General features: G+C 42.3%; 5 protein-coding genes and 2 long non-coding RNA genes across 13 annotated transcripts; 3 read left to right on the forward strand and 4 right to left on the reverse strand.

The window, feature by feature from the left end:
* Positions 1-266: 266 nt before the first annotated feature.
* Positions 267-15,431, reverse strand: LOC140499322 (uncharacterized). Its single transcript, XR_011965398.1, has 4 exons — positions 14,339-15,431; positions 2,758-2,983; positions 1,543-1,676; positions 267-846 (listed from the first exon to the last, which is right to left on the reverse strand). It is a non-coding gene; the product is annotated as an uncharacterized lncRNA (long non-coding RNA).
* LRRC43 (leucine rich repeat containing 43) lies at positions 3,862-66,635 on the forward strand. Of its 5 annotated transcripts, XR_011965397.1 has the most exons (13): positions 15,450-16,479; positions 33,439-33,699; positions 36,659-36,769; positions 38,583-38,722; positions 41,534-41,772; positions 42,457-42,644; positions 43,681-43,778; positions 48,769-48,910; positions 49,367-49,597; positions 49,995-50,171; positions 51,061-51,112; positions 58,683-58,783; positions 59,065-59,268. XR_011965397.1 is itself a non-coding variant. In XM_072600560.1 (12 exons), the coding sequence occupies exons 2-12, from the start codon at positions 33,595-33,597 to the stop codon at positions 59,190-59,192; spliced, it is 1,611 nt and encodes a 536-aa protein (XP_072456661.1). In that variant the 5' UTR covers positions 3,862-4,041; positions 33,439-33,594; the 3' UTR covers positions 59,193-66,635. The 5 variants fall into 5 exon arrangements, 4 of the variants coding, with proteins under 4 accessions (XP_072456661.1, XP_072456662.1, XP_072456659.1 ...); XM_072600560.1 differs by lacking the exons at positions 15,450-16,479; positions 58,683-58,783 and adding an exon at positions 3,862-4,041 and having other exon boundaries at positions 59,065-66,635; XM_072600558.1 differs by lacking the exon at positions 58,683-58,783 and having other exon boundaries at positions 59,065-66,635.
* Positions 16,487-17,092, forward strand: LOC140499323 (uncharacterized). The gene is made up of 2 exons (XR_011965399.1): positions 16,487-16,591; positions 16,858-17,092. It is a non-coding gene; the product is annotated as an uncharacterized lncRNA (long non-coding RNA).
* Positions 66,636-82,215: 15,580 nt separating the features above from the next.
* On the forward strand, positions 82,216-87,132 carry B3GNT4 (UDP-GlcNAc:betaGal beta-1,3-N-acetylglucosaminyltransferase 4). The gene is made up of 2 exons (XM_072600583.1): positions 82,216-82,546; positions 85,864-87,132. The coding sequence occupies exons 1-2, from the start codon at positions 82,410-82,412 to the stop codon at positions 86,936-86,938; spliced, it is 1,212 nt and encodes a 403-aa protein (XP_072456684.1). The 5' UTR covers positions 82,216-82,409; the 3' UTR covers positions 86,939-87,132.
* A 295-nt stretch (positions 87,133-87,427) lies between these two features.
* Positions 87,428-95,106, reverse strand: DIABLO (diablo IAP-binding mitochondrial protein). 2 transcript variants are annotated; one of them, XM_072600584.1, is made up of 6 exons: positions 94,480-95,106; positions 93,022-93,142; positions 90,779-90,910; positions 90,020-90,130; positions 89,730-89,826; positions 87,428-88,260 (listed from the first exon to the last, which is right to left on the reverse strand). In XM_072600584.1, exons 1-6 carry the CDS (start codon positions 94,527-94,529, stop codon positions 88,025-88,027), a joined length of 747 nt encoding a protein of 248 aa, XP_072456685.1. In that variant the 5' UTR covers positions 94,530-95,106; the 3' UTR covers positions 87,428-88,024. The 2 variants fall into 2 exon arrangements, with proteins under 2 accessions (XP_072456685.1, XP_072456686.1); XM_072600585.1 differs by lacking the exon at positions 94,480-95,106 and adding an exon at positions 93,802-94,248.
* A 76-nt stretch (positions 95,107-95,182) lies between these two features.
* On the reverse strand, positions 95,183-95,870 carry LOC140499329 (uncharacterized). Its single transcript, XM_072600586.1, has one exon. The coding sequence runs from the start codon at positions 95,522-95,524 to the stop codon at positions 95,273-95,275; it is 252 nt and encodes an 83-aa protein (XP_072456687.1). The 5' UTR covers positions 95,525-95,870; the 3' UTR covers positions 95,183-95,272.
* A 2,784-nt stretch (positions 95,871-98,654) lies between these two features.
* On the reverse strand, positions 98,655-114,918 carry VPS33A (VPS33A core subunit of CORVET and HOPS complexes). Of its 2 annotated transcripts, none has more exons than XM_072600582.1 (13): positions 114,622-114,918; positions 114,125-114,190; positions 113,317-113,444; positions 111,479-111,665; positions 107,675-107,791; positions 106,876-107,050; positions 105,981-106,174; positions 104,660-104,786; positions 103,066-103,133; positions 102,136-102,273; positions 101,408-101,545; positions 100,364-100,532; positions 98,655-99,961 (listed from the first exon to the last, which is right to left on the reverse strand). In XM_072600582.1, exons 1-13 carry the CDS (start codon positions 114,721-114,723, stop codon positions 99,780-99,782), a joined length of 1,791 nt encoding a protein of 596 aa, XP_072456683.1. In that variant the 5' UTR covers positions 114,724-114,918; the 3' UTR covers positions 98,655-99,779. The 2 variants fall into 2 exon arrangements, 1 of the variants encoding a protein (XP_072456683.1); XR_011965400.1 differs by having other exon boundaries at positions 99,442-99,961; positions 100,364-100,503; positions 114,622-114,831.
* Between the last annotated feature and the right edge of the window lie 372 nt (positions 114,919-115,290).

Consider the following 115,290-nt stretch of genomic DNA (forward strand, 5'->3'; position numbering starts at 1 on the left):
AAGGAATATGAACCCAGACCTTTCTGAGTTCCAAGTTCATTGCCTCTCTACATTCAAATTCACCATCTTGGTGACTTTATATAAATAAAGATTAATGATAACATAATAAAAGCATGACATTAAAAATCCCTAATCTACAAATCTAGTTCTCCACCTCTTAGAAGGAGGCTGTCCGATAGTTCATTATAACTTAATGAGGTCACCCTGATTGTATTTCCATGGGGGAAAATGTGATTTCATTGATAGAATTCCTACCAACACCTGGAACATTGAAGGGGATGTGCGTGGGGTTGATGAATAGCCAATGGGAGTCAAAGGCAAGATTGGAAAGCAGACCTTTCTGGCTCCAAGGCCAGCTTCCAGGTACTACAGCGCAGCTGCCTTTGAAGTCCTCTAGAAATAGGAATGATTTTTATGGATCTTCATGCCTTGTCTGCCAAGCTGTCAAGCATTTGTTGGGGTACTGAGAGTACCTTACAAACATGTACACCTTAGTTCTTTACCTGTAAAATGATGGCGATTGTCATGGAGGTGAGTCATAAATTGAGAGAACCGTTTTAAGGTATTCAAAGCAAAACGTTTCTTGTCAAAGACGGTCTTGAGATCATCCACAGGAAGGGGAGTTGGGTTTGTTCCAGACAAGCACATTTGGAGATATTTTAGATTTTCAATGACATAAGTGATCTCGTCTATGAATGTTTTGTGAAAGATCATTGTGAAATTCTTCATCCTTTTCAGCTCCTCCAGAAACGTGCTGATATTAACCCGAATCTCTGAAAGATGAAGCTGAGGCCCAAAGGGAACAGGAAGATCAGCTTCATTAGGCAAGGAATGTTCCTCCGTGCGCTAAGAGATAAGAAAAAGAGTCTCAGAGTCAGTCAACAAGCATTTATTAAGTGCCTACTATGTGCTAAGTTCTGGGGATACAAAGAAGGCAAACACAGTCCCTGCCTCCTTACTTACTTACTTCTAACTTCATTCATCATCATTATCATCAAAGGCATTTATTAAACACCTATATAGCGATTTCACTGGTATAGAGAACTCCCAGATAAGGAAATTCCCTTGACCAAATGCTCAGCACATACTAAGTCATTTGGGACAGACTTTGATTCATATAACTCCTACAATGTGTTTGCTAAGTTCTTTTTACAATTTTCATCTCATTTGAATCTCACAATAACTCTCTTAAATAGGGATCTAGGTGGTATAGGGGATAGAGCACTGGGTCTGGAGACCTGAGTTCAAATCCAGCCTTAAATACTTACTAGCTGTGTGACAATAATCAGATCGTTTTACATCAGCCTCTTCAATTGTAAAATGGGGATAATAATAGCACCTTCTGTGCAGAGTTGTCATGAGGATCAAAAGAGATGATAGTATTTGTAAAAACAGCTTAGCAGAGGGCTTGGTGCATAGTAGGTGCTATATGAATCATAGGCTGCCCAAAATTACTTGTGTATATTTGCTATTAGCCTTCTCTGATGAGTGAAATATGTACCTGCAGCAAGGTTTGAGAAAGGGAGATCAAGAGACACTTACGTAGGATTCATAAAGCTTTTTAGCATTATGCCATATTTCCGAAATTGTGCCATTCAAAAAGCATATAGGGTTTTCCTGTGAGGGAGGCCAGCTTATCACAACACAGAGAATCAGCAGGGAAAAACGCCCAGCTCCTAAGGAGAGAATTGATACATCCTGATCAACATATTATTCCAAGATTTAATCTCCATTTCTGCCCCTGAGACCTTACCCTCACCCCTACCCCACCCCACAGTGGGTTCCTTAATCAATCAGTCAGTCAATGAGCTTCTGGTCTGTGCAGTGAGTGATACAAGAAGAGGAAATTTCCTGTTTCTATTGTAAGATGTGCCTTCCAAAGACTCTCCAGGTCTCTTCTGACTCTGAGTCCTACTTTCTATTTTAGCACACTTTCCTAGAGCAAATACAATTATCCCCATTTCACAAATGGAGAAATTGAGGCTCAGAGAGGTCAAGAATTCTCCTGGAGTCACATGATTGGTGACTGTTGGAAACTGAATGCAAACCTAAGTAACTCATGAGTCCAAGACTCAGACCACTGTCCACAATTTCCCCATCATCCCACTGCCTTTTCTGATAGCACCTCTACCTTTTAGGAGCTCATTAGAAAGACAAATGAAGCATTTGCCTGTGGGGTATCCCCAAAGCTGGGACACTGTCAAGAAAATATGACACAATGGAAAGAACATTGGATTTGGTAGCCGAAGGATCTGGGTTCAAATCCTGAATCCTAGCTCTGCCTTGGACAAATCACTTAACCATTCTTGACCTTGTTTGGAGAGAGAGAGAGAGAGAATAGAAGAAGAAGATGAAGAAGGAGAAGAAGAAGAAAAATGAGGAGGGAAAGAAAGAAAAAGAAAGAAAAGAAAGAAAGAAAGAAAGGAAGAAAGGAAGGAAGAAAGAAAGAAAAAGAAAGAAAGAAAGAAAGAAAGAAAAAATTGAATTGGATGAGCCTTTTCAGCCTCTAAACCTATGCAGACTCTCCTATGAAGACTCTCTGGATCCCAGTTCTGTCTCTAACTTGTTTTACCCAAGGAAAATCACTCTTCCTTTCTTGGCTTTTTTTTCTCACCTGTAAAACCTGGGATAGGAGGTGAGAGTAACCTCTCTAAGGTCCCATCCAACTCTTAACATTCTCTGTTTTGTGATCTGAAAAAGTATTCTAAACCCCTAGAGTTTCATACAAACAGGTTGACTCATAGAGAAAATCCATACCTGTATACCAGTCCATAGCAGCGAGAGATTATTGGGACTTCGGAATAGCTTCTTGAAGCAATTGTGTCAGGCATCGTTCTGTGATGGTATATAAAGGGTCCATTGGAGGCAGAGGATGGGAAAGAGGTGGGGTGGTAATTGATCAGCTGCGTCATCACTAATGCAAAGATATTGCTCAGTTTTTCTTCAGAATAATGGTCAAAACCCCGCTCTCTAGTGACAGCAGCTAGATAGAAGTTGGAAGGAAATGTTGAGGTTTACCCTTGAGATAGGCAGGTGACTCAGTGGAGTCTAGTACTAGATGTTTTTGGAAAGGGTTTGATTAGGCAAATCAAAAGAAATCAAAAACCAGAATGGATATGTAAAAATCTCATGGAAAAGGTGACTTATTGGAGCTAAGGAAGACAGGGGAAGAAGGGAGAAGGGAATTCCTTTAGGGGTAAATTGAGTAGATAGGAAGCTAAGGTTGAAAGACCACTGATTAGTAACTGAGTCTGGAGAATAGTGGAGAGTGATCATAGATGTCCAAAGCTCACAGTTTTTGTGAGGCCTGCCCTTCTATGGCATTTCCCTAGCTCTGCCAAAGAGAATGTTTTCCCTCCAGTGTGGAATGACCATCCCCAAAGCAGGCTGCCTGGACCTGTGTAATGTCAGCAAGGTTACTAGGCAGAGTTGCCAAGGAATCAGGTCACTCTTGTTTCCTGTTCCCAGGGGGAAAAAAAGGGGGGGACGCGCAAAAATAAATAAATAAAGATTGCCCCCCAACTTCCTATTACCCATTGGGGGAAATTTTGCTTTAAGCCTTGAGTGATAAGATTCTATATTTAGAACTAAAAGAAACCTTAGAGGTCAGTTAGTCCAACTTCCATTGACATATGAAGAAACTGAATCCCAGAGAGGCTAAGTAGCTTTTTCAGGGTCACACAGATAGTAAGTATCTGCCACTAATTTGGACTTAAGTAAATCACTTTTCCTCTCTGAGCATCCATTTTCTTATTTATATAAAATAAGGAGAGAGGATGAGAGAAGACTGTGAACTAGATTGTACCTTCGATGCCCTAGAACAAAGCTCTAATCATCCTACCTTAGTTATGTCTATACTTAACTCCCCCTCCCCCAATAGAATTTGGTGAGAAAGAACCACAAGAACCATAGAGACAGTTTTTAAAATATTGTTATCATACAATATGTACTCCAATTAAATGAAGCCTCCCCAGAAATTGTTTTTATCTTTTTCTTTTCTCTGTTTTCAGGAAGAAGAAAATGATAATGAGAAGCCACTAGGTAAGGCCCCAATCACAGAGGTAACTTCTAAGACATGCCACAAGGTTGATGACATCCAGTCCAATCTTTTCCATCTTTTGTATGTGATATAGAAAGTGTGTTTGAGGCCTGGGGAGTTCCTCAGTAGTCAAAGGGAAATTAAGTTCTACTCATGAGACCGAAGCTTCTGAAGACAGTAAAGTAAATTCATACGCACTAGAAAGATTCCCAACAAGCTTTAAAACCAAAAGCTTTTCTCTGGCCAGTTCTCACTTAACTAGAAAATTCAGTAAACAAGAACCATTCTCCCTCCATAGCTCCGTCCTCAAAAACTCTTAAGTAACTGAATCATTTCTATAGAATTTGCTTTAATTTGTCGATTCCTCTTTTAGCATGGTGTAATGGAAAGAAATGGACTTGGAAGCAGGTGATGAGTTCAAATCCAACCTCAGCAAGTCATTTTGCCTCTAACTTCCATGCCTGCAAAATATAAATGATAATAATTAAAAATAATAATATTCATCATCTTATCTCACAGGCTTGTTATGAGGGAAGTGCTTTCAAAATTTAAATGTTATATAAATTTCTTTTTCTCTCTTTGGGGATGAGGGGAAGAGGGAAAGGATGGACCTGTAATTTCATTTGGTGTAAGACCATCTCATTGAAGAAACTCTCCCAACCAATGCTAATCAATAACTACTCCATAACTCATAACCAAGAGCTTCCTCCTCCCTCCTCCTCCTCATCTAATACCACTCAGATATCTTCCTCTCTCTCTCTTCTTTCACCCATCTCACATGAAGAGATGGCCTTTCTCCTTGCCAAGACAAAGTCCTCTACATGTACATTCCATTCCATGTTCTCCAGCAACTTGAAGCTTCTACCATGTCTCCTTTTTCACAAATCTCCAATCTCTCAACTGTCTCTGAGCTGCTTCCTTGGTGCAAACAAACACACCTATGTCTCCTTCATGCTTAAAAAAAATCCCCTCATTTATTTGAACATCTCTATTAGCTTATTTTCCTATATCTCTCTTCTCTTTCATGGTTAAATTTCTTGAGAAAACCATCTACATTCAGTGCCTCTACTTCCTTTCCTCTTTTTTTTGTTGTTGTTCTTATTCTTCATGACCCTACTTAGTGTTTTCTTGCAAAGGTACTGGAACGGTTTGCTATTTCCTTCTCCAGCTCATTTTACAGATGAGTAAACTGAGGCAAACAGGGTTAAGTGACTTGCCCAGGGTCACACAGCTAGTAAGTATCTGAGGTCAGATTGTACTGAGTTCTTCCTGACTCTAGGTCCAGCACCCTAGTTGCCCCTTCTTTCCTCTTACTGTTTTCTTAAATCTCTGCGGTCTTCCTTCTGATCTCATTATTTAAGTGGAAATGATTTCTTCAAATTACCATTGATTTGTTGTTGTTTTTTAATTTAACTTTTAATGTTCATTTTCACAAAATTTTGGGTTCCAAATTTTATCCTTTTGTCCCCTCCCTCCACCCCAAAACACCAAGCATTCTAATTGCCCCTATCACCAATCTGCTCTCTCTTCTATCATCCCTCTCTGCCCTTGTCTCCATCTTCTCTTTTGTCCTGTAGGGCCAAATAACTTTCTATACCCCTTTACCTGTATTTCTTATTTCCTAGTGGCAAGAACAGTACTCGACAGTTGTTCCTAAAACTTTGAGTTCCAACTTCTCTTCATCCCTCCCTCCCCACCCATTCCCTTTGAAAGGCAAGCAATTCAATATAGGCCATATCTGTGTAGTTTTTCAAATGACTTCCATAATAGTAGTGTTGTGTAAGACTAACTATATTTCCCTCCATCCTATCCTGTCCCCCATTACTTCTATTCTCTCCTTTGATCCTGTCCCTCCCCAAGAGTGTTGACTTCAAATTGCTCCCTCCTCCCATTGCCCTCCCTTCCATCCTCCCCCCCCACCCTGCTTATCCTCTTTTCCCCCACTTTCCTGTATTGTAAGATAGGTTTTCATACCAAAATGAGTGTGCATTTTATTCCTTCCTTTAGTGGAATGTGATGAGAGTAAACTTCATGTTTTTTTCTCACCTCCCTTCTTTTTCCCTCCACTAAAAAGTCTTTTGCTTTCCTCTTTTATGAGAGATAATTTGCCCCATTCCATTTCTCCCTTTCTCCTCCTGATATATTTCTCTCTCACCGCTTAATTTCATTTTTTTAAGATATGATCCCATCCTATTCAATTCACTCTGTGCTGTGTGTGTGTGTGTGTGTGTGTGTGTGTAATCCCACCCACTACCCAGATACTGAAAAGTTTCAAGAGTTACAAATATTGTCTTTCCATGTAGGAATGTAAACAGTTCAACTTTAGTTAGTCCCTTATGACTTCTCTTTGCTGCTTACCTTTTCATGCTTCTCTTGATTCTTGTGTTTGAAAGTCAAATTTTCTTTTCAGCTCTGGTCTTTTCATCAAGAATGCTTGAAAGTCCTCTATTTCATTGAAAGACCAATTTTTCCCCTGAAGTATTATACTCAGTTTTGCTGGGTAGGTGATTCTTGGTTTTAGTCCCAGTTCCTTTGACTTCTGGAATATCATATTCCATGCCCTTCGATCCCTTAATGTAGAAGCTGCCAGGTCTTGTGTTAACATGATTGTATTTCCACAATACTTGAATTGTTTCTTTCTAGCTGCTTGCAATATTTTCTCCTTGACCAGGGAACTCTGGAATGTGGCCACAATGTTCCTAGGAGTTTCTCTTTTTGGATCTCTTTCAGGCAGTGATCAGTAGATTCCTTGAATACTTATTTTGCCCTCTGGTTCTAGAATCTCAGGGCAGTTTTCCTTGATAATTTCATGAAAGATGATGTCTAGGCTCTTTTTTTGATCATGGCTTTCAGGTAGTCCCATAATTTTTAAATTGTCTTCCTGGATCTATTTTCCAGGTCAGTTGTTTTTCCAATGAGATATTTCACATTATCTTCCATTTTTTCATTCTTTTGGTTTTGTTTTGTGATTTCTTGGTTTCTCATAAAGTCATTAGCCTCCATCTGTTCCATTCTAATTTTTAAAGAACTATTTTCTTCAATGAGCTTTTGAACCTCCTTTTCCATTTGGTTAATTCTGCTTTTGAAAGCATTCTTCTCCTCATCGGCTTTTTGAACCTCTTTTGCCAATTGAGTTAGCCTATTTTTCAAGGTGTTATTTTCTTCGGCATTTTTTTGGGTCTCCTTTAGCAAAGTGTTGACCTGCTTTTTTCATGCTTTTCTTTCACCTCTCTCATTTCTCTTCCCAGTTTTTCCTCCACCTCTCTAACTTGATTTTCAAAATCCTTTTTGAGCTCTTCCATGGCCTGAGCCCATTGAATATTTATTCTGGGTGTTTGGGATACAGAAGCTTTGACTTCTGTGTCTTTCCCTGATGGTAAACATTGTTCTTCCTCATCAGAAAGGAAGGGAGGAATTATCTGCTCACCAAGAAAGTAACCTTCTATAGTCTTATTTTTTTTCCCCTTTTCTGGGCATTTTCCCAGCCAGTGACTTGACTTCTGAGTTTTCTTTCCACACCCACCAAGCCTCCAGATCCCCCCCAGCCAGCGCTTGGGGTCTGAGATTCAAATGCTGCTTCCCAGCCTCAGGGCTTTGGGCGGGGGGTAGGGCTGCTATTCAGTGTGAGATTAAGTTCAAGTGCTCAGGTGGGGGCAGGGCCACCACGCAGGGCTCTGTTCCCTCAAGGGGTTTATGAGGAGACCTTCAACAATGGATCTGGGCTCCTGTCTGCTTGGGGAGCCCCTGTCTGCTCCCACCTCCGTTGCTGCCTCCCAAGGGGGTCTGAGTTATGGGGACACCTCACTCCCCTCTCGACCCACCAAAGAGACCCTCTCACCGACCCTTGTTACCTGTGGGTGGAGGGACCTGCGTGGCCACTGGAGATTCCATCCCTGAAGCCTGCTCAGATCTGCTCCTCTTGGTGCCAAGGCAGGGCTGGGCTCTGCTCCGGGTCAGTGTGAGACAGACCTTTCGCGTCAGGTTTTCAGGTCTCTCTGGAACAGAAATCTCCTCTGCTCCATTGTTCTGTGGCTTCTGCTGCTCCAGAATTTGTTGGGAGTTCTTCTTTACAGGTATTTTATGGGCTGTGGGTTTGGAGCTAGGGTATGTGTGTCTTTCTACTCCGCCATCTTGGCTCCTCCCCAGTCTTAATCTTTTTGCAACCTTTGAAATTACTGATCATCTTCTCCTCTTGGATACTCTTCTCTCTGGATTTTTGTGACATTGCTCTTTCCTGGTTCTCTTCCTACCTGTCTGACCTCTCCTGCCGGATCTTCTTCCAGGTTATACCTACCTAATTATGGGTATCCCTCAAGATTTTGTCTTGACACCTCTTCTCTTCTCCCTTTGTACTATTTCACTTGGTGATCTCATTAGCTCTCGTGTATTCAATGATCATCTTCCCCCCCAATTTTTAAACATTTTTATTTACAGTTTTGAGTTCCAAATTCTCTCTTTACTGCCCTCCCCACCCTCTTCCCTCAGATGGTAAACAATCAGATATAGGTTATATATGTGCAATTATGTAAAACATTTCCATATCAATCATTTTGTACAAGACGACTCAAATAAAAGAAAAAAGTGAAAGAAAAAGAGTGAAAAATAGCACATTTCAGTCTGTATTCAGTCAATATCAGTTCTTTTTTGGAGTTGGATGATATACTTCATCATTAGTCCTTTGGGATTGTCTTGGATTATTGTATTGCTGAGAACAGCTAAGTCATTCACAATTCTTTATCAAACATTGCTGTCACTGTGCCCAACATTCTCCTGGTTCTGTTCACTTCACTATGCATCAGTTATATAAATATTTCCACATTTTTCTGAAATAGTCCTGCTTGTCATTTCTTAGAGCACAATAATTCATTATAATCATATACCACAGCTTGCTTAGTCATTCCCCAATTGATGGGTATTCCTTTGATTTCCAGTTCTTAACCACCACAAAAAGAGCTGCTATGAATATTTTTGTGCAATTAGGTCCTTTTCCCTTTTTAATTTCTTTTTTATTTTTAAATACATAATTTATTTGTTTTTCAGTTCTCAACATCCACTTTCACAAGAATTTGAATTCAAAATTTTCTCCCCATCTCTCCCCACCTCCCACCCCAGGCTCATCTGCCCCTTCCTCCAGTCTGTCCTCCCTTCTATTACCCCCTCTTCTTCCATCCCCCTCCCCTCTACTTTCCTGTAGGGAAAAATAGATTTATGTACCCTATTGCCTGTATATCTTATTTTCCAGTTGCATGCTACAACAATTTTTAACATTCATTATTAAAGCTTTGAGTTCCATATTCTCTGCCTTCCTCCCTCCCTATACATCCTCATTGAGAAAACAAGCAATTCAATATAGGTCATATGTGTGTAACAATGCAAAACACTTCCATAATAGTTATGTTGCAAAAGACTAACCACATTTCCCTCTGTCCTATCCTGCCCTCCATTTATTCCATTCTCTCCTTTGACCTGTCCTCACACAATAATGTTTCCTTCCAATTATCCCTTTTCCCAATTTTCTGTCCCTTCTTTTATCTTCCCTCTCCTATCCCCTTCCCCCTTGTCTACCTTCAGGGTTAAATAGATGTCCATATCCAATTAAGTGTGTGTTAATCCCTCCTTAAGTCAAATTTCATGAAAGCCTGTCTCACTCATTTCCTTTCATCTCCGCCCCTTTCCCTCCATTGTAAAAGCTCTTTCTTGCCTCTTTTTTGTGAGATGATTGGCTACATTCTACCTCTCCCTTTTTGTTACATTCCACTCAATAGTAAATTTTATTTTTTTAGGTATTCTCCCTTCATGTTCAGCTCACCCTATGCCCTCTGTGTGTGTGTGTGTGAGTGTGTGTGTGTGTGTGTGTGTGTGTGTGTGTGTACGTATTCCCTCTACCATAATACTGAAAAAGGTCTCATGATTTACAAATAACATTTTTCAATGTAGGAATGTAAACAGTTCAACTTTAATGAGTTCTTTAAAGCTTCTCTTTCATCTTTGCCTTTTCACATTTCTCTTGATTCTTGGGTGAGAAAGTCAAATTTTCTCTTCAGCCCTGCTCTTTTCAACAAGAATGCTTAGAAGTCCTCTTTTTCATTGAAATTTCATTTTTTGGGGGTAGGTGATTCTTGGTTTTAATCCCATCTCCTTTGACTTCTGGAATATCATATTCCAAACCCTTTGATCCTTTAGTGTAGAAGCTGCTAAATCCTGTATTATCCTGATTGTATTTCCACAATATTTGAATTATTTTTTTCTACTTGTCTGTAATATTTTTTCCTTGACTTGCAAACTCTGGAATCTGGCTACAATATTACTAGGAGCTTTTCGTTGGGAATTTCATTCAGGAGATGATTAGTGAATTATTTCCATTTCTATTTTACCCTCTGGTTCTAGAATATCAGGGCAGTTTTCCTTGATAATTTCTTGGAAGATGATGTCTAGTCTCTTTTTTTTTATCATGATTTTCAGGTAGACCAATAATTTTTTAATTACCTCTCCTGGATCTATTTTCCAGCTCAGTTGTTTTTCCAGTGCAATATTTCACATCATCTTCTATTTTTCATTCTTTTGGTTTTGTTTTATAATTTCTTGGTTTCTTATAAAGTCATTAGCTTCCATTTACTCCATTCTAATTTTTAAAGAACTATTTTCTTCAGTGAGCTTTTGAATGTGTTTTTCCATTTGGCCAATTCTGCTTTTTAAGACATTTTTCTTCTCATTGGCTTTTTAGACCTCTTTTGCCATTTGGGTTAGTCTATTTTTAACGGTGTTATTTTCTTTAGCATTTTTGGGGGGTATCTTTTAGCAAGCTATTGACTTGCTTTTCATGATTTTCTTGCTTCACTCTCATTTCTCTTCCCAATTCTTCCTCCTCCTCTCTTACTTGATTTTCAGATTCCTTTTTGAGCTCTTCCATGACCTGAGACCATTGCATTTTTTTGGGGGGAGGCTTTGAATGTAGAAGCCTTGACCTTGCTGTCTTCCTCTGGTAGTATGCTTTGTTCTTCCTTATCTGAAAGGATGGAAGAAAATGCCTATTCACCAAGAAAGTAACCTTCTATAGTCTTATTTTTCCCCCTTTTGGGGCATTTTCCCAGCCAGTTACTTGACTTTTGAGTCCTTTGTCAAGTGGAGAGTATACTATCCTAGGCTTCAGAGGTTTTGTGCAACTGTTCTCTGAGATATCTCTAGGGACCTGTAAGTTCTCAGTTCCTCCAAAGTGACACAATCAAGGGAGTGGAGTTTACTCCTCTCCTGGCCTGTGCTCTAGTCTGTGAGCAACCAAAAGCACTCTTTTCTGCCCTAGAACTGCGAGTAGGATTCCCTCTCCACAGCCACTACCTGTTCTGCTCTTCCTCACCCCAGGACCACCATTCAGGACTGAGACCCAGATCAGCTGCTAGATTCTCCCAGGATCTTTAGTCCAGGACTCCAAAAGTGGAATCTGCTGCCATAACTGTCCTAGGCCTGGGGCCACACCATGCTTCCCTCTCACCCAGGTGAAAGAGTTTTCTTACTGACCTTTGAAACTGTCTTTGGCATGTGTGGGTTGAGAAATCTGGGAATCAGAAGAGCTGCCAGTGATTCCACACCCTGAAGCCTGCTCCAATCCTGTCCATGCTGTGCGTGCTCCTCTCCAAGCCTGGTGAGATAGACCTTTCCTGTTGGCCTTCCAGGCTGTCGTGAGCTGGAAATCTGTTTCACTCTGTCATTTTATGGCTTCTGTTGCTCTAGAATTTGTTTAACATCATTTTTTGCAGATATTTTATGGGCTGTGGGGGGAGAGCTAGAGGAGGTCTGTCCTTCTACTCTGTCATCTTGGTTCCACCCCCTTCCTTTTTTTTTTTTTTTTAATGTTTCTGGTATGTAGACCTAGCAGTGGTATTGCTTGATCAAAGGGCATTATAACCATTGTGGCACACTTCCAAATTGCCCTCCAGAATGGTTGCATGAGTTCACAATTCTACCAACAGTGCATCAATGTCCTAGTTCTCCCATATCCCCTCCAATATCCAAAATTTTCCTTTTTTGTTATATTAGCCATTCTGATAGATGTGAAGTGATACCTCAGAGTTGTTTTAATTTGCACTTCTCTGATCAATAGTAATTTAGAGCATTTTTTCATGTGACTATAGATAACTTTGATTTCTGTCTGAAAACTTCCTGTTCATATCCTTTGACCATTTATCAATTAGGGAATGACTTGTATTTTTATAAATTTGACTCAGCTCTTTATATATTTGAGAAATGAGGCCTTTATCAGAAATACTCGTTGCAAATTTCCCCCCAGTTTTCTACTTGCCTTATAATTTTGGTTTTGTTTGTGCAAAAACTTTTTAGTTTTATATAATCAAAATTATCTCTTTTACATTTTATTATGCTCTCTATATTTTCTTTGGTCTTAAATTCCTCTCTTATCTATAATTTGGACAGATAAACTATTCCATGCTTTCTTAATTTACTTACGGTATCACCCTTTATGTGTAAATCATTATGACCTTATCTTGGTGTACAGAGTGAAAGGTTTATCTATACCTAGTTTCTTCCATGCTGTTTTCCAGTTTTTCCAAAAGCTTTTGTCAAATAACGAGTTTTTGTTCCAAAAGCTTGGCTCTTTGGATTTACTATGGTCATATATTATAATGTAATTTGTATCTAATCTATTCCACTGATTCACCACTCTATTTCTTAGCCAGTACCAGATTGATCATTATTTCTTTATAATATAGTTTGAGATCTGGTATGACTAGACCACCTTCTTCTGCATTTTTTTCATTGATTCCTTTGATATCCTTGAGCTTTTGTTCTTCCAGGTGAATTTTATTATTTTTTTCTAGTTCTATAAAATAAAATTTTGATGGTTTGATTGGTATGGTACTGAATAAATAGATCAATTTAGGTAGAATTGTCATTTTTATTATATTGGCTTGGCCTACCCATGAGCAATTAATATTTTCCCAATTGTTTAGATCTCATTTTATTTTATCATCTCTATGGAGATGATTCTGAGATTAATTTATCTAACCCCAACCTTCAGAATGGAATCAGGAACTGCTTATTGAAAAATCTTGATCTGGATATCCTATGGATATCTCAAACTCAACATAGTCAAAACTAAACTCATTATCTTTCCCCACAAACCCTTGCCTTTTCCAAACTTCTCTATTTTCAAAGGTTCTAATTATCCTGGTTTGAAATCTTGTCATCATCCTTGACTCCCTCATTCCATTTAGCCCACATAACCAAACTCTTTGTCAAGTCTTATTTTTCCCTTCACAACATCTTTCATTCTTTCCATTCAGACTGCAGCAGCTCTGGTGAAGTCCCTTTCTGCCTTATACTTGGACTATTGCAATAACTTTCTGGTGGTTCTGCCTGCCTCAAATCTCTCCCTACTCCAATCCATCATACATTCAGATATCAAAGTGATCTTCCTGGCTATGTCATCCCTTACTCAATAAACTCCAGTAGCTCTCTATTATCTCCACGCTCAAATATAAAGCTTTTAAAGCCCTTTTACAACTGGTCCCTTCCTACCTTTCTCATCTTCTTAAATTTTGCTCTCTTCCATGTGGTCTAGGACATGGTGACATGAATGCTCCTCACACTGGATACTTCCTGCCATGTCTGGAATATTCTCCTTCCTCACTTTGCTCTTTCAGGACTCAGCTAAAATCCTACATTTGGTGTAAGCTTCCTTCCCCCTTCCTTTTTCCCCTTCTCCCAACCTTGTGCCTTCCCTCTGAGGTTATCTTTGATTTATACTGTAGAGAGCTTGCTTGTAGACAAGGTGTTTTTTGTGGGGCGAGGAGGGGGGTGTATATTGTCTCTTCCATTAGATTGTGAACTCTTTGAATCAGGGAATGTGTTTTTGCCCATCTTTGTACCCTCAGAGTTTAGCACAGTGCCTAACACACAATACCTAGTACAAGGTAAATGATTAATAGTAAGTTTTTGTTCAGGTGAATTAAAACTGAGACCCAGAGACCTTCCAGAGATCTTTCTACTACTCAGCAAGTTACCCCAGACTACTATTCAAAAATCTCCAAAGCCTTCACCCTTGCCTTACCTGAGGCAACTGGTGGCTCAAGTAGATGGAGTAGAGGCAATACTGGAGTCTGGAAGGCCTGAGTTCAAATTTGGCCTCAGATACTGATTAACTCTGTGACCTTGGGTAAGTCACTTAGCCTCTGTTTGAGTCAATTTCTCCAACTATAAAAAGGGGATAATGACTGTACCTACCCCCCAGAGTTGTTGTGAGAAGCAAATGAGATATTTATTAAAAAAAAAAAAAGCACACAATACCTGGCAGAAAGTAGGAGTTATATAAAGGCTTATTCCCTCCTCTGCCCCATCTGTACAGTCATGAAAATCATATAATTGCTTTGTTGGAGCTTTTTGATGATCTGGATGAATTCTTCCATCCTTCTATTTTGGGTAGTTTATGGAAAAAGAGGAAGAGACTTAAGGATGTGGTTACTGAGGATGGATGTAATGGGAAATTCCACTCCATTTAGGTGTATGAACTTACTGCTAATGACGGGATGAAGCCAGGAGGTCCTCAGAAAGGATCCTGACATCAGTTATATAATCTCTTGAGAGCCTATCCTCACTGTCTGGCCACTCTTCTCTTTTTCCTCTCCTTCCTCTTCCTCCTCCTCAGGCTTAATTGGGCTCTAACCCTTGACTTTACTTCATCATTCCCATGGTGGTCCCCCAACTTCACAACCTAGGAGTCATCCTCAATCTCTCCCCACATCTTACACCCCAAATCCCATATGTTGCAGAGGTCTGTCAGTTTCACCTTTGTGACATTGTCCCCTTTCCCTCCTCTGACATGGTCACCACCCTGGTGCAGACCCTCATCACTTCACACATGTATTATTACAATAGGCTGCACAGCCCTCCCTCACTCAAAACAAAGTCCAGTGCAAGTCATGTCATCATTTCTCTGATGTCATGGTCTTCGAAAATGAAGGACAAACACAGCAACCCTACTCTAGTCCATTCTTCATTCAAAAAAGTGATTTTCCTATAGCACAGGTCCAACCCTGCCACTCTACTTAATAAATAAAGTATCACCCTCAGGATCAAATATAAAATGTTCCCTTTGGCCTTCAAAGCCCTTCCTAACCCAGCCCCCTCCTCCCTTTCCATCTCCTTACACCTTACTCCCTGACACCTTCTTTTCTGTCCAGTGACTCTGACCTCCTGGCACTTCCACAAACAAGACCCTCCATCCCTCAGCTGTGGACATTGTCCCTCATGCCTGGAATGCTTTTCCTCCTGGCCTCTGCCTCCTGACAAGTCTCAATTTAAATCCCACCAAAAGGAAGCCTTTTGGAATCTCCCTTAATGTTAGTGCCTTCTCCTTGTCGGTTATTTGCCATTTATCCTGTATATAGCTTGCTTGTACCTGTATTTGCTCTTAGCACAACTGAAGACACAAAGGCGAAAGAAGGTTCTTGCCCACGGAACTTCTAATCTAACGGCAGAGACAAGAGATCTAATGCTACAAACAAGCTACGTACAAGATCAATTAGTAAATAACCAATAATACATATTGATTAACTGGCACATAGCAGCACCTAATAAATGATGGCTGAGGAGGAGGAGGCCACCACTGAAACGTCTCGGTAACATTTTACAGTCAAGGAAACTGAGGCTCAGACAGGCTCGGGGAGTTGGCCAGGTTCATGCAGCTAACGGGCACTCTGGGAGGGATTCTGAGCCTAGCCGCACACCAGACAGATCTGTGGGGCCTGTTCCTAACTCTAACGTCCCGGACCTGAGGCCAGAGGATGCTGCCTAAGGCTGTGCCCCTTGGGGATAGGACAGCCTGCCTGCCCAGCCAGTGCTGTCCTCCAGCGCTTCTGCGCAAGCGCGGCCGGGGGAAGAGGGGCTGGGCGACGCTTTTGCTGTTGCCTGGCAACGTCCTCCCTCCTGGACCCAAGGACGCCTGGGCTTTTCCCCCCCAGCTCTGAGTGCTCAGTCTGTTAGGTCCCAGGCTTTGCACTAGTTCCCCTCAGGCACCCCCTCCCTCTGAAGGCCTAGCCCCCCCCTCCCCATTGGGCTTTTCGCCCCACCCCCCGCCCACCTAGGACCTCATTCTTCCCTCCCCCTTAAGCCCCTGTCTGCTTTTTCCTCTCTGGACCTCGCTCCCCTTCCCCATCCAGGACTTCCCTCTCTCTTCCCTTCAAGCCCCTCCCTTTTAAGGACTCGCGTCCCCCTTTTATTGAGGACCCCCTCCCCAGCCCCGGGCCTCTCGCCCCCCCAATCCAGAGAATTGCACCCTTCAGGTGCCGTCCCCCTCGGGGCCTTGTGCCCCTTGTGCTCCTCTCCCCGCCATGGAGACAGAGTCGGGCACTGTGACGGTGAGCAAGGCTTTCCAGGAGCACCTTCGGCGGCTGTGTCTGCACGAGTTCCCGTGTGGTCTGGGCAGTTGGGTGAGTAGCTCTGGGAGGGTGACCTGGGAGAGAGGGACCTTTGTGCCCCCACCTGGCAGGAGGGGATCTTCTGAGACCCTCGCCTGGGGGACAGGCTTCTGAGGACCCCCTGGTAAAGCACGGCCAGTAATACCCTCCCCCTTCCAACTTATTCACTCCAAGTGCCTCCCAATCCAGGTTCAGGAGCTTGGTCCTCTAGGGCAGGCCTCTTGGATCTGGTCTTCCTGGACCAAAGGGAGGGTAAAGGGTCCCTGAAGCTGGTAAACACCCACCCAAGGAAAGGCTTTCAGCCCCGCCATGAGCTGGCACCCCTAGGTAGGATAGAACCTCTAGCTCCAATACAGAGTGTGGGTAAAGGACCTTCCCGCCTGACTCTAGGACAATGAAGAGCTCCCAGAGCCAGTTCAGAGCTTGTAACTTGAAGCAAGGGTCCAAGGCCTCCATTACAGACTTTGTAACCAGAGTAAAAGGCTCTCTCCCTGCCCTGTGACTTTGGACAGCTCCTGGGACCAGGCTGGAAAAGGCTTCAGCATGATGAAGAGCCCAGGGAAGAGTTCCCAGTCCCCAGAGACAACTCACTCCAAAGCTTGTGAATAAAGTATTCTTGACCTTACTATTGATAGAGCTCATTATGATGGTGAAAGATCTCCTTTCCTTTACAAAGTTTATCAACTCTGGGAAAGGGCTCCCAGCCCTGCCACAAAGATTGTTTTTTATAGGATTCCATGATCTGGTAGGAAGCTTTGCAACTCTGGTAGAGGGGCTACCTTTCCCACATCATCCTGCAACCTTAAATAGCCTCTCCATCCTGAACAGAGCTTGCACTGAAGGAAAGGGCTTCCCACAGAATAAAGCTGTAACCACGGTATAGGGTTCCCAACCTTGGCCAAAAGCTCCTAGGACCAATGAAAGGTTCTAATCCCCTGGGAAGAATTCTCATGCCCAAAACACTTCGTAACTCTAGGAGAGGACACCCAGTTCCCAGTGCAGTTTTGTCTGCCCTCTGGCACTGTCTCATTAAACAAAGAAAAAGAATGGAGGGTAAAATCAGAGTGAAAGTCTCCTGGCACCCGCATAGAGCTCCTGATTCTGGTGAAGGTGGTCCTGGGACCAGGGAAGGGCTCCCCAAACCAAGAAAGGGTTCTTAGCTTTCAGTAAGAGTCAGTGATCGCCATATAAAGCCTATAACTCCAAGAAGGGCTTTCTAGCTGAAGGATAAAGTTGATAAACCCCAAGAATGGGTTACTAGCCTCAGTTTAGAGCTTGAATTAATGATTGAATTATATAATTATGAATAGCATGTCAAGCACTGTGGTGCTAGGTATTAGAGATACAAAAACAAAAATGGAAGTCCCTATCCTCAGGAAGTCTGCACACTCTCTGTGCCCATATATGTAAATTAAATATGTACAAAGTACAAGGTAATTTCAGGGAGCAGGCAGCTGGGGTTCAGTGAAGGCATCATGAAGGGTGGACTTTGACAAAAAGCTGGGGATTCTAAGAGGTGGAAATTGAGTTTTAAAAAAAGCTATAATCTTATTGCAGAATTCTCCAGTATAACTCCTTTATAGAATTTATTTTGGTCCTTTGAACTGGATGGTAACATACACTTTATTTTACAAAGCTGTAAGAGGTCGAAAAGAGTACATGATTTAGACATAAAGGGTGATACCACAAGCAAATGGGTGGAGCATGGAATAGTTTATCTGTAAGAATGACGAATAAGCGAAGAATTTATGATCAAGCAAGAAATAGAAAGCATTATGGGATGTAAAATGGATAATTTTGATTACATCAAATTAAATAGGGTTTGCACAAACAAAACCAATGCAGCCAAGATTAGAAGGAAAGTAGGAAACTGGGGGAAATTTTATAGCAAGTTTCTCCAATGAAAATAGTAAAAAAGTTCTCAAAGATATAAAAAACTAAGTCAAAATTATAAGAGTACAAGTCATCCCTCAATTGACGGATAAAAGGTCAAGGGATGTGAACAGGCAGTTTTCAGATGAAAAAATCAAAGCTATCTATAGTCAGATAAAAATACTCTAAATCACTATTGATTAGAGAAATGCAACTTCAAACAACTCTGAGGTATCACCTCACATCCATCAGATTGGCTAATATGACAAAAAAGGACAAATGTTGGAGAGGATGTGGAAAAACTGGAACACTAATGCACTGTTGGTGGAGTTTAAACTGGTCCAAACATTCTGGAGAACAATTTGAAACTATGCCCAAAGGGCTATAAAGCTATGCATACCCTTTGACTCAGCAATAGCTCTACTAGATCCATATCCCAAAGAGATCAAAGAAAAAGGAAAGGGACCCACATGTATAAAAATATTTATAGCAGCCCTTTTTGTGGTGGCAAAGAATTGGAAATTGAGAGGATGTTTATCAATCAGAGAATGGCTGACCAAGTTGTGGTATGTAATTGTGATGGAATACTATTATGCTATAAGAAATAACAAGGGGAATGATTTCAGAAAAACCTGGGAAGACCTATATGATCTGATGTAGAGTGAGGTGAACAAAATCAGGAAAACATTGAACACAATAGCAGTACTGTACAATGAACAACTGTGAGTGACTTAGCTATTGTGACCAATAAAGTGATTCAATTCTGAAGGACGTATGATGAAAAAATGTTATCTACGACAGAGGGTTCGTGGAGTTTGAGTACAGATTGAAGCATAATTTTTTTATTTTATTTTTCTTGCTTTTTTTTTGAGTGGGGGAGGGCAAAATAGCTAATATGGAAATACATTTTGCATGCTTTCACATGTATAATTGATATCACATTTCTTTTCACAATTAGGTAAGGGAGGAGTGGGAGGGAGGGAGAGAATTCAGAACTCAAAATTTTTAAAAAATGAATGTTAAAAAATAATAATTACAAAAGGAAAAAAGATGTCACAAGGATTCAAAATTAAGTTTTAAGGAGTTAAGGTTGTATTAAATTCTGACCATTTCTGGCATAGGTTCTGACACAGAAAGGTCTAGGAACTAAAAAGGCTAGGTTAGGAAGGGCAAGAGGGCCAGCTTAGCTAATGAGCAATATACCTGGAAAGTCAGAAGCCCTATTGTGAAAAGAGGAATTTGTAGTTTATCCTAGAGGCAACAGGCAACCACCGGAGCCTTTCTGAGCAGAAGAACAACATTGTCTGTTCAGTGCTTAAGGAAAATTACTTTGGCAGCTGTAGGGGGGAGACAGGGGGGGTGGAAAGGGAGAAGAACTTGTTTATTATGTTAACTCAAGCAGGGGAGGGACACGGGAGGAAAACTGGGTCCTAGGAACATCAGTTTGGCAGCCATGTGCAGAATTGTTTGGAATGGGACAAGAGTGAGTGTGGGGAGCACTCTTCTGAGAGTTCAAAGGAGAAGGAGGCTCCCTTCGTTCCTCCTCGTTTTGTATAGATACTTTATACACACTAATTTTCCCTTCTCTTCCCCTCCTAATGTATTCCTCTTTCCTGCTCTTTCCTTAAGATTCTTAAGATCATCAAGACATAACAGAACCACTCCCAGGTCTTCTGTCTAATTAGACTCCCTTCATGACCCTAAATGATGATAGGGTTAAGAGGGGATACATATCTATCTATATCTATATCTATCTATCTATCTATCTATCTATCTATCTATCTATCTATCTATCTATCTATCTATCTATCTAGATATAGATATAATCTTCCCATATTTGTTTAGTCCCTTATGATTATTTATTCATGTTTACTTTTTTACGTTTCTCTTGTCTCCTGTGTTTTAACTTCAAGGATTTCATGCATCTCTAACCTTTTAATCAGGAATGTTTTGAAGTCCTCTATTTGATTAAAGATCCATTCTTCCCACTGTATAGGATTATAGTCAGTTTTGCTGGGTAAATTATTCTTATCTGTAAGCCTATTTCCTTCACCTTCTGGAATATGTTATTCCAGTCTCTCTCTTCCTTTATGGTGGTAGCTGCTAAATAATGTGTAATTCTAACTGTGACTTCTGTGATGCTTGAATTTTTTTTTCTTTTTTGTTTTTCTTTGACCTGGAAGTGCTGGATTTTGGTTCTAGTGTTCCTGGGAGTTTTATTTTGTAGTTTCTTTCAGGAGGTCATTTGTGGATTGTTTCTATTTCCATTTTGCCCTATAGTTATAAGAAATCTGGACAGTTTTCTTTAGGATTTCTTGAAATATGATGCCCAAATTATTTTTTGTTTTTGGTCATGGCATTCATATAGTCCAATGATTCTTACATTTTTCTCTCTTTGATCTGTTTTATGGGTCGGTCTTGTTTTTGTTTTTTGTTTTTGGTGCAATGAGACACCTTATACTTTCTTCTATTTCTAAAGTCATTTGACTTTGTTCTAACATTTCTTGTTGTCTCATGGAATCATTGGCTTCTCTTTGGTCCATTCAAATTTTCGGAGAGTTTGTTGCTTGGCAGAGTTTCATAACTTGGTACCTTTTTGTACCAAGATTTTGTGCCAAGCTATTACTTTTCTTCCTCGTTCTTTCTTCCATAGCTTTCATTTCTTTTCCATTTTTTCCTTTTAGTACTCTATTTTCATTTGTAAAAGCATTTTAATTCTATTTTTTTAAACTCTTGCTTCAACTATTCCAGTAATCCTAGGGGAATTTGTGCCAAAGCTGTGTTTTAATTTTAGCTTTTCTTGTAGATGTTTTGGAGTCATTCTCTTCTTTTGGTGTCTTGAATGTCTCTACTACCAGAAAAGCTTTTTATGGTGGGATTCTTTTGTTTTGTTTTCTCATTCTTCTTGACTTTGGAATTCTTGTTAGGGCCATGGCCTTCACTCTTAGAGAGAAAGTCTGGGTTGATTCTATTGCTTCTCCCTTAGGGTACTGAGTTTTGTGTTATTCTAGGATGTCAGGGACATCTCAGGTTGGGGACTTGGAAATTCTTTTTTTTTTTTTTTTTATTATTTTTTAGTGTTTAACAATCACTGCCATACAATTGAGATTTTATCCCCCCCATACCTACCCTCCACTACCCCCCTCCCTCCCCACGACTGCATACAATTCTGTATAGGTTCTACATATACTTTCCTATTGAGTATATTTTCACTATAGTCATGCTATGTAGTCAGACTAAAATAAATGAAAGAAATCATATAACAAATCAAAACATGATACACAAACACATACACATACACAAACATGATCTGCTACATTTTGTGAATGACTTCCATATTTCTTTCTCTGAGTGTGGAAGGCATTTTGCCTTGAGAACCACCTTTGGGATTTTTTTTTTTATAAGAAGTTTTTGCGTTATTACAAAATTCCAAGTCTACCAGAAAAAACTCTCACACACTGTGGTCATTGCTGTGCACAAAGTTCTCCTGGTTCTGCTCCTTTCACTCAGCAGACTTGGAAATTCTTAATGCTCCCAAAGTGGTCTGATTTAGGGTAAAGTCTGATTGCTTTCCCCTTGTCTGAACCCTGCAAGTTCCTATCTGGGTTTGGGTCTGAGAAACAGTAGAATATTGTTGAACATAGCCATTACTGTTCATCTGGGAAGCTCTCTAGGTTCCCTGTGGTCAGAGATTCCCACACTGGTTATTCCTCTGCAGATTTCAGATTAGGCTAGAAACTGGACTTGAGCTACCACTGTGCACCTAGAGTCTGAGCCTCACTGCTGCTTCTTGTCCCTCTCAGTACACTGCCTGGGGAGTACAATTGCTCCTTACATCTGAACACCACCATCCCCCTGTGGATAGAAACAATCCACAAATCACCTCTTGAAGACACTTCAAAATGAAAACTCCCAAGAACACTATAACCAAAATTCAGCTCTTTCAGGTCAAAGAAAAGCAAAAAAAAAACAAGAAGAAGAAGAAGAAGGAGCTGAACAACATCACAAGCTCCTTCTTCACTCCACCCTGGATCTGTGATCTAGAATTGGATAGTAAGTGACAAAGTTGCCCAATGGTTTCTAGTCCCTGGTATGGGTCTAGGACCTCTTTTTTCCCCTATTTCCCCAAGAATAAAGAACCGCTTGGTGGGTGCTGAAGTGCTCTGCTGCTTCTAGCCAGACCCTGTCCCCAGCATCTGCAGACCTCTCTGTCCCATTAGGCTGACCTGGGCTGGAAAAGTGACTCACTGTGACTTTTTCCCCCTGAATTTCCCCATCAAGATTCAATCAAGTGTATTTTCTAGATCTGTTTGGAAGAGTTTTGGGGAGGTGATATAAATGCTATTCCATCATCTTGATTCTACCCCCAGAGAGCTTCTTTGAAGGTCCATTGAAATAATTTTGAAATGCTCACAGTTTCTCTAGGTGATAATTGGAGGATTTCAGGTACCACAACACTGTATAGTTCTTTTGCAGGCTCAGAAAAACTTTGGCTCAACCCTGTCTGAATGGTCTGTTGACTACATTTAAACTGTGAGTTTAATAGTCCGTTCCATGGTTGGAACTGACAGTTATCTCTCTTTCTCTCTATAGAATCATTTTGGGCTCATTCCTATGTTCCTTCCTAAGAATTTTATAGTAACTTCAGTATGTCAGGAATCTCTGTGTGTGTGTGGGTGTGTGTGTGTGGGTGTGTGTGTATGTGTATGATTTCCCAATGCAGATAGCAACCCTCTTTTTAGTAGAAGGCATTCCAGAGCTGCTGTGGCCAAAAAAAAAAAAAAAAATCTGTCAGCTTCCAGCCGACCATCTGATGATGAACCTCTTCAGACTTAGCTAGATTGGTTCTCAAAAAACAGACACACAATCAGTCAACAGACTCATAGCCAAAGCTTTTTCAACTTGGTAGAATTGATTGTGTAGTTATTTCATGCTTATATTTCTTGGTCAAATTGCAAGCTCCCCAAAGAGTGGGAATTGTGACTTTTAATTCTTGAGCATTTTCCCAGATAATTGGCAAATGGGTTGGCTCCCATGTAGTAGTCAATATCAACTGACTACTGACTAACTTTCTTCCCCTTAATTTCTTTAAAGGCTATTTTATTATTTTCTCCTGTTGTAATGCCAATTTCCTTTTTCCACAAACCTTTCCTCTTTTCCCTACCCATGAAGCTCTCTCTTGTACCAAAGGAGAAAAAAGGAGAAAAAAGTTCCACAAAGCCAACCAATACATCAGCCACATATGGCAGCACAGGTGATGCTCCACATCCATGCAAGGGAGGAGGTGGTTTTTCTCAACTCATCTGCTAAACTAAGCTCAGTCATTATAATTACATATGGTGTTCAGTTTTGTTCTTATTGTATTCTTTCCATTTACATCAATGTGAACATTGTTTTCTTGGTTTTAATTACTTTTCTCTTTGTCAGTTCATATCCTTATGCTTCTCTGAATGCTTTATATGTGTCATTTCTGATGGCACAATGATATTATATTATGTTTTATACTACATTGTGTTGAGCCATTCCCCAGTTGATGGGCATCTATTGGGTTTCCAATGCTTTACTACCATAAATCATACTACTATGAAGATCCTTCTATCCTTTATGCTTTTTTTCAACTTTTTTGTTTTAATGATACCTTTTAAATATCAGAGTCACTTTTTTTGAGGTAATCAGGATTAGGTGACTTGCCCAGGGTCACATGACCAGTAGTGTCAAGTGTCTGAGGCTAGATTTGAACTCAGATTCTTCTGATCCCAGGGTTGGTACTCCACCCCCTAGTTGCCCCTACAGTCACTTTTTGATAGACCTCCTCCCTTGTAACAAACTAAAACAGTGAAGTGAAACCCCAAGATAATGACTCTCTGACAGCCTGTGATCTGATGGTGCAAGCAACATCCTATATACATGTATAATAAACATATCTTTAAATTTTCTTTTTAAATTTTGTTCATATCTTTTGCTTTTGCATCCGCTTCTCTTCCAGGCACATCCCTCCTCCTCCTACTCAGAGAGCTATCCCTTGCAGCAAAACTGTTGAGCACCATAGTCAGTTATGACAGCATATGCAGTGTTGCAAATCCATAGCCCACCACCTCTGCACTGAAGGCAGGGGATGCATTTTTTTTTACTTTCTTCAGGAACAAGTTCAGTCATGGTTAAACACCATTCAGTTTCTTTTGTTATTGCTGTTCTTTCACTGTTAGAGTCACTGTATTGCTTCCCTGCTTTTTTTTTTTCATTTTTTCATTAGTTCATATGTATTTATCATAAACTGTATTTTGTAGCTCAGTGACATTCCATTCTATTTCTGTATCACTTGTTTAACCATTTCCTATAGAAGAGCATCTACTTGTATTTAATTCTTTGCCACCACAAAGTACTGCTAAAAATGCTTTTCTCATTTTTTCTTAATTGTTCTATTTTACTTGTTTTGTTTTGTAAACCACCTACAAAATGCTCAGATAAAATTCTGCACCGATGATAGGGAGGTTTTCATCTTCAGATAATCTTTCGAGACAAGTACTGGTAGGCTGCTGCTATTGCAGAGTTGTTTTCAATAAGAAAACCAAATTTCGTAGCAATCTTCATGTTTGGAGATTTCTACCTCATCCATATTTCTTGGTTAAGATGAAGAATTCTTAACTTTTAATATGAAAATGTTCAGTTTGGTTTCTTAAATTCCAGTTGAGTGACATATGTATGTGTACATGTATATATACAGTACACATAGTTCTGATCACCTGCTTCAAAGAAGGGTTTCTATATATTCAGCTTAACAAAAATTTATTGAAAACCTCTGCTTAGGTACCAATAGAAATAATCAACAAGCATTTATCAAGCCCTTACTGTGTGCCATGCATTACAGAAATACAAACATAAGTAAGATGAGGATCATAGAACTACAATTCCCATTTTCAGTTGACTGTTTGAAATAATTAACAGCTACTGGGGCAGTGAGGTGGTGCAGTGGATAGAGATCTGGCCAGACACTTCCTAGCTGTGTGACCCTGGGCAAGTCACTTCACCCTGTTTGCCTCAGTTTTCCCATCTGTAAAATGAGCTGGAGAAGGAAATGGCAAACCACTATAGTGTCTACCAAGAAAGTCCAAAAATGGTCAAGAAGAGTTAGATATAACTTCCAGGAGTTGGGATGGCGGAGTGATCAGTAAGTGCTCTCTCCTCCCCCCTGATGACCATGAGGGAAGCATAAAATTCCTCCCCAGATTAATCCTGGATCAGCGGGAACAGTAGAAGGGGGCGGGTGGTCTCACAACACCAGAGGCTGGAAAAGTGGCAAGGGGGGATTCTTCCTACTGTGGCGGAGGTGATCTGGAGGGACAGATGACCCAGGGCAGAGAAAATTCGCACTGAGACCCAGGCAAGCCTCAGAGCCGGAGACAAGCCCCAGGAGGGGCGGGAACACGCATTAACTTCTAGGCGTACCCCAGCCCTCCAGGGGAAAAGGGAAGACAATAGGGAAGCTGGGATCACCATCCCCTGACCTTGCCTTTGCCTCAAGTCAGCTGAGGAGATATCCTGAGGACAGACCACCCCTCCCACATACCTAACAAGCTAACCCCAGGGTTGATCTGGTAAACAACAACAACAACAACAACAACAACAAAAGCCTGCTTTTAGCCTCGACACACATCAGCTCAACTTAAAGATCTGTACCTTCTGACTGAAAGAACCAGAAGCTACAACACTCAGCCAACATCATGAATCGGAAAAAGCAGACGAAAAGTGAAAAAACCATAGAATCTTTCTATGGGGATAAGGACCAAAACACAAACACCAAAGAGGTCAGAGCTGAGACTGTACTTCCATCTGAAACCTCAGATGGGACTATGAATTTCTCGCAAGCACAACTAGATTACCTGGAACGTCTGAAGAAGGATATAAAAGAAAAACTGGCCAATGATTTTAAAACTATAAAAAAAGAATTCACTGATGAGAACATCACTCTGAAAAAGAAAATTGAAGAAATAGAAAAGGAAGTTCAAAAATTAACTGGAGAGAATAACTCCCTAAAAGGAAGAGTTAATCAAACGGAAAAGGAAACCCAAAACCTAATTGGGAAAATTGAACAGATGGAAAAGGAAACCCAAAACCTAACTGGGAAAATTGGTTGAATGGAAAAAGAAATACAAAAATTAAATGGAGAAAATAGCTCCTTAAAGGGAAAAATTGGTCAGATGGAAAAGGAAATGCAAAAGCTAACAGAAGAAAACAATATGATGAAGATTAGAATTGGGCAAGTAGAAACTAATGACTCAATGAGGCAACAAGAATCAGTCAAACAAAATCTAAAGAATGAAAAGATAGAAGAAAATGTAAAATATTTAATTGGAAAAACAACTGACCTGGAAAATAGATCCAGGAGGAAAATTTAAGAATTATTGGCCTGCCAGAAACCCATGATGAAGAAAAGAGTCTGGACAACATCTTCCAGGAAATCATCAAGGAAAACTGCCCAGAAGTACTAGACTCAGAGGGCAAAATAGTCATCGAAAGAATCCACCGTTCCCCTCCTGAAAGGGATCCCAAACTCAAAACCCCAAGAAATATCGTTGCCAAATTCCAGAGCTATCAAATGAAGGAGAAAATACTACAAGCAGCCAGAAAGAAACAATTCAAATATCAAGGACACACAGTCAGGATCACACAGGACCTTGCAGCTTCTACATTAAAAGATCGAAAGAACTGGAACCCAATATTCCGTAAGGCAAAGGAGTTGGGACTTCAACCAAGGATCAACTACCCAGCAAAGTTCAGCATAACATTTCAGGCAAGGAGAAAGTCATTCAATGAAATAAGGGATTTCCAGAGCTTCCTGACCAAAACACCAGAACTCAATAGACAATTTGATCTTCAAATGCAGGTCTCAAGAGAATCATAAAAAGGTAAACAGAGGGGAAAAAACAAAAACAAAAACTTGCTACTCAATTAGGGCAAACTGTTTACCTCCCTATAAGGGAAGATGATACCTGTTAATCTTGAGAACTGTGCAGCTATTATGATAAAAGGGATATATGTAGAGGGAACGGGCATAAAGTAAATGATGTCATGTCAAAAATATGATTTAAGTATGAGAAGGGAATGTAATAGGAGGTGTGGAAAGGGGGAAGCAGAAAATGGCAAATTATATCACAGGAAGAAGTACAAAACTATAGTAGAGGGAAGGAGGGGAGGGAGATGAGCATTGTTTGAGAGGTACTCTCATCTGATTTGTTCAAAGGAGGGAACAATAATCTTAAGTAGATAATCCTAACTAGCTCTATAGGTAGTAGGAGGGGAAGGGGGAAGAAAGGGGAGGGTGGCTAAAAGGGAGGAAAGAAGCAATAAGAGTAAAGGGGAGTAAAAGGGAGGGGGGCTAAAAGAAGGAGGGGAAGGCTGCAGGAGGAGGGGGAGAAAAGTGAATACTATTGAGGAGGGGAAGGGAGACGGGAGAGCAAAAAGCACAAATGGTGGGAAAGAGGTTGGAGGGAAATACACAGATTGTAATCATAACTGTGAATGTGAATGGAATGAACTCTCCCATAAAACGGAGACAGATAGCAGAATGGATTAAAAGCCATAATCGAACAATATGCTGCTTACAAGAAACACATTTGAAACGGGGGGATACACATAGGATAAAGGTCAAAGGATGGAGCAGAATATATTGTGCTTCAGCTCATGTAAGAAAGGCAGGAGTAGCAATCCTAATCTCAGACAAAGCAAAAGCAGAAATAGATCTAATCAAAAGGGATAAGGATGGAAACTATATCCTGCTAAAAGGCACCATAGACAATGAAGCAATATCATTACTAAACATGTATGCTCCAAGCGGTATAGCATCCAGATTCTTAGAGGAGAGATTGGGGGAGTTGAAGGAAGAAATTGATAGCAAAACTATACTAGTGGGGGACCTCAACTTCCCCCTCTCTGAACTCGATAAATCCAACCTCAAAATAAACAAGAAAGAGGTTAAGGAGGTAAATAAAACTCTGGATAAGGTAGATATGATAGATCTTTGGAGAAAATTAAATGGGAATAGAAAGGAATATACCTTTTTCTCAGCGGTACATGGAACATTTACAAAAATTGACCATGTACTAGGACATAAAAATCTCACAATCCAGTGCAGAAAGGTAGAGATAATCAATGCATCCTTTTCAGATCATAATGCATTAAAAATTACATGTAATAAAAGGCCATGGAAAGAGAAACCAAAAATCAATTGGAAACTAAATAATCTAATTCTAAAGAAGGGTTGGGTTAAAGAAGAAATCATAGAAACAATCAACAATTTCATTCAAGAGAATGACAATAGTGAGACAACATACCAAAACTTATGGGATACTGCAAAAGCAGTTATTAGGGAAAGTTTTATATCTTTGAATGCTTACATAAATAAAATAGAGAAAGAGGAGATCAATGACTTGGGCTTGCAGTTGAAAAAGCTAGAAAAAGAACAAATTGAAAATCCCCAAGTAAATACCAAATTAGAAATAATGAAAACCAAAGAGGAGATTAATAAAATTGAAATTAAGAAAACTATTGAATTAATAAATAAAACCAATAGTTGGTTTTATGAAAAAACTAATAAAATTGATAAACCTTTGGTCAATCTGATTAAAAAAAAGAAAGAAGAAAACCAAATTACTAGTATTAAAAATGAAAGGGGTGAACTCACCTCCAATGAGGAGGAAATTAAAACAATAATTAGAAACTACTTTGCCCAACTTTATGCCCACAAATTCCATAATCTAAATGAGATGGATGAATATTTTAAAAAATACAAATTGCCCAGATTAACAGAAGAGGAAATTGAATACTTAAACAACCCCATCTCAGAAAAAGAAATTGAACAAGCCATCAATGAACTCCCTAGGAAAAAATCTCCAGGGCCAGATGGATTCACAAGTGAATTCTATCAAACATTTAAAGAACAGTGAATTCCAATACTACATATACTATTTTTGAAAATTGGGGAAGAAGGAGTCCTCCCAAATTCTTTCTATGATACAAATATGGTTTTGATACCCAAACCAGGAAGAGACAAAACAGAGAAAGAAAATTATAGACCAATTTCCCTAATGAATATAGATGCAAAAATTTTAAATAAGATTTTAGCAAAACGAATACAGCATCTTATCACGAGATTAATACATTATGATCAGGTAGGATTCATACCAGGACTACAGGGCTGGTTCAATATTAGGAAAACTATTAGCATTATTGATCACATCAACAACAAAGCTAACAAAAACCACATGATTATCTCAATAGATGCAGAAAAAGCTTTTGACAAAATACAACATCCATTCCTACTAAAAACATTGGAGAACATAGGAATAAAGGGAACTTTCCATAAAATAATAAGCAGTATCTATCTAAAACCTTCAGCAAGCATTATATGCAATGGGGATAAGCTAGATGCATTCCCAATAAGATCAGGGGTGAAACAAGGTTGTCCATTATCACCACTATTATTCAATATGGTACTAGAAATGTTAGCTGTAGCAATTAGACAAGATAAAGATATTCAAGGAATAAGAATAGCCAAAGAAGAAACTAAGTTATCACTCTTTGCAGACGGCATGATGATTTACCTAGAGAATCCCAGAGATTCAAGTGAAAAATTACTTGAATTAATAAACAACTTTGGCAAAGTTGCAGGTTACAAAATAAACCCACACAAATCTTCTGCGTTCCTATATATTTGCAACAAAGTCCAACAGCAAGAGATAGAAAGAGAAATCCCATTTAAAGCTAGGGTAGACAGTATAAAATACTTAGGAGTCTACCTGCCAAAACAAACCCAGGGATTATATGAACACAATTACAAGACACTTTTTGCACAAATAAAGTCAGATTTAAGTAAGTGGAAAAACATTAGTTGCTCATGGATAGGCCGTGCTAATATAATAAAAATGACAATCCTACCCAAATTAATATACTTATTTAGTGCCATACCAATTAAACTATCAGACAATTACTTTCTAGAGCTGGATAAAGTAATATCAAAATTCATTTGGAAAAACAAAAGGTCCAGAATATCAAAGGGACTAATGAAAAGAAATGCTTGGGAAGGTGGCCTAGCGCTACCAGACCTCAAACTGTACTATAAAGCAGCAATTATCAAAACCACTTGGTATTGGCTAAGAAACAGAGAGGTAGACAAGTGGAATAGACTTGGCACTCAAGATGCAGTAGGCAAGCAATATAGCAACCTTCTGTTTGATAAACCCAAGGACCCCAGCTTCTGGGATAAGAACTCATTGTTTGACAAAAATTGCTGGGAAAACTGGATAACAGTGTGGCGGAAATTAGGCATAGACCCATACCTGACACCGTACACAAGAATAAAGTCCAAATGAGTACATGATTTAGGTATAAAGATTGATACCATGAATAAACTGGAGAAGCAAGAAATAGTGTATTTATCAGATCTATGGAGAAGGGAAGAATTCTTCACTAAAGGAGAGATAGAAAGCATTATGAAATGCAAAATGGATAACTTTGATTACATTAAACTGAGAAGTTTTTGCACAACCAAACCCAATGCAACCCAAATCCGGAGGGATGTAGTAAATTGGGAATGAATTTTTACAGCTAAGCTCGGGGATAAAGGCCTCATTTCTAGAATATATAGAGAACTGACCCATATGTATAATCATACAAGTCATTCCCCAATTGATAAATGGTCAAAGGATATGAACAGGCAATTTTCAGAAGAAGAAATTAAAGCTATCTATAATCATATGAAAAAATGCTCTAAATCACTATTGGTTAGAGAGATGCAAATCAAAACAACTCTGAGGTACCACATCACACCTATAAGATTGGCAAACATGACAGAACAAGAAAATGATAAATGCTGGAGAGGATGTGGGAGAGTTGGAACACTATTTCATTGTTGGTGGAGCTGCGAGCGCATCCAACCATTCTGGAGAGCAATTTGGAACTATGCCCAAAGGGCTACAAAAATGTGTATACCCTTTGACCCAGCAATATCGCTACTAGGACTATATCCCCAAGAGATCATAAAAATGGGAAAGGGTCCCACATGTACAAAAATATTTATAGCAGCACTCTATGTAGTTGCCAAAAACTGGAAGTCAAGGGGATGTCCATCAACTGGGGAATGGCTGAATAAATTATGGTATATGAATGTAATGGAGTACTATTGTGCCATAAGAAATGATGAACAAGAAGACTTCAGAGAGGCCTGGAAGGACTTATATGACCTGATGCTGCGTGAAAGGAGCAGAACCAGGAGAACTTTATGCACAGCAATGACCACAGTGTGTAAGAGTTTTTTCTGGTAGACTTAGATTTTTGTAATAACACAAGAACTTCTTACAAAAAAAAAAAATCCCAATGGTGGTTCTCAAGGCAAAATGCCTTCCACACTCAGAGAGAGAAATATGGAAGTCACTCACATAATGTAACAGATCATGTTTGTGTATGTGTATGTGTTTGTGTATCATGTTCTGATTTGTTATACGATTTCTTTCATTTATCTTAGTCTGACTACATAGCATGACTATAGTGAAAATATACTCAGTAGGAAAGTATATGTAGAATCTATACAGAATTGTATGCAGTCGTGGGGAGGGAAGGGGGGAGTGAGGGGTAGGTGGGGGGGATAAAATCACAATTGTATGGCAGTGATTGTTAAACATTAAAAAATTAAAAAAAAATAAAAAAAATAAATGTTATAGAGAAAAAAAAAAAAGAAGAGTTAGATATGACTCAACAAGATCACAGCTATATGTGATGTAGGCAGTAGTGTCTTTTCCCAAGTTGTTTCTTTCTGCTCATGGTAACAGTCCTGAAACTATGTTCTTTTCCCTCTTTCAAGTGCTCCCCCTCCTCTCAGTAGCCAATTTTTTTATTCTTTTTTTTTGAAATAACTCCTACATTTATCTCTTCCTTTTTTATTTTAATTGCTACCATGCTGGCCCAATCTCCCTGGTTGGAAAAGTTGAGTAATCCTTGACTTCTCCCTCATCAGTGGTGGGATGGGGCCGGGAGTGGCCTTTGGGGTGTCAGCCTGAGTGAGATAAGGAAACCCAGTCTCAAAAAACAAACAAATTGTTCTCAACCTGGCATTTCAAGCCCATCATCAATCGGCTCCCACACGCTTCCCAGGCAAACTTGCTCTCTTTCTTCCCTTATACCATTCTTCAAGCACATTATGCTCCCTTTCCTGGATCTGGGATTCACTCTCTCTCTCTTCACTTCTGCTTCATAAAATCTCTAACTTCCTTCAAAGCTCTATACAGGTGTCACCTCCAATACGAAGCCTTTCTTGGCACCCTCAGTCATTAATGCTCTCTCCCTTCTGCTATCACTTAGTATTTACTTTTCTAGACCCTAGATGCTATGTCCTACCATGAGATAGAAATTCTTCGAACCCAGGAACTGATTCATTTTTTGTCTTGCAATGCTTTAGTAGATGCTTAATAAATGTTTGCTGTTGTCTAATTGAATTATCCAAGCTCTCTGATCTTTCCCTACTCCAGTACCTCCTGTGTACAAGTACATTGGCCTATCCATCTTCCCCAGGTACTCCCTTGATGACATCACTTCCTTGCCTTTGGACAGAATGGAATTCAGACCCTTCCGCCTGACCTTCAAGGTCTGGCCTCAGCCCCTCTTTCCAACTTCATCTCAAGCTATCACCTAATATGTTTTGTAATCCAACCAAAAGGCAGTACTGTTTCTTGAATGGGTCATCTGCTTTCCTATTCTTGCTCATGCTGTTTCTTTCACCTGTAAGCCCAACACCCCCTAATTTTCCCCCATTCTCTACTCATCAACTTATCTCTACTTTAAGTATCTACTCAAATGTCACTTCTCTGTTCTTTCTAGAGAGAAATCCTCTTTACCTAAGCTGAACTCCTCTGGCTTTTGATTTAGAGTCATTTAGGAATGTGGCTTTCTTACTTCCTAGATTTAAAGTTCCTTGAGGGTAGGAACCATTTGATTGTGCCTAACATATGGCCTTTCTCGCAATAGGCTCCCAGCAAATACTTGTTGGATGAATGAATACTTGTTGAATATAAGTTTAAAGTTATATGAACTCTCCTCCTGCTCCTACAGAACAGGACCCGCTTTTCCCCTGAAAACTTGAAATCCTGGAAAGGTGGGATCCCTAAAGTGCCAGAAAATGTGCCCCCTGAAGAGGAGAATGTGGAATGCCTGCTGAGGCTGGTACGAAGTACAAAGTCTCCCTGGGCTCAACACAAGGATTCAACCATGGAAGACCAGTATCTGAGGGAACTTGCTATTCAGAACCCCCTCATCATTGGAGATGCCTTCTTATTCTCCTATTTCACATCCCTGCGAGTGGTGAACAAGGGGGTAAGTACTGGAAGCGCGGAAAGGCATAGGTAGATAGAGGTTAATATTGGGGTGGGACAGTTCTTCTTCCATGAATTATTGGTGAGATAAAGGACAAAGAAGGGGGAAATATAGAAAAAAGAGTCCAGACTGCCTAGAACCACCAAGTTCTAATTCTGCCTTTATAGTGAACTTGGGAGAGCTGGGTTAGGGGGAAATAAAGCTGATAACATGTTGAATGAGTAGGATTTCACTGGAGCATAACAGGCTTGTGTGACAGGAAGCTCTAACTGTCTTCTAGGAGTGCTGGGTTGGATCCTGGCCTTTTCTCCCTTGTAACCTCGAGGAAGTCACTTCTCTCAGGCCTCAGTTTCCTCCTCTGTAAAATGAAGGGGTTGGACTCATTGACTTCTGGTCTCTTCTGGTTCAGAACATATGATCACCTGATCCCACTTACCCAGAAGAACCAGCTGCTTACTTTGTTTGCTCTTCATGACTCCATTCCCTAGACCCTTGGAAGGAATTCAGTGGTGCCTCCCCACGGGGAGTGGGGGACTCCTTCCCCAACTATCCTATCAAGAATCCAGGTTTATATAACTCAGTCTTGTGGGGAAGGGGACATTTTTCACACCAACTAATGAAAAATCCATGCTGGTTGTAGTGATCTAGAGTTAAATTAATGGCTTATCTTTATTTTGTTTCTGAGTCACTGAGATGTTTTTTAAAAAGATATCTAGGAAAACCTGAACGAAGACTAGTCTTGGGGAAAGACAGGCCCCCTCCCTCACTTAGAATGGACAGTATCAAAGCCTTTCAATCTCCAGGAATCTGCTCCTTCCCTTCTCCTCCACCCCCATCCACCCACCCCAGAAAACAGAAACCTACTAGCTTGGATAGAAGGGTACATAGGGTGCACCTAGGCCCGCTGTCAGTCAATTAGACTAAAGTGTACACTTTACATAGGGCTGAGGAGGGGAGAGCAATACAAAGTGCCTGGAAGGAGCTTAACAGCTTAATGAGAGGTGTAGGATATGTAAAGGCAAAAGAACATGGACAGAGAAAATACACAAAACAGGTACTAGCAGGTGGAGTTGTAAGAAACTAAAGCTCTGAGGAGACATGGCTGGGTCATTGGGGGAAAGTCATAGAATTATGGAAGGGAATCCTAACATTATCTAGTCCAGGGCTTCTCAATGGATTTCAGAAGCTCCATGAACTTGGTTGGCATCTATCTATAGCAACTAATACAGATATATATCAGTGTATTCTCTCTCTCTCTCTCTCTCTCTCTCTCTCTTTCTCTCTCTCTTTCCTCCTCCTTTTTCCTCTGTGTGTGTGTATAAATGTATATATGTATGTGTGTACACACACATATACACATAGATACACACATACGCATATGTGTATGTATATGTATATTTTTTTTTTCCTACTTTCTGAAATGTAGCATTTCCTACAATTATTTAAAAACTTGATTCTGTAGAACTCACCAGGCTGCCAAAGGGGTCTATCACACACACAAAAGGAAAGAACCCCGATCTAGTTCATCTTTCTCCTTTTATAACTGGGGAAACTGAGGCCCAAATAAAATGGAAAAACTTACCCAGAGCCACCTGGTGAATTACTGTGTGAGTCAGGGTTTGAACCCCATTGTTTCAGAGACCTTTGCATTGTGCAAAATTATTCCTTTATGACATTGTGTGGGTCAGAGATCACCAACTCAAATAAAAATCAGAGACTTCTCAAGGTAGAAACAAAGCAGCAAGATTTTATTACAATCTCACGAGAAAGGACATCTCCTCTCTGGTAAATAATCAGGAGATGAGGCAATCACAGAAAGTAAAAATAGAGATTATATAGCCTTACGCAGATCCCACCCCCCTGCTGACCTTTTACTCCCATTGGCTGGGAGGCAGGCTCACAATCTAAATACAACAGTTAACGTGACTGTGATTAGGGGACAAGGTAGAAGTGGAACAACCAGTAGACATTATGTTGATGTGGATGTTGATGTGGCAACCCAAGGGGGGTAGTTTAAGTTTCATATTCCTGAAAGTCACATGATTTCTGGGAAACCAAAACTTAGGCCTAACCATCTACTAAAAGCCTTTTGTTAAGCACTGAGAAGTCTTCGCTATCTTCATTCCATTCAACCTCTTCACTGGTCTCATTGACGTTAGGATTCCCTCCAGTGGTACAGGTCTTCTGTATCTTCTTGTTCTAGGAAGTGCTTGTATCTCTTTTCCCATCAATCCTAGAACAAGACTTTGTAACCCATATTGTGTCATAGTCCCCTTCAGCAGTGTCTAGTGAAGCTCTTCTCAGAATCATGTTTTTAAATGCATAAAATAAAACACATAAGATTACAAAGGAAATGAATTATATTGAACTACAGCTGTCAAAATGTTTTAAAAAAATGATGTTCATAGACCCCAAGTTAAGAGCTCCCGTCCTAAAGGATCTACCGTTGTGCTGAAGGCCATTCTATGTTGTTTGGCATTTTGTGGGCGCCATTCTAACATTAGGGTTCTCTATGATGGGGGTTGGGTGAGTGGAGGTGTCCCTTGCCCTCTCACCATCTTTTCAGATCATACATTTCCTGATTCATATATCTTGTACCTCTTCTTATACATTGGTTATCCTTGGAAATACACCACAGTCGACTTTCACCCTCCATGTGTCTCTTGTCAACCACGACATGATGAGTTTCTTTGTTTTGAGGGTTTTTTTGGTTTTTTTAGAGTTTGTAGCATTCCCAGATTCACAGTCATACATAGTCAAAACTGGAGAATTTATTTGAAAGCATGGGTTTTTATGCCAGGAAGCAGCTTGGGATCATTCATAGCTCTGTGAAATTTCTTTGACATGTTCCTAACTCCACTTGGATGAACAAGAATGTTGTTTTGCCTAAAACAGAGTCATTATTATGGTCCTGGCTTGCGTTTTGGGGACCTAATTTACCCCCTCCCATATCTTCCAGGTCACCCTCATTGATGAGGACCTGCTGAAATTCCTTAAGCTTGAAGAACTGATATTGAGTGCCAACCGAATCAGGGCAGTGGAGCCCATGAATCTGCCCCCAACTCTGAAGGTAACTAGTGGCAAACATTCGGAACCTTTCAGCCAGAGCAGTGGAAGACTGTGCCCCAGACATGCTGAGGGGGGTGACCAGCACTTATTGGGCTGAAAGCAAACTCTGCTGGTGGGCATCCCTGGGTCTTTTTAAATGGGAATGAGGATTAAATCAGACCCTAGAAGTGAGCTTTTTGAAAGATGTTCCTAGGTTCAAGTTTGGAGGCCAAATTCGGAGAATGTTTGGCTTTCGTGCTGAGAGGGAGAGGGAGGAATGCAGTTCTGCAACATGCTGGATGATAACTGAGCCAGACCCTGGTGGAGGGGCTTCAAGGAGGGGAGCAGAGCTTGCCCATCCTCTGCCTGCCACTTAGAAGGCCTTGCTAAATTCCCCCCACCCTTTTGCCCCTTTGATTCTTCTGAGATCAGCCTCATCTGGCATCCAGACCTATGTTCCTGTAGCCACAGTGCTCCCACCCCCACCCTGTTTTGTTTTCCTTCAGAAATGAAAGCAAACTTCCAAACCTGCTACAGGGAGATTTTCTCCCCAGATTCCTATCAGCCCTCTTCACCATGTCCCCTTCCTCGTCCGGCTGATAAAACTTGTTACAGAGGAGTTAGGACACATTCATTTATTCTATCAGTATTTTTTAAGCTCCTATTATTTACAGAGAACTAGGCTAGGTGCTAGGGATGAGAGTGAGGGGACCTCTAAAGTCTAGATAAGAAATGGTAGGGGGTGAGGATAGGGGAAAAGACCCCACTTCCTAAAATTCGTAGGAAGAAAAACCTTTACTGAAGGAGAGGGCCTCAAAAGAGTGGCTGCTTCCACAACTCTTGGACCACCAAGGGGAAAAATATTCCTTCTCCACAAGGATCTTCCTGAACCCCAGTCAGCTATATGTTAGTCATTGGGGACCAGCCCAAGGCTGAGTGTCCTCTTGGCAGCATGTCCAGATTAATCCCCAGTACCCCTGGCCAGCAAATTCCTATTGCAGTGCCATAATAGGATAATTGGATCAGGATGATGTCATCATTTTAGTAAAACTTTTCTTCCCTCCCCAAAAAATCATAAAGAAGGGGAAAGTACCTACATATGTAAAAATATTTATAGCAGTCCGTGGTGGCAAGACATTGGAAACTGAGGGAATGCCCCATCAATTGAGGAATGACTGAACAAGCTGTGGTATATGAATGTAATGGAATGCTATCATGCAATAAGAAATGGTGAGCAGGAGAATTTCAGAAAAATCTGGAAAGACTTGTATGAACTGATGCAAAGTGAAATGAGCAGAACCAGGGAAACATTGTACACAGTATCAGCAACATTGTGTGATGATCAACTATGAAAGACTCAGCTCTTCTCAGCAACACAATAATCTAAGACAAATACAAAGGACTCACAAAGGAAAATGCTCTCCACATCCAGATAAAGAACTGACAGACTCTGAATGCAGATTGAAACGTATTTTTTTCACTTTATTCTTTCTCGTGGTTTTTTTTTCTTATGATATGTTTCTTCTATCACAACTGTGACTAATATGGAAATATTTTTACATGATAGCACCTATATAAACCATGTCAAAATGCCTACCATTTTCAGAAAAGGGGAGGGAAGGGAGGGAGAAAAACTTGGAACTCAAAATCTTATAAAAATGAGTGCTAAAAATTTTCTTGACATGTGACTGGGGAAAAAATAAAATATTATTAGAAAGAAAAAAAAAAACCCTTTCCTTCCTGAGTTCTCCCATGGTCTCCAAAGAAGGAAGGAAGGTGTTTTGGGATTTGTTTTTTCTTCTAGTCATGTCCTCTGTGATGTTCTCCTCACTCAGGTTCTGGAGCTCTATGGAAATGAAATGACCAGTATCCAGTGTCTGTGCTCTCACCCCCCTCCGGCCCTCCAGCATTTGGGCGTGGGACACAACAAACTTATTGGCTTCCTGGAAAGTCAGTATATCACAGCCAATTATTGGTAATTGAAGACCTCTTAATGGGGGGGAGGGGGGGAGGGTGATGGAAGAAAGGAAGAGATTAAACACTAGATGTTGATGTTTCTTGATGGATAAAACAGTTTGATTTGGGCCTTTTGGTTTCCATTTTTTGGCTGATGACAACAGACTTCAAATTTTTATTTCTCATCCAACCCACCAAAATGAAGGAAACCCGGAAAGTAACACCAGATTTAACTATGAAAATTTTTCCCCTATTGATCACATCAGATACCTTGCTACTTTTTCCCTGGAAAGATGCTGTGATATATTACATATCCTTGTTTGTTTGATATATTCTTTATTTATTGAGCACACTGTGTGTTCATGGTTGTATTGCATGGGGTCAATTCTTATTTATGATCTATTTGGTGGGTCAGCCATGGAGAATTGGAAATCCTAGGGGATGGTGGTGGATGACTCTCAAAGGGAACCCTACCAAGCACTCTCCAATGCAATTATGATGCCTCACATTAGGTAGAATTTAACAGTGTCTAAGACCACTGTTTTTTTCTCTCCCACATTCTAAGAAATTGCAATTCTAGATTATTGCAAAGGTGACCAGGCAAGTATTTTTTTTTAGGGTAGATTGACGTTGCTTCCAAGTCTCCATGTTCAATAAAGACTTGTTGAACTGAATTTCCACACTCTTAGAAGAAAAACTTTGATTAATGAAAACTGCAAGTGAACCCAAATCCTACTCTTTGACCATAACTTCTGACCTTCTCCCCTTTTCCTGTTGACTATTTGCCCAGGATCCCATCAAACAGCCCAATTTATAACCATTGGAGATTCCCCAACCCTCCTTTCTTGGGCCTTGGCAAGACTGCTAAGAAAAGAAACCTCCATTAGGCAGTCTGGTTAACTGAGAGAGTTAGCCAGAGATAATTCATGTACCAGATATACCTATACACACCATTTCAAAGTTTAATAAATGGAATATATATCTCACATGTAGATTCCCCCATTTTTTTCCTGTTCTTTTTAAGAAAGTGACCTGTATGACTGATTTTTCCTGTGCCCTCATAGACCAGGTTCTGACTGTCATACAAGAAGACAAGTCATAAAAAGGAAGGAAAGATTAGGGTGAAGAAGTTTATTCTGTGGGAAATTGTTAGTGTTTAGTATGATTTTAAAAGATAAGGTGCTGATAAGCTGCTTGGTGCTGAGGTTGTTTTTTTTTTTTTGGTGGGGGGTGGGTTGGGTTTTTTTGCTTTGGTACTTAGAACTAAAATGTACTGTTTCATTTTTAATTTGTGTCAGCGGGAAAATCCACTCTGTGCCCATCCTTATCTCTTTGTCCTCTCCTTTGCCATGTCCCCAGTCTCAACCCTTGAGAAATGAAGACTCTTGACTTTCCGATAAATTTTCCTTGACCAACCTCCTGTCATCTCTTGCCAGAGAGGGCTTTGTTCTTTATTAGCTTAGAGAAGATGGTTTCAGCTGCTCTCATGGACAGTAGGCTGGCCTGCCTATTCCTCCATACTTTGTGGTGTGGGTAGGAGAAGCATGAGCCTTAGAGCCAGATTGGGGCCAATTTACAGATGAACAAAGGCTCCCAGAGGTTTGACTTGCTGTTAGAGTAGCTAATGTTGACAGCTCTTGAAAGTCTGCGAAGTGTTTTACACGCTCTCACAACAACCCTGGGAGATAGGTAATATTATTAGACCCATTTTAAGATAAAGAAACTGAGACTGACAGAGGTTGAGTGACTTACCCAAGGTCACATGGCTAGTAAGTGTCTGAGACCAGATTCAGACCCAAGTCTTGACTCCAGGTCCAACATTCAGTTTTTTTGCTGGATCCTTAATCAACACTTAGCCCTCTAGTCCTCACCAATATGCTTCTCTGGTCTTTTTCTATCAGTCAACAAATACTTATTGAATGAGAGCTTGCTGTGTGCCAGGATGGAGATGGTGTGTGGCCCATCCAGAAGGGCATGGAATTTGTGCACCTGGTCTCCAGACCAGAAGGTCAGGGTTAGCTCTGAGGGTGGAACAGCAGCACCGAGCTTGGAGTGTCTCTGCTACTCTTTATGTCCCCTTGGGCAGGTACCTTTCCCTCTCTGGGCTTTTCTTGTCTACAAAAACAAGGGGATTGGATCAGATGATCACTATGGCTTATAGCATTTCTGAGGACATGGGGCATATGCTTATGAAGATGATTTGTGAATCGAAGGATGACATGCTAAGTGCCAACCTAGTGGTACAAAATCACTTGTGCTTGCAAATTAGGCAGGATTTCGTTTAGGCCTTATATGTCCAGTCCTTGCTATAGGATCTGAGCCAAGTAAGTACTAATAGTTACTTGTGCATTGATTGATTGGGGGAGAGGGAGGAACCATAGACCACAGCAGAGAGGACATTAGCTGGAGATGCAGCTGAACCAGGGATGATCCAAGCTGGAGGCATGACCGGGGCTTGGGGCTCACAGTTTTAAGTCCAATCCGATAGGCCTTTATTAAGGGTCTCTTGTGTTTGTGGTACCAAGGGGCACAAAAATGATGAAAAGCAGGGTTTGTCACTGAAGAGTTTGCATTTGATTGGATTAAAGATTCAAAATCGGTGGTTTTAAAAGGTGGCACAGCTTTAATATTGGCTATATGTACGTGCTGAGATCATGGGCACTCCTGTAACTAGAAATTAGAGCTTAGCATGTAGTTAGCAGAATATTGGTTCACAATGAGTTGAGGAAGCACTGCTTGACCGGGTACCAGAATTCCTAGAGAGAGCTTGGTTATAACAGGTCTGCCAGCCTTACTGATTGGATTGACCCTGGACTGTTTCACCTTCTAGGCCTAACCTGGTCTCCCTGGACCTGGGCTACAATGACCTGACTGAGCTGCGCTACATGGTTGCTGGCCTGTGTACCCTGCCCCAGCTGAGGCTGCTGGTGCTGCAAGGAAACCCTCTGGCCCTGGTGCCCCATTACCGTGGCTATACCATTGACTGCCTGCCCCAGCTCTACGTGCTGGATGACATCAGCGTCTCCCCAGAAGAGAGACACCTGTTCCAAGGCATCAGCTGCAAGCTAGGTAAGGTGGATAGAGGAGAGAATGCCAACTGATACTCCTCTTTTTCTCTAAACACTTCACCTGTAATTTAGAAGTGGAGGCAGCTGGTTGGTACAGTAGAGAAGAGGAAGACCTGAGTGCAAATTCAACCTCAGACCGAGGCTATGACTATAGTTAAGTCACTTAACCTCTGTTTGCCTCAGTTTCCCTATCTGTAAATATGAGGATGATAATGGCACCTCCCTTCCAGGGTGCTTGTGAAAAGCAAATGAGATAATACTTAGAAATGCTTTGTAAGCCTGAAGGAGCTTATATTAAAAAATGCTTATCATCACTTTCCACTCTACTGAAAGTCCCCAACGGGATTAGATCTCGTTAAATTGCATCAGTTCTGAGTAATGTCTCCCACTTCCACATCCAGAGGGGGCTCCCAGATTTTATCCCTGTGATCAGATCTGCCATTGAAGGAAGCTTTCTGCGTCACCCCCACTCCAGAAAAATATCCCTTCAAAGGAAAACTTTCCTTGGCGCTTAGTTGATTTTTCACTGACTAAAGATTACCCCCTTGTGGCCAGTGCCACAAACTCCATGTGCTTTCCCAAGGTCGGGGCTCATTGGTAATGGAAGAATTACCCCTTCCCTACCCCTCCCAACCACGTCCATCCCCAGATCTTTGTTGTACTAACTCCCACCTCCCCATTACAGGCTCTGCAAAAGAAGAAGCCCATTTGATAGTGACTGTGAAGAATGTCACAGGTGTTTTGGATTCCTCTCTCTTGGACCCAGAACCAACAACTGAAGGTCCTTATACTGTTTATAGCTACTATGTGACATATAATTTTGTCAAGGAGGAAAAAGACACTGAAAAGGAGTATGCTAATAATATAGAAGAGGTGGGTGAGGGTCCTTCTCTAGAGAGTGGGGAGGTGTAAAAGGGAAGGGAGGAAAATGCTACTTAGGCCCGTCCATCCTGCCTTCCTGAGCTAGTGGATAGAGCACTAGGTGTGGAGTCGGGAAGATGAGTTCAAATCCAGCCTCAGACACTCACTAGCTCTGTGACACTGGGAAAATCCTTTAACCTCTGTTTGCCTTAATCCACTAGAGAAGGAAATGGCAAACCACTCCAGTATCTTTGCCAAGAAAATCCCATGGACAGTTCTCCGGGATCAAGAAGAGTCAGACGTGATGGAACAACAGTTCAGCCCCTTCCCCACCTTCTTCAGATGGGCAACCTGGTGGTCCTTTCTCTAAGAGACCCAAGCACTGCCTTTGCATTAGGTAGAAACCAGAAAAGGGGTTAACATGCATGGGCTCCTCTGATTCACGGCCCCATTTGACACTTCTGTGACAACCAGCCCGGTGGGTGCTAGACTGGCTGGTCCTCAGCTTATCTACTGACTTCCCTAGGAATCAGTCATCCTCTAGGCTATGAATTTCCCATGGAAACCCCTGATGATGTGGGTCAGGTTTTGTACAAACCTTTAGAATTAACCAGACTGTGCCTGTGCCTAAGCCATCCCCAATAAAAGAACTGATTGATGTAAGAGTGCTGGGATCCTGTTCACCTTTAAGTCATTTATTCAACATTGAACTTTGCAATTGTTTATTTAATCCAGGATTTTTGTTGTTATTCAGTGGCTTCAGGTGTGTCCAACTCTTCATGACCTCATTTGGGGTTTTCTTGATAGATGTACTGGAGTGCTTTTGCCATTTCCTTCTTTGCCTTATTTTACAGATGAGGAAACTGAGGCAGAGTTAAGCGACTTGCTCAGGGCCACACAGCTAACAAGTCTCTGAGGCCAGATCCGAACTTGGGAAGAGGGGTCTTCCTGACTTCAGGCCCCGGCTTGGATGTCTCATTTCAATTGCATTGGGTGAAATCTCTCTCCAACAGGGCATGTTAGTCATCTTTGTATGTCTCCCTGGCAGGTTATCAAGCCCAACGAAAGCCCACCACTGTCAACCATGGTTTCCAGGGAGGGCATTAATGAGACTGAAATAGATCCCCGGCTCAAACCAGCCCCTGGGTAAGGACGGAAACTACCAAGCTCACTAGGGTCTGAATAAGCCCAGAATGATGGGAAAAAACTTCCTTATTTTCACTAACCTCTTACTATAATTAGCATTTCCTTCAATTATTGTTGTTTTAAAAGCGCTATTTGGTCTATAGGCTTCACCAAACTCCAAAAGCAATCTTATAAACCTCAATCTTAACCTTCCCCAAGATGCTGCCCAAGATATGGTTTGCAAGGCTGCGCCATGGACCTCAATATCCTAGAGTTGGATTATATTCCTGATTTCCCTTTCCCAGACTCTTCAGCCTCCTTTTCCCAGTATAGTCAAAGCTCTGTTAGCCAGAATAATCTGGGAAGGAGAGAAGGGTGGGTGGTTTGGCACCACCAGAATTATATTTTCTAATTTGTGGAGGATTTTTAACCAGAAAGTCCTTTGGTTGTTGAACATTTTTATCAAGTGTATGAGTCTAATTCTAGGTAGAATAAACTCTGGCTTTTATTTTGTAAATTTGTTTCTGGCATCCACAAAAAAATTCAGATTCATAAACAATAATAATAATGATTATATGAGAAACCACAAACTCCAATTAGTTCCATTTAATCACGGGGATACTGTTCAGTAACAAGGTCTGATTGCTGTCAACCCAGAGATCATCCCCTGTGGCTCTACACACTGTACAAGAGCAGAGGTCACCCTGGAGTAATGCTAAACTCTCTCTGGTCCTCAGAGAGCTGGCTACCTCTGGCCCCATTCCTCAGTAAGGAACGTGATTTCCTTCTCAGTTTAAGGGGGGATTGAAGGGGAAACTGTTAATTCTTAGGGTAAGCACACACACACACACACAAACACACACACACACAAACACACATACACACACACACACACGCAAGCACACACACACACAGACACACAGAAATCTCTTCCCCCTGCATTTCAGTTGAAGTTCTTCACCAAAAAGCAGCATGTTGTCCAGGTGATGCGCCTACTGGCTTGCTCCTTCCTTATTTCCCTTCTTCCATCACTCTCATTAAGCCACTCCTCAGCTGGTAAAGACTACACCAGGCTTTATGTACATTTTATGTCACCACTCCCCTCCTGATACAAAAGGTCTCCATTCTCCCAGGACCTCTTGCTTCTCTGGCTCATTGGCTCCCCCCAGGAGGTACCTGGGAACATCTGTACCTGGCCTTCCCTCAAGGCAAGAACCCAGGCTAAAAAATGAACTCAAAAAGAAGGCAGAGAGAAACAGAAGATTCCCCAGCCCATATGCACTCAGGTTTACAGCCTCACCCAAGGGAGGCTCTAGCTAGGGCCCTGCATGGCCAAGGGTGGTTTTTCCCATCAGTTCTTTCCCCTCAGGTCCCTTCTGTCTGGGCCACGTGGCCTTTTCTCCAGTGGCTCTGGGCCAGCCCTCCTGGGACTGTAGCTGCTTTCCGACTTTGTTTTCTGCCTTAGGCGGGTGAGCTCTCTACACCTACTTTTGCTCTTAAGTCCGGCTCCCTTGTAACTCAGTCTTGGCAGATTTTGAGGCCTTGGGAATTGTCTTCATTCCTATGGAAGTTTTATTTTCCATGTCCAAATGCTGCATCTCCCACCCTTTAAACCAGGGCTCTTTCAGGATACTATAGGAAAACTGCTTTTTTGCCTTGTTCAAAGAAGCTGCGGTATTTTGCACCATACAGATTTATGGTAAGCCCTCTCTTTCTTTACCCGAGCTTCTGGGGGGTAAATCCCAAGTGAACCATCTCCTGGTTCCCCACTGGATCTTAGGGTTCAGGTTTTCTGCTCATTCTCCACCCCTCCCCCCATCGTTTCTCTGTCGTCTGTCAGGGTCCTACCCTCAGGGTAGACAGGGTGATGGACAAATGGCTTTGGAAAGATCTCCCAAAGGAAAGAGCTAAGCATGGTTGCGGCTTGTTCCTAACAGGATGGTTTAGAGAGGATCATGTATAGTACTCCTTGATATTTGCACAGGATTTGCCTAAAGTGGCCCAGACTCTGAGTCACAGGGCGGTGACTTCTTATCTCTATCTCATCTTCAAACTGATAGACTTTAACAGATGTGGTTATAACAAATTCCTTATCTAACTCTGCAGATGGTAGATTGAGGAGCATTGGGACCCTCTGAAGGTAGAGGCAGAATCCCCATGGACAATGATGAACCTGCCTGAACTCATTCCCCACCAATTAACATGCTCCTACTCCATCATTCCTTTCCCCTCCCCATGATTCTGAACCCCTGACTTCCAGACTACCAGTGAGGCATTGGATAGAGCGCTAGACCTGGAGTCAGGAAGACCTGAGTTCAAGTGTAACCTCAGAAACTTCCTAGTTGTGGTAACCCTGGGCAACTCACTTAATTGCTGCCTGTCTCAGTTTCCTTAAATGGGGATAATAATAGCGTCTACCCCCTCCCCAGGGTTGTTGTGAGGATCAAATGAGATGATAATTGTAAAGTGTTTGGCAAAGAGCCTGGAGCATAGTAGACACTTAATATTAAGAATTGTTTCCTTCTCTCCCTCTTTTCTTCCATCTGTCCCTCCTTCACTCCTTCCCTTTCTTTCTTCTCTCCCTCCTTCCCTTCCTTTCTCCTTCCCTCCCTTCTTTCCTTGACCTGCTTCTCTGCTCACCTCAGATACACTCCACACAGAGATGGTCATCCCCACAGATGTACCTCTTGCGTGTTCCTAAACTCTGAAATTACTTTATCAGATCACAATCTGTTGTCATTCCACCTCTTCTTCTGCCTTGTGATCTTAAAACCGGTTCTTGAACGTCACCTCAATCTCCAATGACTTCACCCCCTGATTCTTTCTCAGCACTAGCAATGCTCTTCTACCTTCACTACCTTGACTCCTTGCTGAGCCAGTTCAGCTCTCCACTTCTCTCTCAAGACCCCTTGCTCTCTCACTGATCCTGCCCTGCCAAGGCCCAGAGCTGGATCCCTCCCACTATTGCTCCTACTCATGGCTGTGTTGACTGGGTCCTCTAGAAATGGATGTGACACAATTTCAAGTGGATTGAATTGAGTTGAATTCAACTGGGTTAAACACCTCCCAGTCTTACTCCTTTTACACTTTGCTAATTGAGTCACCATCCCACTCACTATATCCATTTTTCCAAACATTTTCATCCCTCCTCAAACCTACCATGGCTCCCCTTCTCCCTAGTCTCTTAGTCAAGGATCTTGAGTTATATTTTACACACACAAAAAAATGGAGACCATTATCCAAGAAGTCACTCAGATGCCTTCCTCTGCTTTCTCCTTCATCACCATTTTTTCAGGAAAAGTGGCCTTGCTTTCTTTTCTTTCTTTTGAGGCAATTGGGGTTAAGTGACTTGCCTAGGGTCAAACAGCTGGGGCTGGATTTGAACTCACATCTTCCTGACTTCAGAGCTAACTCTTTATCCATTAGAGTTCCATCTAGCTTCCCCAGCCTTCCTTTCTGGGTGTGCAGAGAAACCCCTCTACTTGTGCCTTAGATTCCTTCCATCCCATCTTTTCCAGCAGATCACCTTTTCTATATAATCTGAACTCTCACTAATCTTCAACCTCTGTTTGATGATGGACTGCTTCCCTACTACCTCCAGATATACCCATGTCTTCCTCATGCTTAACCCCCACTCCCTTTATCTGACTGTCCCTATTAGCTATCCTGGATCTCCCTTCCTTTTTGTGACTAACCTCTTGGAGAAGGCTGCCTACATTCAGTTCCTTCCCTTCCTTTCCTATCACTCTCTTGTTAACTCCCTGAAATCTGGTTTCTGACCTCATCATTCAACTACCACAAAAAGATGGAAATGACCAGTTATCTCCTCATCACCAAATCCAAAGGTCCTTTCTCAATCCTCATCCTTCTTGACCTCTCTGCAGCCTCGGACAATATTGGTTACCCTCTTCTGGATACACAGTCTAGGTTTTTGTGACACTATCTCTTCTCTTACTTAAATCTGCCTTCAGTTAAGAGTTTAAAACTACTTATCAAAGCTTACTAAGATATTTCCTTCCTTCCCCGACCCCCTCCCAATACCACTCCGTTCTCTCTTAAAACTACACATTAACAATTAAATATCAGGACAAATTTAGTATGGTGGCCTTTTCTCACCTTAATAAAAAATGTCATTAGTGGTTTTTTTTCTCCCCCCCCCCCCTTTTTTTTACTATCAGTTCTGAAACAATGCCCTGGCCTGGAATCTTGTTGCATCATTCTTACCAAAGATCTAAGTACTTTCTGTGAGGAAACTAGGTAAAAATTTAAGAGGATAAAAAACTAGAAACTTCTGTAACATAGATTTGGATGTTAATCAGACGTAGGACAGGAACATCTTAATCCAAGGTTATTCCTATCTCTACCCTTGAGTGGAATGAATTGTTGAGAAAAAATGGGTTTCCATTTGAAGTGAATAAAGCTGGGTTAATAGTATAGATTCATTAAACAAACAAGAAAGGCTTGGGTCAGAGAGATTTTCAAAAGCCAGAAGGTTTTCTCTCCCTTTGGATTTTCTTTCTTTCTAAGCAGAGATTCTTAGAATTAGAATAATTTAATTAACAAAATTGTCTCTGGCAAGCTTGTTTTCATGCAAAATACAGAATTTTTCTTACATGCTCTGTATAAGTTATATGTTATAGGAAGCTTCTTACTATGCTGTAAAATGATGGTAACCAAGCTCAGTCCCAGAGTAAGTGAGATAAATGCATCTCGAACCTTCCTTAACTCAGAACTGGGGTGTTCAAGTGTGACTAAGTCAGTGTTCTGTCTTGATGAACTTTTTCTCCTTCTCTTTTAATTTTTTTAAGAATAAGGGAAGGGAAAGGAAGAAAGAAATATTTGAAAAAGAAGGTGATGTTAAAATAAAAGATGTCAATACATTTCTTTTTTAGAAAGCTTGTCATCTTCCCCACCCCCTTTCCATTTATTTATTGTTTATAGGCACAGCTGCTCTTTTTGATGGACATAATAATGGTTATTTGAATGTCTTCCTTTGCTCCCTCCCCCAAAGGTCAGTTCTCTTTAACACGCTAAGAAAACCTTGGAGCAATATTATCGACTATGATTATAACATGAAACATACTCTGAAGGATCTGGTGCCACTGAAGGCCTTTCTGTTACTGGGAACCCAAGTTTCGATAGTGGAGGAAAAGGTAATGATCATCTTGGAGGGAAGGGGGGGATGTTCAGATGGGAACACAGGTCTCCTGTCCCTAATCCTGAACTGTGCCTGAGGGTTGCTTGGCCTGGGGCAGGGTGAGGAGTACCTTGGAATGGTCTAGGGGCTTCTTACTAAACTGTTTTCCTTAGTGATGCTCCTAGAGACTGGAGAACCCCTTATTCACCAGGAACAGATGAACTTAAGGGGAACCTTAATAAAAGAATGTGTTCTGTGAAGTTTGCATTGAGTCAAAGGAACCACACTTGAGGACCTAGAGGGCAACATGGGGGCCTTAAGGCCCCATGTTCCCCACCCCTGACTTAAAGGGATTCCTTCCTGCTTACTGTAACACAGTGGCCTACTGAAGGGCTTCTCGAAAGTGGTTTTTGCCATTTAAACACAGGTTGAGATAGGAAATACTCATTAGAGATCCCTCTGATTTCCCTAGATAGTTTCTTGGCAAATTCTTCCTACTCCAGAGGAGAGTCCCCCAACTACCAAGAAAGGAAAAGGCGAAAAAGACAAGAACAAGGAAAAAGAGAAAGATAAGAAGGGAAAAGAGGACAAGGACAAGGAAAAAGAGAAAGACAAGAAGGGAAAAGAGGACAAGGACAAGAAAAAGGGGAAAGGGAAAGAAAAGGAAAAGGAAAAAGAAAAAGAAGAAAAAGAAAAAAAGAAGGTAGGTAGTGATAATGGGTCACATGCTTCTGGCATACAATAATGGGGCAGGGTCAGTGTGTGTCCCCCTGCTTCTCTCTTAGGTAAAATAAATATTAGGTTTCTCTCTTAGGTATAATGACTATTAGCTCTTCATTTCCAATAAATGTGGTTTTTTCTCATCAATTCTCTTATATGTATTTTAAACTCAAATAGATCTATTTTTATCAAAGGCCTTTTCAGAATATTTTCACATAAACTATATGATATAAAATATTTTATTTTTATTGAAGTTAAAGGAATTATTTTCTTAATATGAAACCATCTTTGCTAGATAAAGATGTGTCAGCACATAATCTTCTCCTCCAAACTCTTTCTGAACTCTGCTCAAACCAAATCCTTCTGTTCTCTCTCCATAGAAGGTAAGAAGGAGGGACACACCTAAGGAATTTCGTCAGGATCCCCCCATCCTGCGAGTCTTGGGGAGTCAACTGCTTAACCTGGAGCCCTTGCTATCTGGAGAGACTCTGGTGACCTCTCTGTGCAATTTTGGGACAATCCGGACAGCCGAAACTGACAAAATGACCTATCTAAGGGTACGGCCCCTGACCCTTTGAGATGCCTGTGGCCATCTCACCAATTCATCTTGCTTTCCCCCACATGTTCCTTAGTTGATGATCTACCTTAAAGAGAAGGGTCAAACACAACTGGAAGTAAAAACTGAACTTCTCCCCATCACCATGAAAACACAAGACAATGTTCTTTCCTATCTTACTCTTCCTCCAGTCTGCTTTGGCTTTTATATTTTAACTAAAAGAAGCCCCGCTTACATAGAGGAGAGAGTTGGACAAGCAAAATGAATGGCTCCCCCTCGAAGCTCCCACAACACACATCAATTGTCACTGATCCAAATCTCTTTATTGACCTTAGATGCCAGGTCTCTAAAGCCAAGAGATGCTGAGAAGGAAGAAAAATTGTCATTGGGAACCAGGAGAAAGCCAAGGCCTGAACAATTCACAGACTTACTCAGAATGGCCCCATTCAGAACTCCCTAGAATCATAATCATGGAATGTGAGAACTGGAAGGGACCTTAGGGAAGGTTAAAGATGAAACAGACTTTAGAACATAAGATGTCAGACCATGAAAGATCTAATTCAGGGGATAGCTAGTTGGCATAGTGGATAGAGCTAGCTCTGAAGTTAGGAAGACCTGAGTTCAAATCCAATCTTGCATATTTACTAGCTGTGTGACCCTGGGCAAGTCATGTTACCCCATTGCCTCAGAAATCAAATCCAACCCCTCATTTTGTGGAAAGGAAATTCAACTAGAATAAATCAAATCTTTTCCAAATATATGCTATACTGAGACTCAGAGAGGGAAGTGAAATGATGAATGCTCCACCTAGTAAATGGGAGAGCTAAGGCTAGACCCCAGAGTTTCCACCCTAACCATTCCAAAAAAGATCCCATTTTGCTCTTTTTCAGGACCAAAGGACAAAGGGCAAGAAGGGTGGAAAACAAAAGATGAAGGACAAAGGTAATTGGTTTGGAATAAGAGCAAAGGAATAGGAATCAATGGAGTGTTTGCTATGTGCCAGGTCCTACTGGTAAAGAAATCTAAGAGAAGGTGCATGCCCACAAGAAGCTTACATAATGATTAAGAAACCCACAGAAAATAATGAAGGTCTCTAAATTTATATCCAATACTCCGTTGGAGCTAGAAAGTCACCAGTGTGTATATTCCTTCTGTCGGCTTGAACGTGTGCATCTAGCTCACTCTGGTATCATCCCAAAAGTTGGTGCCTTCCTCACTTTCTCTTGACATTACAAGTGGTTGTTCAGTTATCCCTCACTCTCCCCGTGCAAGCAGTCCATCTTTTTCAGACATATGATGGATCTCTGATGATATCCTTTGCTTTGCTTCTCCTTTATCATTCTTTGTAATCTTTTTCCTGCTCAAGCCACTCACAATTCCATTGGCCTTTGGGTGATCCTCAGTGTAATTTCTTTGAAAATTACAATATTCTATTGCTTATAACCATACAACACCTCCAAAAAAATGTGGACATTAAAAGGATGGGCATTTATTTCAAGGAGAAAGTTGAATCTTTCTTGCTCTTCTCCTCCTGCTCAATTCTGGACCCAACTAACTGTCCATGTTTAGTGTGTGTCTACAATATGAAAATATCCACAAACTTTCTTTCAAGTATGGATTCTCTAACACAGTCAGATGAACTCTCTGGAAGCTCTCTCTACACATTGGACCAATGAATGTGCTCTCTAGGTGTAGAAAATGGGTATTTTTTTTATCCCCTTCATTTCTATTGAGTAGATAGGTCAAACCCTTCAGAGTATTTATGGTTCTAATTGACAAGTCTTTACACAGTCCTGGGGCTTGACATAATCCAGCACAATGTCATCTACAACCAAGAACATCTAGAGAACCACAATCTATATGGAAGCCCTCTTAGATATGAACTCTGGTCCAGTTCTTCTCCTATGACAGTATATACTTTATAGCAAACATATGGCTTCCTATTTTATATTTCATTCAGTTTTAATGATCAGAGAGTCACAATTGCTCTGAGGTAAAAAAAAAAAGGCAGGAGTAAGGACGATGATCTCAAACAAAGCAAAAGCAAAAATAGACCTATACAAGTATAGTTTTACTGTGTTTCCTCCTATAACTCATTTGATATTTCCTTTAAGAATTCAGCTGCTATGCCATTAGGTGCATATATGTTTAGTATTGGTATTACTTCATTGTTTTGGGTACCTTTTAGCAAAATATATTTTCCCTATTTACCTTTTAAAATTAGGTCTATTTTTGCTTTCTCCTTTACTGAAATCATGATTCCTACTTCTGCCCTTTTTACCTCAGCTAAAGTATAATAGATTCTCCTCAGCCTTTTATTTTAACTGTGTTTGTCTTTCTGTTTCAAGTGTGTCTCTTGTCAACAATATGTTGTTGAATTCTGGTTTCTTATCTATTCTACTGTGTGCTTCCATTTTATAGGTGAGTTCAGCCCATTTACATTCACAGTTATGATTCTTAACTGCATTCCCCTCCATCCTATTTTTCGCCTGCTTAACCATGTGCTGCTCTCCCTTTGTACTTCCTATTCCAAACTGTTTAATCTCCTTCCAATGCTTTACTCTAGGACTCTCATTTCATCTATAAGATCCTTTCAAAAATCTCTTGCTTCATCTCTTTCAGGAATTCTAGTCCTTATAGCCAAAGCATACCTTTTTCTGAAGGTCTGTCTGTCTGTGGTCTCTGTGAAGGTACTCTCATTTTCTTGAGCTACAAAATTTCTTTATCATTGGTATCTTCTTCTGTTTATTTGTATTTTCAACCTTATATTCTAAATTGAAAGTTTATGTCAGGTCCAGGGTTCACCTGCTTCAGCACTCTTGGATGGGACTGGTTGCCACCTTCCCCCTGCCCTTTTTTCAGTCATTAGGTCTGAATTCTGCCACATTCTCACCCCCATTTTTGGTATCTTTTCCTCCTTAGAGATACCTTGAAACATTCTCTCAACACCCTTAAAATGATGTGATCTCCAGCATATGTCTCCTCTGTATATACTTGGTCTAATTTGACTGCTTTCCCCCTCTTTGCTTTTGTCAGTGTCATTTTCACTTTATAACAATATCCAGGACTGTGGTAACAGGGAAAGGAAAGGAATAAACATTCATATAACTCCAGGCACTGTATGCTAAGCAGTTTCCAAATGTCTTATTTGAGCTTCACTTCAACCCTGGGAGGTAAGTGCCATTTTACAGAGGAGGAAATCAGAGGTGAAGTGACTTGCCCACAGTGTAAGTGTCTGAGGCAGAGTTTGAACTTGGGTCTTCTTGACTTCATTCCTGGTGCTCTATCCATTGCACCACCTAGAACTCTAAATATTAGAGGGAAAGTAACTCTGTTATCCTGGAGGCTGAAAAGAGTTGGTTATCAAAATCTTTGCAGATCTTTTGCTAAGACCAAACTCAGAGGATTTCTAGCATATTAACACCTGCCAGGTTTTACTCTGCCCTTGCATAACTGTCAAAAGACTGCAGCAGGACAGTGAGGCATTGGAGCAGGACCTTTGTGAAGTAGGGTTTTTTGTTGTTTTTGTTTTACTGGACCTTGTTTACTATTTCTTGATGTAGGGAGCTCTTGTTCAGGAAACGCCCTCTATTCATGCCACATCCAGTCTTAGAGAGTTGTCCGGTCTACTTAGAGGTTAAGTCAGTTGTCCATGGTCATGCAACTAGCATGTGTCAAAACTGTGCCTTGAATCAGGGCTTCCCAGTTCTAGTCAGTTCTCTATCTACTTTATAGAGGACATCTGTTTTAAATGGGTAGAAAACTAAGTGGACCTCACCTCTAAAGCTTACCACTTTTGTGGTCTTGGATTGATCTCTCTAGTCTTGTGTTTCCTTATCTACAAAATGAGAATATCAGATTAGATCAGAATTCAGGATCCCAAAATCCTGAGTGCAGGCCAGAACCAGATTAAAATGTATTGGGAAATGTTGAATAAAATAGATGAAGATACAATACAACATAGATGATGTAAATCTGTGGTTTTCTAAGTCAACATGTGGCCTGAGGGGTTCTGTTTCTATTTGAGTTTGACACCAGCAGACTAGATAAGGTTCCTTTCAGCTCTGTAACCAGCATCCCAAGTCTTTTCCTTATCTTCCTCTGCCATAGAGATCTGATAGTACCTGCTACATAGTGCCAACATTGAGAGCTACTGGTTCCTCAAGCCTAAGTTCAGGGTGTCTTAAAGCCAAGACATGCAGATTCTAGCCTCCTTTAGTTCTCCTGTCTAATGTGTTGTAGTCCATATGCATCCTAATCTTCCCAGTTGTTTACATTACCCAATGACAAGGTTGGTATTTGAATTGAGTCTTGAAGGAAGCTGGACATTCTAAGTGATAGAGGTGAGGGGGCGGAGACAAGATGGCGGAGTAGAAAGACAAAAAAAAAATGCAGGCTCTCCCTACATAGTCCATAAAATACCTGTAGAGAGGGATTCTCAACAAATTTTGGAGCAGCAGAAGTGGAGAACAACAGAATGGAGGAGATTTCCAGCCCAGGGTGAACTGAAAGGCCCACAGGAAAGGTTGGTTGCACCAGACACAGAGCGGAGCGTGGAGCCCAGCCCAGCTTTGGCCGCGCGGCTCGAGAACAGCCCTCTTGGGGTCAGAATCTCCAGTCACAGCAGCAGCAGCAGCAGCAGGTTCAAAGATCCCTCAACACACAGGTGCCAAAGGTCAGTGACCAGGTTTTTTTCAGCAGGCCAGGAAGGGAGAAGGGCCTTCCCACAGCTGCAGAGGCCACATTGGGCAGGCAGAAGTGGATCTCAAGGCAGCCCCTATAGCAGCCAGAGACCATTGCTGGATCGTAAAAACCCCTGGGGGCACTGAGGGAGCTGGTCTTTGTCTTGCACTGAATGGTGGCCCTGCCCCCACAGCTTGACTGAATCCCACCCCACCCCCAGTGCTAGCTTGGTGGAACTGGAGGTCAGATGCCTGTGGAGAGGAATCTCTGCTAAGATTTATGGCACAAAAATCCTTCCCTGCACCAGTACATGCTTGATTGTGCCACCTTGGAGGAACTGAGATCTTACAGGTCCCTAGAGTATACCCTACTCTTGACAAAGGACCCAAAATTCAAGTAACTGGTTGAGAAAATGCCCAAAAAAGGGAAAAAAAATAAGACCATAGAAGGTTACTTTCTTGGTGAACAGATATCTCTTCCCCTCCTTTCAGATGAGGAAGAACAATGCTTACCATCAGGGAAAGACATAAAAGTCAAGGCTTCTGTATTCCAAACATCCAAAATAAATATTCGATGGTGTCAGGCCATGGAAGAGCTCAAAAAGGATTTTGAAAATCAAGTAAGAGAGGTGGAGGAAAAACTGGGAAGAGAAATGAGAGAGATGCAAGAAAAGCATGAAAAGTGGGTCAACACCTTGCTAAAGGAGACCCCAAAAAATGCTGAAGAAAATACCTTTAAAAATAGGCTAACTCAATTGGCAAAAGAGGTTCAAAAAGCCAATGAGGAGAAGAATGCTTTCAAAAGCAGAATTAGACAAATGGAAAAGGAGGTTCAAAAGCTCACTGAAGAAAATAGTTCTTTAAAAATTAGAATGGAACAGATGGAGGCTACTGATTTTATGAGAAACCAAGAAATCACAAAACAAAACCAAAAGAATGAAAAAATGGAAGATAATGTGAAATATCTCATTGGAAAAACAACTGACCTGGAAAATAGATCCAGAAGAGACAATTTAAAAATTATGGGACTACCTGAAAGCCATGATCAAAAAAAAGAGCCTAGACATCATCTTTCATGAAATTATCAAGGAAAACTGCCCTGATATTCTAGAACCAGGGGGCAAAATAAATATTGAAAGAATCCACCGATCACCACGTGAAAAAGATCCAAAAAGAGAAACTCCTAGGAACATTGTGGCCAAATTCCAGAGTTCCCAGGTCAAGGAAAAAATATTGCAAGCAGCTAGAAAGAAACAATTCAAGTATTGTGGAAATACAATCATGTTAACACAAGATCTGGCAGCTTCTACATTAAGGGATCGAAGGGCATGGAATAGGATATTCCAGAGGGCAAAAGAAGTAGGACTAAAACCAAGAATCACCTACCCAGCAAAATTGAGTATAATACTTCAGGGGAAAAAATGGTCTTTCAATGAAATAGAGGACTTTCAAGCATTCTTGATGAAAAGGCCAGAGCTGAAAAGAAAATTTGACCTTCAAACACAAGAATCAAGAGAAGCATGAAAAGAAAAACAGCAAAGAGAAACCATAAGGGACTTACTAAAGTTGAACTGTTTACATTCCTACATGGAAAGACAATATTTGAGCTTGAAACTTTTTTCAGTATCTGGGTAGTTGGTGGGATTACACACATACACATACATACACACACACACACACACACACAGCGCAGGGTGAATTGAATAGGATGGGATCTTAGCTTTAAAAAAAAAATGAAATTAAGTGATAGAGGTGAGGATGAAGGTGTAGGGAATAACCAAGGCATGGACGCTGAAATGGAAGATGGCACATCATAGATGGCGCATTGATATAGAAGAACCATTGGGTATAGAGAGAGGAGGAAAGTATGAGGCTGGAAAGGAGAACGAGGCCAGGTTTTAAGGAGTTTTAAATGCCAAACAGCTTATTCTTGAGGGAAGATAAATATTAGTATGTTATGAAGGTAGAAATGACATTTGACATGTTTTGTGTCAGTGAGAGTGAGGAGTTGAGGATGACACCATGTTCTAAACTTGCATGATTGGGAGTATAGTAGTTAACTCTTTAGGAATGTGCAGATTTGGAATAGAGGTGGACTTTTTTGGAGAAAACATAATGAATTCTTTCTTCCTTTATTATTTTTCAACACTCACAATGATAAGAGTTTGAGCTTTTTTTTCTCTCCTTCCCAGTCTCCACCCTCGCCAAGAAGGCAAGAAATCTGATATAGGCTATACACAATCATATTAAACATGTTTCTAACTTAATGAATTTTGCTTTAGACATGTTGAGGTTGAGATTTCTATAGAACATCTTGTTTGAAATGTCTTATAGAAAGCTGGTAATGTGAGATTAGAGTTCAGGAGAGAGACTAAGGCTGGATATATAAATCTGGGAATCACCTAAATAAATTATTAATTAAATTGTGTTCCAGAGACTATGACATAACAAGGAACAGTTAAAGGTAATGAGTATGTTTATCCTAGAGAAGAGAAGATTTAAGAGAGACAAGATATTTGTTTTTGAGTATCTGAAAGGATATCATATGAAGGATGATTGGACTAGTTCTTTGCCCCAAACAGTAGAACTTGGCACAATGGATAGAAGTTTCAGAGGTAACATTTTTTTTACTTAAAATATGAAAAAACTTCTTAGCAGTGAGTTATTCCAAGAGGAATGGCCATCCTCAGGGGAGTTAGAGTATTTCTTGTCACTTATCACTTATCCTTCAAGTGAAGGTTGGAGGATAACTTGTATAAGTTGTATAAGACATTCTTTTTCTTGGGTACTCTCTTATCTCTAGGTTCAGGACATGTCTCCCTTCTAGTTCTCCTACTCCCTATGTGATCACTCCTTCTCAGTCTCCTGGATCTTCATCCAAGTCATGCTTACCAACTGTGGACATCCCACAGGACCCTGGCCAGGGCCCTTTTCTCTTCTCCCTCTAGACTACTTTGCTTGATGATCTCAGCAGCAGCTGGGAATTAAGTTGATTTCTCTTTGCTGATAATTTCCAGATTATTTATCCAGCCCAAATCTCTCTCCTGACCTCTGGTCTGGTATCTCATGCTGCTGATTGAATATCTTGAAGTGATTGTCCTATGGAGGTCTTAAACTCAACACATCCACAATGGAACTCATTCTTGTTCCCCCCTCTTTCTAACTTCCCACTATCCCTCCCACTCACCCAGACTCACAACCCATGTGTCATCAACTTCTCCCTCTTTCTCCACCCTATATCCAATCTGTTGCTGAGTTCTGCCAATTCTACCTTCACAATATCTTTATCTGCCCTCTCTGATATAGGTGCTCATCACCTGCTGCCTGCACTATTGCAGTAGCCTACTGGCTGGCCTCTGTGTCACAAATCTCTCCCCACTACAGTCCATGCTCCACCCAAATGTTAACCTTCTTAAAGTACACCCTGATAAAGTCACCCCCTCTCCCTATCCAGTAAACTCCAGTATAATCCAGCCCCTTCCTTCCTTTCCAATTTGCTCATATCCACATCCTCTACAGTCCAGGGATGCTGGTCTCTTTGCCATACCTTCCACATGACCTCCATCTCTGGGCTGAATTCTCACCGGCTGTCCCCCATCCCTGGAATGTTCTCCTTCTCCATCTCTGCCTTCTAGATTCCCTGGTTTCCTTCAAGGCCCAGCTAAAATGATGCCTTCTACAAGAAGTGTTTCCCAGGATCCTTAAAATGGTTTCCCTCCAAGATTAGTACATATCTTGGATGTATATAGTGTTTGCATGTTGTTTTCCTTCATTAGATTGTGAGCCCCTTGAGGTCAGGGGCTGTCTTTTACCTCCCTTTGTATCCCCAGTACTTAGCAGAGTGCCTGGTGCTTGGTAGATGCTTGATAAATGCCTGTTGACTGATTGACTGACTGATATTTGGAGAAGGACCAATGCAAACCTCAGAAAGGTAGGGATGAACCCTGCACTTAATGTCCCTTGCATTATTAGCAACCAACTATCCTTGAATTTTTTGAAATCCTTAACTTGGTCATGTCCTTGGGCTATACATCCACTTGGGTTAATGGTTTTCACTAATTTCCTCCCCATTGGGGAAAGACCAAATGGACTTTTTGGAACAAGAAGATATGATGCCCATTTCCCTAGATGTGTTTAGAGGGTGAGTTCCAGAGACAGTGGGAGGGAATGACCACTTGATTTACAACTGATGTGCTTATCTTTTGTTCTCAGATAAAAAGAAAGAGAGTATGTTGTTTGAAGAACCTGATTACCAGCCAGACCCCCTGACAGTGGATGTTCAGATCCAGCTATGTCACTACGCATCCCTTGCAGAAGCACTGCTGGTGCCCCCCTTGTGATCCTCTGCCCCGTCCTTTATGCCTCTTGGACTCAGTTGGCAAAGAGGTTTGGTTATAAAGGGTTGTTTTGCTTATAGTAACTGTTTCAAATGAATTCTTTCTTTCCCTGCCTTACCCTGGTTTTGGAAGTAATCAAGGTTAAGTAACTTGCCTAGGGTCACACACTTAGTAAAGTGTCTGAGGCTGGATTTGAACTCAGCTCCTCCTGACTCCAGAGCCAGTGCTCTATCCACTGTGCTACCTACCTGTCCTGCAAATGTATTCTTTCAAGGGAATTGCTGCCCCACCCCCACCCCACTATTACTATCTCCTATAAGCCAGGCATGAGTCATGTGAGACTAGTGAGGGAGGGCTAGTGTGCCAGAGCTGTTGGGCACAACTCATCAAGGGAGAAGGGAGGCTAGTGTAAGCATAAGTAAAGTGGGATTTTTTTTCTGGAGTTCAGTTTCCCAGGCTCATTGAAAACATCTAAAGGATAATTCACAGTTGTGGTGAGTCACATGAGTTGTGATGCCTTCTGGCTCTGAGCCTATTAGTTGAATATATACGTGTGTGTGTGTGTGTGTGTGTGTGTGTGTGTGTGTGTGTGTGTGTGTGTGTGTGTGTACTGGGAAGTTGGTATTTTGCTTTGGGGCTTTGCTCGTTAGAAGGACCTTTTGATTCCCTGGATGGGACTCTTGAGTTGCCATTTGTTAAGAGCCCTTCTAACTGCTCAAATGTTGGCGCTCTTCTGGTCTGGTATACGTAGGTGTTTGTATTACTTTGCTCAGACAGTTGGAGCCCTGTCTGTTGAATCTCTGTGCTAATTTCTCTGCTTCTATTTTCCATACTCACTTCTTTCTGCTCATCTGTAATTAAAGTGAGATTGTTGACCCCTTTAAAGTTGTCTTTCCTTTAGAAAAGCAGATCAAAGAACCTGTGCCAGCAGCTATCCTGGGTCTGTTGGGTGCTTGCTGCCACAGCTGGTTGCCACCTAACCACTCCTGGCTAAGGAAGGTTCCTAGTCTGCTGATTTCCCCTCAGTTAAGTGGATTGAAGAATTGGCTTATTTCTCTGTACTTTGTAGTTTGACCCAACGTATTTATTATCACTTCAGCTGTAAGGGAGGATGCATTTCAAACACAAACATAGTTGCATAGGGACATCAAGAAGTTTTCTGGCCAAATTATGCAGGGCTAAATCCTTTTTATACTTTTAGGAGAAACAAACAAACAAAAATTCACATGAAGGCAGCAGATGAGGCAAACAAAGGAATCCAAAGGTGCCATGCAGACCATAGTCATGGAGTCTTGATTGGAAGAGTTTGGGAACGAGTAACATCTTAACAGGTTATATTGATTATTCCAAATCGAGCAGGTGATTTTTTCATTTTTCTGCCTAGAAACAGCAAAGTTTCCCGTGGGAAAGCTCTTTCCCATAGTCCTTCAGGACATCAGTAGCTCATCTACCCTTAGTCCTTTGCAGTAATGCCAAATTTCTCAGAGCTCTGAAGTCTTGAGTCCATATTCACAGCCTTCCATGTTTCTAGAGCCAAAAATAAAAAATTAATAGCCTTGAGTTGTTAGAGAGGATGAGTACCACAGACCTCATTTCTTTGGAAAGTGATTTTTGCTTGGCAGAAGGCATAAGAGAGGCACCAGTGATGAAGCAGCATCTTGAAGACTAGGACAATGACAAGTCACAGGCACAGAGAGGCCTCCATTGACCCACCCTCCAGGCTTAGCCAGTTACCCATCGCTGAAACCATCCCCCTCGTCATTTCTTAGAGCACAACAGTACTCCATCACAATCATGTATCATAACTTGTTCAGCCATCCCCCAAATAATGTGCGTCCTCTCAATTTCCAATTCTTGGCCTCCACAAAAAGACCTGCTATAATTATTTTTGTAAATATGGGTCCTTTTCCTTCTTCTTTGATCTCTTTGGGATACAGACGTAGTAGTGTTATTGCTGGGTCAGAGGGTATGCACGGTTTGAACCTTTGGATGTACTTCCAAATTGTTCTCTAGAATGGTTGAACTAGTTCACAACTCTACTAACAATACATTAGGGTCCCAATTTTTCCGCATTCCCTCCAGCATTTGTCATTTACCTTTTTCATCAAGTTAGCCAATCTGATCGGTGTGAGGTAGTATCTCAGAGTAGTTTTGATGTGTATTTCTCTAATCGGTAGTGGTTGAGAGCATTTTTTCATGTAACTGTTGAAAACTTTGATTTCTTCTAAAAACTGTCTGTTGGTATCTCTTGTCATGTATCAATTGGGGAATGGTTTGTATTTTTTTTATAAATTTGGCTTCCCTACATGTTTGAGAAACAAGGTCTTTATCAGAGGAAATTGCTATAAAATTCCCCGCCTCGGTTTCTTGTTTTCTTCTAATTTTGTTCACATTAGTTTAGCTCATTCAAAACCTTTTTTAATGTCATGTTCTCAAAATGATCCATTTCACTTTCTGTGATCCTCTCTGTCTCTTGTTTGGCCATAAACTCTTCCCTTCACTCAACTTTCAAAGACATCTTTCTAAAGCTCAGATCTGACTGTGTTCACTCCTCCTCTTTCCTCCCTCCACAGCCCATTCAATAAACTAATCTGCCATCTTGTGGGTCATATGACCTGCAAATCTCACTGATGGCTTTTTTTTTTCAGTTGCATGTGATTTTATTACTTTGGCAAATAAAAATTTACATATTCAGAGCAAAGGTTATTCATACTTCCAACTGGGTGGGAGAATGTTCTTGATCCTGTAACCCTAGATTAATCCTTCAATTTAGTTTTCATTTTAAATCAAACAGGATGTAGAATCCTATTCACTTCTGTTTCTCTGAACATGCTCATGAGTGATTAAGTTTTCTTGATCAAGGAATAAAGATTCTCAGAATAATTGGCAGATTATTGGCAAGACCCTGGTAGTTCAGGATTCTCAAATTTTGTTGCCAGTTACAAAGTGCATTCATTGTCCACAATAGGAAATCTTTCATGATCTACCAATCTATGAGGGAGTCAGGCCCTTCTTGGCCAGTCTATAGATCTGCTCCTTCCTATGAATTTCAGCCATGGGAGGGAGGTTGAACAGAGTGGCCTGAGCTTTCATGTGGCCCATGATGGCAATGGTTTCTCAGTAGAAGGGAGTAAGTGGTACACTCCACTGATGAACTTTCACATGGATCCAGTCAAAGGTTGGATGGGACAGCAGGATCCTTCTGATTCTTTGGCAAGATAAGTTGCATCTTTTTATGGAAGAATTTGACACATTTCTGACAAAATGTTATATCTGTGGGGTAAATACCAGTGAGGACTTGAGGATGTAACCAAAATTTCCAACTTAAATGACTGGGATAATGATTCATTGAGAAGAAGGAAGAGTTTTGGGGAAAGACAGTAAGTTCTGTTTTGGATATGTTGAGTTGAAGATGCTTATAAGATATGAAGTTCAAGATTTACAACAGGCCATTGGTGATGCAGGCCTGGAGCTCAGTAGAGAAACTAGTGCTAGAGATCTAGGAACTATTTGCATAGACATAATTTAATCTATGAGACCTGATGAGATCACCAAGCAAGATAGTATAGATAGTATGGAGATTCTCCTTGTTTTCATTTGCAATGGTATTATTGACCTCCTTTTTCTTCCAATTCTCTCCCCTAGCAAATAAAAATTCCCTCCATTTTAACAAGGAAACAATCAGATAAAATGAATAAACATATTCCTATGTCTGAAAATGTAAGTCTCATCCTATACCTCTTGAGTCCTCCCACCTCCCCGTCAAGAGGTGGGAAGCATAAATCATTCTTCATCCTCTGGATTGGTCATTGTATTTATCAGAATTCTTAAGTCTTTCCAGATTGTTTTTTTTATAATATTGTAGCCATGTGAGCAACCAAAAAGTGAACTAGACATTTTTGCCAATCTCACAGACCTCCCCGAAACAGAAATTTTGGACCAAAGATAGAACAATTTCAGCTGTTGGCACAATAAGAATCTGAAACAAGGGTAAAAAAATCCCAATAACCCCCAAACTCAAGAACTAACACTCACTGACCCTGAGCTCTCTCAGTATCCCTCCCTCATCTCCCATGCTACTGGCAGCAATACCACATTAACAGACCCAAGGACACAATAAAGGCTTATTTCAAAACCCACCTTTACATCCCCTCTCCCCTTTTGGGTGCCATAGAGAGCCCATTTCTAGGTTGTGGAAGTTTTCTTAGGCTTTGATGGCCAGCAAGGTCACAGTGCTTCAGGAGCAAAAGCCTGCCTGCACCTGTAACATGGAAGTACCAATGCTGCAAAGCTCTGATCTGCTGATAGCTCTGAATTGTCAGTGCTGGGCCAAAGAAATAAGGAGTAGAAGTGGGATAGGCCATCAGGACAGAACACTACACATGTGGGGAGTTGTGTAACACTACACCAAGCCCGAGGGAAGAACACAGGATCCAGCCGGGGTCAGTTCTGACCATTCAAGAGTCAGTTGGGACAGAGACCTAGGCTGGTGAACTGTGAAGTGTTCAGTGTGGGAAGAGGAGACTGAGACATTTTGAGACCCAGCCCACAAAAACTACAATAAGAGGGAAAGGAGGGAGTCAGAAAGTAAGAAAATAAGGAAAATAAGAGAATAGGGGAGGGGAAAACTGAAAGTACTAAAGATTTCAAGAAGTAATCTCAAAGGGCTTGAATATAAACATAAATTAACAGGAAAAACAATGATAATAGAAGGAAATGATCTCTAGATCTAATAAATTAATTAATGTGAGTAAGTACTATAGAATGAAAGAAAATAATCCAACATTTAATGAGACAGAGGACTTGTGGAAGTTGAGGAGAACATGGAATCACAATGTGCTACTCCTGAGTGTTTTAAGAGTTTAAAAAAAATATGAAAGTAGAATTTATGTCTTGCACAGTAAAAAAAAATAATTAGCAGAGTAAAAAAACTTGAATTTTCAATGGCAAGCCTCACTAAAGAAACAAAAGAGAGAAGACTCGATTGGGAGGGCAAATACACAAAAGTAAAAAACAATCTAGAAGATGAGAAGTAAAAAAAACTTTTAAATGCTCACTATGCAAATGAAATATATAGATCTTGAAGATAAGATGTGTAGAGGCAAACTAAAAATCATAGGTATCCCAGAACATGACAGGACAATTTTTAAAAAATATAAGCAAATGACTTTTTGTAAGTATAATTCATGCAATTACATGTAAAAACAATATTTAATGTTAATCTAAAAAAATTTTTAATGCCAAATTTTTTCTCTCTTTTATTCACCTTCACCCTTCCTTGAGAGGGCAAACAATATGATACAGATTATACATGTGAAGTCATGCAAAACATTCCTATATGACTCATATTGCAAAAGAAAACACAAACCAGGGGACAGGGCCAAGATGGCAGAGTAGAAGGATGGTCCTGCTAGTAGCTCTCCCCACAAAGCCCATAAAATACCTGTGAAAAATGACTCTAAACAAATTCTAGAGCAGCAGAAGCCACAAAATGACAGAGTGAAAGAGATTTCCAGCCCAAGGCATCCTGGAAGACTGACAGGAAAGGTCTATTGCACCAGGCTCAGAGCTAAGTGCAGCCCATGGAGCACAGCACAGCCTTGGTCGCGCATTACGGCAGGACTGGAGCAGGCTTCAGGGCATGGAATCCCAGGTAGCAGCTGTAGTTCTCAGATTCCTCAACCTACAAATGCCAGAGACAGCTTCAAAGGTCAAGGAGAAAGCTCTTTCACCTGGGTGACAAAGGAGCAGGGTCCTCCCCTAGCCCTGGCCCCAGGTGGCTACAGTGTCCATTTTTGGAGCCCTCGGTCTAAAGACCCTGGGGGAACCAAGAGGCTGATCTTAATTTCAGCCCAAAGTGGCAGCCCTGGTGTGAGGAGGAGCACTGGTGTGGTGAAGCTGGAGGCAGTTGTGGAGAGGGAACCCTATTTGCAGATCCTGGGCAGAAAAGCTTGTGGTTGCTCCCAGTCCAGAGCACAGGCCTGGAGAGAAGTAAACTGCTCTCCCTTGATTGTACCACTTTGGAGGAACTGAGAACTTACAGATCCCTAGAGTATACACTCCACTTGACAAAGGACTCAAAAGTGAAGTAATTGGCTGGGAAAATCCCTTAAAAAGGGGAAAAAATAAGACTACAGAAGGTTACCTTTTTGGTGAACAGGTATTTTCCTCCATCCTTTTGGATGAGGAAAAACAAAGCATATCATTAGAGGAAGACATCAAAGTCAAGGCTTCTTCATCCAAAACCTCCAAAATAAAATTGCAATGGTCTCAGGCCATGGAAAAGATCAAAAGAGATTTTGAAAATCAAGTAAGAGAGGTGGAGGAGAAATTAGGAAGAGAAATAAGAGTAATGCAAGAAAATCATGAAAAGCAAGTCAACAGCTTGCTAAAGGAGATCCAAAAAAATGCTGAAGAAAATAACACCTTTAAAAATAGATTAACCCAAATGGCAAAAAGGTCCAAAAAACCAATGAGGAGAAAAATGCTTTAAAAAGCAGAATTGGCCAAATGGAAGAGGAGATTCAAAAGCTCACTGAAGAAAATAGTTCTTTAAAAATTAGAATGGAGCAGATGGAAGCTCATGACTTTATGAGAAACCAAAAAATTACAAAACAAAATCAAAAGAATGAGAAAATTGAAGACAATGTGAAATAACTCGTTAGAAAAACTGACCTGGAAAATAGATCCAGAAGAGACAATTTAAAAATTATGGGGCTACCTGAAAGCCATAATGAAAAAAAAAAAAGCCTAGACATTATCTTTCATAAAATTATCAAGGAAAACTGCCCTGATATTCTAGAACCAGAGGGTAAAATAAATATTGAAAGAATCCACTGATCACCTCCTGAAAGAGATCCAAAAAGAGAAACTCCTAGGAATATTGTAGCCAGATTCCAGAGTTCCAAGGTCAAGGAGAAAATATTGCAAGCAGCCAGAAAGAAACAATTTGAGTATTGTGGAAATACAATCAGGATAACACAAGATCTAGCAGTTTCTACATTAAGGGACTGAAGGACTTGGAATATGATATTCCAGAAGTCAAAGGAACTAGGATTAAAACCAAGAATCACCTACTCAGCAAAACTGAGTATAATACTTCAGAGGAAAAAAATGATCATTCAGTGAAATAGAGGACTTTCAAACATTCTTGATGAGAGGATCAGAGCTCAATAGAAAACTTGACTTTCAAACACAAGAATCAAGAGAAGTGTGAAAAGGTAAACAGAAAAGAGAAATCATAAGGGACTTACTAAAGTTGAACTGTTTACATTCCTACATGGAAAGATAATATTTGTAACTCTCGAGATTTTTCTCAGTATTTGAGTAGTTGGAGGGATTATATACGCATAGACAGAGAGCACAGGGTGAGTTGAATAGGAAGGGATCATATCCAAAAATAAAATAAAATTAAGAGGTGAGAAAGAAATATATTGGGAGGAAAAATGGAGAAATGGAATGGGGCACATTATCTCTCATAAAAGAGTCAAGAAAAAGCTTTTTGAATGGAGGAGAAAATGGGAGAGGTGAGGGAAAAAATGAAACTTACTCTCATCACATTTGGCTTAAGGAGGGAATAACATGCACACTTAATTTGGTATGAAAATCTTTTACTCTACAGGAAAGTAGGGGAGAAGGGGATAAATGGGCTGTGGGGAGGATGATAGAAGGGAGGGCAAATGGGAGGAGGGAGTAATTAGAAGTAAACACTTTTGGGGAGGGTCAAGGACAAAAGAGAGAATAGAATAAATGGGGGACAGGATAGGATGGAGGGAAATATAGTTAGTCTTTCACAACATGACTATTATGGAAGACTTATGCATAGCTACACATGTATAGCCTTCACAATGGGGATGTGTGGGGAGGTAGGAAGAGAGAGAAGTTGAAACTCAAAGGTTTAGGAATGAATATTGAGAATTGTTTTTGCATGCAACTGGGAAATAAGAAATACAGGTAAAGGGGTATAGAAATCTATCTTGCCCTATAAGAAAAAAAATGGGAATAATGGAAGGTAGGGGTATGATAGAAGAGAGGGCAGATTGGGGAAAGGGATAATCAGAATGCACAGTGTCTTGGGGTGGGGGAAGGGGAGAGATGGGGAGGAAATTTGGAACTCAAAATCTCATGGAAATGAATGTTGAAAACTAAAAATAAATAATTTTTTTTAAAAAAAAGAAAACACAAACAAAAAAAAGAAGAAAAATAAAGTTTAACAAAAAGTACACTTTGATCTGCATTCAGACTCCAGTTCTTTCTCTGGAAGCATACAGCATTTTTCATCTTAAGTCTTTTTAGAACTATGTTGGATCTTTGCATTGCTGTCAATAACTTAAGTCATTCATAGTTGACTGTCATACAATATTGCTGTTACTGTGTACACTCTTCTCCTCGTTCTGCTCACTTCACTTTGAACCAGTTCATATAAGTTTCTCCAGGTTTTTCTAAAACCATCTAGTTCATCATTTAGCACAAGAGTATTCCATCATAATCATATACAACAACTTGTTTAGCCATCAAGAAAAAAAAATCTCAACACCATAATGAAGGAAATAACAACTGCCTAGAACTTCTGAACATAAGAAATTAAATTCCAGTTGAAAGAATTCACAAAGTTGTCTTCGGGGTGGAGGAGGGAAGGTGGGTAACAGCAAAAAACAAAACTGCAAACTCCAAAAAACATAGTGTTTATACCTGTTGACCTGAAAACTTGGTTAAAGAAAAGGCAACAGGCTGAATGTATACATTTTATGATTTAATTAATTAATTCCCTATTAAAGAAAATGGTAACATAATGCATTATGGAGCCAGAAATGTTCTGGCTACCCAGTGTAGAAATCTTCTGGCTTATGTACATTTTGCTGTGAGAAAGGAACTCTCCTAGTTGAACAAATCATAAATTTAGTAAGATAAGACAATTAACAAAGTAATGTTGGTCAGGCCTTGCGGTTCCAGGCTGGGTAAACATATGTCTTGGTGATAAGGAAATCCCACCACTAGTAAGTGGCAGACTTCCTGCCCTAAACAGATAACTGACATAGGAAAGGGTAAACAATGTTCAATAGAAATTACAACCTAAGATGTCTATATTTGCTTTACCATTAATATGCCATAACATAGTATTGTTGACCTGAAAACTTGGTTAGAGAAAAGGCAACAGGCTAAATGCATACATTTTATGATTTAATTAATTAAGCAATTCCCCATAAAGGAAACAGTTACATAGCGCTATGGAGCCAGGATCAGAACTGGCTGACTTGGTACAGAAATTGACTGTCTTAAGTACATTTTGCCATGAGGAAGAAGTTCTCTTAGATAAACACACTGCAAACAAAGTGGCCTCAGTTGGGTTTTATGATCCCAAGCTATGGGCACCTTCTTTCTGTAGCATATCTCTGTGATTTAAGATAAGGAAAAGGTCCCATCACCCAGATAACAGACATCCTGTCCTAAACAGGCCTTTGAAGTTATTATCTTAACAGAGTTTGACAAAAGCTGAAGTCATACCCCAAGGTATTTCTGTTTTTCTCTTAACACTAGGATGCTAGAAGAAGAGTCTGATAAGGAAGTCCTATTTGCCCATCAATAGGCATCCTCTAAACAAAGGAGCCTATTAGGTCCAGGCTCTTCTTAATTCAAACTTTGGCCCTTATTAAAGTCTAAAATGTATATTAAATATTAACAGTATGTGTCTACAAATACTAAGATATGGAAAACATCCCGTTATTCAAGATAGTGTCCCAGGTCAAAGGTCTCCCAAGGAATGTAGAGTCAGCCTTGGCTGGTTTTTGCTGACATAGGAAAGGCATTCTCTGAGTTTGCTTCAGAGAGAACAAAGAGATTATTCCAAAATTTTATATTAAACATTATCATATCAAACAATTCAATTCAGAAACATGGAGTTCTGCAGATCATCAGGATACAAAATAAATCCTCAAAAATCAATAGCATTTCCATATAATAATGTGAGAAACATGCTTACTTTAAACAAAGAACAATACTTGTGAAATCAGGAAAGCTTTTATTAATTTTTACGTTCATTCTTCCTGAATGAATGGGTAGTTTCCAATGGACTGCTACAATTGTTCAGACCAATGTGAACCTTTTCATGCCCTTTCCAATTCAAATTTCCTTCCTTGCTCTCCATTGGCTAGATGCAGTCTCCTGAACATCTCACTTCATGTTCTCCTCTCTGATAGGTTCCATTTCAAACAGCTTGTTAAGCATGCATACAAGCTTCTGAGTTTTAACCTGAGCAGAAGCCTGTTTCTACTAGGTTACCACTCTGGTTAGAGCTAGCCATCTCTGGCTTACATTCTGCTATCACTCAAAGCTGGAAGGAGTTTTAATCCTATGGAAACAGAATTCCTTCTTTTGTTTCCCACAGTGACAAAAGACTTGTATAGATTAAATTACAGAGCACTACTTAAGAGATTAAAGGACAATCTAAAAACATAAAGGGTAAACCCTTAGCTAATCTGATTTTTTAAAGAGAGTAAAAATCAAAGCAAAATAACAAATGAGCAAGGTGAAATGACAGAAACACCAGAAGAATGAAAAGAACAATTTGAGCATATCATGCAGTTATATTCTAACAAAAATGAGAGCACAAAAGAAACAGAAAATATAAAATTTTTAAAAATATAAAATACCCAAATTATCAGAAAACTAGAAAGAGATCTTAAATAATCCAATATCAGAAAAGGAAATACATGTAGCTATAAAGTAGCTATCAAAGAAAAAACCCATGGACCAGATAAATTCACAGGAGGATTCTATCAAACTTTTAAAGGACCGTTATTACCCTTCACAAATTGTTTTGAAAAATTGAGAAAGAAAGAACACTATCAGAATCCTTTTATGAGATAAATATGGTGCTAATAACCAGGGAAACCAGGGAAATCTAAACCAGGGAAAGATAAAACATGCAAAGAAAATATAAACCAATATAACCAATTATTTATTTACTGTGAACTAATTACATTAATTATAGACCAATGTAATTGACTCAAGATATTTAAACAAAATCCTATCAAACAGATTACAGCAATTTATCCACTAAATCATTCATTATGATCAAGTTGGATTTATGCAAAGGATGCAAGGGTGGTTGAACATTAGGAAAACAATCAACACAATCATATTAAAACTCAGAATATTCCAAAGCACATGATTATCTTAATAGATGCAGGAAAAGCCCTTGATGAAGTACAACACTCTTTTATGCTAAAAACCTTACAAAATGTAGGCATAGTGGGAACTTTTTTAATGCCTTAAAAAAAAAATCTATCTAAAAACAAAAGCATCATATGTAATGGGGATACCCAAGAACCTTTTCCAATAAATACAAAAGTGGAGTAAGGATACTCATTGTCCCCATTATTTTTTGACATATGACTGGAAATGTTAGCAATAGCAAAAAGACAAAAAAAGGAATTAAATATAGGTAGAGAAGACATAATCCCTGTTGCTGATATGTTGCTATTGTCTGAGATGGCAAGACCCCTACTCAAACTGACTACTCAGAGGCATCTCAAAGTATAAACAGAAAGTCCTTTATTCGGTTCTTGCAAGGACCAGAATTCACCCTTCTCCAAGCAGATTGGAGGAGGGGAAGCATTTTATAGAAGTAGATGCAAGGTTATATAGCAGAAAACCACAAATCCCCCTTACCCTTTTGGTCAAGAGCCTGAACAAGCAGTCCTATTTTCAGAAATAAGGAAATAGAAGTCTGCAGCCTGAGCTAGCAGTCTCTATTTCAAAAATAAGGAAATGGGAATCAGCAAAACTGGAGAGAGGGGCAACAGATGGTTTCACAACCTCAAGTTTCCCCATATCATATGATTTTTGATAAATTGAAACTCAGGCATTATGTCTGCTTTACTTTAGATTTAGGTCCCTGAGAAGTCTTCACTGACTTATCACATTCAATCCCTCCTTTTATTTTTTATTCCTTTGAAGACTTCTCATGCCATTCCTGGTACATTTGCTCAACCAGGGAATTATCTTTGTCCACTAGTTCATCCCCTTCCTCCACATTCATAGGGATCTACCCTTGTTCATTCAAAATCATCATGTTAATCTTGGTAGTAATCATTTTTGATATGATATGATATGATATGATACTATTCTAGTAATTAATTGCATCATGGGAGGCAGGCAGACAGGTAAAAGAATAATGCCGCTTAATACAATGAGCACAAACCACAGTATTTGTTTCCACCAGCTACCCCCAAACCACGACCACCAGGATGTATTGAAAGGAGAAGACCAAGTTTGGATGGGAACATGGGCAATCTTTAAAATTCCTGTTTCCACACCTAAATCCAATCAATAAATACCTCCTCACATTCTTTCCCTCATGAATTCTTCCCTTCATCTAACCCCCTTTACATGAATATAGGGAGGGAGCAAAGTTGACCAAAGCATTGACCAATTACAAGGGGGGCAGTCCCCTTGTTATAAACACAGATACAGAGATTCAAAATACAAAGGCAGATCAATGAATTATCATTCAGGGGTTCCATCTCATACAGCAGTCTGGGGAGGAACATCATCTGATGCAGTTTTCTGGTCTGGATGCTCCCTCAGGCTGTCTTCAGCACAGCATCTCTGCATCTTCTTTCCTTTATCTTCTTGTAGAAATCCAGATGTCCACTCTCCTACAAAACTGACCTTAATACCATTTTAGATGACCATTCCTAAGCTTTATACACTTACCACTCTTACAAAATCAAAAATGGAACTTTAGCCAGTTGTCTTATTTAAGAAATTCACATTAGAACCCAGTTTTTTACATTTTACATTTCCCCATCAGGAAGATGAGAAGATCAGGAGTCAATAACAAGCTCCAGTACTTACATAAATACAATAAATAGTCATTTTTAACACAGTACATATCACATCATAAAACAATTCCAACTTCTGGTCATGTGATGCTTCTTCTAAAGCATTTACAATATGGACCATAAACCATTTTTCTTTTAACATTAACCAACTGAGACAAAAATAATAATGACCATATATGCTAACTTCACAAATCCTTGATCTAATTGTCCCTACACTATTACTAAGAATTAAGGAACCCTAACTTATTATCGTTGATCTAAAGTCCTAATCTTAATAGCTTAATTTTAGACTTAACCTCAGATGTTCCCCTACCAACAATCTATAATTCAATAGATCTGGTGCTAAACCTTTGATTACAGGAAATTGCTACTAAGAGTAGGGACATTTCAGGGGAAACAACATCTCCCTAACTTCATGTCAACTCCCGGCAGGAGCAGCTTGTCAACTGGCATTCAGACAGGCTTGAAGTCTGCCAGGTGTCAGTGGGGAAATTGAGTCAGGAGAATCCTACCTCAGCCCAGGCTGAATAGCCACTCTCCCACCCTTCCCATGAGATCACCTTTTTGCAGTTCATACCAGCATCTCACAAGCCTACTGGCATCATGGATTGGAGGCTCAGACTGCCTTTCTTACTATCCATACCTGGAGTTAGACTCATAAGAACAGTCAGTTAATAGTCCCATAAAATCTGAAAATAGCAAGTTCCAATAACCAGGTTCCAATAATCGCATTGGCTAAGGAACATATTTTAAAGTAAGTCTTAGATGGCTTACATGCCTTTCTATACCTGTTCTGGTTCCTGATTAAATAACAATCCTAAAATCAAATTTACCATTAAAGCCTTAGGTTATTGCTCTAATAGCTTCACATCTGTTTCCCAAACTACTCTGTCCCTTCCTAACCTTGCTCAATCTAACAGAATGAGCTACACATATGATAAGTTCAAAAACTAACTTCAACTTATGTTCATAAAATGAATTCACATCAAACAGGAACATTTAACTTTTCTATCAATTCCAAATTTGACCAGAGGTTACCTGCCTCTAAGAAACTTAGACTGGAATTCTTTTCTCCAAACCAAAGATGTCTCTGATTTAGTCTCAATCTCAGTAATTAATTCAGTCAATAGTATTTACCCAATTGGTCTTTGTAACAGATAAAAGATTTTATTCCCAAATTGGGACCTTTGTCCACTATCTCCAAAGGGTTTTAGTCCCATTTGTCTAAAAAGGTCCTGAAAAACCTCACTTTGAAAACTCCTTGGTTTTCCCCATGCTAACTGTCTCTCCTGAGGCCCACTGTATCACTATGCTCAAATCCCTGTTCTATTTCCCACTCTTAATCCTATCAATCCAAATCTCCAGGTTACTGACCACTTCCATCAAGACCATGCTGGGAATCCCTAGGCTGCCTGGGGTCACCCTGGGCTCTTTCTTCAGTCCTTCAGTGGATAAGATACAATTCAACTTTAAACCACATCACATTTATACTGTTGTTTCATCTCCACTTTCTAGCCAGACTCAAAAATAGATAAGTGGGAAACTTTAAAGGGAGTGCTCCTTTTCAAAGGAAAACAATGGGGAAACTGAGCCAAAAGGATTCCATCCCAGGCTGAGGACACAATTGTCCCCTGAGGTTTGTACCTTAGATAATAAGTTTCACTAATCAAAAATTTTACCAGGACTCACATCTTAAATTTTAAATTTGTCCTAAAAGCCAATCACTAGAGTTTATCACCTTAAACGAGTTCCTGGTTCAGGAACTCCATATACAGCTTATATTTTGTATAGAGATTACAACTTTAACAAAGTGAAGAGCCATACCACTTGGATGATCATTTAGACTCTCCTAAATCTTAGCTGCCCCTGCGTGGGGATGGGGCCAACTCCTCTCCTTTCACAACAGAAAGTTAACATCTCTTCTCTGAGCGTCTCCAGTTCAGATTAGATCTTAAGAAGTCCTCCTGACTGGATTTCAGAAGGAAAGCGGGGGAGGGCAGGAGGCTTTTTGTCTTAAAATTCCTGGTCTCCCTTATCTTGTCCCTTATCTTCCAAACCCCCTCATAAAACCTGAAGTTATTATAACAGATTAGCTTACAAATATAAATTTGATAAGTAGGCTTTTCAACAAAATCGTACAAAAGATTCATACAACAAAAATTGACAATTTGTCACAAAACCCTCACGAACCTAACTGGCAACAATTACAAGACCTAAAACCTTTTCACATGTGGCCATAAACTTCCTTTTTACGCACTTTTGTAAATACGCTTGATTCATAGCGAAAACCAATTTTAGTTAACAATGCAATTTCTAATAGAGCAACGTTTAGATTTACTTAAAAATTAAAACTATTTAAGTTTACTTAAACGAACCATTCCCCATTCAGCTGAATGCACCTCCACATCACTTTGCACAATAACCTTACCATGTAGGCATACTCTTATTACCCTGATCCGATAAAGTCAGCTTAAATTTGGTTGAGCTGTTTACTATATTAAATCAAGTTGTCATTTTTCTTTCTCTTGTCTCAAATGTCTCAATCCCATTACTCAGATTGTCTAGTTCCTTCACATCTTTAACTATAACTTTCTGCACTAGAATCCCTCTTCTAGCTTAAAGCAAAGTGAACTCTACCATTATGTAGTGAACATCAGTATTTTCTTCACTTATCAGATTTCTGTCACATCCTTTTTAAAACTCCAATCTATTCAGCAATTGCATTCAATTAATATTACACCTAACAAATACCCTTTACAGTCATAAATGCCAGATAATAGTATCATTTTCTACCTAATCCTGACAGGAAGAGCATTTTCAGATGCTGCTTATTATTCCTTCAGGACAAATTTTAACTTGAAATAATGATAACCATCTTCTATAATCAAACCCTTCTGTATTTGCATGAAAAATTTCTGCCCTCTTTTTTTTTCTGAGTCAGGCCTTGTCTGCATTCGTAAACAAATGGAAAGGCTTTCCAGTTCATGCCTCATTGTGGGTAAGACAGGAAATGAATTAGATGCTAGTTAGCCTGCCTTTCTTTTAGTCAGAGGGGGAGATAAGCTCCCCTCAGCCTTCCTGCTCTTACCCGCCAGTTGCCTCACAAAGTGTCAGAGAAGACAGAGACACAAACCACAGACACAGACTTTCATTCACACACAACACATACAGACAAAACATTGAACAAATACTTTTCACCCAATTTTGAATTTGTTTTCCTCATCCTCTTGGGTGCTGATCTACAGAGTCTAGGTGGGCTTGTAGGGCATCCCTCACAAGACTTCTGTTCTGCTTTATCAACTCAAAAGCATCCTACCTAGGTGACTTCCTCCAGGCTACTGAATTCTCGGAGGATCCATGCTTTGGCCAGATCATGCCTCCTCCGGTATCTTTTTCACCCCATACAAAACAATGATACTTGATCATTTACTTTTTATCTTTTCCTTTATATTTTGGTACTCCAAACTGGTATTCCAATTTTGTAATCTATTTCCCAAGGGACTATTTACTGGTATGCTCTGACTCTGTTTGGAAGCACAGGGTTTGGATTGCTCCTTCTTCATTTTGCACGAGGGCTGCCACGCAGACACCTCCAAGTCTAGACACCTCATATCTAAGACTCACTGGACTGTTCCCTGAACATCCATGGTGGGGGTCACCTTTCCCCTGGGGTCTGCAGTTGACTAATTTGGTTGGAAGCTGTCACCAGTCTTCCCGAGTCTGAGACTCTCAAAACTGACCCCCAGACCCACGAGTGCTTACCTGTGGGTTATGCACGCATAAGTTAACCTGACTGACAACCACAAATAGCAACCGTTCTGCATTTCAGTTCCTTCAGAGCTTCAGAGTTTTAGAGTCCCTGTACTTTCTGTTTCTTCTGAGTTCCTCTGCTTCAGGTTGTTACTTCACAGAGAGGGAGGTCCTGTGCTCAGTTGCAAGGACCATTGGAGAAAATCTCTCAACGGGCTTCTGCCCTTGAACCAAAGCACTGACTGCCTCTCTGGGAAGTCACGTGATCCCAGACCAAGCCCCCAAGAACTGTGTGGGATGGCGAGATCCCTACTCAAATTGACTACTCAGAGGCATCTCAAAGTATAAACAGAAAGTCCTTTATTCGGTTCTTGCAAGGACCAGAATTCACCCTCCTCCAAGCAGATTGGAGGAGGGGAAGCATTTTACAGAAGTAGAGGCAAGGTAATATAGCAGAAAACCACAAAACCCCCCTTCTTACCCTTTTGGTCAAGAGCCTGAACAAGCAGTCCTATTTTCAGAAATAAGGAAATGGGAATCAGTGAAACTGGGGAGAGGGGCGAAAGATGGCTTCACAACCTCAAATTTCCCCATATCATATGATTTTTGATAAATTGAAACTCAGGCGTTATATCTGCTTTACTTTAGACTTAGGTCCCTGAGAAGTCTTCGCTGACTTATCACATTCACTACAAACTTAAGTTTCAGCAATTGTTACAGGCTACAAAATAAATTCTCAAAAATCAACAGCATTTCCATATAATAATAATGAAATGCAAGAAGCAATAATAGGGAAATCTTATTTTGAATAACTACAAAATGCACGGAATATTTGGGGATCAACCTCCTAAAACACACAAAAGACTTGTATAGATTAAATTGCAAAGCACTACTTAAGGGATTAAAGAACACCCTAAAAAGCTGGAGGAATATTCACTGCATATGGCTAGGCCTTGCTAACACAATAAAAACAACAATACTACTAAAATTAATTTATCCTTTTAATGCTATACCAATTAAGAGGATATTTTAGATTTTGATAAAATTATAACAAGATTCATTTGGGAAAAAAACCCAAAAGATCCAGAACAATGAGAGAAACAATGAAAAGAGAAGAGATAACACTTTCAGTCCTCGAACTTATTATAAAGCAGTTGTCATCAAAACCATCTAGTATTGGTTAAAAAATAGAAAGGTCAACAGAATAGACTAAAAGTAGATTCAGAAACAATAGAACTTAACAAGCCAATGTTTGATAAAGTACAAAACATAAGTTACCTGGAGGGAAACTCTCTATTTGATAAAACTGTTGAGAAAGCTAGAAAGCACTCTGGTAGAATTGAGGCTTAGATCAACACCTTATACCATACTCCACAATACATCCGAAATGAATACTTGACCTTAATATTAATATTAACCTTAATATTAAAGATCACACAACTAAAAAATTAGAAAATTAAAAAAAATCATATACCTCTCATAGCTATGGGCAAAATATGTATTTTTAACCAAACAAAATATAGAGGCAAATAAAAAAAATGAAACTGATAGCTCTGTTATTCAAGTATTCAAATATGAATACTTGAAGCTGAAAAGCTTCTGCACGTACAACATTAATGTGTCTAGGATAAGAAGGTAAGTGGTCTAATGGGAAAAAAAAATTTTGTATCAAATTTCTCTCATGAGGGTTTAGTATCCAAGATATATAAAATAATTACTCTATGAGGTTAATAGCCATTCCCCAATTGTTGTGTTTGTCCTTCATTTTCGAAGAGGACCATGACATGAAGATGATGACATGACTTGCAGTTGACTTTGATTTGAGTGAGGGAGGGCTGTGCAAGGTCACCAACCTTGCTTTCTTCTCCTGAGCCATCTGGGTCCATTCCCCAATACATAAATGGTCAAAGAATATGAACAAATATTTCTCAAAAGAAGAACTGCAAAATATTTGCAACTACATGAAAAAAATGTTCCAAATCATTATAATGATAGAGGCAGATCAAAATAACCTTATTTCACCTCGTACCCTGCAAGTTGGCAAAAATGACCAAAAATGAACAGTCAGTGTTCTGGGTGTTGTGAGAAGATAGGCACACTAAAACATTGTTGGCAGAGTTATGAAATGGTACAACCCTTTTGGAAAGCAATTTAAAATTATGCCCATAAAATGACTAAAATGTTCATAGTCTTTGAACCAGTGACATTATTGCTGGGCTTACACCTCAAGGAAGCCATCAATAAGAAAAAAAAGTTCTTTGCATGTTTTATCTTTCCCTGGTTTAGGTATTAAGCACCATATTTTTCTCATACAAGGATTCTAGTAGTGTTCTTTCTCAAAAAGTCAACTGCAAGATATACTCCAAGATATTTATAGCAGCATGTTTGGTGATAGCAAAGGATTATTAACAGAGCAGATGCCTGAAGAATAGCTAAACAAATTGTGGTACATGAATGTAATAGAATACTCCTTTGTTGTAAGAAATGATGCATGCGATGAATACAGGGAAGCATGGGAAGATACATATGAACTGATGCAGAGTAAAATCAGTGGAACTAAGAAAACAATACACAGAGCAACTACAACAATGTAACCGGACAGAACAATGCATATCCCAAACTCAAAAACAAATGTAACAAAATTGTAAAGATCAAGTTGGATTCTAATGAAAAAATATGAAATGATACCCCCAACCTGGCCCTTGGTGGAAGAGGGAGATACACAGGTTAACATTATACATTGCACATGTTTTTGGACTTTCTCAATGTATTGATCAGTTATGTTGATTTTTTTCTCTCTCAAAAACAACAATCCAGTATTCGTCATATAAGATAACTCTTAGAGAGGAGAAAGGAGAGATACTATGGTGATGGAAGTCAGCAGAAACATCAATAAAATATATTTTTAAAAAATTTAAAAATAGTATTGAAATCACTGTATTCTTGGTTCTGTTCATTTCACTCTGCATTAGTTCACACAAGTTATTTCAGATTTCTTTGAATACTTCCCTTTCTCAAAGTACAATAATATTCCATTATATTCATACACTATAATTCCTTCATTTCCCAATTGATATGTACATCTATAGTTTCCAATTCTTAGCTATAACAAAAAGTGCTGCTATTTGTACATATCCATCTTTTATCTATTTTGGGTATATACCTGATAGTGGTAACACTGAGTCAAAAAGGAACAATTCGATGGTTTTGGGGGGGTGCAGTTTCAAGTTACTATAGAATGATTGAACTACTTCATGTTTCTACCTGTAGTGTCTTTGTATGACTGTCCTTCCATAGCCCCTCCAAGAATGGTCTTTTTTCATTTTGGTCATCTTTGTCAATGTGATGGATATAAGGCAAAACACTGAAATTGTTTTCATTTATATTTTTCTTATTATAATGATATGGAACATTTTAAAATAGAATTGTCAAGAGTTTCATTTTTTTCTTTTGAGAATTGCCTGTTTATGTGCTTTGTCCATTTATTTGTTGGGGAATGGCTCTTTTTTGTATCTATGTAGTTCATTTCCCCAGATCTCTTCTAAACTCTTAGAATAGCCTCCAATTGGTCTTCCTGTCTCAAGTCTCTCCTCACTCCAATCCATCCCTCATAGAGTTACTAAAAAAATGTTGCTAAAATACAGGTCTGACTACATCACCCACCACTAACCAATAAATTCCAGTGACTTCCTATTACTTTGGGATCAAATATAAATGCATTTGGCATTTAAAGTTGTTCACAACCTGTTCCCATCCTATCTTTCTAGTCTTCTGTCTTGAGATCCTGGAAGATCATAACCTAGAGAAAAGAACAAACAGGACCTCAGGAAATAAAATTCAGAAGCCTAGAGCTTGTTCTTACTACAAAGTTCCAATTCATAAGGTAAGGCTGGAAAAATGAGCAAATAAAAAAATTTCCACAATAAATAACGACTATGGCACCAGGGATAGATAAGACACAAACTTAGAAGAAAAGAGTACCACCAAAATATTTACAAGCAAAGCCTCAAAGAAAAAAACAACTTGAACTCCAATTTCAACTAGAATTTCTGGAAGAAATGATGAGAATTAAAATGATATTACAAATTAAGTGAGCACTGTGGAAAATAATTAGAAAAGAAATGAGATCTTTGCAAAACACTCTTGGAACTAACAACTTAGAAAAAGAGGTACAAAACCTTATCCAATTTATAACAGACTCCTTGAAGAATGTATTAAAAAGCAGAATATAATGTTTACAAGAAACACAAAATGTTAAAATGAGAGGCTAGAACCAAAATCATGTTTCAACAGAATTAGATAAAAGGTGATTTAGAGAACACTTAGACCTCCCTATTTTGAAGTCAGCACCTGCCATTTCTCTGATTTCCACTCAGACCTACACTCTTCAGAGACTTGAAATAGGGATTAGGGGCAGCTAGGTGGCACAGTGAATACGGGTCAGGAGGACCTGAGTTCAAATGTGACCTCAGACACCTGACGCTGGGCAAGTCGATTAACACTGATTTAGAGAAAGTATTTCAGCTATAAAGTGACTACTGTTGTTGATGTCAGTAAGGTTTTTAAAAATACAGAGAGCTTCTTTTCTGGTGGCAAAGAATTGGGAATTGAGGGGATGTCCATCAATTGGGGAATAGGTAAACAGATTGTGGGGTGTTTGCTTATAATGGAGAAAACATGAACTGATGCAAAGTGAAATGAGTGGACTCAGGAGAGCATTGTACACAGTAACAGCAGTATTGTAGGATGATCAGCTGTGTGAATGACTTAGCTATTCCCTACAATACAATGATCTAAGACAACTCTGAAAGACCTATGATGAAAAATACTATCTATCCCCAGAGAAAGAACTGATGAAGTCTTAATGAAGATTGAAATATACTTTATTACTTTATTTTTCTTGTGTTTGTATTTTGGTCTATGTTTTCTTTTACAATGTGACTAGTATGGAAATATGTTTTGCATGATTTCACATGACTACACGAAATTGCTTGCCTTCTCAACTGGGGGGTGGGGAGGAAAGGAGAGAATTTAGAACTCATTTTTAAAAAAAACAAATGTTGGAAAGTTGTTTTTACATGTAATTGTGGAAAATGAAATATTAAATAAAAAAAGAATACAGAGAGTTGAATGCTTTGAGAGATAGACAGACATATGGGGGGGAGAAAAGAGAGAGATGGGGGAGAGAAGACAGCACAGAATCTGTAGTACTCTCAGGAATCTCTTCTCCCCTTCCTGTTCAATCACACTTTTAGTTCATTATACCACCACACCTAGCCTCCCCCCAAGTTGGAAAACCTCCAAATACAGAGCTATCTTTTTCCCCATTAAGATTTTTATCTACCAGAATCCCTTCAGCTAACCACCCAGGAGAATTAACACAAGATATCCCTTTTGCATCTCAAAAGGAATTCTTATCCATGGGGTTGCCATCTCCAGTCACTAGTGCCCAAAAAACTGGAGGGGCCAGGAAGGGATTCCTATAGTTGTTATAGGATTGGTACAGTTGTTCTGGAAATCATTTTGGAACGATGTAAGTTACTAAGATCTTCATACCCTTCGAACCCGTGATTCAAGCAGTCAACATTAAGTACTATGAATGAATGAATGGATGGATGGATGGAATGAAGTATTTGCTAAGGACTATGTACAAAGCACTGGACTCAGTGCTGGAGATCACAACTAGAAAAGACAGTCCCTGCTGTCTTTATTTTTTCACAGTCTAATAGAGAAGAAAACGCCTAAGAAAGGTTCCAACTCTAAGTCTGATGGAAAGGTACCGTGGTCCCTAGGGCACAGCAGCAAAGCAGTTGTAATGTCTTTAATGCCATTTCCAGTGAAAAATATTCTCTAATCCTGAGGCATTTGACAGCATCGAGGATTCTGGTGACCAGAACATTCTTTTCTGGGTTTTCAGCGTCTGCGGCTAGAGCACCAGCAGGATCAGTGCCAGGCTGCATGCCCACCCACAGGGGTTGCTTCCCAGGAGAAAATATGAGAACAATGGACTGGAAAGATTGTTTGGTTTTTTTTAAGATTTTAATACATATTTTATTTGGTTAAATATTTCCCAATTACATGTAAACATGTTTAACATTTTGAGTTTCAAATTCTCTCCCTTTCTTCTGCCCCTCCCCCATCCTTTGAGAAGTTAAGTAGTCTAAGACATATTTCCATATTAGCCGAAGCATTGCTATTCTTTTTTTTTTTTTAAGCAATCAGGGTTAAGTGACTTGTCCAGGATCACACAGCTAGTAAGGGTCGGGGCTAGATTTGCACTCAGGTCCTCCTGACTCCAGGGCCGGTGCAAGCATGGTTATTCTTGACGGGATGCGCCAGTGTCGGCGGATGCAGAACGTAGCCTCGGCAGGTGACGTCCTGACGCTACAGTTGTTGGGATTAAATTCGTACTACTTATAGATGAAGAAGCTGAGGCGGAGAGATGAAGGACCTGCCCAAATGGCGAGTTCTTTGAGCTACAGCAGAGGGATGCCGCCTCCCTCCTTCGCTTGCGCCCCTCCCCTCTTGGCTCCAGGACTGCGCTCCCTTTCCAGCCCGCTTCCCCGGGCTGGGCCAGGAGACCCCCTGGGGTGGGCCTTTCGGAGAGTGGCAGCGGAGGGGGCCAATGGGAGGTGAGCAGAAACCGCGCCCCGCCCCTCCATCAGCCCAGGGGCCGCGTACCTGGGCTCCAGGCTCCGGACTTTGCTGCTCTCTCGAAGCCCCAGCAAGTGTCCGGCGCGGGCGCCCCGGCCCCCTACTCAGGTGCGTGACCCCTCCGGGGGCTCTGCTTCCCAGGCTTGCGCCGAAGGGTGGGGGGCGGGGGAGGGGGGCGTTGTGCCCAGCGCGTTGCCTTGGCAACCCTGGCCGGACTCTGTGGGACCTCATTGGTGACCCGGGAATCCCTTGGCGGCCGCGCTTCCCGCGCTCCTCTTTTCCCTGCAGAGAGGCCCGGCAAGGGCATAAGCCTCGGGCCAGGTAGGGCGCGGGGCGCGGGGAGCAGTGGGGTGGGCTGGCCGGGGAAGGAGGGCTCGCCTGTGCTCTCCTGCCACCCGCGGCCAGGGCTCCTCTGCCTCCGCGGGCGTCAGGGCAGCTCTGGGGAGCCGGGGGATGGTGGTGAGGGGAATGACTGACGTGCCCTCACCTCCCGCTGCGGACGGGCTCCCCAGAAGCAGCAATGAGGCTGAGATCGGCCGCGCGTCCCCCACTTCTGGGGGGCCTGGCAGCATTTCAGCGGGGCTGTCCTGGCCCCACAGAAAGCCCCGTCCTTCAGCGGGGGCGGGCCCCGGCAGGGGTTTGATCTCTGGCCGCCCGAGCTTTTGTTCTCTTCGGGCTGTCTGATGAATGGGCCGGGGCAGGGGCCCTTCTCCTCCGGGACCCCGTGTCTTTGACAGCGGGGACTCCCGGAGGCTGTAGAGTTAGCCCAAGCAGGGTCTTCCTTCTGAGCCTTGGGAAGCTCACCCCGCCAAGTGACCAGGAAAACGGGCTCTCAATTTGCGAGCATGGGGGTTCGGGGAAAGTATTCTCCGAGCAGGTGCTTGAGGAAGCTCTGAAAGGAGAGGGGGGCGTTTCAAACGAGGCTCTGCCAGGGTTTATCGCTCCTTGCGGTGGATACTGGAGCCATGTGCCACCGGACCCCTCCTCCCCTTTCTTCCAGCCCTCGGGTGGGCTTAGGCTTTCTCCCCACTCCACTTTCAGAACGGAAACAAGACGAGAGGCACTCTCCAGCCCAGAACTTCCAAAGTCCGTGGTTTCTGTGGAGAGCGCTGGCTTTGGAGCCAGGGGGATTTTATCATCGAGTTGCTCCAGTTGTCCGGGCCTCTCTTTCCTTATCTGTAAGATGAGAGGTTGCAAGAGATCCCTAGAGCTGGAAGAAACGTCAGAGGACATCTACTCCAAGTCCCCTCATTTTACAGGGGAGGAAACCGAAACCTGTAAAGGTTAAGAGATTTGCCCAGGGTCACACAGGTAGTGAGCATCTCAAGCACTGCATTACTCCCAAGAGCCCTTGCAGCCTTTCCTGCCTGACTCCTGAGTGGTCACAGGGCAGCCCGCTTTGGGGCATTAGTGGGGAAGGAGCCCCCAGTCTGGTGAGGTGGACACAGGTGTCATCTGTAGCCCTCAGGAATTCACTCTGCTCCAAGGAAGTTTAGCCCCGTTCAACACCTTCTTCCAAGGAGAATTTTCTGCTTTTTGCTTTGGTCTAGATCAGATCAGCCATTAAAGCTGTAGCCTGCAGGGATCATTTCATTTTCCATCTCTGAAGGCCCGTGCCCTTGCAGAGAAGGTAGCTAAGTGTTGAACTGAATTGACTCGGACATTCTCCTCTCCTGGCTTTTGCTTCTACTCTCTCTACTGGAACTGCTCCTCTGTGCTCCCTTCCCCTCCCCCAGTCTCTACCCATCAAAAGCCCACTGTCTTTCAAGGGTCAGTAAAAAGGCTGCCTTTGTGAAACCTTTCCCAGTCTGTGGATCTCTTTCTCCTCTCCCTCCCTCCCTTCCACCCTCCAGTTCCTCTGTGCCTTGTTTCTATGGCTCACTGTAATTTGGGTATGGGGGCCTGGGGCCTATTCATTTCCCTGTCTCACTGCACCTTGCATAGCGCCCTTGTTTTTCCAGTGTTTGTGGAAGGAACTGACCCGATGGACTTTGCCTTTTCTGAGTCTGAGAAGTTAACTGGGAGAGTCAGTCAGTCAATAACGATTTATGAAATACGGACCAGACACTGTGCTAAATGCCAGCGATACAAAGGAAGGCGAAAGACAGTCCCTGTTCATGGTTAATGGGACAGACAGCGTACAAACAACCATGTAGACACAAGATATACACAGGGTAAAATAATCAACAGAGGGACAGCCCTGTGTGTTGAAGGGGAATCAGGTAAGGCTTCCAGTAGAAGATAGGATTTGAGCTGGGACTTGAAGTCAGAGGCCAGGATGAGGAGGCAGAGAATTCTTGGCATAGGGGCCAGCTAGCGAAAATCCTTGGAGTCCGGAGAAGTGAGTATGAATGAAGTGAATTACATTTCAAGTAAAACAGGTCCGTGATTTTTCTAAGGAAGTCTGCTTGGGCCCTATAGACTTTATTTCCTTGAGAAGCTCAGAGCTCTTCAGATGGTGCTCCTAGATGACCAGCTGTAATAAGATTTCTTGGTTTTGCGTTTGAAGCAGCTACAACAGAAGGGACTTACAGCCAAGCAGAAAACTAGAACTCAGGTGTCTCATTCATCCGTCCATCTGCTGCCAGGGCACCCAGCCCTACCCCAGTCTGCAGCAACTGATAAAGGAAAATGTCTTACACTGAACAATGACCAGGACTCAGTTCTGGTAAAACCCTGAGGCTGAGAGCAGACTGAAATCCAAGTCTCCAGAATCACAAAGGCCAACTTAAACATAAATTCATATACAAAAAGCAAGATCTAAAAGATTTCCTTTCAGGTCTAAAAGGAACAAGTCTTAAGTGAGGAAATAAAACATTTCCTTAAAGTCTCAGTGGGGAATAAGCTTTAAAGAATTTCATTATCCATCAGAGACCGTACGGATGTAAGAAGATCCACAAGGGGTTATTAAGGGAAGTTAATTCAATAAACATTTCTTGAGTGCCTGCTTTTGGTTAGTTTCAACCTTCTGAAGTCAACACTGAAGTGTTCAGAGCTTTCAGCTCCAAACTGGGCTCTCAGTGTGGCACAGGTCGGGGACCCTTCAGCCTCAAGGTCCACTGTGGGCCCTCTATGTTCTCAGGTGCAGCCCTTTGAACCCAAACTTCAGAAAACAAATTCCCTTAATAAAAAAGGATTTTCCTTCCATGAAGTTTGGACTCAGTCAAATCCTTTTATTAAGGGGATTTGTTCTGTAAAACCTGGATTCAGTTAAGAGGTCACACTTGAGGACCTAGAGGGCCACATATGGCCTTGAGGCCACAGGTTCCCCACCTCTGGTGTACAGAATAGTCTGACAGATTCAATATGGCATTTCTCATGATTTTCTGCATTTTCTGAGTACCCTCATGGCACTGAGGGAGTTTGTCTAAGGCAGTGAGCAGTCCAGAGCCTTCTTTGCTCACGGAGCTTTCTTCTCTCTGCAGGGCTGAAATGTCCCGCAGACTCGGTTGGCTTGCCCTGTACGGTCTGTCGGTGACACTCTTCACATGTCTGCTCTTTTTGAAGAGAGAGGCCAAGCCAGCACAGCAGGCAGGGCACCCTATGGCAAGGCATCCCTTCTGGGCACCCGCAGTGTCCCATCACAGCCTGTGTCTGCCCAACTTTGAAGTGACCAATGCATCCACAGTCCTGCCTGTCCGTCACCGCCTCTTCCTGACCTATAAGCACTGCCGGAACTTCTCTACCCTATTAGAGCCCACAGGCTGCCCTGCAGACACCTTCCTCCTGCTGGCAATTAAATCACTGCCTGCTCATGTGGACCGCCGGGCAGCCATCCGAGGCACCTGGGGCCGGGTCAGCACCCTGCGCAGAGGGCAGCAGCTAAAACTGGTATTTCTCTTGGGAGTGGGGGAAACTTCCCCACCCCCTCAGTTGTTGGCTTATGAGAGTCAGGAGTTTGATGACATTTTACAATGGAACTTCACTGAGGACTTTTTCAACTTGACTCTGAAGGAGCTTCATCTTCAAAGGTGGCTGGCCACCAGCTGTCCCCAGGCTCAGTTTGTCCTCAAAGGGGATGACGATGTCTTTGTCCATGTGCCCAACGTCCTGGAGTTCCTAGAAGGGAGAGACCCCACCCAGGATCTCTTTGTAGGGGACGTGATCAGCGAAGCCCTGCCTAACAGGAACACTAGGGTCAAGTACTTCATCCCCCCATCCATGTACCGTGCTCGCCACTACCCACCCTATGCCGGAGGTGGGGGGTATGTGATGTCCCAGGCAACAGTTGGAGCACTCCGGGCTGCAGTGGAGGAGGTGGATTTATTTCCCATTGACGATGTCTTTGTGGGGATGTGCCTGAAGAAACTGGGAGTGAAGCCGACCCACCACGCAGGATTCAAGACTTTTGGGATCCGACGACCTCTGGACCCCCTAGACCCATGTCTGTACAAGGGGCTCCTGCTGGTGCACCGTCTCAGCCCCCTGGAGATGTGGACTACGTGGGCTTTGGTGAAGGATGAGGGTCTGAGGTGTGCTGCCCTTCCTGCCCTGGCCTAACTGACTGGCCGAGGGTGTGTCTGCAAGGTCCAGATGGGTAGTGTGCAGAAGCTAGCAGGGGATTTTGTTATTGGTTACTTTCTATAAAGGCTAAGAAAACAGAGCTTTTACACTAATGTACCTTGATGGGAAATTATGTCCTAAATTGTAGTCCCACAGATTCCCTTTAACTTTGATTAAAAAAAAAAAACACACCAAGAGCCTGGCTAATGGATGGAAGGTATGCAGTGGGGCTGGTGGCCCCACAGGGCATCTCAACCAAACTCCATCTTCTCTACCAAAGCAGAAGTTTTTAAAGAGACAAGTGGGCTCCAGGTAGTGAGTGGCTTTTCTACAGACCCTGGATGTGGCATAATCCTGGCTAGCTTCATTCCCTAAAGAAAAACTTCACTAGTACCTTAAACATGCAAGAAAAAGCACCTTTTTTTGTGGCAAAAACAGAGAGAAGAGACTACTAAAAGGACACAAAGCAACACAATGCAAGGAGAGTTTCATGTAAGTGAGTCCTGTTTCATGCCAAGTATAAACATGTTTCATGAAGTACTTTCCCCAATTGTGCAGCCAGGCCTTCTGGAAGGGCCAGGTCAGGCACTTATCTTAGCCATCCTTAGACTAACGGTAAGACAGGTCAAAGAGGGAATGAACTTTAAAAAAAAAAATACTACAAGCAGCCCCCCTCCCCCCAATTCATTTCCCACAAGAAGGAACCAATGCTTAAATAACTTACATCTAAAAACCTGGATAGGGTTGAAAATGGAGGTTAACTTACTAGTTGAATTACTGGTAGGAAGGCTGTGTCCCTTGCCCCCAGGTGACAGAGGGAGCCCAAGCTTCTCTCCAGGAAAGGCAGTCAGAGGAGTCTGAGGGGGCTGCTGAGGGCAGCTTTCATGACTTGAATGTTTAAAAGGTGTCTGGAGCTAGATGGCTATAAACAAGTAGAGGGTGAGGTGTATGGGACCTCTGGGTCTCACAGAACTTGGAACCTGCTGCCTAACTCAAGAATGGTATTACTCTGAGTGAGCCCCCCCACCCAAGGCGATCCAGATAACCGTATTCACAGTGTTAGTGCCTATGGGAGAGGCCTCCTCAGTCCTCCCGTAAGTAGGCCTCTTCTTCATGGTTTACCAGCAGAGATCCCCCAGGGCCTGGGCGCTGGGGTGAGATCCCTTCTTCGGATTTCTCTGAGCATTTGAGGCGTAGCTCTTCGGTCTGGGCCTCTGCCAACTTGGTCTCAGCTGTCTGGGAGAGCTGGCGTACTTCCTGAATTTGAGTCTTCACCAGCTGAATATGATTTCGAGCATTAACTGAGGCCTGATCAGCACCTGGAAACAGATAAAGCAAAGTAAGTCAGCAGCAGAGATAGGACGTGGCAGGCAGTTGGCTCATGAGCCGGTAAGGCTTCTGGGTGAGAACAGGCCATAAAACCATGGGAGCCCCCACAGGGCTAGAGTTCTGTTTAGGAACTTGACCTGTATCTGTGCACTTAGGTTCTTGGATTTCCTTGGAACCCCTGTACTTCATGCTGCTCAGAGGTTGTGCTGCGTGTGCGGCCCCCAGCCCCTCTTTCCACGGCTCTCCTGCATTTCACAATCAAGGCATTTCCCTATAAATGTAGACATCAGCATCTTCCTCCAGCCCTTCTGCAAGCATGCTAGAAAACCGGCCTTCCCATGTCACTTGGGTTAACTGATGGGAAACAGAACCTCAAGGCTCCTACTATACTAGTTAATGTTGCCTTAAGGGCTCCCTCTGGTGTCAATCTGCAGACTAAAGTTCTGATTCACTTATTTCCTTGCAACATTAAAACTGAGCCTTGGTTACATGCTTGCAAAATGGGGATGATAATAACGCGTGCATGACCATGTTGTGAAGAAAGCTCTTTGTCAACAAAGTACTCTAGGAAAGCGAGTTCTTAACAACTGTGGTGGTTTATGGGTGAGAAAACAAGCTCCGAGATGTTAAGCTACTTCCAGGACATGTCTCAGGAAGGACAAAGTAAAGCCTGTGAATACAAGCCTGATGCTGTTCCCATGAGGCCCCCCGCCTCTCCCAAGAAAGTTCTAATTCTTCCCACAGAGGAAATGTAACCTGGGATGAGCTGTTACCAACCAGTTACGTGATCCAGGCCTCAGTTTCCCACTCCATAAGAGAGGGAGGGCCTTGGCCATCTCTAAGATCCAATGCTACATGGGGCTTAGTTCTTCAGACTGCTCGGGCCTGGCCCCTGAGCTCTTCATGTCTGATTAACGAGTTCACATCCCAGCTCTAACTGCAGCTCTCCTCCCAAAAGCATCCACAGAAGGGACGTGATGTTCTTCACCAACTAAACCCTTAGCCCCTCCATCTCATCCTGCCCAAGACCAAAGGGCCTTGCTTTGAAACACACTCAGCAGACAAAGGTTTCTGAGAAGCTCAAAGCACCTGGGATGGCAATTAGAGCCTGGGGCCTCGATGCTGGCTCTGATTTGGTCACTGACTTACTGTGTGACCCTCTTTTCTTTTCTTTCCTGGGATTCTCCATGATTTTGACATTCTAATCAGGTGATGCTCTTTCCCTGGCAGGAGACAGCCCTGGGCCATGCTCTCAGGCTGTCAGGAAGGCTCCATGCCAGAGGGGAGGCAGCAGCCAGGTCTCCCGTTACACCAGCAGGCTCCTCTCTCTGCTCCCTAAGAGGACAGAGCTGTGGGACTCCAAGCTTCACTGACAACCTGCCTGTCCTTGGCTGAGGAGGGGTGGGGGCATCTCGGAATCCCGCCTGAATGATCAACCTTTGTCTGCTGCTGGGCATACCTGACTGGTAGGCTGCTTCTGCTGCCATCTCCGACAGACTCACGGCGGTCATCCAAGTCGTTTCTAACTTTAAGTACTCTTCTTGTTTTGAAGACATCTGTAAATTAAAGAAAGCATGTGAACCACCAGAAAAGCAGAAAGGTCAAAGCCAGCAGAAATGACTTCCTTAAGAGGGCAGTGTTTTATTGGAAAGTTAGTGTTGAGGTAACTCCATTTCACAGTTTGTTTCCTGGATGAAATGAAGTGGTGACAACTACAAATTAGTTTGTTGTTTCTGATTTTTTTTTTACCTCAACTCTGGCTCCTATGATCACTTGCCACACTGCATCTTCCTCTTGAGAGTTCATTTTCCCATGTAAACTTGTATATTGTCGGTACAGAGACACCAATGTGTAAACCGCCTGCAAGTAAAGAGATGTGTTAGTTTAAAAGGAAGGGTCTCAACAGGATGGCCAGACCAGAACTGGGCAATTAAAAAAAAAATTCACTAAGTACCCAATGAGGGGAAAGCTCTGAGTGAGGTACCTGGGCCACAAAGCCAAAAATGAAATGGTTCCTGCCTACAAGAAGCTGCCCTTGTATTGAGGCCAAGTACTGGAAAGAGGAAGCCAATGGACACCTTGAATGCCACTACAAGGCCTAAGGCAGCATCTACAGTGTTTTCCTGGGTTTAACGATGAGCAACCAGATTCCATCTTTCTCTAGAGACTTTCATCTTCTTGGTATGTGTAAGAAATAGCTTTTGACTGATACCAGGTCTTCTGGAGTCAATTATAGGGTTTTCCAAGAGCCAATTAATCTAGGCCTGGAGCTTTTCTTCCTTGTCCTCATTCCTACTTCCAATCTCTAAACTCCATCAAGATGCTGCTTCACTAGGGGAGGAAAAATGCAGAACTGTCAACATTTAATACTTGTTTGCTAATGACAATACAGTTGAAACTGATGGCCAAAAGAAGACATAAATAACCTTTTCACGTTGCTGATCCATGGTAAGTCTTTACCTCACAGATTTAAATGGCTGTAAATAGCCCTGTTGAGGACGAACTTACCCTAGTGTACTCTGTGATGGCTTCAATCAATGCATATGTGGTTTGTGAGAGAAAGGTGGAGGTGCTGTCAGTCACCATGGAAATGGCCCTCCTCATCAGTGCTTCATTACTAAGAGAGTGTGTCTCCGACTTCTGAAAAACAAGGTGTTAGCACTGAAGGTCAGGTTCATGCTCAAACTCTTGCCCGTAAGAGAGCAGACAGTAGAAGCCAGCCCTCCACACAAAAACCTTAGGACACAAGAAGCAAACTTTTCCCTTCCTTTAGGGTGAATCTCTCCGAATAAGGCATCAAAATATTTTTGTGATAAATAAAAGGAAAAGAGTTTCAAGTGATAATAACATTCAAAGTTATTTGTACACATACACACACACACACACACACACACACACACACACACACGCTTCATACACAATGATACTAAGTTATAGAGATACCACAGAAGCTTCAAACTAAATTAACATTTGAGGGAAAACATGTTACTTTGACCTCGGTCCACAAGGTTAAAAAAAAAAAAATCCTCTCTTGTAATCCCTGCTACCAGGAAGGCTGAAGCTGGCGATTTTTTTTGAGGTCAGGAGTTTGAATTAGAGTGATCTAAGCCAGTCTGGTGTCCACACTAAGTCTGGCACCAATATGGCAAGCCCCGGAACCTGGTGGGATGAAGGAGCCTGAGGAGGGGTGAACTAGCCCAGGATGGACACAGAGCAGGTCAAAGCTTTGGGCTGATCAGCAGTAGCATCAGGCCTGTAAGTGGTTACTGCCTTTCTAGCCTGGGCAAGACAGAGAGATCCAGTCCTCTTCCCCGCAATAATCCCCTTTCCTCCCACTGGAGACAAAGAGAAACAACCAGCTTCAGTTAAACAGTGGTAACAGCTGGGCCAGGCTATAGCCAATTGGGTCTGCCTTCTTCTAGAGTGAACAGTTGCCCCTCTGTGCCTGCATTGTGTTGCACTTGGCTTTGCCTTTCCTCAACATGTTTGCCCTTTGCTATTTTTAGTGTAACTACATGGAACAACTGGCTGATGAAAGTAGCTGTAACATGTATCCTGTTCTTTCAGAGGTCAAGCTCCCTGGATGGTACTCAATTTCTCAGGAATCTCATGAAACTCAAACTTGACAAATAAAAGTTGCTTTACTGTACGACATGGGCACCATTCTATTCAGCAAGTACTGGTGGTACTTGTAACACCATCTGAACTACTACTTTGGGAAGGGTGGAAAAAAGACATGCAGACCTATTTGCCTTTAATTTTTTTGAGGAAATATGGCTTACACACACAAAAACACCACAAACTAATAAAGCACTGCATCTGTAGAAACAAGGGCTTAAGTACACAAACACTGAAGGTCACTCAATATTAACTGTAGTTACTGGGGGAAGGTGTTGAGCTGGGCTTGGAATGATTGGTAGATCTTGGATAGGCAGAAAGGAAAGCCAAAACAACTTGGTGTGTTTTGGCAACAGTGATAAGACAACCCAGTACAGAAGACAGGGTTCATGTTGGAAAGTACTGGGAGATAGTTAGACAGATTGGTATGGAAAGAAGCCTTGAATTCCAGAAAGAACTTGGACTGAATTACAGACAAGAAAGCACCACTGAGTTCTCAAGTAGACTAACCAATCAGTCCATGAGCTAGTCATTGGGAGATATTACCACAATAAAAAATTGCCAGCTCTGTACAGCTTCTGTAACTCAAATTTCAAATAGCACTGTGCCAGTCACTAGAAATAAAGAGCTAAAAATAAGAGAATCTTTGCCATCAGAAAGCTTACATTCTATCAGGATGATATGAATAGGGTTATGGTAGTGTGAAGAAAAGGAAGGAGTATGACCGTGATAACTGGAGGTTAGGAAACTTTTTGTACTACATCAGTAACAATACCAGGACATCTGAAAGAGTTTGAAAATTGAAGGTAACTTTTAAAATAATGGATTACAGCCTGAGAGGTCAAATACTGAGAATATACATTTCAGAAACTTTAGCACAAAAGTTACAGTTGAAGCCATTAGAGATTGTGACAAAAATACATATGACTAATTTATCTTACTATTGCATTAAAAAAAATGTTAAGGGATCCCAAAATGTTAAGTCAAAACTTGTTGCAAAAGAGGCTCTCCCTTCTCTGGCATTCACAATACCAGTGCTTCCATACCTCATGAGAGCTGAATTCAACAAACGTTTATTGAGCAGCTTTGTTCAAGGTGCTAAAGACACTAACAAGTATATGACTGTACCTTACCTGTGCTATAGGAACTGCACATAGGGTTACTCCAAAACCCACTGCCACAGTTTTGTGCCAGGGTCCCACCAAATCTGAGAAACGGCATCTCCTCCACTTTGCTCCAACTGGAACACTCTGCCTGTAAGTCAGAAATGTTAAACATAATGAAGGAGAAGCCAAATTTGAAGAAAATTTGGATGAATCAATCAAAGGTGCTCTTTATATTATTTTTGGAGGGAGAAGAAATGCTAGATATTTTTCCTTGCCTACCCTGCCCAAACAACACTAACTAGTTCCAGTTCAGTATGTTCACAGCCACTCAAGAAAGTATTGAACCTGAAATTTTACCAAGATAGACTAATGTGTATTGTCAGCTGGCAATCCCGGGGGAAGGCAGGGAGCGAACTAGCCACAGGCAACATCACCAAGAACAGGGACACCCCAGGGGACTCCAGGTTAGAAAAACACCAGTCAGGGCTCCAGCTTTCCTCAGAAACTAAAAAGCACTGAGAGTCAGCAGGGACTGAGCACTGGGGTTCCCAAGGCTCACTGCACCTGGCAACTCCCTCGAACCCTTTCTGTGCTCAAATAAGAAACTCTTGGGGGTCGGAAGGCCTGGATTTGAGTGTGGACTTGGTGAGACTTTGAAGTCTCCCCTGGTCTCCTCGTCGTTAAAATGAATGGTACCACCCCGGATGGTCGGGGGAGTATCTAGTGAACTCTAGAAGGCTAAAGAAATGAGTTACAGGAGCTGTACGGGCCGACAGTGTTCATCGTGGCAGCCTCTCCCAGACTCACAAAGCTGGCTTTGGTGGCCGGGACGGAGGGGTTTCTATGAGATCTCTCGTCCAGTCCAGGGGTCCGCTGACCCTTAGGAGTCAGTCCCATCCCACGTGACTCCCAAGTTAACCGTGAGGGCGCCAGGGAAGGCGCGGGACCCGCCTGAGCTCCGGGCAGGGCAGCCGTGAATGGGGGCGCTCTACTGTCGTCCCCATTTTAGAGAGGAGGCCCGGAGGTTGTGCCCAGGGTCACACCGGGACGGTGGGGGGCCGAGGAGAAGCCTGCTCGCCCAATTCCACCCCCAACGCCGTTTCCACTCCGTGCCACCCCCTCGGGGGGCCGGGCACTCGAGCCCTCTCCCGCAGGCATCGCTCCTTGAACAAGCATTTATTAAGCTCCTGCTCGTGCTGGTGCTGGGGGCGCAGAGACCGTCCTGGCTGTCAAGGAGCTTACGCTCTAAGCAAGGGGGAAATGGGCCCGTGCTGGGTCAGGAGTTGGAGGTCAAAGGTCTGAACAGAAGGTGTTCGGGGGGGCGGGGGGCCGAGGCTCAGCAGACGGAAGGACCCAGGGCCGCAGAGCCGGCCCCGAGGGGGCAGAAGGGGGCTGGGGAAGGAGCCGGACCTCCGTTTTGTCGGGGTCGGGGCGTCGGTGGCGGTTTGTCCCCGCCCTCTCGTGCCCCGCGCGCGGCCTCAGTACCTGAAGAAGGAGCCGAGGTTACGGAGAACCCAGCCCCTCAAAGCAGCCATTCCACAGCGGTCGCCGGAAGTGATACGATCGCCAGGTCCCAGCACCTGATAGGACAAGAAGACTTGGTCCCGCCCTTTAGGTGACGCAGAGGGGGTGGGGCTTCGAAGTCACGCCCTCCCAAGAAGCACGGCTGCAGGCCACGCCCCCCGAGAAGGTGAGGGGAAGGCCCTCCCCAAGGGACGGGGAGGAGGAGCGCGCGCGACTGTGGGCCCCTCCCTCGGGGGAGGTGCGTAGGGGCGGAGCACGCCAGCTGTGGGTCCCGCCTCTAGGGAAGCTCCGCCCCCAAGAGTTAGGGAGGTGCTTTCGTCCACGGAGGAGGAGGGAGAAGAGGAGCCCGCGCGGCCTAGGCTCCGCCTCCAGGAGAGAGGGGGGTGGGGGTGGGGAGGAGGAGCACTCGCGGCCTAGGCTCCGCCTCCAGGGGCGGTGGAAGGGGGAGGAGCCCCGCGGCAGCGGACCCCGCCCCCAGCGCCTCGGAGCGCTAGGTCCCCGCTGGGGAAGGGGGGGGGAGAAGGGAGAAGACCACGGAGGAGGACGAGGGTCGGTTAGAGGCTGAAGGCGGCCTCGAGCCGGGCGGGTGGAAGGGCTCCACTCTCACGTGGCTCTCCCGGCCCGCTGCCGGCGCGAAGTCGGAAAGTTTGGGCCGGACGGGCGCCAGGTCCCCGGGGCGGGAGGACTTGGTCGGCCGCGGCCGTCCGCGGGTCCCGGGGCAGCGGTCCGGCCGGGGCCATGGCGCCTGGAGCTGTCACTTCAGCACCAGGAAGTAGGTGGTCCAGCCGGCCAGCAGCAGCGCCCCGATCAGCACGGTGTAGCTGAGCAGCACGAAGGCCAGCAGCTCCCGCAGCGTCCGCAGCACGTGCACCGCCCACGAGGACCGCATCGCGACCCCGCTCCGGGAGCGCCCTCGCTCCGGGAGCGCCCTGCGGGAAGGGCCGAGAGAAAGCGAGCTGGAGCCCCGGCCCGCCGTCCGCTGTTGGCAGCCCGGCTCTCTCTGCATATTTAATGCGGTAATGGACCTTAATGGACTGGCCGCCCGCCCAGCTGGGAAAGGTCCCGCGGGGCTGGGGCTGCAGCAGCCCCCCTCCTCGGCCCGGCCCAGCCCGGCGGGGGTGGCTAGCTGGCCCGGCTGTCCAGACGCTCGCCTCCCTCGCCCCCACCCACCTGCTCGTCGGAGCCCGGAGTTCGTGGTCAGCCTACAGGCGCTGGAACTTTCCTTGGCCAGACTTCTGTCCTCGGACTCTCCCGGCAGAGCTGCGGCCCAGTGCCACTTCGGTCCACCGGCGGCCCGGTAGGGTCCGGAGTGGAGCCCAGCCCGACGGTGAGTGCGCACTGAGCCCGTGGAGCTCCGGGCGGAGCGAACTAGGAGGGGCCTGGGGCCGGAGGGTCCGCCCCCCAGCTCCTCCGCCCGCCAGTGTCAGGGGTGCGCCTTTCTGCGTGGCTTAGTCCTGCAGGACTCGTCCCGCCCTTTCTGGCCTGGGTTTTCTAAAACCCAAACCTAACCGGGTGTGGTCCAGGCGGCTTCTATATATAACTGGCAGCCTCAGAAGGAGGGTGGGGGGAAGGTTCACTACTGCAGACCAAGGTCACATTGCACCGAGGGTGGTGGGTCCCCAAACTAAGGCTGGTGTCCTAATGAGAGGGTGTCTGGTTTTTGTTTGGAAAGTGGAGAGGGCAATGGGGCTGGCAAAGATGAGAGATCAACAGATTTACAGCTGGAAGGGACATAGGACTTATGCGGAAACTGAGGCCCACAGGTCACATAGCTAGTAAATGGCAGAGCTGGTCTGGACTGTACTGTTTCCAAATCTAGGGTTCTTTCAGAGATTGGAAGTGGGGTGAACTAGTGCAGAGGTCATAGTAACCAGAGATTCAAAAAAAAGATGTATCCTCCATTTCTACCTGTTCCACCTGTACCCCCTGCTGAGAGGGACAGGTGAACCTAAGCCATCCCCTACGCGTAACAAAGCTTAACAATTCAAGAGCTTGTGCTGTTTTGGGGCGATTTTGTTTGGAAGGAGCATATTTTAAAAGTAGAGAATCTTTTTTTACCTTTAAGCAAATAAACTGGATAGACAAACAACCCTATCAACCCTTTTCTCAACATCATCATCCTGGGGTAAATGGTTCCTTAATTTAATCAGGATCTCTTATTATCAAATTATTGCCTCAGCAGCAGCCAGGCCAAAACCAGGAGCAGAGCATTATCAAGCTTTTCAGGGAGCCTGTTAGCAGTAAGTGCTCCTCTAGAGAGTTGGTCATCCAAAGGGCTTCTCTGTCTGCCCTGCAGGAAAGAAACTAAGCCTGTCTGAGCTCCTAGTGAAGACATCATGATGACATCTTCTCAGGCAGCCAAGTCAGTGCATGAAAAGATGCTATTAAAGCAGCCCTTGAATTGGATCGCTGTGAGTTCTTTCACCCTCTTCCAAGTTCCCTCCCAAAGTCTTCCCTCCTTCTCTGTTCCACAGAAATGGAACTCAAGTATAGGAACACTTAGTGACACACAGTTGTGCTGGAACTGTTTCATTCCAAACTGCCTTTCCAGAACCTACAGGGAATGTCCAGAGTAGAAACTCCTGCCGCTAACTTGCCAATATTTATCATCTCGGCGGGGCTGGGGTCACTGAGTGTAGGTAATTACTCATGACCACACAGCAAGGAGCTGTCCAAAGGACTTAAACCCAGCCAGATCTCCCTGCCTCCCAAGGCTGCCTGATACAAAAAACTGTTCTTCACTTGCACTGCTTCCTGTAACCTCTCATCATTCTCAAATTACATTTATTGAGCGTAGCTCGCGAGCACTGGGTATATGAAATGCACTCAGAGAGTAAATCAGGACAGCCAGCATGAGGGTCTGGATTCTAGACGTTCTTCTCCAGTCACTGTCCTTGTCTGAACAACAAGATAATCAGAAAGATGAAAGACAGATCTGTTTCCTAGGTGCAACTATCTGAAGTACACCAAGTGTGTATTTCCTGCAGGTGAAAGGTTAAGCCTTGGTGCCCAGAGCAGGAACAACAGAAGACAGATGTCTAAGCAGTGCTTTCTCTGCTTCAATTCAGATAGGGCTGTGATGAGATCTATCAGGAGACATGGAGCCCTTGAGCTTCCAGAGCCTTATTATGAAGGTTTTCCCAAAGAAACTAAATGTGCTGCTTTTCATCCTTCAGCCTGTCAGTTCCACTGCCAGTGTAAGAGCAAGGATCATTCTCTTGTTCTTGTTAAAGCTGCAGTTAATATTTGAGTTGAATTCTCTGATATCATCCAAAGCAGTAGACAAAAATACAACTGCCTATGTAGACATCTTCATTAAAGAACTACCGGTTTAACACAATTGTCTCCTCAACTACACAGAAGGCCAAACATGATGTAAATAATACACCCTTTCCAAGAATAAAAGCACTATTCACAGACAGAAGCTGCCCCAAGTACTGAATGAATTTACACAAATGGGCATTATATGTAATTACCAGTTGCTTTTTATTTATACACAAATGAAGCAGTTAATGCTTCTAAGTCTTCCACTGAATAAATTATTAAAATCTGATTTAACTTTGCTTATAGCAAAGAGGATGAAGGCAGTAAAGGTTAGCAGATAGGACACAACTGACCTACCTGTAAACCACAGAACACAGTCAAGAGCCATGAACAAACTCTAATGTAAAATCCTGTGTCAAAAATACTGGGTGAGGCCTGGGATCTTGAAATTATTAACAAGTTTAATTTGATTTTATAACACAGCAGTGGGCTGAGGGATATGAGCAGATCTCCTGAGGATAATATGTGTTTGTGCTTATCCTTCGTTGCCAAAGACAACCGTGCCATGACAGAAATGATGACATGACTTGCACTTGACTTTGTTTTGAGTGAGGGAGGGCTGTGCAGGTCACCAGCCTCACTTCTCCTCCAGAGCCATCTGAATCCAGTGACCAGATATTCATCAGGATGACTGGAGATGACCCAGGATGAGGCCATTGGGGTTAAGTGACTTGCCCAAGGTCACATAGCTAGTGAGTGTGTCAAGGTCTGAGGTGAGATTTGAACTCAGGTCCTCCTGACTGCTGCACTGGTGCTCTATCCACTGCACCACCTAACTGCCCCCCTCAGGATAATAAAGACCAAATAAAGACTTTTTCTAAAATTAGGATTGTTTAGTTGTTTATTCCAAACCCTAAAGGGACAAAGCAAGAAGACTTGTTAATCCCATCACAGTAACCTCACCCTAAGCACCCTACAACATCTCTCACCCTTATTATTCTGAAGAGGGATGTTTGGTGCCCAGACATTCTGGCACACCAAGTCTTCTCAAGTCTTTCTCTTTCTCTTCTAATCAAAGCTTACAACACATGGTGGTTCCTACTTCAGATTTTTCTGAATTTTTCAGAAATTTCAGATTTAGAGAGACACTAGCCTTGACCATCAGCACCAAGAGTGAGCAACAAGGATGGAAGACACCACTACCCTTGTTCCTTCCCAGAAATGGCAGCCTCTCTGGTAGCCAGATAAGAGCCAAAGGAAGGGCAGCAATGTCATCCTATCAACCCCTTCCTGGTGCTACTTGGGGCTCAGGCTCCTCAGTTCTCCCATATATTGGAAGGGAGAGAGGTGGGAGGCAGATAGAAAGTACTCAGGTACACACAAATGCTGCTTCTATCCCTGTTCAGTGTGACCATGTTGGTCTCATTTCTTAGCTGCCATGACCCGAAAGTCTTTAGCAGGAGTCACTGCAGCAGCTGCAGACTCTGAAAACCACCCATTCAGACAATACCCGGAGGGGCCTGCAAAGTCAAGAGGTGGAGGGAGAGAACCTCCCTGGGCCAGCAGCCTTTGGGCAAGCCTTGGCCTGCCTACACTTACCCCAGCCATCCTGGGTGGAGGCACCTGGTCAGACCTCAGAAATGGAGAGCAGCACAGGGATGGATTCTCCATTTTTATTTCATTCTCATTGGCTCAGAGCTTGAACCAGCCCAAACCAAACATCACTGAGCCCCCAATACAGTTCCATGGGGCTTCTACTGAGGATCCCAAACTCAGAACATTCTGGTCTTCTGTTTCTTTTACACAGGCTGATTGTCCCATTATTTTTGTGCCATGGAAAAGCAGAACTGAAAACAGACAGTAATTTCATAAACTCTTCATCCTCCAGTCATTATTTCATTATTCTTCATTTTCCTTTGGCAACTGCTTCTGAGAGGCAACTTTCTGAGGGCCTGCCTCTTGCTGCTACTGGTCAAAGATGGCTTGGCATTCTGGATTTAGAAAGGCTGCTCCATCAGAGATTCTATCCAGCTGGTTCCGTTCATTAGCTTAGTGGTAGCAATGACATACTCTGTACCTCCGTCTTCCATCTGAGATAGAAATCTCAGGGCAGCAATTTCAGCATAGGTCACACCTCCCAGGAAAAAGACCAAAGTAACTCTGTTTTCTCCTTGTTGACCTAAAGGTCAAGATGTTCAGAATTATTCACTTCATCACGAGCATTTCTTATTTCCTCACCCCATACAATTTCACCATTCATATAATAGTTTTATAAACCTTAATGTGAAAAATTATTAATATTCCAGAAAGAAAAGCAGAAATGATCTGGAACAGACTTCATTTGAAACGGAGGACCCTTGATTTCATCTGATATGTTTATCACGTACCTGAAATTCAGAACCTAGGAGTATGTTACTTAAAACTCCAGAGGTAAAAAAGTAATTAACAGAGATAAAGTACTTAAACCATGCATTAACAATCCACAGAACGGCTTCAGACACCCCCTGTAAGCCCTGAACAGATGCATTACATGAGGCAAGCATACAGCACTGACTCAGAGGCAGAAGAGTCTGCTACTCACGCTTCTTCTGCAATCCTGCTGGTAACTGCTGCCGCTCTTCAAAATGGGGGCCCGGAAGCATCTTCAGGACTTCCTCAATACTTCTCCATCCAGGCCGAGTGAGCAGCTGAGCCAGCCGAACACTGAGAGGGGCATAGCCACTGTAGACATAGGATATGTCATTGGGATTCTGTTAAACAGTAACATAAAGGAGACACTCAGTACCTGCCCAATTAATTCCTGTTTATCTGTGATCATGAAGGAGAGAAAGTGTATCATCCAAAACAATTTTTATACTTAGCTTTGAAATAGCAAAACAAAAACTGATGGGGGAGGGGGGAGGGGTACACCAGGAGGGGGCAGTGAGAAAGGAATAACATTTATTAAAGATGCTTTGGGCACTAGGTGGCACCACAGTATACAGAGAGCTGGGTCTAGAGTCAGGAAGACTCATCTTCATGAGTTCAAACCGAGCCTCAGACACTTACCAGCTGTGTGACCCTGGACAAATCATTAACCATGTTTACCTGGAGGATGCTGGAGAAGGAAATGGCAAACTACTCCAGTAACTTTGCCAAGAAAACCCCAAATGGGGTCACGGAAAGTCAGACACAATTGAAATGACTGAACCACAAAAAGTATGCTTTACAATTATTATTTTCTTTGATCCTCACAACAACCTAAGGAGGTAGGTGCTATTATTATCCTGTTTTACAACTGAAAAAACTGAAGCAGACAGAGGTGATATGACTTGTCCGGAGTCACACAGCCAATAAGTGTCCAAGGCCCTTCAGACCGTGGCTACTAATAAAGCTAGGACCCTGTCATCTCCTAGCTTAGCAGCTCAAGGCTGACCTGGGCAGTAATGGGGATGAAGCCATGCAGGATCCACTCCTGGATACCTGACAGCTGGCTTTCTAAGGTATTTTAAAGAACCTCTAAGCACTCAAGGTGAATCTAGCTATTAGATGTGGTCCCAGGGCACAAGCCAGATACAAATAACAACATCACAATTTAGCAAAGATCAATAAACCAGACAAGGCCAAAGGGAAAGGGCTCAATTACCTGCTCATTAACATCATCCATCCAGAGCCGCAAGGTTTTCCTGATTGTGGGGTAATTGTTTCTACTTCCCGCTTGAGGTCTGAGCAATCCGGCCTGCTCTAGATTGTTTAAGGTCAGCATGTGTTCATAGCCATATGTCTGCAACAGAAGGGTGTTTACACTGATGCCAGATGAGGAAAGAGGCTGATGTGACTTTATGAAAAGAATCATCCCAAAGAATCCATTTTTCAGGTCTGTTCAGTGCCCCAACCTGAGACCAGGAGAGCTTTGTGCACTCTTTCAAGTTTGAAAATGCTCCTCAGTCACAACACTGAGCTGGCGCATTATCTCAAAAAGACATCTTTAAAATTCACTTGTAGAAACATACCTAAGGGGATTTGGGGTATCTATTCAAACCAAGCAAAAAATAATGACACTTATCAACACAAAAAGGATAGTTTTAAGAGAAGAAAAGCAAAGGAAGCATGTGTCATAAAAGAAACTTGCAAAAAATCCTTAACATGTCCACTATTCCCTAACATGGAAAACGAAAACAAATGCAAACACACACACTCACTTTCTCCCTCTCTCCCTCTCAATATCAAGATACAATGAGGTGGCAATCCCAGGTGCCCTCTGGGTGCCCGGGAAGCCTTCCTTGATGATAGTTATACAGTTAAACAGCAGCAGTTTGTGATGATTCTAGGATGTTTTCCTTGCATAAGTTGCTAATTCAAAACTGGACTGACCTGGAGAATTTCTCTTTTGTAATAATCTAACACTTTCTGCTTGAGCCCACTGTTGCACACAGACTGAAGGCAAACCAGTCTCAGTATCTTGATCAATGGATGTTTTTGGGCGATACAGTCCTCAATGTAATTGTTGACCTGTAAACATAAACAGACATGATATATGTTGCTACTTTCGGCACAAAAAAGTAATACAAATTTATTTCTTTATACCCCGAATTTGTTCCTCCACCACCATGCCCTTTAAAAGGTAGGGGACAAAATGACAACGTATTCACTTCATTTGCCAGTTATGCCATATTATACAAGCAGTGAAAACGCCTGCACATGACCAGATAGTGAGTTCCATTAAAACACTATATGCCATTTGAAACATGTCTATCAGAATAGGAAAATTTCTTAAAAGCTGTCCAGTGATCAGACCAGCCTGTCCCTGCCTGGTCTACTTCAATCATTATAGCGCACGTTCATCTTGCTTTAAGCTTTCTGGAAATCTGCTTGTAGTATAGTTAAAAAATAAAATCACATCTTAAAATATCAGAGAAATTTAATATTTAGAGGAATCCTATGGAATATCCTTTAAAGCAAATCATCATTAACCAAATTCACCTTCCAAACTCATCAGAAAATGCTTTGAGTTAAGAGTCTGGTTATATAACTTTCTAACCCCTCATGGTGTCCTGCACATAGCAGATGCTCAGTTAATAGCTCCTGATTGATAATCTGAGTTTTTGTATAATGAGATGATTAAACCTGTACAAACTTGTAGAAGATACATCTATTTATAGTAATGTACTGGGGCATGTTGAGAGAGTCAAAGCCATCAGAACAGCTATTTATGGGGCTATAAGTATGTTTTTGATGATTAGTTCCAATTAATAACCTCATTCCCATTCCCCACCTACAAATACAACTCTATAATACACATACCTTATCGGTGTCTATTCCAGACATAAACTCTTGTTCCACTGTTAGCTTATCAAAGAAATCTTCAGAAGCTAAAAATATTATAAGCAAATTTATAAACTGAAATCAAAACAACATATTTGTCTTCTGTCTACATGGGAAACAAATATACTTTTGGTTCGTGATTTTAATTAAGCAAATGTAACACAAAGTGAGCAAGTTAATTCAACATTATATTCAAAACATACTTCATGAAATTATGTGTCTGAAAAGAAGCTTCTAAGGAAGATGAGAAATTAATCCCAGCACTCCTCAAACCTATCTAAATAAAGCAGGGCACAGGTAGGATTCAGGAAGAGGGTTCCAGCCTGCATTCCTAACTCATCTCCAACATAGGAACTGGAAGTATTTCAGGAGTGGCAATGGAAAATGGGCCACAGAAGACAGGCTCAAGAAAGAATAAACCATTAACTCTTCCAGCACCCCCACTGTCCATACTACTATAATGCACTCTGGTTTTAATGAATTATTCCTAAACTAACCTGAACACAGCCAAATGGGAATAGTTTTATGATAATGTCAATGGATAATGCAGTGCAGCTGGAGGGGGAATTTTCTTTTATCTTTCTCGGTCTGTGTTGCACAAAAGTTGTAATTACATGGTCAATACACTGGTAGTCACAAAATATTACACACCCAAGCAAGCTTTCATTCCACCACCTTTTGCAGTTGAGAAATTTTATAGATTAATTTATTTGCTATAAACCTTTCTAAGTTCTCTTACTAGCCAACCAATGTTCTGTACAAATGTTCAGTGCAAAAGGAAGATCTGAGAATCCCCAAAATGACCAAACCCTTTGACTCAGTGGTTCCATTGCTAGAGCCCTTAAAAGATGGCATGGAAAGGAAAATGAGACTTGACTATACAAAAAAACACTCAAGAGCTGTTTGATCTGTAAAAACAAAACAGTGGGAACAACTTGGTGTCCAGTACCCAGAAAACAGCTTTGTACATTATGATCTTGTAATGGACTGAAGTGTAAAGGTACCACAGGAAGTAACAAATGTGAAAGACATAGGAGATGTGGAACCCAAGACCCACAGAACCTGGACATGGGCATGGACAATGATGACGATGATGACATGCATGAAGAAAAGACAAGCCTCAAGGGAATGGTGCTTTCTATGAACAGAGATGGGCTCCAAGGGAAACCAGGACATATAACAGGGGAGGATGAATTTGATTTTCATTTGTTAAAATGTGTAGCATTGTTTATTTTTACTTGATCAAACTGTAAAATGGCTAGATCTCTAGCTAATCTGACTGTCATTTTGCTAGTGTTGGGAAGGTCATGTTTAAAGAACAACAGCTACTTTAAAAAAAACAACTAAAAGTGGTTTAGCTTGGGCAGCACCCAAGGGCTGGAACAAGCAAGGCTCCAAACAGAGGCTGCACAGAGGACCAGGCCCTGCTCAGCCTACCATGGACAGAGCACCTCTCAGCCCCAAGAAGCACCGATTCTGTCCCACCGAGGCAGATTATTGGGTTCAGCATCGCCCAACACAAAGCATGCGGCCAGAGCCCACTCAGAAGAAAAAGACACCAAAGGACACTCACTGGTAACGTCTTTGATTAGCTCTGCGATGGAGGTGTGGTTTGCCAGGGACCCTCTTGCAGCCTGCATGTGAGGCAGCTGCGAGACAAACTGCTTGATCTCCCCGACAGTCTTGGCGTTGTGCCTTTCCTAGAAACAGAGAGAGGCAGATTATGTGGGGCTTTGCTCTCACCTTGTTTCCAGTTCCATGAGACATTCTATCACACATAAAAATAAGGGCAGCAAGAGGGAAGCAAGGGGGCCAGAGAATAACAGACCAGCCCAAGATCATCTCAAAACTAACACAGAAAGCACAAAAACCAAGCTTGGCGAGCCACAGGGGAAATAAAAGCATAGGTTTCCTTCTTTTGTGTCCTCTCCCTTTCTATGAGAGGGAGCCCGGCATACATGGAGTTGGGAGAGCTGGCTTCTGGGGAAGCCCTGGCGCTGACACTTTGAGCTTGGTGATGCCAATCTCTCTGAACCACTTGTAAACAACAGAAAGTGATCTCTGCCCTGCCTGTGGTACAGAACTGTTTCAGAGAAATCATTTAAATGATAATGGGGGAGGAGGAACAAGGATCTAGATGTGAGCTTCATCTGTCTTAAAATCCACACAAGTTACCAATCATAGACTCAGCTTTTTGTCAAACAATGTCTAGTTACAAGAAAACTTCATTTTTAGCAAAATGCTTAGCAATTTAAAACAAACCCACAAACCCTGCAGAAATGTTATGCTTAATGCAGAAATTAATCCACACATTAACAGGTAATTCTCAATAAAGATAAAATATGAGAAACATATTCAAGAATAAACAGACAAGGATATCTTATTTAGATATTTTCAAAGTAAAATTATTCATAGCTCATCATTTTACTGAATTGTCAGGTTTAAAAAAATAAATTTAACCAAGCAGAAGCTAGATGAATGGGCAAGCAGAGGCAAGAAGGTGATAATGAAACACACAAATTAAAAACTCAAGGCCACCAAGGGCCTCTGTCTCATTATCACCTATCACCGATTATCTTCATTCTCACATCCTTCCACCAGGAAATTTTCTAAACTTAAGAAGACTTTCCTCACTAATTGAATAAATAGAATCAATAATAGAATACACAACAATGACTATGTTGTCTAAATCTGATCTAAGGTAAAGTTAGTTCTCTCCTCAATCAGGTAGGGCAGAATGGACTGAAAGGCAGAAAGCCAGGTACAATAAACCATGAGGTGAGAAACTGCAGGTGGTGGTTGTGGGAAAGTTGTGACACAAAGCTGACACTCAGAGGCACGAGCCTCCCAGAATGGGAAGGCTCCTGAGGCTCCAGAATACAAAAGGGCCTCACCTCAAATGCCGCCGAGATGATTTTGGCTTTCTTGCTGAGAACTGAGCCCACGGCATTGAAGTTTTTGTCCCTGATCTCAGCATAGAGCTCCTCTGCGGAATTGAGCTGAAGCTTCTTGGCCTCTGTGGGCAGGTCCTTCCCACTCTCCCCTTGCTTCTTAGGAGTGAACTTCTCTGGAGGCAGTTTCACATAACCTAGATGGACAAGGGGAGGGTTCTTGTGCAGATTCATCTGAAAAGCCCACAGAAAACTACCAGACACAGCAGAACTTCCCCACCCCAAAAGCCACAGGATGTGCTTGTAAATAAACTTTAGAGAACATTTATTGTCTCCAGGGAAAGCAAGTTACAGAATGTAATTACCCCTTCCTTCATGGGCTTATGGGAAATCTTATCGACAGAGGCTGGACTTTCGTTGGTGTCTCTGCAGCTTGAGATGTGACCACTTGAGATGTGAAAGCTAGAGGCTTTCAACCCCTGGCTTCCCTAACACTTTTTGCAGGCCCACAGAGGTCTCAGTCAGTTGGCTCTCCTCCAAGCTGTCTGGTCATTCCCTCTCAATGCCCTTGGGAGAACTGTACTCCATCTCCCATCCACTAAGGACAGGCTTTATGTTGGGCATTCTCATACTTGGTGAGCTCAACCATTCATTTTCTTGTGCTCAGTATCAGGTACTAAACCCTCATATCCCAAGTAAAGGGAAAAGGGAGATTTTCTTTCTTTTTGTTCCAAGATGTTTCCCAATTTTAACTTTTACCTACAGAAATGGCCCTTTGGCATGATTACCACCTATGCCATGCCATACTTTGAGAGCACTGTTGAAACTGCACCTTGGGCTAGCATTTGGTTCTCAGACTTCCTGGCAATAAAAGGTGAAGAAATGAGGTTCTACTTACTATTTTGAATGCCATAAATTTCATCAATGAGTCCTTCATATGTAAGCTGAGTGGCCAGAGGAGTTAACAAGTCTACATTACGGTCAAGCAGCAAGAGAGTATCAAAAACAGGAAATATCGAATTCTGGCTTCCAGTGAACTCTCTCTTCATTCTCATCATCATATTGGCCACTTGCTGAAAATAAAACAGTGAAGAAGATGGGGTCTCAGTGGGAGCTACAAACATTTAAAATGGGGCTATGAATGGAGACAGTCAAAAGATAAAGAGGAGACAGAGAAGGTGGGAATGCCATGACCAACAAAAGCAGAAATCCAGAGCAGACTTTCATTACAGTAACTTGTTCCTGAACATTTAGCTTGCTGTATCAAAGGTAGATCTTACTAAAAGGGCTGCAGGGGAGTGGGAGATTAGACTAGACGACCCATAACGTCCCCCTTTTCTACTCTAAGAGTTTGTGAGACTTTGGCCAAAACAAATGCAGAAAAAGGCTTTTCTTTTTTTCGGAGAGGTGCATGGTGGGTGATGAGAAGGTGAGGGGGTAGATGATGGGGGGATAACTAGTACATAGCTCCCCAATCCTGCTTTGGAGAAAATTACTCAAGGCAGTATCAAAAGAACAAAGCAAAACTGAACACCATCATCTTCTGAAACATGAAAAGCCAACAATTTCTAATCAAATATTTATAGGCAAAGTCATTCAAACTCCCAAAGTGCAGCTTAATGGACTTAGCTGCTCCAGCCCCCCAGCTCCACTTCCGAAGCCACATCAGGAGCAAAGACAGTATATGAGTCTGTTACCCTTGCACATTCCCCTTTCCCGAAGATCTGGGGAATGGTTCCATACAAGGCTTGCAAAGTCATCAGTCCTTTTGCTGCATGGTATAGACTTGTCTGATCATTCTCTAAATAACATTCCTAGAGCAAAGGAAAAACGAAGTTACTAGGCAGGCAATCCTTGGCTTTTATTACCTTCTATTTCTTAGAGCCAGTGCAGGGGTGGGGAACCTGTGGCCCTGAGGTCACAAAAGGTCCTCTATGTCCTCAAGTGTGTGATTTGACTGAGAAGGCTTTGACTAGAGGGTCACATGTGGCCTCAAGGCTGCAGGTCCCATCCCTGCAGGGCTCTCCCACCAACCCCTGTGTCAGTGGCTACTCGACTGATCATCAACAAGAATACAGATGTTCTTTCTGAGCTCATTCTCCAATAGCCAATGATTAAATGTTACCACTCACACTTTAAGAAATCCTTTCTATCACTAACAAACAGAAACCTCTTTCGTTGTGAAAATGAATAGTTTATTTCATGCTTTTCCAAGGGAAATCAAGTAGCTAATTCCTTTAAAGAAGGGCATTGTAGGTCATGAGACCCTTTAAAGAAAGGCATTCTAGGTCATGAGACCCACTGTAAGGGAAGCTCAAAGTCCTCTCTTTGGTTGTGGAAGCGATTTTTCTAAAGCCAAATTTGGGTCATCAGTCAGAAAGCTCTCACTGATGTCTTATCTTTTTGTGGTTGTTGTTACCATGTCAGCCTACTAGTAATGAATTAAATTAAGTAAAATTTGAAAATAATGATAAAGCGTTTCTTAGAGGATCATCACTCTGTGTTCTCACTTATGTTCATTTTCTATATTGAACCTAAAAATAAAGTACTCCCTAAAATCTGCAATCGGAACTCTCACCTCCCCATCCCAGTTCATCCCTGCAGTGAATGAACATCAAAGCCTGGGGAGAATGGAATGGACACTTGAAAGTTCTCATGCAAGCTATTTCCATAGATGGGATGATGGAAGAGGACAGGACACATTCTTGGAAGATGCTACCAGGCCTCCAGAGGCCCTCTGTCAGATAAAGACAGACCAGAAGCACTAGGGAGCAGAGGAGTCTGGTTGGTTTGAGCATTTTTGGGATTTTGGTAGACCAAAGTTCAGAAGGTGATAAAAACACAGGTCCCTGGGGAGCCAGAAGGAACTGAGATGAAAGTTCAAGGAGAAGAAATTTTGAAAGCATTTTCCAATACTCCGAAGTGCTTATCTGATCTTGTCCTACCAGACTTTCTTTTGATTCATAAATTATTTGATTAATTTGATTAATAAATTTCGACTCCATACGAAAGGCTTATCCAGTCATCCGATTTGAAATTAAAGCTGCAAACTAAAAACAAACAAACAAACAAATAAATAAATGGGAAAGGGAAGGAAAAAAAAAAAGAAATTAAAGCTGGGCTTACAGCTTTCATTTATCAAAATTCATTATTTCTAAAACTCATCAAACATGCAATTTACAAGTCAACCCACAAAGGAATAGAGCTTCAAATTCTAAATGGAAACAGGCTAGTTTTCCAAATACGGCCAATAAAAGAAAACAGCGAGTCAAGTCTCTTGACAGATTTTGTCATGCCATAACAAGTTGGGTTTTTTCCCTCCACAATTACTAAATCATCTCTAGGATGCCAATTAGACAAAATGGGGAAATAAATCAAGCTTCACAATTACTGAGTGAGATTTGGTGAAACAGTTCAGTTCAGAATATGACAAAGATTTCAGCTACTTTATCTGTTAGGTTTCCTCAGTCCTAATTATTGATCACACACGCTTTGTGAGAGAAATCGTCATTATTGACCCATTTCAGAGATGAGCACACAGTGAAAAAGAAAGGCTAATTTTCTCTTGGTTAGTGGCTAAAAAAGGAGTAGAACCCAGGACTCCTTCTCCATCTTTACCCCACCCCCAACTCCCAGGCTCTAGAGTCATTTAACTCTAAGTGATCAACACTAAGTTGACACTGCCTCTTTCTCCCAGCCGTCAGCTCCCATGTTCTGGCATTATGCATTTTAGGCTCTGAAGAGCTCCATCATAACGGCAGGATTCAAAACTGACACTTTAATCATGTCCATATGAAACAGCCACAAACGAGCCTTCATAATGGGAAGTGAAAGCTCCTCACCCCCACCAGGAGGGATGGGGATTCATGTTTCAGCAGCAAGAACAGCCTTCGTTGCTTATGGCCCACTCTGGTCCTCTCTGGCACTAGAAGTCTCATGTGAAGCAGTGGGCTGGAGGCTAGGGTGCCGGCCTTTGGAGCCAAGACAAGATAGTCTGTGACGCTGCCTAGACCAGCCCCACCCTGATGATGCCAGCCCAGACACATACACAGGAAGTGCCAAGAGCTCGAGGGGGACCAGCCTCCTGCGAGCAGATCTGACGCACTGTCAGGGAGCACCACCTTCCACTTCAGTGCAGATTTCAGCATTCAGACCAGCACCCCCACTTTCCTTCTCCCACCATGCCAAAATCCCAATGGAACAAACTGATTTGACTTTAACATCAGTTTATTCATGGTGGGGATAACCCCACTAAAGCTGCCTTGCCATAAGCAAAACTTTCAGCTTATAGACCTGAAGGGGCCCAAGTTCTAATCCCACTTGCAAATATTTAACCATCAATGCCCAGTCTGCACATCTACAAATGATTCTGTCAGGACAAAAAGTCGCATCACCAACTTCTCCAAGATGTCATGTTATTCCTAGTGACAAAGATTTCATGTACTTTATCTGCTGGGTTTCCTCAATCCCAGTTAACATCGGTTCTCCTCAGAGAGCACCTGCTGGGCCTTGGGTACTGCATGCACTGGAGCCCTTCGGCCTGCCCTCCCCTGAGCATTCCTGTCCTCTCCCTTTCTCCAGCAGCTCTTCCAATGATCTTACAGCTATCTGGACCCTCTTGGTTCTGTAAGAACTTCTATATTTTTCTTGCACCCTGAGGGAAGTTACTAATGGGGTGCTTGTGCTCAGAGGCCAGTTTCAAGATCACATCTCTCCCTAGCTTCAAAACACAATCCCTGACAGCTTTCTTCCCAGCCCAAGGACAGTCTGCCTACCAATAACTCATGAGTGGGCCCCAGTAAGACAAACTACCTTTCCCCACAATTACTCATAAGTAGGCCCCAGTATAACAAACTACCTTTCCCCATCACAAGAACAAGCTGGCTTCTGAAGAAATTCTCTTGCAAAACAGAACTGTCTTGTAACCACAGAGTTATCATGTATTGATTCCCAAAGTTATTTATTATATACAAACCAGAGGTCAAGCTATACTCTCAAAGCTATCCTGCTACAGATGTAACAAACCAAAACACACCCCTTAGAAACCCCTTCCCCTGGTTTGCAGTAGTGAATGAAACCTGTGACTAAAGTTGTAAATTGTCGCCTAATTAGTACACCTGACAGATAATCCACTGCTTTTCCTATGTAAGCCTTAGCATCATTCCTGTTAAGTGGCAAGTTCCTTAAGGTGCTCTGATATTTATCATATTGGCATTACAATAAACCTTTGCCACCTTGACTTAAAGAATGCTTGAGTCAGTGAATTCCTTTCAGATGACCATCTCTTATACTTCAGTCCTTGAGGGGTCCCTGAACCCCTTAAACCACATCATTTCCTTTTTAAACATCAGAAAATCTCTTTCATGTAGGAAAAAATGATAACTAAAACTAATAAATAATAATACCTGATTGGTAACAACCTTTCAAGGTATGAGATCAAAGTTGATACATAAAGTGAGAATGTTACTGCTTTTCCTTTAACAAAGATGCTCCACACTTACTTTAAAAGCACTCTCAGACTCCATGGACAGCAAGTCACCATCAAACGGAATGAGGTCAAGGCTGTACTCTTCTCTGTGAATAAAGGATCCCAGAACTCCCTGATCCTTCAGACGCTGCTCACACAACAAGCTCCGGCGTGGGACAAACAAAATGTGGAAATCTCTGGCAGGGGAGCGCCTATCTTCACTAGAAAGGAACATGATGTTTGTGGTATTTATTGTCTCAAAGACAAATGGCTCAAGGCACTGGCATTGAGTTTTCTCATGGAAAAAGAACACAGGCACATAAATAGAGATGTGGTCTTGGAGGCAGCTGGGGATGCTACAGCCCACAGAGTACCTAGCCTGGAGCCTGGAAGACCTGAGTTCAAACACTTACTAGCTATGTGATCCTGGGCAAGTCAATTAACCCACCTGCCTCAGTTTCTCAATTATAAAATGGGGATAATAACAGCACCTACCACTCAGGGTTGTGAAAATAAAGTGACATGTTTTTAAAGACACACAGGAGGTGCTTAATAAATGCTTAAATTAAATAAATGCTTAAATTAAATAAATGCTTATTCCCTTCCCTTTCCTCTTGATAACAACCACACTGAAATCCTCTTTTAAACGCTTTATGTTACACTTTGTGACACTAACGTGCTTGATTTAATGTAGCAGTAAATCCAACTAATCAACGATGTTGTAACTAGAGGGAGCCTCTGATTAAACTATTCAGCAAGCCTCTGAAAGATTCCTTCCTTCTGTGTTCTCCTTTCCTTTTTTCCAACTGATGACTCCCAATACATGTTAACATTCAGTTAAATCAGTGTTGACCAAGGGTCTGTGATGTGCGTGGTCCTGTGAGAACAGAATGAAAAACAGCCCCTGATCTACGGAGCAGGGATATCACTGTCTCCGTCAAAATTATTATTCCTCCCCATGAAAGAGATCAGCCCAGTATCCCAAGGGCTACAGGGAAGCCTCTGTAAACAGGAGGATCTCATTTTTGCTCTAGAAATGCTTTGCTTACTTTCTCTTGTGAAACATAAGTAGAGCCTCATTTCCTCTAAAAGGGCAGACTGGGTTTAGGAAACAAATACAACACGGGATCTGGGCAAGAGTGCTCTGCCTCCCAGTGGCCTTGAAAGTGTTTTAAGTGCCCTGGGTCTCAGGCTCCTCCTCTGGACTTTCGATGAGGGCGCTGGCTCACCAATGTCCCTTCCAACTCTAAATCTTGTAATCTGATCTTTTAGGTCCTCGTGGAAGGTTCCTTTCAGTCGACAGATTCATCTTTCCTCCTCCTTTTGCCCCTGCCCAACCCCTAGTCGGCCCAGGAGAGCCTGCCTCATACCTTTAAAAGGGGCCACACAGAGGGCCCAATTTACTATTTCCTACTTAATGCCTTGTTGAGGAGGCAGCATGGGACAGAGACCCTAAAGCCCTGGCTTCAGATCAAGCAGGAGGCTCTAGATTCAAATCCTGCTTCTGGAGGTTGGACTGGACACCCTCCAAGGTCCTTGCCAACTATAGCCTATGGTACTACTTCCCCCACTGAAGGTTTTCCTCCAAGAATCTCCTGATCGATGCAGTGAGGGAGTTGTACTAGATGACCCCTAATGTCCATCTCTAACATTCTAGGCATTCCCAGTAGCAAAAGTTCCCAGCTCTAACGTTCTAGGCTCAGTTCTCTTCTAGCCTGGCCACCCTTCCACCCTATCCATTTTTCTATGACAGCCACCTCACATTCTGAATGTAATCCATACTCCATCCACACTCTTCTTCAAAAGCTGGAATGTAAGAATTAAACACCATTTTAGTTTTAAATAAATTTAAGATTTTTCCTCCTTAGATACCTGAGTACATTTTCAGCAATTATATCCATCAATTCTAGCCTGGGTCTGACAAAAAAAATAATGTTCTTGACATCAGCTGCAGGCAGTCGACTTCCTTTAAGTGTGAACATTTTTTCCACCTCATGTTCCTGTGGAAAAGACAAAAGTTGTAACTGAAGACGTGGATTTGAAATTGAACATTCAATTCATCAAACACTTAAAAAAGCACTTGCTTTTAAGGAGCTTAGCACCATATAGGTGTAATTGTAAAGTACCGAGAAAAAAGGGGAGCTAGGTGGCATCACAGTGCAGAGAGCACTGGGCCTACAGTCAAGAAGACTCCTCTTCTTGAGTTCAAATCCAGCCTCTGACGCTTCCTAGCTGGGTGACTCTGAGCAAGTCACTTCACCGCTTGCCTCAGTTTCCTCAACTGTAAGATGAGCTGAAGTAAGAAAGAGCAAACCACTCCAGGAACGGGGTCACGGTGAGTGGGACACAGCTCAAGGAGACAATAACAAATCATAATATGCAGGACATGTGTGTGATGGTTAGAAAGGATGAGGCTGGATATGAGCTGCATCAGCACCTCCAGTCACAGAGGGGTCTCAAAGTGACAGCTCCAGGAGTTCACACAGGAGGCCAGCCCCTGCCCCAGCCCCTGCCCCTGCCCCAGGAGGCCAGCGCCAGCCCCATTCCCTGCCCCTGCCCCAGCGCCAGCCCCATTCCCTGCCCCTGCCCCTGTCCCAGCCCCTGCCCCTGCCCCAGCCCCAGCCCCTGACCCTGACCCTGTCCCAGCCCCTGCCCCTGCCCCCCACTCTATCTTCTTTACCTTCAACAGCGAGTACTGCGCGATCAGCCCAAAGGGCCCCGTGAGGTGTTCATCCCAAACTATGGCCTGCAAAGAGTAGAGTCAGTGACCACCTGGGAAGCGCTGGGGGCGGCCGGCAGGCCCCCGGAAGGCCGGTCTGGGCCCCAAGAAGGGAGGCAAACACCTGCTGCAAACGTCACAGGTTTAAGCTCTCAACAACCACCCAAAATTCTACCGGCGTCACATGGGTGTTCTGCGTCCTCCCGCCCGGGCCCAATTTCGTCGGACTCAAAACCCTTGGGGTCCTGTTTGCACCAGACGCCCTGGGAAAAGCGCTTATCGCGAAGGCTCTGACAATGGTGCACCTGGCGGCGGGCCGGCCTAGGGCACCCGCCCGGCCCCCCCACCCCCGTTAGTGCTGTCGGTCAGAAGCCGAAGGATGTCGAGAAGCTTCGGGGGAAGGCATGCCCATGACCTCGGGGTCCTCAGTTTCCCCTCCGCGCCCGCCCGGGCCTCACCTTGCTGCCCGCGCACTTGTCCAGGAACTCGCGCAGCTCCCTCCGCACCGCCTCGCGCAGCACGTTCAGGTTCACACGCCCGTAGGACAGGTGAGCCGCCATCCTGCAGCGGCACCTCCCCTGTCCTCCCCTCCCCTCCCCGCGCCCGACGGCCCTCAGCGCGCACCGAAGCAGCAGTCAGCTGATCGCGCCTCCGCGCACGTGACGCGCGACAGGCGGAGCCGGAAATGCCCGGGCCACAGGGGCGCCACCGCCTCTGAGCATGCGCACGGGGAGCGCGCATCGGCTCCCGGCAGCCCCTGCGTGTTCCGGGGCGGCCCCCTCCCTCCCGGGAGCTCCGAGGCGGAGGCCGAGTCACGGCTGTTCCTGAACCCTGGTTTCTTTTCCCCCCTCCCAGCGTCCTGCCCGGGGGGTCTCCAGGGAAGCGGCGGAAGTGCGAGGCATCAAGCGCTTCGGGAGCCTGACGTAACACGCCTGGGAACCTCTGGGCCTCAGTTTCCTCTCCTGTCTAGCGAGGCCGTGCACGTGCAGCCCCCGCCAGCCTCCCGTCAGTCCCAGCAGGGAGCGGGGCCGGGCGTCACGTGGCCTGCCGATGGGCGTGCCCCGGAAGTGAGGGGGAAGGAGGAATCCCGCCTCCAGATGGGTGCCCGCGGAGAGCCCCGCCGGGAG

Source organism: Notamacropus eugenii, chromosome 4, assembly GCF_028372415.1.
Source record: "Notamacropus eugenii isolate mMacEug1 chromosome 4, mMacEug1.pri_v2, whole genome shotgun sequence".
NCBI lineage: Eukaryota > Metazoa > Chordata > Mammalia > Diprotodontia > Macropodidae > Notamacropus > Notamacropus eugenii.

What these genes read in the sequence shown, in the direction of transcription:
- B3GNT4 (XM_072600583.1), top strand. Translation starts at nt 82,410, where the DNA reads ATGGGAGGTGAGCAGAAACCGCGCCCCGCCCCTCCATCAGCCCAGGGG. An exon ending in CGCCCCGGCCCCCTACTCAG is followed by an intron (nt 82,547 to 85,863) that starts GTGCGTGACCCC and finishes TTCTCTCTGCAG; the next exon opens with GGCTGAAATGTCCCGCAGAC.
- VPS33A (XM_072600582.1), bottom strand. Translation starts at nt 114,723, where the DNA reads ATGGCGGCTCACCTGTCCTACGGGCGTGTGAACCTGAACGTGCTGCGC. An exon ending in CGCAGTACTCGCTGTTGAAG is followed by an intron (nt 113,445 to 114,124) that starts GTAAAGAAGATA and finishes TCTTTTCCACAG; the next exon opens with GAACATGAGGTGGAAAAAAT. An exon ending in TGGATGATGTTAATGAGCAG is followed by an intron (nt 100,533 to 101,407) that starts GTAATTGAGCCC and finishes ACTGTTTAACAG; the next exon opens with AATCCCAATGACATATCCTA.
- DIABLO (XM_072600584.1), bottom strand. Translation starts at nt 94,529, where the DNA reads ATGGCTGCTTTGAGGGGCTGGGTTCTCCGTAACCTCGGCTCCTTCTTC. An exon ending in TCATAGGAGCCAGAGTTGAG is followed by an intron (nt 89,827 to 90,019) that starts GTAAAAAAAAAA and finishes TTTAATTTACAG; the next exon opens with ATGTCTTCAAAACAAGAAGA. An exon ending in AGAAGCAGCCTACCAGTCAG is followed by an intron (nt 88,261 to 89,729) that starts GTATGCCCAGCA and finishes ATCTGTTTCCAG; the next exon opens with GTGCTGATCAGGCCTCAGTT.
- LOC140499329 (XM_072600586.1), bottom strand. Translation starts at nt 95,524, where the DNA reads ATGCAGAGAGAGCCGGGCTGCCAACAGCGGACGGCGGGCCGGGGCTCC.
- LRRC43 (XM_072600558.1), top strand. Translation starts at nt 16,381, where the DNA reads ATGGAGACAGAGTCGGGCACTGTGACGGTGAGCAAGGCTTTCCAGGAG. An exon ending in ATGCTAATAATATAGAAGAG is followed by an intron (nt 42,645 to 43,680) that starts GTGGGTGAGGGT and finishes TCTCCCTGGCAG; the next exon opens with GTTATCAAGCCCAACGAAAG. An exon ending in ACAAAATGACCTATCTAAGG is followed by an intron (nt 50,172 to 51,060) that starts GTACGGCCCCTG and finishes GCTCTTTTTCAG; the next exon opens with GACCAAAGGACAAAGGGCAA.